At 44.9% G+C, this 143,495-nt stretch overlaps 2 protein-coding genes across 5 annotated transcripts; both read left to right on the forward strand.

Annotated features, from left to right (window-relative positions):
• The first annotated feature begins 45,622 nt into the window (after window positions 1-45,622).
• FAM20C (FAM20C golgi associated secretory pathway kinase) lies at window positions 45,623-103,237 on the forward strand. Of its 2 annotated transcripts, XM_063414085.1 has the most exons (11): window positions 45,623-46,388; window positions 46,679-47,413; window positions 49,078-49,253; window positions 57,872-57,950; window positions 90,318-90,410; window positions 92,125-92,240; window positions 99,059-99,239; window positions 99,764-99,873; window positions 101,209-101,290; window positions 101,388-101,447; window positions 102,063-103,237. In XM_063414085.1, exons 2-11 carry the CDS (start codon window positions 46,890-46,892, stop codon window positions 102,313-102,315), a joined length of 1,674 nt encoding a protein of 557 aa, XP_063270155.1. In that variant the 5' UTR covers window positions 45,623-46,388; window positions 46,679-46,889; the 3' UTR covers window positions 102,316-103,237. The 2 variants fall into 2 exon arrangements, with proteins under 2 accessions (XP_063270155.1, XP_063270154.1); XM_063414084.1 differs by having other exon boundaries at window positions 45,623-47,413.
• A 26,870-nt stretch (window positions 103,238-130,107) lies between these two features.
• FOXL3 (forkhead box L3) lies at window positions 130,108-134,574 on the forward strand. 3 transcript variants are annotated; one of them, XM_063414437.1, is made up of 4 exons: window positions 130,113-130,450; window positions 130,565-130,700; window positions 131,424-131,592; window positions 131,945-134,574. In XM_063414437.1, exons 2-4 carry the CDS (start codon window positions 130,594-130,596, stop codon window positions 132,425-132,427), a joined length of 759 nt encoding a protein of 252 aa, XP_063270507.1. In that variant the 5' UTR covers window positions 130,113-130,450; window positions 130,565-130,593; the 3' UTR covers window positions 132,428-134,574. The 3 variants fall into 3 exon arrangements, with proteins under 3 accessions (XP_063270508.1, XP_063270507.1, XP_063270506.1); XM_063414438.1 differs by having other exon boundaries at window positions 130,108-130,700; window positions 131,526-131,592; XM_063414436.1 differs by having other exon boundaries at window positions 130,114-130,700.
• Window positions 134,575-143,495: the final 8,921 nt, after the last annotated feature.

Consider the following 143,495-nt stretch of genomic DNA (forward strand, 5'->3'; position numbering starts at 1 on the left):
TAGTTTAGTTCAAGTTGCCAGGAATACCTTTTCAGGCTCACAGAGAGCCTGTGTGACAGCAGGTGAAGTTTTGAGTGATGGCAGGGGGGCATTGGGACCAAAGTTGTTAAAGAACCTCTGTGCTGGTGCTCCCGCTGGGATTCCCAGCCAGCTGTACTGGAATGAGACCCCAAAGCCCACATCTCCCTTGCTCCAGCAGCTCTTTGAAATCTGCAGAACTTAGAAACCAAATAGGAAAAAAATGAGTCTGGTGACTTATTTTATGATTAATTGTTCTGTAATCATGGTTATAGGGCTTTCATCTCAGGTGACAGCAATTAGGACTCTCATTCTTCTGCACAGATTTGTGATATCAGAGAAAATTCACTGCAATAGCACTGGAGAGACCACATGCAAAGCCTCTCTCTGTCATCAACCAAGCCTTCAAATCTATAACCAAACACGTGGCTTATTGAAATAAGGCACTGCCTCAGTTTATGCATTGTCTGAAGCCCAGGGGAGCTGCAGAGGAGCCCCAAGGAGACTGGGATGGGTCCTCTGTGCCTGCACATCCAGAGGGTCTGGGGAGCACAGGGAGTTAAACTGGATACCCCAGCCACGTGTGTCAGGCTGATAGTGCAGGAAAACAGGAAGGGAGGAGGGCGAAGCAAAGGATGGGAAAGCACAGGGGAGAAAATAAAAAATAATCCAGACTAACTGCTTAGTAAACATAATTTTTTTCTCACCCTGGGAAAACCCTGTTTTTCTGAGTATATTCTACACCATAATGGCACATGGAACAAATTAACTTGCAGTCATGACCTACATTAGGATCAGAAGAAGACTGTTCTAAAACAAAGTTGTGAGTTGATGTTGTCAAAATACTGAGCTGTTGTTTGTTACAACAAAATACTTAGCTTTTTTTTTTTTTTCTTTAGGATGATCCCCTGCAGCAAAAGGCTTCAATGTATTCAACAGCAAAGCTCTCTTAATAGCTTTCAACCATTTAAATCCTCAAATCCCTGGGAAGCATGGCTATCCCTCAGTCATTAGCCTCATTTGATCTAAGGACAAGCACAAACAAGAGCAAAAACCAGGAACTGCAGGAGTGGAAACAACATTTCCCAGAAACATCAGTAGGTGTGAAATATTTGGAGTCCCCAGCACAACCACATCAAACCAGTGAGATGTATATGTACTTGGCACACCCCTACTAGCTTTGAAATTGCTTTAGCCCTTTTGGATCATATCCAAAGTGGGGAAAGCCAGTCGAGCCTACTCTTCTGGAGAAGAGGAAAAGAAGTGTTTGCTTGTTCAAGCAGCCCGTGCTCATAATGAGCAAAGCACACAGAATTTGCTGGCAGAAGGGCCAGATTCTGCCTTTGAAGCCATATTTTTTGTGACCTAAAGAAGGCAGAGATGGGTTTCAACTGGGATGTTGAGTTCCAAGCCCACAAGCAAGCACAGAATCTTCCCCTTCCCTCTGGCTGGTTTTAGCCTCTCTGTCTCAGTCTGGCTTCTGCCTTTGCTCACATTCCCTGTGTCCCAAATTCAGGCTACACCCTGCATGTGGAAACGAGCTTCTTGTGAAAGGAAAGGCTCTGCAGAGCTCTCCCCTGACAAAAAGCTGCAGCGTGCCCTCCCTGCCACTCCACTCTTGGAGGTTTTGGGAGCACAGACTGACCCTTGCCCATGAACTCGAATATCAAGGTGCACTTGGGAGGCTGCAGTGGACAAGGCCTGACACAGGGAGGTTTGACAAGACTGACAAGGTTGGGGTGCCACAAAATGTCACCAGGCATTGCCAACCCCCGTGGGGCCTGCAGCTTTCGTGGGGAGGGCTGCCAAGGAGGCAAGAGAGCACCGTGGCTGCAGCTCGGTGGCCTCAGACAGAGCCAGAGAGCCAGAGCTGTCAAATCTCTGGAGGGTGGGGGAAAAACAGCTCATGAGAGCAAGGGAAGCAGCAGGGAGAGAACTCTGGAGGCAAATCTTGGAGCATCACTGAACCATATGCAACCCTACAAAGATAATGGCCCTAAATTACCCCTCACTAGCCTTGGCTCATTAGGGATTTGATAGAGCTCTACTGGTGGCACTGGAAGCCTGCTCAGGGAGACAAGCAGACTCTGGATCAGGCCCTAGGACTGGAAAATATATTAGGTCATGAAGTACTGTTACATATTTTATAAGGGAACAGCTATCAATGTCTGCTCCACCCGGAGAATATACGAAAACCAGCTGGAAGCACAAACAGCTGTGCATATCCCAGCCTCTCCTCAGCTGCAGCTTCTCTCAGATGCTCCTAAACTCATGTTAGAAAGATGTTTCCACATCTCTCTGTCTCTAAAAGGACTCTTAAAACACTGAGAAAACAATTATGTTTGGTGACATATGTGAGTAAAGATAATTATAGCATAAATAAGATATGCTTGACATTATTGTCAGTTATTTGAGCTAACCTCTGGGTGTGCAAAATGAGGATGATGAGAGCTATGTTTGCAGGCAGCTTTAACAAGTGCTTCTGATATCACAACTTTTCAGTCAAGATTTTGGCATTTGTTAGCCAGATTTAAAATGATTCTATGAACGCAGCCCAAATCAGAGCATCCATTGCTGGTGCAGAAGATTCTTCCCAGAACAATGGGCAACAGGGATATGTAGTGATTGGAGGTGCTGCTAATGAGAATACTACTTATTCCTGAGACAGAGATTTTTGAACTTGTTCTAAATTGCCAGATTCTTTGGCAAAATTCTTCACTCTCACTCACAAATTTGATTTTGGTCACACTTTCTGTGCTATAGACCCATTTGCAATTCTATCACAGTGTCACTGGCACTTCCAAGAAGGAAGAGAATCTGTAGATAGATGGTTCAATGGTGAATCTGGACAATTTTGCACTTAATTTTTGTTTTTGGTTGGGCCCAAATGGTTCTTCTGGCATGATTTCCTCCTCCTTTAGCCATATAAACTAGAATATGTCTTTCATTGAACTGTCTTCTTGATCACTGACTCTAAATACCCAACAACTGATGAAAAGATTGGTTTACTTTTCTGGCATTATACCCCCGGCTTCATGGGAGTAACAGATGGGTATTTAATTGTTATAAGGATTTCTATTTATTTTCCTAGAGATAAATGATAAAAAAAGAACACTGTACTTCACAGAGCGCCCTCAAAATATGTCTCCGAGCGGAAAGCTGGCCCAGAGTTTTCCATAACACACCAAATTAAATAGAAGCTCTGTTTGAAAGGCTCAGAGAGTGCCTGAGGCTGTTTTTAGTGCTGCTCACATGGAAACGTCACAGCACAAGTCTCCAGAGCAGCCCACGCACGGCCGATGCTGCTCCCCAGGAGCTCAGCCTTGGCCTGGGCTGGTGGGGAGATGGATGTGATCTGCATGGATCATTGGGAGATCCCTGGGGCTGGGCTCTCTGGAGTGGTGCTGGGCTCTCTGGAGCGGTGCTGGGCTCTCTGGAGCGGTGCTGGGCTCTCTGGAGCGGTGCTGGGCTCTCTGGAGTGGTGCTGGGCTCTCTGGAGCTGTGCTAGCCTCAGCACAGGACAGATTCCAGTGACTCACTGCCCCTGGCTGTGGCAGAACTGCAGAAATCTCCTCACAGGACAAGGCTTTTGGAGACTGGTGGTGGCTCAAGCTCGTGCACCTCGCATATCTGTCCTGGAGCTTCAGGTGAAATGCTTCTACACTCTGATTTTACCCACAAAATAAGAAGCTGAACTAAAACAATAACTCAGTAATGACAGAAAAAGGTGATAACTTGTGCCAGTTTAACATGAAAGTTGCCATGATGTAGAGGAATTCCTGGGTGACAGTTTCCCCTCCCAACACTTGTTGGGAAAGCTGCTGCCTCTGGAGAGGAAAGGCACAGAGAATAGCAGAGACGTGAAGTGTCTGAGCCACAAAGAACGAGCCTGCTGAAATGAGTTTTAATAAACATGCTAACATGGAGGAAATTCCTGAAAAGTGGATGACAGCTCATGTGGTGCCAAGAGTCAAGTGGAGCTCAAGTGTGAGCCAGCTGGCCAGCATCAATGCCAGCAGAGGCAAAGCTGATAAAAACACCGATTAATAAAGATAATTAATTAAAATAATCTAGTATAGAAATATAATTAAGGCCATTAATCATGGCTTTATGGTAAACAGGCCTCATCATATAAACCTGATGTCACTCTCTGATGAGATTACAAATTTGCTTGATAAAGACAACCACAGAGATGCAACACAAGGAGTTTGGTGAGTCACAGGACTCAGCAGAACACAGCATGCAGGTTATAAAACCATTATGAAACATCTGTAGAAGAAAGGCTCTTTGTAGCATGGCATGGTTGCAAGGCTGGGGCAATCCTGACATGCAGGATCAGCATCAGAAAATAAGGGGTTAATGGTGGAGATCAACATGCATTATTTATCAGTTTGGGGCACTGAAGACAAGGTATGTTTAATTCAAGCAAATCCAAAGTTTCACAGCTGCCAGTGAGGGATGTAGGTGGTCATTCAGGCAGCAAGGAGGGCTCCACGAAGCAGAGGGTTGGGAGAGAGTTAAGCAGCTGAATGTGAGCCCTCATTCTAGAAAAGAGAAAAAAAAAAAAAGACAAATAAGCAAATTTGACCTTTGGATATTCTAAAAGAAGAGAATTGGGGGTGGATTCTTACCTCTGCACACAGCACCAGCAAAACTGTCCTGTTTTAGCACTTGCATTTTTTAAGGCTTTGGAATAAGGAACGTGTCTAAAGTAATTTAGTAAAATGTCATATACTTTTTATGGAGTTCAATCAATCTGGTTAAGCAGCAAAACAATGGAAAGGTGATTGCAGTGTGTTTATACACATAAAAGGAGAAAAAACTGGAGGACCCTTTCATCTAAAGCAGCAAAGCATGACAAGAAGTGAGGGCTGAAATGTGAAAACAATTTTAAGGGAGCAATCAAAGCACATTTTAATTGGGAAAGTTATAAATTGCTCATAGAAAACACAGAGGAAATGGTGGGTTCTGCAGTTCTCAGTCTATACAAGTGAAAAGTAGACACTATTTGCGTTTCTGGAAAAAAAGTTAACCAAATATAAATCTTCAGGCTAAATATAGGGGTAACTGGCCTTCATTAAACAAAATGCCAGGGTAAATGATCTAAAGGTCCTTTCTGGCCCTAAGCCAAATGAATCTGAAGTAACAGAGACTGCCTTTTCTTTAAAAAAAAAAAAATCACATGATGCCTTCTGGTTTTCAGCCAGTTGAGAACATGCTCTAAATTTTTCAGAGTTTTGACTGTTTTTTCCATTCTGCCTTTAGTATTTCAAGCAGAGCAGCATAAATATTGATAAAACATTTCCCACCAAAAAGGAGATTGCTCAGTCAATAATTTCCATTGGCATTCATATATTCGTATATGTTTATGACTGGCTTTACAAAGTGCTGGATTCCTCTCAGCATTTCTTGGTGCAAAACAGAACATTTTGTCATTCAAACACGCACACAATTTTGCTTTGTGCTACTTCTCTTACTTACTAGCTATTATTCTTACAACTGTTCTCTGTATCTTTCCAGCACTACAGTCCCAAAGTGAAAAGAAAATTAATATTTTGTGAGAAATCAACAAAGTGAATGAACTTGACATATGAAGTGGATGTTTATTCCTATCTTTGCAGCAGAGTTACATCAGTGCCATCTGCTAAAGTATTTAATTTCTGTAGCACATGACAGGATCATGTCAAAGTAGAGCAGTTTCTCTCTGCAATCCTGTGTGTGGTGGGACATTGTTTGCACACCTCATTCCTGCACAATACATTGGATTAACAGACAACTGCATGGATTTGTGCAAACTTCGGATCCAAAAATAACAGAAAACACAGAAATTTAATTGACCTAATGGATGTGACCTCCAGGGCCACTTCTTCCAAGCATTTCTCGTGGTGTGCCCTACTCTTTCCCATGAAGGCTCTCCTGTGCTGCTGGACCTCGTGGTGCTGATTCACTTGGTCCGAAGGGCTCAGCATGCCTCCCACCCACACAGCAAAGAGCTCAAGAAACAACATCCTCTTGTCACACCAGCAAGATCAAAGCTGGTCATTTTTATTTATTTTTTTTAAAGTGATAGGACCATTTATGAGTTGGTTTAGCTCATTGGGGAATTCCACTTTGGGAAAACCAAAGATGAAGTGGCATGTTGTAATGAAAAGCATACACTGCTGCAACCTACAGGCCACAGCCAGAATGCATCTGCCAAAAAACACCTTTTTTTGGGTGGGAAGACATTTTTCACTCTGTTTTCCTCTCCGTGTTGTACTGACTGCAGTGGAGCTATCCCTAAATTGTACAATATCAATGAAAGGAGAATTAGAACTCTGTTTCCAAAACTGGTCTCTAACAAGTACCAACATGTCTTCCACCCATCCCCAACCCATGCCAGGTGTTTACAGCTATTCCATTTTTCATTCTAGCACCAGAGTCACAAAGTAAAACAATTAAATCCTGCTCCATTTGTTTAAGGTGTATTTGAAGCAAGCACACGGCAGAGTCTGAGTCAGAGCTGTGAACTGCACACCAGCCTCCCTCTAAGGGAAATGAAGGACTCAGGGGGACTCAGTTTGGAGTAAACTTGGGCACCTTCCCTAGATTTTCCTCATCTACCAACTCTGAGAGCATAGTTTGTCAAGCAGCTACGTTTAATTCAACTCCTTTACTACAGACATGTGAAGAAGCAGTGAAAATACTTGGAAACGTCTCCTCCACCCATGGGGAGCTCAGAGCCCCTTGGTTCTGCTGCTGAAAGTCAAAACTCCTTCCACATTCCTCAACAAAGCAAGTTGTAATTACGGGGAACATCATTCTGGAGCCCCAAGGAGCAAGAGGCAGGCTTTGCCTGGCTGGTGGTGGTCAGACTCACCACCTGCTCTTCCTTCACATCATTTTCCTGCTGTAACCATCAAGTCACAAAGTCAAAACCAAGGTGGCTGATAACACTCCACAAACAGTAAATAACCAAGTCCCCTGAGAGGTTGTACATATAGGACATGGAAGCTGAGCTTTTCCAGCCTTCCAGTGCTTGTTTGTCACTCAGGTAGCACCTCTGTGCTTTAGAGCATCTCACTTGGAACTGGAACATTTCATGTGCTGTCAATGATTTGCTTGAATTATACACATTTCCAGATAACTACACGGTCCAGAAACTAATGGTAAGCTCAGAAACCAGAAGCAGTTTGTAAATCATTCACAGATCAACCAGCGAACAGAAAGTACAATTCAAACAGCTATAATGTACTTAATAATATTGCAATAAAATTTCGGCACTTGGAAATCAATAGGTCTGACAGACTAAGTATAACTCTGTGGTCACAAACAGGAGTTTAAGTAACTTCAGAAATATTGTCTAGACTGGATGAAGATGAAAATTGGCCTTTCCCTTTACTGAGGGAGGAAAACAGGCTTTCCTGCACTGTGGTCATGTAGAGATTTCAACTCCGTGCTGCCGCGCCGCTCTCCTGATAAGAGGCTGTTTAATCTCCCTGACCCTGCAGCACCAATTCTGCTGATCCTCCCAAGGAAAGTCAGGACATACAGCATGCCTTCCCCTCACCCAGCCGTGTCTGGGGCCCTGATGAGCAGCGTGACAGGGCTTGCACAGAGCTGCAGCCAGCCCTGAGCCAGCCTGGGCGGCCGCAGAGCTGAGCCACAGCAGAGCTCCCTCCCTTCATCCCGCCGGAGCCTCTCCCCCGGTGCATTTTGCAATGGCACAGTTTTAAAACAACAGTTATGCCCCCTGAAGAAGGCACAGAGTCTCTGGGGAGTCTTGCAGCAGTATTGCCAGCTCACATGATTTTTATCTTGAGTCTTATGATTTCTGAGTGTTCTCCAGCCTGAGCTGCCAGGAGCGTGCAGTGACATGAGAAACTCCGCAAGCTCCTCTCTTGGTTTTTATTAACAGTAATTTTCTAGACTTTATGGTTATACCCTAAAGACCCAGAAATCAGAACACAAAATGAAAAAGGGACCAATTTAGCCATTTAAACTGTGATTTTTAAGATTACTCTTACTTAATTCATGAAAACCTGACTTAATATATTTTTCTGTTGAAGTTGGCAGCACTGTTTACTTTTCATCCTTGCTAAACTGCCCTTTAATATTATTCTAATTTAACTGTCTAGATTATTAAAGAATTTGGGAATACAAACTCACTATCTGGAGGCAGAACAGCAACCTGAGTAATTTTTTCAGGTAGGAAGGACTTGTTGGCACTGGGTGAGAAACAGCCATGGGGATGGAGGGAAGGAGAAGTGAAGGAGGTAGGTCCTAACTGGAAAGGGAGGGAAGGGAAGGTTTGGGAAGGGAAGGTTTGGGAAGGGAACGTTTGGGAAGGGAAGGAGAGGGGAGAGGGGAGAGGGGAGAGGGGAGAGGGGAGAGGGGAGAGGGGAGAGGGGAGAGGGGAGAGGGGAGAGGGGAGAGGGGAGAGGGGAGAGGGGAGAGGGGAGAGGGGAGAGGGGAGAGGGGAGAGGGGAGAGGGGAGAGGGGAGAGGGGAGAGGGGAGAGGGGAGAGGGGAGAGGGGAGAGGGGAGAGGGGAGAGGGGAGAGGGGAGAGGGGAGAGGGGAGAGGGAGAGGGAGAGGGAGAGGGAGAGGGAGAGGAGAGGAGAGGAGAGGAGAGGAGAGGAGAGGAGAGGAGAGGAGAGAAGAGAAGAGAAGAGAAGAGAAGAGAAGAGAAGAGAAGAGAAGAGAAGAGAAGAGAAGAGAAGTTTCCTTCCCTTAAGGAAATGCCCCTCCATGGAGCCTCCCAGAGGAAGAACAGCCTTTTTGGCTGAGATGGGCTGGCAAGGAGCAAAGAACTCTTCTGCAAAGCAGGTCCCCAAGCACATGGCTCATCTGCTTCTCCTCTGGTTTCCACAGGACTGCAACCAGAGCCATGGAAATGCTGTTCTTGGAGCAAAGAGCAGCCTGTATTTAACCAGCCTTGAACCCAGAGGGGCAAATTATACACATGCATGATGCAATTCTTTCAGCTACCCTGCTCCCAAGCTGGGCTTTTCCTTTGCCTGCCCAGGTGCTGGGGCCCTGCACGCAGTGGGTGCCCCCACAGTGTCACTGCTCTTCAACACATCCAGGCTTGCAAATGAGCAGAGGGTTCCAATTCCCTCCTCGAGCATTCAGAAAGGGTTTGCTGAGGTCTGCTGGGGCCAAGTGATGCTGCTGGCAGTGCCAAACCCTCTCTGTGGCTGACAGAGCAGTCAGGCTCCCCCTGCTCCTGGAGGAAGCACCTCTGCCCAGGGACACCGTGGCAGAGGCTCTGTGGGTGTGTGCTCCCTGGCTGAGCTGTGGTCACCACTGCTGGCCACAACACCCCTCCTGTGCTGCTTGGCCTCTTTGTAGAATTGTTACCCACTGGAAGCATCTAATTAGCTGATAATTTTAACCGTCAAAACAAACAAAACACAACACAACTGTTTTGCTCTGATGACTTTGGAGAAAACCTCACAAACATAACCCGGGCATCGCCTCTAGGCACCAGAGGCAAGGGGAAAGGTTGCCAGAGTTTGTATTTTGCTTTCAGAGACTCTGGTTGTAAAGTCAGCCTGCTATTTTTGGAGAACCTGACATAATTTTTGCATGGGAGGAGGCAGTAACAGCTTCTCTGGGCATTATCTTTGAGAGAAAAATCATTTAGCAGATATTAACTATCTCCGGGTAGTAATGGGCCAGTGAAGAAAAATGTGTTTTGCTTAAGTGTTCATTACCACTGCAAGTTTCACTTGCTTTGAAACAACCTGCATATTAAGTAGCAATAATGTAAGGCTCATTAGGGGCTTCCCATATGTCTGGTAGTGAAAGGATACATAGCTCTGGTACTGTGAAATAAAACCAAAGTTATTCCCAGCCTCTGGCAATCCCACCCTGCCACACTCCTGGGCTGACCTGCAGTGATTCCTCCTCCCCTTTATGAATAGCTACTCACACATCTCCCCCTCTGTTAAGACCTACATTACTCTGTAAGTGCAAAATAGGTGACTGGTATGTCCATTACTCAACTGGACTGCTGGTGAAATAAATGGATATTCAAGGGAGATGAGTAAATGCATCAAAATGCAGCACTAAGGAAGCATTCATCCCACCACAAATGGAGAATTATGCTCAGCTGCACTGAGCTTGGTCCCAGAGAGAGGAGGGAAGAGACCTGAAGCACTAAGCTTGATAATATACATGTTAATATCAATGGGAAAAGGGAAAAGGCTTGTGACAAATTGAACATTTAAATATGACAACACGCATTTGTATATTTGCAAATGTAAATTTGCACACAAAGATGTAGATTTCTAAGTGTATTGAATATTTTAGAAATGTGGAGATTTGACTCTCTCTGAAGGACAGAAAAAAAAAATTAGGAAAGAATCAGGATTTTGTGTATCAATAGGCAGACCCAACAAATAATGGCAGAATTTCACCCCAAACTGTAAGATGTCTTCTATTTTCAATCTATATCACAAAATAACTAATTTCTTTGAAGCATACATTTTCATGAGGTTAAAGGGATAAAGATTCTGACCTTGAAACACAATCATATTTATAAAAACAAATGACAAAATACATACAATTCACTTTATCACTGAGATTCAGTTAGATGAGATTAGCTAATCAGACAGTTTATTTTCCACCTATATGCTGCAATTGTTTGTTTGTTTGCACTTCTGGCAGACAGGCTTTACAAGGATGCACAACATGATTAAGGATTTATTTACATTTTCTTTAACTATCAGCAGCATTATATTATAAATGACACTTCTAATCACCAGCATAATTCTGTGTTTATAATGCCCATAAATCCAGAGCACTGATTTGGTTTTTCTGACAAAACTTTGCTGCTTTTATGTACAGACCTCTGGAGCCTGATCTAACCCTCATTAAAGAATCAATGGCTCTCACAGACATCTGGGCATTCAACCAGGTCCCATCAGTACTTTTTCAATCACTGGCAATAACACAAAAGCAACAGAGAACTTGCAGCTTCACCTCAAAATATAAAGTCTGTGGTTTTAAAGCCAGTCCTTGGAGAGGCAGAGGTGAATGCACTCACTTTTACAAAGAGCAGATCTCCTCCTGTGGGCGGGTTTTTAGCAGTAGCTCTGAGATCCATGTGCATTTTATCCCTCGGTTTCAGACAGGCAAACACAGTGTGAAGTTACTGGGTGCACCTGAGCTCCCTCCTCCCTGCACAGCCTGGCCCTTGTGAGACATCCCACCCAGCCACTTCCACCCCCAACACAGCAGGAAAATGCCCACAATTAGCAGTTGTTAATTGCTGTCCCAGTTAGCAATTTTACCAGTTACTTTAAACCCACCCTTCTGCACCCCCAAACCCAACTTACTGCCGAGGACTGCCATGATATCACCATATTATATAATATTAGCAGTGTCAAATGCCTTGAATATGGTCTTAACCCCACACAAATCAAAAAGAACCACACTGGAGCACGCAAGGGCCATAGGTGAGGGGAGGTTCAAGGCTTCAGGATCCCTGGGTACCCCAAATTGCTCCTGCCTTTGTGGGCTGCACCCAGACTCTCTGCTCAGCACCTTGGGTGGTGCCTGTGAGAGGGGAGGGAAAAGAATCAAAGCTCAGAACAAAGAAGGTCATTTAGCAGCTGTCTCAATCCTATATTTTAGCCACAGCTGCCAAATAAATGCTAAAATTCCAACAGCTAAAAGCTAAGAGCTGGAAAGGCTGAACAGGTCACCCTAGTCAATATGCTGTAGTATTTTCTTGAGGGCTTTTATCCAGTTGATATTTAAATGATTCAAGCAATGGGGATTCCACAATCGAACAGACTTTGCTGTTTGGAAAAAGCCCACACTTCCAGCCAGCTTACATTTCCTTCTGCTCATTTTCCACCCCATTCCCACTCACCATGCCTCCTTCTACCAACCAACACAATTTTTCCTGTGCTTGCCCTGTCCCTGCCATGCTACACTCAGGATGGAATAAAGTGAAGAGAAAGGTTGAGTCGTGTAAAATGCAGCTTGAAACACAAATTTTTCCTCAAGATCTCAGGAATATTTGCTCCTTGGCTGCCTACATAAGGCACAGCAGTCCTGGGAATATCCTGAGAGATTTAAGGCACAAACTGGTGATCTTAACAAACTAGATACCCTGCCCTGCTGGCTGTCTGCAGTGTCACTATTGATATCTGAATTACACCCCTCCCCTGAGCTTTCACTGAAGCATTCAGGGTTCTTTTGAGCATCCCTCTATGTGGAGCCCTCCCACCCCTCTGACACCCTTCCAGTCTGTCCAAGGAACCCTTTGTTCTCCCAGCCCACTGCAGAGAAACAGGGCCCTTTACAAATTGCAGACCATCCCTTCAATTATACTTCTCTAGTAATGCTGGCACATTAGTTCAACTTATCCTTGGTTAATAGTTCAGCTTATATTCAGAAAGCCATTAACATAAAATCAACACAGCAATTTTGTATGAATTCTTGTATCATTAATCCATTTAAAGTGGATACACAGTTCACACTCCAAATTCACTTAATTATTGACTTAATAACATTTAAAGAGACTATGGTCTTTGGCTCCACTGGAATGCAATGCAGTTTTATTCCTCTCTCCCTCCTTTTATAGGTTTCCTTCAGAAGTTGGTTCTGCAAGGTTTGGGTAATGCTTGGAGGAGCCTCACCTCACCTCACCTTTCTGTCAGAACTCCTCCTGCAAGAACTGAGAGTTCCAGTCTCATGAGGAAGAGCCTGCTGGCTGGTTTGCTGGGGGAAGGAGGGAAAATGACCATGATGGGCTGCACAAAATGGGCCCCATTTGCCCAAGCCCCTCTCAGATGGCAGCCCTGGGCATCCCAGCCTAGAGCATCCTGGGGAAGTTTCCTTCAACCTTCTCCATTGGCATGGACTGCATGAAGCCCTCAGGTTTCCCTGCTCCAGTGGCAGCCACGAGGAAGGAAAGAGAATTTCTCCTCTCAGTATTTGATATAACAATCTTTCTAGCTCTGACACAGACAGTGAATACATCACGATAATTTCTGAGCATACACACAAAATTAATAGTTTGATCAAAACTATCTATAAAGAAGCTGGTTTTCCTCCATAATTTGATTCAATACTTTTTTTCTCACTTCTTCCCCATTCCTCTTTTCTCTCCTTGTCATCATCCATGGAAAACGATGTTGTTTGCACTTCAGCTGCTGTTACAGGCCAAAAGCAATCAGCAAGAGGCAGGTCCTGCATTTCACTTTGAAAAATGTCAGGTTGGGACTTGTTTGAATCCACACATAATTTGTGTCACTGTTGGAGGCCTTTCCCTCAGACTTGTTTTCCTCCAGTGTCTCTGGCGGGATTTTGGAGCAGGAACAAAGGTCTGGGGAGGATCAGAAAAACATCTGAGAGCTGTGGGGAAAACGTGTTCATGGCAGACAGGGACCATTGTCCCTTCCAGCCTCCCCATGGGCACTTCCCTGGGTGCCTCTGGTGCAGAGGAAGGTCCCAGCACCACAGTGAGCCCCTGCTGGATTTCACCTTGCTGTCACACAAGGCAGGACTATCAGCCTCAAGCCACAGGTAAGGAAGCCCCTGCTGGACATGCTGTTTGCCAAAAGTCCTTGAAAACTCCTTTGAGCCATCCCTGTGGGTACAGCAACTCATTTGATTACCTTAAAGCCACTTCTGCTTGCTCTGGCCATGTGGGAAGCTGCATCCCACAGCACAGACACATCCTGGACACCCTTTGTCCTCTCTGAGTCAGCAGGACGAGCATCCCCACTGCTCATGGTACACTCACAGCACAATATTGGCAGGAAAATTCCACTATAATAGACTCAAGCAGAGCCTAATTGCATCAGGTTTTGTGCTGGAAATGGTCACTGGAGCCTGTGAGGCTACTCTGCTCCCCCCTGCCTTTCACAGAGAAGTGAATGCTTGGAAGATCCCACCAGTGGAAAGGAGCCAAATTTTACTAATGTACTCTTGCCACAGACACCAGCAAGAGCAGAATCAGATGCACAGTGCTGCAGGTCATAAGCAAACATTTTAATCTGGATAGTGCAGTAGAAAAAGAGCAGACCCTCCCAGCACAGACAATAACCACAGTGTGTGGTTTCTCCTTCTCAATTGGGCCTTAGGGTGTTTCCCACATCTTCACCATGCTTAACACTGTTTCCTCTTAATTCAGGCACATGGGAATGCCCAGGTAGCATTTGCTTGGGATTGCCTTTAAAAGACTGCACTGGTACTTGATAAAGCTAACTTTGCACTCACAGTGCCTGCTTTTTTATAGCTCTGAGAATGGATTTTGTTTCCTGTTTGAGATCCAAGACACATCTGCACCAGTAAAAGCAGTCCTTTCTTTGTTTATTATCTACTGATGCATCTATTTATTTCATAATCTAACACTGTAACCCTGCTTTTACTATAAAATGCAATAAAAACATTGAAAGTAGTCACGAAACTGTCCCTGAAACTCTCTGTGACATTTCACAAACCCTGGCAGACATCTCTGTGCTGCCCTGCCTAAATTTGCCACAGATTTTCTGAACACTGTGTTTAGCAGACACAGCCCTCGAAAACTCCTCTGGACAAGATCCAGAGCCTGGTTCTGGGTGTTGAGCAGATCTGTGCCTGCTCTCACTGCAGGCACCAACGTGTTCAGGGATCACCCTGGGCTGCCCTGGGATTGCTGAGGAGATGAAACAACTCAGCCCCTGCCTGTCCCTGCCTGCAGAGATCCCCACTCCTGGCAGCTGGAAGGGTATGACAGGACAGGAGGAATCTGCCAACCCAGCTGGATTCAGGTTGGAATATCCCTGTATCAGCCAGGTGCTGCAGAGCAGTGTGTGACCACAGAGGGGCTGGAGACACCCGGGAGAGCCACGGGTTTGGAGCCACAACAGCCTTGTTTCCACACAGCATTTCTGAGGGAAAAACACCTCAACAAGCTCATGGTGTTTGGGTACAGCACATGAACAGGGTGCAGAGGGCACCCACAGCCTGCACATGGCCAAGCCCCGTGGTGCAGAGGGGTTGGGGCAGCTCCTGGGCAGGCAATGCTGCCCTCCCTGTGCTGCTGCCCACACCCAAACTCCTGGGACGTGTCTGGACTCACAGGCCTGCTCAGCTCTCACCCCCAGGCAGCACAGGCTCAGAGCAGGAGTGGAAAAATACCTCTTTTCCTTGTGTGCCCAGCCATGCCTCCCTGCTGCTGCCCCTGTTCCACTCCGTGGGACACACCAGTTAATCCACAGCACCCTGGAGGGATGCCCTGCTCTGCAGAGTCACGTCATGCTTCCTGTTGGGCACCTTTCCACCCTCATAAATATGTGCTGGAACCATGGTCCTTGTTCCCAGAATAGATCACATCATCATCAAACCTGGGGCAGTGTGGTTAAACATTATCTCTGGCTCACCAGGTCCAGGTATTTGCTGTGGAAAATCACAACTGCAAGGGTGAGGGGATCGCAAATTTAACACACACACACCTCTTCATGGAGATACTTCAGGGAAAGAAAGGAACTGAGTCACTGCTGGGCTCCTCTGGGGCCTGTGCCAGCAATCAGCTGGAGGGATGTACCTGTGGAGGTCTCAGCTGGAGCCAACTCCCAGACACAGCTTCCCTCCTCCAAGGAGAACTGAGATGCTCAAACCCACTGGTTTCAGAAATACAGCGAATTTCCAGATGTCTACAAGCCTATTGACTTGGGGGGGATGAAGGCTCATAGCCCAGATGTGGGCCTGGAGATCACATAGAGCTCTAAATCAGAATAAACACCAAGAATTGCCTTTACCTGTGGGACCCATGCAGACACATTCACATCCCTGCCAAGAGCTCTTGCACAAGGCAGGCACTACACAGGAGATCTTACAGCAGGGTCTGCTTTGTCTTGCTTGCTGAAACAGGACAAAGAAAAGCAATACTTGGTTTAATTTCCATACTTGTATGGAAATAACATAATCCTGATTACTGTATATTCTTGTTGAAGGGTAGGATGCAGCTATGCTTACATCTTTTTTCAATACAGATGAAAGAAAAATAAGAAAACATGTTCATACCAATCATCAAGGCAGATTAGGATTTTATTCAGTGTATGTTTTAGGCAGATGGGCTTTTCTTAATGCCCTGCACTTTCCCTCTCCACAACTTTTGCTGTTAAGATGCCCAGAACACTATTGAGTATTTTTCTATCTGTGCTGAGCCCTGCCCACTCCACAGAAAAAAATCCCACCCAAAAATCCCATGTCCAGCCCTGCTTCCCAGAGCAGAGAATTCACCCTACTTTTTGTAGAATTATGTTTCTTGTTAACTCAGCTCTACCTGAAATCTTTAGGTCCTCTCATGATTTTCATCTACAGCTCTATGATTTGCTGAGTCTGATAAATTCTGCAGGGATAAAAATTGGAGAAAGACTGAATTATTTAAATATAACAAAGTCTATGATAATGAAAGGCCACATCTACCAAATCCTTGATGGTGCTTAGACCACCGGAATTTTATCAGTAAGAGCATTTTACTGCAGCCCTGGGTCACAACTGGACATCTTATTTCATGGAGAATATGTTCAGATGAATTTCTCTTCCACATTAGAACAGACCAACATTTCAAAATTCCTGGCAAAAGAAATTTTTTGAGGAAACAGTTGCTTTGCATTTATCAAAACATTTGGTTTCTGCATGAATTACTTCTTATTTTTTGACAGTTTCTATGACAGTAGGAAAAATATAATTTGAAATTCCCCAAGAGGAAATTGAAGTTTCTTGTTTTAGTAGTGGAGACACGGACCATACTCATGGTGCTGTAATTTCCTTGGGTTTTTTGGTTTGGTTCTTTGTTGTTGTTGGGTTTTGTTTGTTTGTTTGTTTGTTTTGTTGGGGGTTTTTTGTTTCTTTTTTCTTTTCTTGCTTCTTTTCCAACAACAGCAACATCAAAATGACTAAACAATGTGATTTCACTAACAGTTTTGGTTCTGGCAGAATTCAGACCCCATCAGAAAGAGACTCAATGAACATCCCTATGAACAGTCCATTTGTGCTGTCAGAGGTCCCAATCCACACCTGCAGCTGAACAAGCAGGTTTTACTCTGCCTTTTTGCTTGCAGTAGTGCCCCAACACTCTTTCTCACACCTTTTTTCCCCTCCTTCCTTTGCTCCATCAACACAAACCTTCTGCAGCAGGGCGGGGTGCAAAGTTTGAGTTGGCCAAGCTGCAGCTCACACAGAACTCCACAAGAGCTGGGGTTCCCTGATCCTGAACAAGGATTTCAAATGAGGGATATTTGCTGTCACGTGAGGCAGATGTAGCTTAAATTGACTTTCTGGAGATGCAGGGACTTCTCCACCTCTTCAGGAAAAAAGCCCCATCTAAATTGTTCCCTCAGTTGTGCAAGGGGGTCTCACAGAACCCATGAACTACCTTGGGGAGGGTGGGGTGATTATTTTTTTGCTCTTCATCAAGTACAAATTGCTGCTCATGTGGGGTTTTGCTTTAGGCTGCTGTTTATTTTGCTATTGTTTCTTTCTTCCCCCAAAGACATTGAGAATTCCTCTGCCTCATGTTTTATTTACAAGTTTTTTTGTGGGTTTTGTGCTTTATCAGCTTGAGTGGGTGGGAGAAGCTCAGTTTTATGGATTTTTAATAGAAAAGCAGAGAATAGCTCACCTCAAAATCTTACACTAATGGTTTGTAATGTGTCAGGAACTACCCTACTTTCTGAAAGACAGACTATTTCTCTGGTTTGGGTCCTGAACTGAAACAAACTTTCCTCTGAGGAGGTTCAAGCCTGAACACCACACAAAAGAGAAGAGCACTGCAGTTCTGGTCCCACAGTAATTTTGAGGCTGACAGCTTTTTTTCCACTGTTGGTTTTGCTGCCTTTACTGGATCAGGGTAAAGCTCCTCCTGTCTTACTCAGGCGTCAAAGATGGGAGGCAGATTTCTGCCCTCAGAGGATCAGGATCCAAGGAAACCACAACTGTGTAAAAAAAAACATTGCACATGAAGGGCTTAGAAAACACAAGAGTGTGCAGAACTCTTCCCTTTTCCTGGACTAAATGTACATATGATGATTATTTCCTTTCTTGGCCCAATCCTTTTTATCACAGACCGTGGCTCCACCTCAGCACCAGGTGGAATCTCTGAGTGATTCTTCCAAGAGGAAAAACCCTCCCTGGTCAACACATGGGAAAAATCAGCTCTTTGACCCCTCAGGGGCTGGGAACAGACAGCACTAAGGACAGAAGCATTCACCTCTTGGAGCTAGCAAGGGGAAGGGGTCTGCATGAAATTCTCCGTGCAGGTGAAAAGAAAAGCGCCTTGCTCTAGCTGAGAACCCACCCATATTTTCTCAGCTGCACTCAATACAGTTTTATAACTGCATTTAAATCAGCACCCTTGGAGCAGGGTGGAGCCCAGGTTTGAAAGCCAAGAGTCATTTGGAAACATCTTTCTCTGTGAGCCAAGAACCTCTCCTATTTGATAGGGCCAGAAGGATGGGAAAAGCTTTAGAGGGGCCTTGGGAAGGTGCTGGTTGTGAAGGGTCCTGTGAGTTCACACCCTGCTCAACACCCCCTGCCCCTCTGGGGGTCCTCAGCAGCAGAGGGGTCCCTGTCCCTGTCCCTGTCCCTCTTCTTGCCCCAAGCCTGGGACTGGCTTGCATTAGCAAGGATGTGCTGGTACAGCTGGACTCCACACACCCCTGAGGGAAATGCAGCTCACACCCATAAAAGAATTCATTTGTCAGGATAGCTCTGAGCAAACCAGCTCTTACAGAACAAGGATGGTGTTGCTGTGTAAGCATGTCTCCATCAAGGCTTTTCTCCAAAATGGAAACAAAAGGATATGTAGAAAAACTGCAGAAAAATCATGCTGCTGTGAAGTGCTGAGGTGAGGGTCAGCATTTGAAAAAAAAAAAAAAAGACTGGTTTTGCAAAAGCAAAGGTCCATAATCCTGCTCATTTTTCATTGAAAGAAAACATGGGTGGATACTCCTATGAAACAGGTTTAAAGAGAGGTCACAGAAAGCTGGATTCAGGTTGGAATATCCATTATATCAGCCAGGTGAGGGCAAGGTGATGGAAATTGGCTATTTAGCACTAAAGCAAAAAAGTCATGGTTTTAAGTATGGTATGTGTGATTTACTCAAGAAACTAAGATGGGTGATAAATATTAAATAAAACATAATAACATTTTATTATTTATAATGCTTACAGCAAACTTGAGGATTTGAAATTGAAAGTTGAGCCAATTTTATAATTACCAGTGATAAAATGCTTTAACCTCTGCATTAGCTGCTGCCCATACTGTACCTTCGATTCCACTAATCGATCTTAATTGATTAAATGAGAGCACTTCATCTTTGGATTTCATTGCCAGCATATTCTGTCACTTTCTATTACAGTCCATTTTGGAAGATACCTGATGATCCTACTCTTCTCTTCACTCTTTCATCCTCTCATTAATTATCTGCTGCCAGCCCAGCTTTGTTGCAGCAAGGGCGTCCAGCACACAGACACACCTAAAATGCAGCACACCCAACACAACCAAGAGCAAATAATCTTTTCTACTCAAGTCTCTGCCTCAGTCAAGCACTTCCCAACACAGAAGACCTCTTTGGTTCATGTGTTCTTTTCTGTTGAGGGTTCTTTGGGCATTTTTTAACAAGGACTCAGTGTAGAGCTGCTTAATAAAGAGTTTTGTATGTGCCCCAGCATTCTGTTTAAATCTATTAATATTAAGATGTGTTTCCTCTGAAATTTACCCCGGGTTTCAGGGTACAATTCTCCTCTAGAGAACCTGCAGTGCACCTAAATGAGAGTGAGGGTAGTGGAGAAAGCCCCACAAACTTGGATAACATGACAATTGTAACTGCACTTTTCAAGCTAAGGAATTTATTCACCTAGAAGGGAAATATTCCCTGAGCAAGCAGAGAGTGGAACACCTAAATCATATTTTGCATATCTTTAATCATGAAGGGATAGGTGCTCAAGCACTCCCAGAATGAGCAGAGTACTATAACCAAGTTACTAGAGGAACACAGGCCTGTATTTGGGTTATTTGTCCCTAGGTGCTTCAGTCAGAGCTCATCAGGCAAACTCAGAATGTAATATATAATCTGACCCATATATACTATTAGAGCACTGCACAGAGCACTGGGAAAGCGCAGAGCAAGGGGAAATGTGTGAGCACAGTCCCTGGAATCTTTATTCATGAGAGCCACTGAGGTAGATAATGTGCTGCTGTGCTTTAACCCCAGACAGAAACTCATCCCCAGGCAGCTTCTCACTCACTCTGCCCTCGTGGGACAGGGAGGGAAGAGAAAGGTAAAATTAAAAACAAAAACAAAACACAAATCCCCAGCCAGTTAACAGGTAAAGCACATTCCACACCCACAGGAAAAGTAAAACAAGGAATTAATTCTGTTTCCCATGGGCAGTCAGGTTCAGCCACCCCAGGGAAGCAGAGCTCCATCACATGCAGCAGTGACTTGGGAAGGCAGAAGCCATCATTCTGATTGTGTCCTCCCTTTCTTTATTTCTTACCCCAGCTTTATCCATGTGGTCTGGGATATCCCTTGGGTCAGTTGGGGACACCTGTCCTGGCTGTGTCCCTTCCTGGGCACCCCCCTGCTCCTGGCTGCTGTGTGGGGTGAGGAGCAGGAAAGGCCCTGGCTCAGCCTGAGCTCTGCTCTGCAATAGCTGAAACATCCCTGATTTACCAACAAACCCAAAACACAGCCTCAGACCAGCCACTGAGATGAATATTAACTCTACCCCAGCCAAACCCAGCACACAGGCAGAAATCAGTGGTGCAGATAATTAAGAGAAAATGGAAATAAATTCTTCAAGGGAAAAAAAATGGATAATTCCTCTTGCACTGTCACTGCTTTGAAAAGGCAGTGTTCCCAGAAAAGAAAAAAAACCCTGCTTGGTTTTGAGTTGTGCCAATGACTGGGAATGCTGCCACCAGAGTGCCCAGGTAAGGCTCAGGAATGATAAACCTGTGAAAGGTCTTTTTCACCTCACTAGAAGAAGGAAATTCAAGAAATACCCATCCACATAAGACACAAGCCTAGCAGCCCACTAAGGTCAGCAGTTTTTGCAAATGATTGCCACACATGTTAACGAGGCATGAAAGCTGTCTCAGAGCAAACTGAACTTGCCCAGCTCCAAAAGCTCCAGAGGGGAGAATCACAACCTGCAGATGATGCCTTGGTTACAATCCAGTCTCCAACAGAAAATGCACTGAGCCAACAACGGGGCTTTGCTTTTATTAGAGCACAGTACAAATCCATGCCTATTTTATTTTTTATAACCTCATGCCTGCTAGGCTTTTTTCCTCCTAGAAAATGTCCCTCCAAGTACCTGCTGCACTTAAGTTTTATCTCATATATAGATAGTTATCTTATCTACTGCATGAGTCAAGTAGGGGAGGAGGCTTTCTTATCTATCTTAGCCTACAGGGAAGAACTTAATGAAAAAATCCCATTGTTCTTCAGTAACAATCTGCTCCCAGCTCCCAGCCAGGCACTGATACCCGGTGGAGATACACTGATACCCATCACACTGCTACAAACATTCCTTCAGATCCAAATCACACCTCTGACTTATTCTACAAGGGCCCAGACAGCATTTCACCATATTTCCCCCCTCTTCTTCTGGAGTTCTGAGCGTGCAGGTGTTACTGGAAAGATTCCTCAACTGGAAACTTGCTCCATAAATCTTAAAGATTGTAAAGTGTGATACAGTTCACCATGTTTATACATGAAAGGTGATTTGGATTAAAACAGCAGTCTGTAATGGTTCATTCTCACTAACCCCTTGTGCAGACAGCTGTCATTCCAAAACATCATCTCCAGGACAGGCCTTGGTTTGGGGCATTAGTTCAGAAGTTAAGATCTCTGCTCTTTCAGAAGAACTTGGAGACCACTTAATCTTTCTAAAGAAATTCATTAATGAGTGCAACACCTAAAGAAGAACCAAGGAAAGTGTCTTCTGCTGAAACATCAGGAAGTATTCTGACTTTGCTGATTTATTCCTGCAAGGGAAGGCAAATAAACTAACCCAGCATATGTTAGTTTTTTATGTTTTTAAAAGTTTCACACAGGCATTAATGCTAATATAAGATTTTCTTACCCTGAGTCAGGACCACCAGACACTCAATTTATCAGGTGTATAAAGGGCCAAAGCCCTGACTGGTTTTGTTTTTCCTTACCAAAATGCAATTAAAATACAAATTCTATCTTCTCCTTGCACCAAATTTGTGAAAAGGAGCCATTTTCTTACAATAAATTCCTAAAGATTTTGTTACATGAGCAGCAGAGCATAGTGGAAGTGCATAATGAATCAGTCCAAATTCTAGCTGTGTCTAAAAGGTTTATAGAAAGCTCTCTATCCGTTTTTCACACTCCAAAATCTGAATTATAATTAATTTCAGGACTCAACCAACCTACCCCTTACTTTAAATACGTCAAGGTAAGGAGTACATTATGTGATGTTACAATTAATCAGACGTGGAGGCACACACACACACACACACACACACACACACACACACACACACACACACGTCTTCCCACTTAAATTCTTTGGCCAAAAAAATCTTACAGTAGCCTTGACAGATACAAAATGATCTTTTCCACTGATGCTCCCTGGTGATGAAGGCTGCAGCTCGGCAGCTTTGTGCCAGTACAGAGCTTTTCAGCAGGGATCATTCCACAACCCCTGCATTGGCCCTGACGTGCTGATGGCCCTGACTCTCCTCTCCCTCCCTCTCTGGGGTGCACTGCCCCATCTGGAAAGAACTCCAGGGACACAAGAGCCCAGCGTGCTAAATGATATGAAAAGAATCACCAGCATTGGCAAAGCTTTAATGAGACATTGAACGTAACTCTTTCGTAGGACAATGTTGTTATTTACTCATTTTCTTGCACAGATTAAGGGAGTTATTTACAGCTGCTGTCTTTGGCCCTGAATGTGCCTTCTAGCCTAATATTGCCCTGCTGAAAGGCAACGGGGCTTGCTTTCTCTGCCTAATCCTCTTTAAAGAATTGGGTAGCCTGGGCTGCAGTCACAATGTCCTCAAGGAACCCAACTTCATGTTTAGAGCAGAGCACTGGTATTTTTCTCCATCTCTGGCACAAGGGAGGGGCTGTGTGGGCACCCCTGTCTCTGGGCAGGGTCCTGGCTCTGTCCTGCAGTGGATGAGAGCCCTGGTGCTGGGAGAGAGGACATCCAGCTCATCAACACCACCAGAGTCAGAGCAAACCAAAATCTGAGCTCTCCCTCCCCTGCTCTGCAGCAGGACCTGCCCTTCCCTCCTCTCCTGCCCAGCTCCTGTCCCTGCCTCAGCTCCTGAGGTGCTAATGAAAAGCCTGGACAGAGCCTGTACAAGGCAATATCCCAAAAATATCATTTTGCTTCACTGTCAGCTGCAAGGGCTGAGGAACAAAAATAACAGCCCCCTAATTTAATGTGGATCTGGAATAAAAGCACTTCCCCTTCCATTTATCTACCTGTGGAGTTATTTTTGTCCACTTCACTGGGAGAACTGCTGCATTCTGTTATGCCCAAAATATTTTGTCTCTTTAACCACTGCACAGGGTTCTCACCTGCAGTAAGTGGACTGAGCAGAGGAGAAATTTATTGCAGCTACCAGCCAGAGATCAAATTCATCTCTCATCAATTATTTGGGACACTATTGTTTCCAGAAGTTTCTCCTCTTAATAAAACTGATCACAGCTGAATGTTTGGCTGCTTCTGTAGAAAATGCAAGACTTGTTATTTCATTATACATGTATTCTTCTTACCTGTATGTTCTCTGGAAGGATTTTATATATAAGTGATGAGCATTGTCTGGTTGACAAAGTGTGACTAAAGTACAAGCCAAAGAGCTGGAAGATAAATTCATCCTTGCAGTGCTCCAGCTGATTGTCTATGCAAAACTTAATAAAAAGTGCTTTTACTTTACCCTTCTATCAGAGGCAGAGCTGGCAGTTTGGTGTTCTGGGGAGAGGAAAAATAATAATGCAGAAAAAAATCTGGGCAAAGTCATCCACTAATCCAGCACTGAAAGGACATCACAAGGTTTGTGCAGCCCTGCAGGGAGGGGCTGACAGAGCACAGGATGGCCTTGTCCCCAGGAAAGCTCTTCCATACACTGGGAGAAAAATGCAGGCATCAAGTGATACAGACTTAGAGACTACATTGCTTTTTTCTCTCCTGTAGGGCACAGGATATGGTCTCTCTTAAAAAAAAAAATTCCTTTGCAAATCCCAGCCCACCCCTCCAACAGCTCCAGAGAATGGGAAAGCAGAGTCAGACACTGCAGAGTCAAGGAGCAAAGAGGAGAGACCAAGAGTGATGCAAAACCAGCCTGGGAAGGGCTGGGAACAGGGCAGGATCTCCTGCCAGCTCCGGAGGGGAGCAGAGCCCATCAGGAGCCCCAGCTCTGCAGTGCCACGACCCAGGAGGAGCAAACTGCAGGCAAACCCTCCCCAGCCCTGCAGGGAGCATCTGCAGGGGGACTCTGCCATCCCAAGGAGCAGCCAGCCCGTCCCAGCTGCTGGGAGGCAAGAGCACATCACAGATTTATCACTGGGAACACAGCAGATTCTCCTGGAGGGGCCATCCTGAACAACCTCCCAGAGACTGCAGATCACAGTGGCACATGGGGACATGAGCAGGGTGGCCCTGCCACCGTGGGCTTGGCATGGTGGGAAGGCAGGGAACAGCCTGTTTCCATGTGTTTCTCTGAGCACTGCCCTAGGAGGGGTTAGAGTGAGAAATCAGGGCTCCTTCCCTGACAGGAGATCAGCATCTCATAAAAGAGACACTGGCAGCTTTGGGGGCCCTCAGCACACAGGTCCAAAGCAAAAACACTTCTTGCCCTCCAATAAAGGGCTTTTGACTGTGGCTGGAGCACTAAAACCACGCTCTCATTCCCCAGGATGAGAAAGCAAAGAGAAGGAGCTGGGAGCCCACAGAAGCACTGGAGAACAGAGCAGGTGTCTGAGGATTTTAAGCCTTTGAGTTAAAGGAATTACCAAGGGAAACCCCTGCAGAGGAGTGACACAGCATAAGTGAAATCAGGAGAGGCCTGGTTATGTCTCAAGGACTTTCCTCACCCAGCCTTTGAAGATGTATCCCCTCATTTGTGTCATTTGTTCTAATCCAGCAGACCTGCTCCAAAACCACTGAAATGAGTGGAACCTTTCACCATGAGGACTTTGGGATTACCTCTGTTATCTTGCTCAAATCACTTCGCCTTCCTTTCCACTCACTGTATCAGTTTGGAAGGCAAGAATTAATAAATTCTGCAGCTTGACTGAGTTCCCTTTGAGATCTCCCAGTTCCCCTTTGAGGCATCCCAGTGGGAATTGCCAGGCTGTGTTACCACAGCCAGAGTCAGCCCAGCCCTGGCAGAGCACAGCAGAAAACCTCAGCCTTGGGTGCCCAATTAGAGCTGCAGGTTCTAGTGGGTGCTTACTCTAGAATATGAAGAAATTGCCTTGATTCTACTACAAAAATTGACTAAAGAGATAAATGAAAAATGAAATGGCACAATGGCAAAGGTTAACAAACTCGAGGGAATCATTAGACAAACTTTGAGATCATCAGTTTTAAAAAGGCAGAATCAAAGATAATGGAATTCAACTGTTTCAGCTCAGTTTTTCTCATTTTCCTCAGCTGAGAAAACATTGTAAACCCATGTCAAACACAAGTGATAAATGGTAATTTCTACAGCATTTCTCCTTGAGCGTTGGGTTTAAATGAGGCTTTATAAGGTAAAGGCTGGTGACTATTTAACCTGCTGTAGTGGAAAAGTATTTAAGGTATTAAACATGATTTAAAATTATTGTTATAACCCATCATTTTCTAATCCCTTAACTCCTTGGGAGGATTTAAAATAAATTATATAAGCTTTAGTAAACAAATAAATATACCATATAGGAATCAAAAACTGATGATTACCTGGGAAGGAGACAAACACACTGCAAGTGTGGTTTGAGAGAGTTTTCCAAAGTATCTTGATGAATTAAGAACCTAATTCTTATTTATGGAAACACTTAGGAGCTATGATAAAGGACAGATTTTCTTCAGCAAAAACTTTTAACTAAAAATACATGACAGAAGTACTTGCTTTATGATTTTTATGACAACAAAAATACAGTGCCAAAAGGCTCCTGGAGCTCCTGATTGCTTTCATTTCATTTCTCACCACAAAAGTGAAACAAGAGAACGGAGGGGAGATTATATTGCCAGCTTTCTTGTTATTAATGGCCGAGGAAATAGCTGCCTTAATGCATTTGATTACATCTCAATAATCACAGGCACGCAGCTCCTTTTTAAACACGCCAGGTTCTGTAACAGAAAAATATCTTTACTGCGACCACGAAGCGCTCGGCCCCGGCCACTGACAAGTTGTGACAACTGCACAGAGCCTGCTGGGAGAGTGTAAATAGAACTGGCTTTGCACCCAGGGGATATCATCTGTCACCAGGGAGCGTTCTCAGAGCTCAGGGAAGGCAAGGCTGGGCGCTGCAGCTTCCTGAACCCCAAAAAGAGCAGAGCACCAGCACGTGGAAGGAAGGGCTGCTGCCTAAGCATGGCCAGAGCCAGAGCTGCCCTCTGAATTCCTGGTGATCACAGGCTGTCCTCAGGGATGTTCCTGGGGAGGAAAAAGAGTGTTTAATACTGGTAGAGCTGTGTGGGGAAAAAATTCTGCACCTAAAGCGTGCCCAAGTGCTGAGATGGGGTTATCAGGCGTGCCAAGCTGTTAAGAAAACCTGATCTTTAGCAGAGAAATAAAAATCAATCACTGGAATGTAACTGAAACTTCCCAAGCCTGAAATAGTCTTTCTTGGATTTGAGCTGAAGAAGTGCAGAAGGCTTTCAGGAGTTGCCTGATTTCTTTTTTCCTGTTTCACACCTCCCCACAAGGTCTTGGTCTCTTCCTCGAAGCTGACCAGCCAAAGCTTGCAGAAACTGCAGTGTGGCTCATAAACTGCACCAGCCTTGGCCTTTTGTGTGGTGCCCAAAAGAACCAAAAGTCAGAACTGAGCCAGAACTGCCCAACAGAACCTCCTTTGTGGGAGAGGAGAGAGTCAGCAGTCACCCAGAAAGAGCAGGAGTGCAAATCCACCCCCCAGGGAAACACAGACCCGTCAGTGACAGCTGCCTCTGACCACAGCTTTGAGCTCTCCTTCCCTTGCTGTGAAGGGAAAGAAATTAGAAGTTTGAGAGATGTTACTGAAATTAAAAAAGCCATCTAAATAAATGCATCAGCTCATGTAGCAGGGCTCTGCACTGGGATAGGCAGCTGAGATGCAGCAAGGCAGAGATGCACAATTTTTTTCTACCCACCAGACTTTCCTGTTGCCTAAAACCCCAGGAGCACAGTCTCAGCTCCTTGCTTAGTCCCTCACAGGTGGCTGTCCACAGCAAGATCCCAGAGGGATGGAAATGAGAGAAGTGTGAAAATGGGAAAAAATAAAGCAATCAGGAGGAATCACAGGAGGAGCAGTAGTCCAGCACTGCCCTGAGACTGCTGCAAAGGGATGCTGCATATGGGAAGGGAATAATCTATTCTTCATGTGCCTGGTAGGTTAGACAAGAAATAATGAGATAAAATTACAGCTAGGGAAATTCAATTCAGACATCAGGAAATACTTTCTAATGGTAAAGGCTGTTATGTCCTGAAAGAGATAGCTTAGGGACACTGGGGAATAGATGGGTGTTGGTGGTTTAAAGAGGCAGATGAACTGAGTGAACTCCTCAAGTCTCTTCCAAGCCCATTTTCTTTAATTTAGGGTGAATCAGCTCAAATTTCTACACACAGTCTTGTGCCTGTATGACCTCTAAGTTTGCAGACATGGTGGATGTGCTTAATTCTGAATTAACAGTGCCTAGGGATTTTTTTTTAGAACAGCATATAAACCTCGTGATTATAATTATAGTATTTTATGATATACTTTTATCACAATTATACACAGACCATAACTCCATTTAATCCAAGAATGTCATTAGACATCTGGCTACGTGGCCTTCACTCTGTCAAGAATATCAGCCACTTCAAATAATGGTTTTCAACTGCTCCCAAAAAATCATTCACTGGTTACAAGGTGTCAGGTCTCCGGATTTAACTACCTCAAACACTTCAGTGCTGTTCCTTGGAATGGCTCAGTTTAGCAGTACTCTGGCTGGACAGCTTCTGATAGAGTGCATTGTAAAAATTCTGTGAGAGAAGCACTTTTTGGGGGTGATTTATTCAGTGTTGCCACTTATTTTTATCAAAATCGCACGCTAGACATCCAAGCTAATGAGGCAATAAAGGAAACCTTACAGTTCCCCTGCACGCAGAAAACCAAAGAAAGACTGTGGTGGTGGTCACTGAAAATCTGATCTTGCCACCCATTGCACACACTGGCATCAACCCAGCAAAGCACTTAAGTGCATGCTTAATTTTAAGCACACAGGTAGAGCCATTTAAACTAATGGAATCATTTAAGTGCTTGGCTGGATCGGGGCCAGCCTCCTCAGCATCTTGCAGTGTCAAGTACGAAGAGCAAGGGCTTCATCTAATTGCATCAGGCTTTAATTGACAAAAATCAAAGTAATGCAGCATTCAGCCTGAGCCCATCTCTCTCAGGCTGCTATTCTAATCACAGTGAGTAGCACAGGGTTTGTTCATGCTGTCCCAGTGCCTCGAGTGTCCTGTTGGATTTGATCCACCATGCCTCATCTCTGCCATAAGCTCTTTCCCAGCAACTCTTGTCTAAGTTTTCCACCCAGCACTCTCTCACTAAAACACCCCATTTGTTCACCTGCCCCAGTGATCACACCACATAATTATGTAGACTTTCATACCAAGTGTGTTCTATCACCTGCTATTTTCTCCTCCTGATATACACTCAAGATTAGGCTGTGCACTCTTTTAGAAAGCGATTTCACTTGCTTTTTGCAATTTTTCATGCATCTGTGGAAGTATTAAAAAAAAATTAATTGGGAGAGATGTTTTGATGCTGTAGCAACTGAAGAGAGCAGATCACACAATGGACAAGCCTAAAACCCCCATAACATGAACTGTCCCCCTCCTTACTCATATAACTTATTATTCAACTGCCAAGCAAAGGAATTTTGTGCCCACAATGACACAATGGTCTCACCTCTTTTTAACCTCTCACTTTGCAGTTCTGAAACAGAACATTTGAGGGGGAAGAAAAGCGAACCAACACAACTAATTTAGCGTGGATGTAAAATTAACTTCTCACCACAGAGTGTTCCTTTAAACATAGTTATGGAAGGGGGAAAAAAATGGCACTTCTGGGAATTTGTCAGACTATTGCATTGAGTTAATGCAATTACTGCAAAGGGGTGATTGAGAGCTGTGAGAGGAGTGTGGGCAGAGTGCAGTGCCAGTGAGCTGAGAGTGCTCTGCAGCTGGACAAACACACTCACAAGGGCAAAGCCTTTCCCTTAACTGCTTTAATCCAAGCATGAAACAAGTGCAAGGCTGAGCCACAAACCAGAAACAGGAGACACAGCAAACAAAATAGCAACCAGAAAGGATGGGAAGAAGTTTCCAGAAATGCAAGGGGGATTCATAACATTTTTGTCATTATATTTTTCCATAGCCACTGCTAAAAATTAATCATCTTTAATCTACAATCTAGGTCTGAAAGACAAATTTCCCTGGTAAATAGGGAAATAGTAAGAAATACTAAAGAAATATTAAGAGGGAGGTGGGGAGTGTCATGTAGTTGAACCTTGCAATGGCAGTGTTTCTGTGGTAGCTCTCTGAAATGTAACTGTGCCTGCAGAAATGCGACCACATCTTCCTGTGCCTTCTGCAGGAAGCAAAATTCTGCAGTTAATTACTCAGGAAACAGCTTTTCACAACACCTAGAAACAAAATGCCACTGAGCAGTGACCAAGCTCCCAGCAGCTGAAGGAGGCAAAGTCCCCCAGGGCTGTTTGTCTCATCTCTTTGTGCTCTGGTACAAACAGTGCTGAAACCATCCCACAACACAGGCATGGAGGCAGCAATAATTCAAAACATGGATAATATTTAACATATCAACACATTTTAGCTTGCAAACAGGGTTCATCATCTTGCAGTCTGAAGAAACATAAGTACAGCAGGAATTGTGTTGAGTTTCTAAGCTCTTACTTTCAACAGGAGGGAGGAGGGTGTAAGTCAAGTGCAGCAACTTGAACAATGCAAAATTTCAAAACCAACTTGAGTTGGGTCTTTCTAAAGAAAGACTTTATCTGTCTTTGACTTCTGTGATGCTCTTTTACAATCTGAGCCTTTGTGCACATTTATAAAACAGGTAAAAATTAGTGAGCCTCAATGCAGACACTGAGCTGAACATGAATTTGGATAATTTTGAACCTCCAGGCTGCAGGTACACCTTCACATCTCTCTGATAACTCAAAGTCATCAGCACACTTCTGGTTTGGGTTATTCCTGGGGGTCAACCCTGAATGAACACAGGAGGTTTCCAATTGCCCTTTAGCCCTTTACAACTACCTCACACGTAAGGCTCACTTTCTAAAATGACAAATATGAAGACATAAAAATCAATTCAAGGAAAAACTAATTTTAAAATGTCAACAAGACCATCTCTTAGCATTTACTCAAATCTCATATCCAGCCTTGCAACTCCACAGTGGCTGTCTCTACCAGGGTGGTTTCCCTAAAAAAACACCACTTTTTAGCTGTAAAAGAAATCAAACACCTTTTTCTTCTTTTTTTTGTGACTGTCCCACAGAAAAGAACTTTTCATTATTAACTCAGAATTTAGTCTTTAATCATATCTGCTCAGAACAGGGCTGAAGCTGTGATGCAATGCACAGCTTTCCTGCACAGCATATGGTATTTGAAAAGCGAGTAGAAGGGAAAAATGACAGACAGGAAAAGGTTCAGACTTCTGTAGCCTTGGTTTTGCACTGTGTGGTAATTATACTGAAGAATTCATGACTCACTTTGGTGCACTACTGTGCACTGCTAAATTAGAATTTTGGCAAGGACACCAGACAAATGATGAAATATATAATATTGGTTTCTCTAGCATAGCTCATCACTATAGTCTCATGGTGTTTCAAAGGGCTTTTTTTAGCACTCTGGGAAAACAAGGTCTTTTTTAAACAAGAAAAAACATATTGAATCAAAAATGTGCTGTACAGAAGTCAGCAGAAATAGATAAAATTCCTCTTTAAAGAAATCAGCCTTTCAGGTAGCTTGAGTAATTGCTCCCTAAGATTTATTTCTGAGACTACACAGAGCATCTGACATGGAGACTACTAAAAGCTGTTGTGCATTAAAGCCTAAGTGTGATGTGGAGATGAAGCTCTTCCACTATATAACATTCATAAGAAAATGTTTTCTTTATGCCAGCTTACAAATGTGTATTATCAAAATGATTTACATAAAGGCTCCCCAGTCATTTGACAACTGCAATGAGGCCAAGCACACTGGAAGATGCACACACTGGGACAACACTTAACTCTTAAAGGCAAATTCTTTTCTCCCAGGGACAGCAGTCAATCTGGAGTTTTGCAGCACATTGGAATTATTCCAGTTTTGCCAGGTGCAGCCAATCCCCCATGCAATGCTGCACTAGTTATTCTGATTTTTAATGAGAAAGAAGTGGCACCAGTCATAAGAAAGAGGCACCACCACTAAAAACATTTTGCTGCGTGACCCACAATTAACATCTCAAAAGCCAAATAAAAATACCCAGCTCCCCACTAGGGCAGGGATGGGAAACAACTTCTGTTGGGCTTTCCATATCTTTTCACAAATTTCCTGCAACTTGCAAGTGGTCATAAAGAGTTTCACAGCAGCCAGAGGGTTTGACCATGGAGAGAGTTAAGATGTTAGCAGAAATCCTGCCTATGAAACTTGCCATTAACTTCAAGACCTCCCTGCACAAAGCTGGCAAACCCTCAGAAATATCGGATGTTAAAGCCTCCATATGCTGAACCACCACTGCTCTGCACCAAGTATTTTGTTTAAGGGCAAGCACAGAGATTGCAAACAGCTATTTTTAACTCTTTTCAGTGTACAGTACATCTGTTGTGTTTCTGATTTCCATTAAAAATGAGAGTCATTTACTGATCTGGCCGTCATCCAGATTTCTACATGAAACACATGGGCTAAGAACAAAATAACAGTGTTTTATGTGCATGGGTGCATGTATTGTATCCATTATCTACTACAGCCATCAGAAGTACAGTTAAAAATGCTGTGGGGACTTTGAAGGAACAGACCATCGCACTTATCTTGTTTCCTCAAAGTCTCTGGACTCAAAACCATCAAGAACAAGGCTGTGAAACCTTTCTTTATGTTTACATGCTGCTGCTGGGACGAAAAAAAATATCCCACTGACTTTGCTGAGTGTAGAAGAGGATGCTGAGGCTGGGGACACAGCTCGGGGGGTAGCAGATACCTTCAGCACAGCTGCAGAGAACACCCATGGAGAAAACCTCCAACAATAATGAGCTACTGAAGGATCTGCCAACATGGACCTCAGCCAGCGAGTCAAGCAAATTAAAAGCTGCAATCACTTCCCTGACAATTCTCCAGCAAAACTTGTCCCGAGCTTTGCTTCCCTGGTGGAAAACAGAAGATGATCAGCACGCACCAGAGGTCAGTGGGTTCACACTGTCTGAGAGCAGCAAAGGGAGGAAATTAAAGCACTGAGAGGGCATCACTGAGTGCCCTGCCAGCAGCCTTTTACCAGCTCACTGCAAAGCCTGCTGAAGTCAACTGGACTCTCTTTGTAGATGACACCAGCTTTAGGTCACATCTCAGTGCAGGGCTCCACTGCCCTTCTCTATGTTGATTTTAGAGGCAGCAATGCAGCATTAGAGAAAAGAGGGATGCTTTCAAATAAGCACAGAGTTAGGGCTGGAGAGGTCACACACCACAACACTGCTCTTATGGACACTTTGAGTGGAGAAAACATAAAGATATCCACTTGAATTTGAAAATTAATTCCCAGGTCACTGTCTGGGCAACCTTTCAGCATTTGTTTTTCATGCTTGCATGCACAGAAAACCTTTTTCTAACCAGGATCCCTATGAAATCAGCAGGCCCAAAATGTGAGCAGCCAGATGTTCAGGAAAAGGTGAAACCCAAATTGTGTATTTGATTTCTGATGTGGTTACATAACCTGTCCTGGAGGAGAGGAGCAGACACCCCGAGCTTACACAAGTGACCCAGATGGAGCCTTGCTCGTGGGGCAGTTCCTGTTATTATTAGCAGAGGCACATCTGGCTGGCCAGGCCAGCCCAGGCACAGGCAGCCCCCAGCACTCACAGGTCCCAGACCATCACCGTGGTGGAGCTGCCAGGACCTGGGGGAGCTGCAGGGCTCATCCACCTTCTGTGCAGATCCCCAGGGATGCCCCTGGCTTCTCTCACCTCAAGCAGGGCAAGCTCTCACCACGTGCCCGCTCGCCCACAAGGCAAAGGGCAAAATAAAGTCACTTCAGACGTGCACATTCCCAAAGTTCTCCTCTCTAAGGACAATGTGATCTTCTCTTGCTGTGATTTATTCTTCCCTGGCCCTTATGTGCTGGCTACATATGGTACCAATTTCACAGCCATGTTCAGATGATGCAATGAGATTAAATAACATGGCCATAGTCACAAAGGGATGGCAACACTAATGCAGACTCTGGGAAATGCTCCTTGTTTTTAGCTCTAAATATGGGTGTACCATTTCTTTCATATTGTGTTACTCCTCCATGGCTGCCAGACTTGCCAGACTGACAATAGCATCTTATGTTACAAACCCTACAGTTTAATTTAACTTCAGTGTCCTTCAGAGGTTAAATTTCCATGGGAAATTACCTCTAGAGAAATATGGCTTGCATATGTTTGTGCCAAAAAGCCATTTCTGCTGCTTTTCTTCACAACTGTGATCCGTGCATATTTTATTTTTTGAATCATGACTCAGACTAAATAAAAGTTCAGCTTGGGTTTCAAGAATGCAAATGTGGATATTCAGCATCCAGGGTAACTTTTCCCACTGTTGGCATTGGGCTGCCCAAGCTGAAAGAATGGCACCTCTGGAGGATCCAGCTGGCAGCAGTCAGCCCCTGCCCTCCGAATGCTGGGGTCTGGAGAGCACAGAAAAGGGGAAAAATAGAAAAGGGATTTCCTACTAAAAGGCTTCAGAGGTGACTGCCACTGCTGTGTCTCTCCCCTCTCTAAAGCTCATTCCTTTTTTCTCTTCTCACTCTCCTTTACTGCAGTTTGCTCCTCAGCCCTTCCTGGCTGTCAGGTGCCAGCAAGTGAAGAACAAAATTCCTTCATTTGGCACCTCCTGTGGGGTCCAGCCAGGAGCACATTTGCTGTCTTCCCCCATCTCCTGCTGCCACAGCAGGGGCAGATGAGCTGCTGCACCAGAGCATGGCCTCCATAAATTTAATGGTGCAAAAGAGGCTCCAGGGCACACAAACTGCCAGCATTTCCCTCTGGGGTAGAGTTATATATTCATTTAGCATGGCAAGGTTTGGGTACAGAGGGGGGCTACAGAGGTGGCTTCAGTGAGAAGCTGGCAGAAGCTTCCCCTGTGCCCAGCCAATGCCAGCCAGCGCCAAGAGGGACCTGTCACTGAGCCCAGCAGCAGCAGGGCATCTCTGGGACATCTGTCTGAGAAGGGGAATAACCCCAAAAACTCCAACTGCAGCCAGGAGAGAAGAGGCTACACAAGAGCAGCAACCCTGCAGACACCCAGGAGGGTGAGGGAGGGGCAAGAGGTGCTCCTGCTCAGAGCAGAGACTTCCCAGAGAATTCCCTGTCCCCCTGTGCCCCTTTGGGGCAGCAGGTAGAGAAAACACAAGTGAAGTTGAGCCTGGGAAGAACGGAACCAAAAGAAGGCATTTTCAAAGATTTGATTTCATTTCTCATTATCCTCCTCTGATTTGACTGGCAAAAAATCAAACTTGTTTACCCAAGTTGAGACTAGTTTGCCTGTAACAGTAACTGCTGATTAATCTCTCCCTGCCCCTATCTCAGCCCTCAAGCCTGTTGTTATATTTTTGTTATATTTTGTCTCCCCTGTCCAGCTGATAGAGCAGTTCTGGTGGGTACCTGGTGTCCATCTAGGGTCAATTCACCACAGACTATTTGTATTTCAGTGCAAATAAAAGTGAACTCTGAACTGTTTTGCAGCAATGTCAATGTCTCCCTTCTGAGGATAAACCAAAATGCCAGATCAAGTTTGGAGGGGAAGGTTCCTTTATAAGGGAAATATTTTGGGTCTGGCTGGACCCATGAGACACAAGGACCACTTCATTTTGCCAGAGGTTTGTAATACCAAACAGGTGGAAAATTGAGTGATTAAACACTGAAACTTTTGTGCTGCCTCTGTAATGGGATCACCCTGGAGTGTGCTTGGGCATCTGCCACACCCCCAGAGCAGCCTCAGCCCTTGCCTGGGGCTGCTGTGCCCTGAGCAGCAGTGCAGGGGGGCACGTGGGGACATTTTGACCCTAATTTCTATGCTGATCTCCACATCGAGTTTCCAGCTAACAGCCCCACGACAAGGCTCTGGGAAGTGGCATCTTCCTTAGTGCATAAAGCACCCTGTGGACTGCAGGAGCTCTTCGTGCTCCCCAGGCAGCAGATGGGAGCAGTCACACATTGTCAGACTCCATCACAGACTCCTCCCCGTCCTCCACAAGCCTTCACCCCTCTGTCAGGAGCACCTCCAAGTCCCACCCAAACTCCAGCACTCCCCAGTGCTCTGCCCTTTGCCACCTGCAGCCCCCACCCACCTCTGCCAGGGGTGCAAAGCACCCAGGCAGGTCCTGGCCACCCCAGCGCTGTTCCTGACATCCCAGAGGCAGAAGGCACAGCCCACCTCTAATTATTATTAGAAGGACCTTATAATTATCTTTTCTGGGTTGAGAAACAATAAAAGAAAAGAAAATCAGAATTGTAAAGGAAGTGTTCGTATTGCACTACGAATGCCTACGCAAAGGATACTCCGAGCTGCACCTCACCATTTGCCATTCCCTGGTTTCATTATTTTTCTGTGTCCTTCATTTTCAGTCCTTCTGTATAAAACATTTTGCTCTTTTGCTTCATAATTTTGTTCTTTAATTTATTTTTCCCTATTTCCTTTTGTCTTTTCTTTGATCTTTATTCTCTTAATTTGGGGTTTTTTCTCAAAAGTTTTTTTTGTAAACTCTGAGAGTTTCCATGTGCTGTCTTTGATACATTTTTGAATTTGCTGCTACTTTGCTCTTCATGCAACTTTTATTTTTCTTTTTGGCTTATTTACCTGTGGGACAGAAGCAATCAGATGCCAGGAACCTTATTGCATCACTGCACGCTGTAACTACTAAATTTAATTTTCACTTTATTACCCCTAGAACTTGACTTGCCCGCCTCAACTCTATTTGTAGACTGGAATTCTAAAGTGGATAATGAGCAAAACTCATCTGTGGCCTTACATAAAGTTCTCCAGCATCATTCATTTGAGTGTTGCAGAACTTAGTCCAGCAGAGTGATGATCATTAGGGGCTGGGAGGGAACTCTGCTCACATTTATGGTGGGAACTCTGCTCACATTTATGGTGTTATTCACTGAGCAGGGCCTCTGCTCCTGGTTATGGAATTATGTGCAAGGGCTTCACCAGCCTCTCACTTCAATCTGTTCAGTCCTTGAATATCAAACTTCTGTTGGTTTCAGTGAGCAAATGAGGAGGCCAGACAGGTTTTGCTGGCTCACCTCAAGCTGAGGGAATCAAATCCAGCTGAAAAAGCCTCTTCCTGTCACATCAAGGAAAAAGCTTTGAGCCATGGCACTGCCCCTTCAGGGATCTCGAGTATTAACCCTTTTTCGGAGCTACACCAGTGCTGAATGGAGTAACACCTGTGCAAAATGCACAGAAAAGTCCCATCCCTGCACCTTGGCTAACCAGCCAGAAGGGTACAACCTATATTTGAGAAGACCTGGAAAAGAGAAAGGGAGCTGCACACCTTTGCACCACAAAATCTGAGCACAGCAGAGCTTTGCAGCCACTGTCACTACAAAGCCCATGAGCTCTTGGAATGATTAGCTCCAGGGCAATAGCAGATATGCCTCCTGAAGGAGGATTCAGGAATATGAGTCAGCACATCAGCATTTTGTGTATGGCAGCCGTGTCTGAAGGGTTCCAGATGAGATCTGGGCCATCCTAGCCCTGCTCTAGGTGGCTGTGCCAGGGTGCCTTGTAAAATATTTCAGAAAACAGCCACTGCATTGGCTTTTACCTCTTCTGCATGCTTTCCTATGAGAAAGGACAGAAATCAGAGCAGACAGCCATGTACAGAGTGCTAATCCAAAAGATAATGGGAAGAAACTTTGTAAGAAGAGGATTCAATTCACTTTATAACGAGAGAATGTTCATTTCTCACAGTGACATCCAGAATGAGCAATGCTGGGTTCCTGCCGGCTCAGCTCTTTGTATAAAGGTTGTGATATTTTGTCAGCAAGGAAAACAAAGGTGCTGAGATGGGCTGGTCAATAATTGACTGAGCCTTGTTACTCACTGCAATCACTATCTTGTCACCACGTCTCTGTCTCAAAGTTCCAGTTAAAACTAGTGAATCACCACACTGAAAAAGACTTCTTACCTTGAAAAAAAGGAAATTACCATCACTGACAACAACAACAAAGACTTCCTATCTGGCTTTGCCAAAGGTCACTCAGCAGTTAAGTCCATTTACACTGAGGCTTCTATCAGCTGTGAAGAACACTGAACAAAGCGAACACCAATATTCACTCCTCTAGCTTCAAAAATTTCCATGGAAACCTTTTTTTCCCCTTTCTTTTTAAGTTACCTCAATCTTCAAAGCACCCAGCAAGGACAAAGCCTGCACTGGGAACCACTTTCACTTTGCACGTCTGACATTCGTGCTTCCAGCCCACCTGAGAGTCACAACCTTGACACATTTCTTGGCAGCTGCCTGGAGTTTCATCTTCCAGCAGTGAGGGTAAGTGAGCAGCTCCTTTCACTGCATTACAGCTGCTGTGTGTGGATATTATCCCCACCCTCCTCCCAACCTGTGTCTCACCTGAGGACACAGCTCGCTTCCTGCAGGCTCTGTACAAACTCAGAACACAGAACTCTGCCCCAAAGCAGCCCTCTCTGAAGAGACACAGCACATCAATCAAATCTTATTACTCCAGCCTATACATGGAAAATCATGTTGGTCTCTCAGCTAAATGACAAGCCCAAAGGCAATCAGGTCTGATTTACAAGGGAGTCTATGGCAATTATGCCTCCAGCTCAGGTACCTAAATTGTCTCAAGTGTTTTTGAATCCATGCCTTGGAAAAGCCCAAGGCCTGACAAGAAAAAATGGATACAGAAAACAAACTTGCCCCCAGCACCCTGACACATTCCCAAGCCCATGCAGCATCCCTGCTCCATAACAGCATAGCTGCTTTACCAAGAGGGCTGCACACCTCCAACCTTCAACAGAAAATGCAAAATAGCCACATCTAATCACTAAAACTTACTATTGCAACATATCAAAAAGAACAATGCAGAAAGTGAAACAGTATTTAAAAAGAAAACCCTTTAGGGAAACAAAACCAAATCAGAACTAGAAGTGCAGAAATCACTGACAACAAAACAGTTCCAGGAAAGCCCATCCTGCTGATGGGAAGGGAGGGAGGGAGGGAGATCCCAAGGCATCACCACCTCAACTGGCAAACAACAGCAGACTCCCACATCTTCATCAAGGCCAGGCCAGCCCTGGGCCCACCTGATTCAGGCTGGAAGGGGTTAATTCTGAGCTCAGGGCTGTGTGGCAGGAGCTGCTCAGGCTGGCACTGGAGCAGCTGCAGGGTGACAGCAGCAGTGGCAGTGCCATGGCAGAAGGGACAAGGAGAGCCCCAAACCACAGGGCAAGGGGCAGTTCTTCAGAAAGGAGGCTCCCACCAAGCCACGAAATAAAGACTCTGTCTAAGGGGTTTCATGAGTCATAAGGAATTTCATGAGTCAGAAATAAGGACTCTGTCTAAGGGGTTTCATGAGTCAAGGACTCACCCCAAGTCCCAGTGTTTCAGACCTCCCTATCAGGAATATTTTCAGGATTCTGAATTTCTCATAAGGTTAAAGCCAGAAGTATGAATTATTCTCCAAAGAAGCAAGACCTAAAATGCCACCTTTTCCCTCCTCTAGTGGTTTTTATTAATAGATCTCAACATTCTCCAGGGTATCCTTCCCATCAGACAAGGAGACAGAACTGAAGCAACTTTTCAGGATCATGTTGGCAAGGAGCATGGGGAGAATCCTGGTGTCTCCCAGGGGCAGGGTAATTCACAGCCTGTTAGGATACACTGCCTGGTTGTAAGACTCTCCCGTGAGGGTTTCTATTAGTATTTTAATTTCTATTTCAGGCTGTCACACGCTTAAAATAGCTTATGGTTTGCTCTCAATTTCTCAGGTGGTTTTTTTTTTTAATGATCTGATTGAAAAATTAGCCATCCAAGAGGAGAAAAGCTCAAGTTGAGATGTCAAAACATCCATACACATCAAAATAAGGCTAAGAAACTAAAAAAGAATTCCCAGAAGAGATTCTTCAGTATACAATTAGGCTGTTCATGGTTTTTTGTGCACTCAAATGGGTCCGTGTGTGACTACACACTGCAGTAAGTAGAAGCTTTCTGTGTGCATGTGTAGCTACACCTTGTTTTAGCATCAGGATGCATTTTTTTCCTGGCATAAATCAGGTAGCTTCTTCAATTTCACTGAAACTGCAATATTATTTTATGTGTAATTTAGCAAGCCGTGTTTTCTATGCTTTACAAAGATTCATGCACTAACTCAGAAAGTCCACAAGGAACCCAGGCTGTTGGATCACAATTATTTTTAGAGGAATTAGTTACTATAAGAAGATGAAATTATGATAACTCAAGCAGTGCATGCTCTTATGTCATGCACATCAAGATAATTTGTTTTGACTTGGACTCAAGGATAATTTTTAGATAAGAACACAACCTCCTGACAACTAATTCTCTTTATAATCCTATATATCCTACCACTGAGGAAGGTGATTTCTCAGCCCCTCTGTAATGTAGCTATATGCAGGATCACTCCTCCACTGGAATGCCTACAGCAAATATGATCCCTCCCCAGGCCCAACCCCATCACTCCAGCAACAACAAGAATGTTGTTCTTGCATGGCCAGGCAGCTCTTTGTTCCAAACACTGGAAGAATTAAGCATTGTGGCCCAGATCCTCAGCTGATATAGTTAGATGGCATTTCATTGAAACCAGGGCCAGCTGATACCAGCTGAGGAGCCAACCCTTGATCTGCAGCAGCAACAGCTGAGGAGTAACAAATAGGCAGGGAAAAAACCCCTCCTGTTCCACTGCCTTAATAAAATACCCAGCTCAGTGTTTTCAACAGGTTGATCAAGAAATCCCTGGGGATTTAGATCATCCAGAATATTGCATCCCAAACTAAAGAATGGGAACACTCTAAAGGAAAAGTCTGGAGCTGGAAGCTTTGGCTTTCTGCAAGCAGCTGAGGCTGGTGATGTGTTTCCACACAGAGCCCTGATGATCTGACAGGACCAGTCCCTCCTTTCAGCACTATTTAGCTCCAGCTTGCAGCTCAGTGCCCCTTCAGGCAACCTTAGCAAAGCCACCATGGGAAGGAGCGGGTGGCCACACTGCCTCTAGGATTTGGGAGTGGAGATTTGGCCAAGATTCATTAAAAAAAAATACCAAATACCCAACAAAACCCTGGGCCAGAAAGCAGCCAAAAGAACATTAGCATGCATTATTGAAAAAAATACCAGCACACCACTTGAAGCATGTGTTGCTGATTCTTCATACACAGAAGAAGCTGACAGTGAAATCAAGCTTATGGAGTCACCTCCTGTTCAGCACCAAGTGCATTCCTCAGCAATAAAAGTGATTTTGGCAGTGTGGGAGGTTAATATGCAGTACCCATTAGAGTGCCAGTGTGATCTGTGTTTATAAGGCAAAGCACCAATAAATTAGGTCAGCACATGAATCTTCAGAGGGAGGAAGGAGAGGGAGAGCAGGAAGAGGACCCAGGGCAGGATGGCCACAGGGGCCAGGCAGGGCATGTGATGCCCTCAGGACTTCCAGCATCATAGACGGAGGCTCTCGGAAAGCAAAATCCATTTTTCCATTAGAAGTAACAATAAAAATATTACACTGATTCAAAATGTGCAATCAGGCCTGACTTACAGCTTGCCCTGCTGCATTCAGGCTTTACATCAGCAGGCTGTAAACCGTTAGAACAGAAAATAATAGCTGGGTGTGTTTATTCACCCCAAACCATGCTTCATTTATTTACCTGAATACACTAGCAGGTACACTGACCATTGCTGCTCAGTGAGGCAGGCAGACAAAAATGGGGAAAATAAACATCTATGCAGATTTCAGCAGCAGATAAGTTATTAATTCGTGCACAAAACAATGAAGAAATGCCAGGACGTATAACAATAACCCCTCGTGAATTCTTGATTGTATTATCAAATAAAAGCAAAGGTAGAACACACAAAGAAGTGCCGAGTGCCAATTTGTAATACCAAATTAAAAAGCCTGTTAGATCCAAAGCAATCCTGGCTTGTGATTGTAGCAATTCAATGTGAAATTCCCAATAACATTCAAGTACCTCAATAAAGGAAAGATTTTAATTCAGTGACCAAAAATAAAATAAAGGGTTGATGTAAGTGACTTGATTTCATTTATATTATTGAAATGAGCTGTATGCAATGACTTATTGATGTCATAATATTCCATTAAGAACTGATTATTTTCTTGTTTACATAATGCCAGCAATTACAGGGGTAATGCTGGTCCAACACACAGCACAGCAGAAATAAAAAGCTCTTTGCCACATACTGGAATTCCATATGAAAGTGTAGAGTTTAGTTAAGGAGAAATATTTAAATATTCCTTACTAAGACCAAGTTAACTTGGAAAGTTAAACAATAAACAACTGTCTTCTACTTCCAACTAACAACTGCCCAAATCAGGCATGATTACAAAGACCCCATGGCTCTGTGCAAACAAGTTTGGTACCTAAAAGACTGCTTGAACAATTACCAGCAGTTATCAAAGAATTTTGGGGTTTTTATCAAGTCTTGAAGGCAAACATCTGAAGCCAGAGGAGGAAACTTGCATGCAAACATTGCACTGAAAGGGAAGAGGCCAGGGCCTCACAGTACATGGACAGGGATGTAAGGCTGAAATCCAGCTGGCTGAACACAAATCCCCATTTCTTCTCTTGCAGCAGAAAAAGGGAACCCTTCCCTGGCAGGGGTGGATCACACAACACCCAGATCTCAGCACAAGCAGAAACTCTCCTGCACCAAGCTCACACTTGCCCAGGGCCAGCAATGAGGTTGTCCTGGGAAGCTGCACTGGCCTTGCAGCACCTTAGAGCCAGTCCCTGAGCCTGCCTGCCACCCAATTTCCAGGCTATCTTGACCTGCAGCCCAGCTCCGGCCTCTCCCAGTGGTTTCACACCTCCACAATCCCTGGTTTCCTGACCAGAAGCCACCCCAGCCCTCCCAAGCCAGCAGATCCTCCAGTTCCCATCCCCTGGCCAGAACAGCAGACTCCCTGCCAGCCCCACGGGGCACCAGCAGGGATGCAAGTGTGAGGTTGGCACTAATTTTGTGTTCCCAAAGTGATGATTAGAGAGGCGAGAGGGGCCCCTCACTCACACCCAAGGCACAGTGACTCCAGGACAAGAGCAGGGCTCTGGCACCTGCTCATGGGAAAGGTCCACGAGAAAAGTTGTAGGCTGGTATCCCCCTTGTGGGATGGGCTACAGGGGGAGCCCGCAGGGCTTTGGGAAGAGCCAGCCAAGCTCTGGCTTCACACCCTTTGTTGTATTTCTCTGGGGAATGGTTTGTCCCTCCCCAGAGAGCCCAGGAGTCTGTAACCATGCAGTTTAACCCTTCCTCCCCTTTCTGCCCCTATTGGCTGAGTCCCAACTATCTCTTCTTAGAAGGAGACTACATAAAGCCCTGTTCTTCCTCATTCTTTCTCTTTCCCCCCTGGAAACCATCTGGAATAAATGTCTTGGACTATATCTGAGGGTTAGAGCCTCTTTTTGGAATCTTTTGCCTTGTCCCTGAAATATTCCTCCAAAGCCCTCTAGGATCTGAGCTAGCATAGGAACTTTGGGGGGCTGCAGGGGAGGTATTTCAACCCTTGGCTTCACCAGTCAGCACAGTTCAGAGGCACGGAGGGGCTGTACCACACTGCTGATCATTACCAGCCCTCAGGACAGAGGACAAAGGCTCAGGAAACAAAGAATTATGCATTTCCCGCAGTCCAGAGCAAAGCTACAAGCTCACTCTCTGTCAGAGCTCACCAAATGGCCAGTGCATCTCAGATCACAGGTGACCAACCAGTGGCTAAAGGCATTTGTGGATACTGAAGCTGAGAAATAAATGCAGAGACAGCTCTCTTTCATTCACATCTCTGGGGCACTTCAGTCCACGCAAAACTTGTCCACAAAGGTCAGTTACAGAAGAGAATACATCTACCAATCTCACATCCTTAGATAAAACTCAAATGTTTAAAAGGCTCAAGGAATAAAGAGCTCCTGGAGGACAGGGAGATTCAGTTTCCAGGCAGACACAATTTAGATGAAACCACACTTAACTAAATAGCCAGTATGTACTAAAGGTCACACCGATGAAAACAAAAACTTGTTGTTTCAAGGAACTGGTTGTTCACAATATGGTCATTCTCACCTTTTGAAATTCACCTCATGTAATTAACCGCATCTAGTTGTTTGCATTATATTTCAAAGCCACTCTCCCTTTCATTATGTAACTCTTACACACGGAGTTACAACCTTTGACACAATGTTCTTTTACTGTAAAGTAAATTCAAACAACTTTAAATGAAAGAACTCACTTAAGTAATTTGCAGCTTTCTCTCAGATCTGTTCAGTTTCAACCCCATCTAACACCACAGACCTCAGTTTCAGTAAGGCAAACACTAAGGAAAAAAACCTCCATGTAGCTAAAATTTGCAACCTCCAAACTCTACTGTGCCTTGCTAAAGGAGATAACGTGTCAGATTATCTGTCCTCACTTGAAGTGATAGAAACAGCTCCCCCAGAACTCCTTAAAAACCCACAGCACCGTGTAACATAAGTGATAGGCAGGGAACCACGTACCCTGCACTCACCCCTCACTGCCTTCTGCTGCCCTCCTCCACCAGCCATGTAGCCAGCCTCTGGCCAAGCTGCTCTTGATGAAAAAAGTGGGAATAGACAGAAAGTTTTGCTTCTGACTCTGTAGAAAAATGTTTTTCTGTGACTGGGTACACCTGTACTTGAAGGATCCAGGGGTACCTCTGAACCCTGGGACTACAAGGCTGCCCTAGGAGAGCAAGTTTTGTCTCTCCACAGGGGTGCAAAGCAGCCCATAGGATCATGGCCCTATTGTTCTGGGGTTTTGGGATTTTTTTTTTTTTTTGGGTTTTTGGTTTTGTTGGGGGTTTTTTGTTTGTTTGGTTGGTTTGTTTTTATTTGTTTGGGTTGGGTTTTTTTGTTTGTTTGTTTGTTTTTTGTTTGTTTTTTTTTTGTTTGTTTGGGGGGTTTTTTTGTTTTTTGTTTTTTGTTCATCAGTCTTCTTTTTCTGCTGGAAACTGAGTGATTTCCCTTGTGTGAAACACAGTGACAGTGTGACACTGCATGGATGTGCTTCAGAGGAGTGCAGGGCACAGGGCTCTGCAGGAGTACCAGCAAGGGAACCGTGCTGGATGGAGCCTGGTGGGTGGGGGAAGACTTTTTGAGAAAAAGAAATATTTTAATGTGGCTTAATGCAGGGAAAAAATGGACCACCGCATTCAGCATTGAGGTGATTCTGTGGAAAGGTGGCGGTGGGTCGGAGTAAGCACTTTCTATTGCTCACTCCTCCTATAGCCCAGCTCAACAGCCACTGGAGCCCTGCTGCGGAGCAGAGAACCCGGGGCAGCTCTGCCCAGAGACAGAAATCAGCAGCTCTGAGCATCCCTGTCTGATCACCTGAAGGAGCAGGAACAGCTCGCTCCTTCCTCCAGAGTGCCCCCACTCTCAGCCAGGCGCCAGCAGCACCCCCGGGGTGGCCCCGGGGCCACCACTTCCATCAGCCCGCTGGCCACGCAGGCACGGGGCGAGCTGCGCGGGGAGGGCAGGAGGAGGGTGGGCAGGAGGAGGGTGGGCAGGAGGGAGGGCAGGAGGGAGGGAGGGCAGCAGGAGGGTGGGCAGCAAGGAGGAAAGGCAGCAGGAGGGAGGGCAGCCCCTGCCGGGCTGTCCCAGCCCGCGGGATCGCGGTCAGTCCGAAGCGCCGCTCCGGGGAGCGCAGCCCGAGGCTCCCGGGCTGACCTTGCGGGGCCGGGGCGAGGGCAGCGGGCAGTGCCGCTCGCCAGCCCGGGCAGTGACGGAGCAGAATCGCCATCCCAGCCCGGGCACACACCGCGCTGCCGCTTGGAAATGCTGTGCTGGTGCAGATTCCTCTCTCCTCTACCGCTTTTCTTTTTTTTCTTTTTTTCTTTTTTTTTTTCCCTTGATATTTTTTTCCCCAAACCTTTGTGGAACAGACGCCCTCTCCTTGCCCCAGTTGGAGCTGCAGTAGAATGAAAAGGGGGGGTGGGAAGGAGGGAGGAGAGGAGGGAAAAAAACGCTCTTTTGGTTGAGGTTTTCCTGTTACTATCACTGTAGCGTTTATTTAGCCAATCTCCTAACTATGACGTGAGGAAGGCAGGAATCATGGCTCGCTCATAATATTTAACACACCCACTGAAAGCTGGAGCTGCAGAGCTACTAGTCCAACCAGTCTCCAGAATTCAGTGTAGCTGAAAGAGGTTTTCACTCTGCACCTGCCAAAGATCTCTCCCCGCTTTTCCCTTCTCTCCCCCCTTCTCTCTTCCTTTCTCTCTTTAAAAGATCTGTAAGACCCAGCAGAGATCAAAGACCTCTTCGCTAAAAAAGAACCTCTACTGATTCATATTAGTTTCTTTCCTCTAATCCTCCCTTCTCCCTCCTCTTTTTATTTTTTTTTTCTGTGCCATATTTAACCTTTATGTTGCAGTTGTGCCATCAGACAGTTTTGCAGCCAAAAAAAAGCAACCCAAGCCAAAGCACAAGCCCAGCTCGGATACAGCAGCCACCCAGACTCGATCTCAGTTGAACATACTAATCTCTCCCAAGCACTGGACGCGATGGATGAAGAAACTGGAACCGCTCTAAGAAAATGATTTTCCAGCCAATGTTCTTAAAGAGTCTGAGAGAAGAGAAGGAGCAAGAGCGAGCGGGGAGCGCTTCTGCTGCATCACTGCTCAAATCCAAGGGAAGGGAGTCAGCGTTTCCAGCACGGACAAATATTATGGATGATTTTTTTTCTTCTGTCGCCTTTCCGCACAGGTTTTCTTAATATTTTTCCTTCCCCCCTCCTCCTCCCCTTATTATTTTTTTAAATTTTATTTAATCAGCGCCTGTGTCTGATGTCGGTTTCTCTCCACGAGCCAGTTTTCCCTGTTTGTTGTGATCCCTGCAATAAAAAGAGGGAGAAATCGTGAACAGATGGCTTTCTATATTACCATGCCGCTGGCATTGTTTTCCTGTTGATTTTAAAGGCTCGGTCCGGCGCTCCTTTTTTTAAATTATTTTTAAATTTTTTCCCTTTTTTTTTTTTTTTCCCTCCCCCTCCCAAGTTCTTGATGATACTGAGACATGAGGACCTATCGGGTTTAGCCTGTTCATTTCTCGGCGCCTATGGAGGTAACTTTATTGACTTGATCGCTCGCTTCCCGACCCGAGAGGAGCCCGCCGGAGCCCCGGGGGGGGCCCGGCAGCCCCGCGCCCGCCCGGGCTCTGTCCGCCGCCTCCCCTCCCTCCCCCGGTAATTCATCAGCCGCCCCGGCCATGAAAATGCTCCTGGTCCGCAAGTTCCGGGTGCTGATCCTGATGGTGTTCCTCGTCGCCTGCACCATGCACATCATGATCGACCTGCTGCCGCGCCTGGAGCGCCGCGGCGCCGAGGGCCGCCCGGGCTGCTCCTGCCCGCCGCCCGCCGCCGCGCCGCCCCGCGCCGCCGCGCCGCGCTGGCCCAGCAAGCACACGCTGCGGATCCTGCAGGACTTCAGCGCCGAGCCGGCCTCCAACCTCTCGTCGCAGTCGCGGGAGGCGGCGGAGCGGGCTGCGGGCGGCGGAGCGGGCGGCGCGGGCGGCGGGGGCGCGGCGGCGGCGGCGGCGGGGAGGGCGCGGCGCTTGATCGGCCCCGGGGCGCCGCGCCCGCCGCCCCCCGCCGGCAACGCCGCCCCGCTGGCCGCGCTCTTCCAGCACCCGCTGTACCGCGCCGCCCTGCCCCCGCTGGCCGACGGCGACCTCCTCTTCAATGTCAACAGCGACATCAGGTTCAACCCGCGGGCGGCCGAGCAGCCCGAGTGGTGAGTGGCCGGGGAGCGGGGGGAACGCGGGGACGGGGTGGGGACGTGGCGCGTCCCCCGGGTCGCTGCCCTGCGCTGGGTAACGCGGGATTCAGGGTGTCGTGGGCAGAGGAGCGTTTCGGGGTCACTGGGAAAAAGAGAAGCCGCTCACAGGCTCGCCCGGTGGTGTTCCTTTGGAAAATGAATGCCCTGAAATACAGAATAAACACGGGAGCACGGGAGCGCTGAGGCCCAGGGGTCGGTGTGCCCCATCTCTGCTGCAGCAGAGGAGGATGCTGCCAGAAGAACGGTGTGAGGAAGAGGGTGAGCTCACAGCGAGCCTTCCCCTCCAGCACCTTCCCGGTCTCCCACGCAGAGGTGAAGGGGCTGAGCAGTGAGGCCAGGCAGTAACACATCAACTTTTCTCGAAAGCAAGGTCTAGTACCACAAAGGCGTTCATCCTGGCAGGTATTTCCGCTTCCAGGATCTGATCTGAGCTACATTTTTCATCCTCAATTAATTCCCAGTGCCCTGCACCTCCACTGCTCCCCAGCCTTCAAAGCAGTCAGTTGCCTCTGTGAATCGTATGCCCTGTTGGCTCCTAAGAAATGCTGAGAAATTCAATGACTGAAAAATCAAAAGGGTTGTCTAATACAACAGCACCCTCTTCCAAACACAGTGACATTGTAATGTTTAAACAGCTGCATTGTACCGTGCAAAAGCTCTGTCAAGCTGCAGAGCAGCCAGCATGATCTAAACCCTTAGAAAGAGAGGATAAATAATTCTGATTTCCGCCCCATGAGCATGTGGATTGTCCCGGCCCCTTCCATCTAATAATCCTAACAGGCTGTGAAGGGAAATAACCTGTAAAGTTTTGGATTCTCTGAAAGAAAAAGAGAGGAAAAAAAAAGTCACAAATGCCTGAACATCTGGAGATGACTGTAAACACAGAGAACTCTGCATCAAAAATATGGGTTATTCTGTTCAGTAGGTGAAGAGTGAATTCGACGCTGATATCCACAATGCAGCTGCCTGTTGTACATATTTTCCTTAGTGGCAGCAGCCAAAGTTCACAGAACTAAAGTGAAATTCAGAAGGTAGTGATCATTTTAATTAATTCTTTGCTGTAGTAGGTTCCTACTGCTCAGGAAGGGGCAAGACCAGCCAGTTCTTCTTTAGCAACCAGTTCAGATTCTTCCTCTTTAAGAAGGAGGAGGGAGTGGGAGCATTGGGCACCACAGGTCAGGTTCTGCTGCACTCTTGGTTTCCTGCCCCACATCCTTGTTAAATAAAGGTTCAGGATGATGCAGTTGTTCAGGTCAGACCTGTAAAAGCTGTGTGCAACATAACGCAGCCTAAACAGCAGATAGAACTTGAGCTCTGTGGTTCTGCTGGAGAAGGGCCTCTGCCAGCGCCCAGTGGTGCCACTCTGAGCTTTGCTCCCGACTTTCATGGGTGTTAAATCAGGCAGGAGGGGTGGAAGTGAGAATCCATGTCCCCATTAGCCCCAGGTGGGGGCTCCTGGTTCAGGGAGAAACCTGGGACCTCTCTCCCTTCTGCAGCGCTTTGCCTTTCCAAGTTGTCACATTTTGAAGCCCTGTTTCTTAATGCATGTTACAAACTGGAACATCATTTCTTTCTCCTCAACATTGGGTTTTTGTTGTATTATTTTTTTTTGGTGGCAGGCAAAATGAAGATCATCATGAAGAATTTTTGCCAACTGGAGAAACCTCCATAGACTCCTACCCAAACTGGTTAAAATTCCACATTGGCATTAATCGGTACGAGCTGTATTCCAGACATAATCCTGCAATTGAGGCTTTACTACAAGACCTTGTCTCCCAAAAGATAACCAGTGTTGGTATGTTTGGATATATGTTACTCTTTTATCATTATTTGCTCTTTGCTCAAGATCTCTCTGCTGTTTGAGTATTAATATTTTGCATGGCTCCTCTCCAGCATCCCTGCAACTTTGCTTTCCGACTTCCCTGCTCATTTTCCCTGCTAAACATAAAGATATATTGCCAGCTCTGTATCACCTGAATAATTGCCAAGTCTGCCAGCAAGGGCAAACCCCATTGGTGTCAGAGATCCTTTAGTCACAATGAGGCTGAAAGTGCCCCTGCTCGGTTGTTTAAAATAAATATGATGAAAAAAAAAAAAAGAAAAAAAAAAAAAAAGGATGGCAGAAAGCAGCCAGCACCTTGCACCAGCTAGATCTGTGTTACCGGCTGGTCATTATTTCCAGGGCTGTGCCTGGCAGCTCCTGCCGTGCCAAGGAAGGAGAGGCTGCCCTGCAGCCCTGCTGCGGCGGCTGCGGGAGCATCCGGCACCGCGGGCTGTGCGCCTGCAGGAGCTGCAGCTTCCCCGGGCACGGCAGGGAGCTCCGGGCGAGCCAGCCTCCTGCCGGGCAGGGCTCGGCTCTGTTTACTCTGCCTGTAAATCCACAACAGCGATGTGCCCGTGTCAGCCTTTGGCTCTGGTTCAACAAGGTGACACCGCTCGTTCGGGGCTTTTCTCCAGGGCTGTTTGATGGCAAGGCGTGTCTTCTTGAATTTAGCTGCGTAGCTGCACTGGGAAAGGAATGTCACAGCCTTAGGTGGAAGCCCTGGGGTGCTAAACAAGTGCGCACCCCGTGGTTTCCAGAGGCGGGGAGTTGCAGCACAGGCAGTGGTTTCCATCCACCAGGCAGAAAATGGAGTTACTTGTGCTGACCACGAAGTTGCAAAGTCCCTTTCAGAGGGATGAAATAGCAGGAGCTCTGTGAAAGTGCTGATGGTGTGTCGGCACTGTGGGATGAGGTCAGCAGGTCTTTAACCCTGCAAGGCAAAAATTCCCATGGCTTCAGCAGGAAATGGCCTGGGCAAGAATAGCTCAAGCAGCCCTAAGGTTCACATTTCCCATTGTGTGAATCACGGCGGCTGCTGAGCAGGAATAAAGGAGATCCTTGGTCATCAGGAGTGGGCTGATTTAGCTGGTTGGGATGGAGGAGGTGTAAAATGCAGGATGCCACAGGAAACCTGCAGCTCAGTGAATCTTGCTGTGCCTTGGCTGTGCTCAGTGCACTGCTCTGCTGGAGCAGCACTTTGAATAAAGCAGTTTGTGGTACCCACGTGTTGGATTCAAGGGTCCAGTGGACTTGCAGCTCAGGAAAGATGATGAACACGGGGTTGTTCATTAAGCTGTGGTGGGTTTCGTGTCCCCAAAAGTCTGGATTGAGTGATTCATTCACGGGTCATGTTTGCCCATTAAGCCATTGTTTCCCCTTCCCCAGAGGTGACACTGCAGGTAGCAGCAGACTGCCCGTGCTCCTCTGGTCTGCACTGGAGGGTGACGAGGGCACTGTGTGGACACAGCGTGGGTGATTTTCTCCCTGGTATATCCCTTGCTTTTCCCGACCTTGCCCCTCAATACCCACCAATTTTTGGAATATTAGTGGCACATACAAGTGGGGATTGAGCCAGCACTTTGTAACACGTGTGTGCACATTGCTCCTTGGGCACATGCACTGAGCAGGGACAGATGCAGCCTGTGCCCTTCCCTGTCCCTGCAGAGAGCAGCAGTGCCAGGCAGGGGCCAGGCTGTCCCCAGAGGGGCAGAGATGATGCCCAAACCAGCCATGTCCATCTCTTGAGGTTTGCACAAGGTTTGCAGTGGCTGTAGCAGTTTGTGCACATGGCTGCTGAGTGCTGATCTTTCCTCACTTCCCCAGCACTCCGGGGCTCAGCTGCACTGTCTGTGCAGGAGGGGAGCAGTGTCTGCAGCAAACCCAGCAGTGCTCGAGCCATGGGCTCTGTCCCTTCTGCAGAGCAGGGGGATGGCTGAGGTGGATTGGAGACATAGAAGCTGATGGGAAAAAAAGGGAGGCAGGAGCAAGAAATAGTAGTTTAGTGCTCATTCATCACTTGATCTTCTGGGCTTGGTGTTCACTTGTGCTTCTGGGCACGTGGCTTCACCTCTCTCTGCTTCAGTTGGCCCAGCAGCAAAAAATTATTATCATAAAAAATGGGAATGAAATCCTGACCCTGGTGACGTCAGTGGAACTTTTTGCCACTTACATCCTCGGGGCCATGATTTCACCTAATGTGTCATACAGATGTATCATGGGGCTTCCATTAATTCTGATTTTGATAGAGCTTGCAGATCAATGGGGGGAAAGGGCCATGGGACCACAGAGGAGGATTTATGGCTGCTGTTAGCAATTCCCTTTGGGATTGTCTCTGTTAATGTTTGAACAAGGCTCTTAAGAGCATGGTAGGGCCTCTTCTGCCTCTTAACAAAAACACAGAGCCATGGTTTCCACCAATGAATCAGGATAATTTCCATAAATTAAACCATGAGGTGTGTTTGGTATTGTTGTTGGCCACCATGGGAACTGACAGGGAATGATTCCTACACATAAATCCCAGTCTAAAATCAAGTATATGGAAATAGAAGGGGATTTTTGCCAATACAGAGATGCCAGAATCTGAGTTTTGGTGTTAGCATTCACTGCCTGACCCTGTGGGGATTCAGGAGCTTTTTCATCTTGCAAAGAGAGAAAGAGAATATTGCTAATATTCTTTTTAAAATTATTTTTTGCACAATGCAATTTCTCTTATTTTATACTGTAAAGTCTTTGGGTGTTTAAAAATACATGTTTTAAAGTAATTCCTGCCAGTTTTCAGCTTTACTGCAGAGTAGCAGAGGGATTCAAAAGCATGTAAGCTGATTAATAAAGTGTAATATATTTGACCAAAGGACATTTATAGGGCTGTTACATTCTTTGCATATTCCTGCTTATCTTCTAATTAGCCGTGGTTTTTTTTTCCTTATGGTCAATTTTTGCTGGGTTGGAGGGTTTTTTTTGGTTTTTTTAAAGGCAGCTGGAAAGATGTCAGTTAAGAGTATAAAATAAATTGAGACCTTGATAATGCTTGGTGTTCGGGCTTCTTTTAGCAAGCAGGACAATTAAATATACAGGGTTACATGCATTAGATGAAATGGGATATGGCTTTATCCAGTTTCTTCACAGTGCTCAGATTTACTTTGGCTCTAATAGAATTAGATGATTTGCCTGATACCTTCAGTAATTAGATCCAAACTGCAGCAGAGCAGCATTCTTTGCCACTCTGTGATTTCTCTGCTCACCCTGCATTATTTATGGGTAAGAGGGGGGACCAGGCTGATCCCCCACATCTGCTAGAACCACTCACACCACTCCGTAATGTGCAGAGGTATTTTAAAATGAAAACGGTGACAGCAGCAATTCCCAAGAGCAGGGAGCACCAAGGTGACATTTTCTTGATGTTAAAGTTTAAATGGAACAAATCCGCGGATGGGAAGGAGCATCCCATCCCACAGTGACACCTAGAGCTGGCCTGGAAAAGGACAGGGTTACCCGGGCTTGGGCTGAGGATCTTTCTGTGCCCTGCATCTATATATACACATATTTCCTATTCATTTTGCTCAGCATAAAGGGATAGCTCTTAATTTGTTTTAATTCACTGAAAATTTCCTCTTGCCATAAATAGGGGCCTAGAGAGAATTGTTTTTCCACTGAGCACTGAAGCCTGGTTTTCAGAAGCACATGCACAGGCAATTGCACATTTCCTTTGCCTTTTGTAGCTGCTTATTGCATGCATAAATAACCACAGTTAGCTATTTTCTTGCATATTTACAAGATGTCTGTGCATAATTGTGGCAGCACTATCAGCAGTTTAACACCAGCTCTGGCATGGTGCACTGGAGGGGCACTGTGGGCTTGGTCTTGCTGTCCAGAGGAGATTCCCTGTCAGCAGAATAGACTTTGTAATTCCTCTGAGTAGCTGGGACTTATTTTTTGATTCTTTAAGTTTTCTGGATGTGAAGGTTTGGAAACATTACCTGACTGAGGTAATTTGTGAATCTGTGATGCCTTCAGTTTGTACAGGCAGTAATTAGAAAACGAGTGTTTGAGATTACTCACACTGGGAATAAAAGCTGCAATTACCTGAGGTGGACTGTGCTTCAAGGCAGGGAAAGAAAAGAGAAAAGGGAAAGACAAGATGCCAAATATTGAACATAAATTCTGGCTCTAAAGAAAATGGGGAAAATTTCATCCAAAGGAAAGGAAGAAGTGCTTTTGAGAGCTTGTGAAAAACAACGAGATGCAGCGTCTTTGATTTACTCTGTAAGGAAACAATGAATCTGCCAAGAGTCAACGGATTGATTTAATGTACAATTCCAGATGAAAGGAAGGGACTTAAAATGTACAGCAAAGCCTTAGAGTAATTTCACAGATCTCTTCCCCTGCAGAAGTCTTTTACTTTCTTGACTAAATCAAAAAGTCCTTTAAAAACCAGCTAGCAGAATTGGCTGAGCAAGGACAAACTAAGAGATGATGAGGGCTTGAATTTATTTTTGAATATGTTCTTTACAGCTTGTACAGGGCCATGTCTCCAGCCTGGGGTAGAGGATTTCTTGTTAAAGCCAATCAACATATTTATGTTAGATTTAAGCTTGATCTATAAATAGGAATCCAAAATGGATCTGAGCATCCTGTGTTTCAGATGTTAACTGCATCCCAGGCTGTGAGTGTGCCTCACTTCACAGGCATTAGCACTGCATAATTAAATACATTTTAAAATGTTTGTTGGACGCTGACCAAAAGAATCAGGGAAAGTTCAGAGATCCTATTGGGACTCTGCCTCTCTCTCCATCAGAAAACCGTATGGTTTGGACAGGCTGGTGGGATCAGGGCTGTCAGGGAGCAGAACAGAGGAGCTGGACAGCCAGAGCAGTTGGAATTCCAAATCCCTTTGGGTCAAACCCCTCTGGGCAGCATTGCCAGTAGCAGCCAGGAACCCTGGAGCATCCAGCTTGGAAAGGTGACTGAGAGCTGCTAGCTGGGACAGCTTTTGTACTGGATGGGTTCTGGGGCTCAGGAGGGGACCCTGAGGGTGTTGCTGAGGTGACAAGGTAGGGAAGCAGCAGGTGGCCATGGCAGCAGCTCAGGGATGTAAATGGAGTGGGGATTCTTGCAGGCTTGATCCAAAGTCTGTCAGGGAAAACAGAAGGAATCCCACCAATTTCACTAATCTTTGGACAAGACTCTAATCCCAAACATTCAAGCAAAAAGGTATCTCGGAATTTTTTGCAAAGCCTCCTGAAGTTAGGAAGATTTCTGATCACACCCTAGAGCCCTTACACTGAGTTAACAGGAAAGGTTAATGCTGCTTTCCATTTCCTTCTACTTTGGAGGGAAAAGAGAGGCTTTGAATTGCCTGAAGATGAAAAGTAATGATGGCATTGGGATTTGTTTTTAGCAGTGTGCCAGTACATCCAGGAGCTGTGTGAGACTTGATTTGAAGTACCTGCTGTGAGCCAGCAGGTTTGTAAATCCTTTACAGAGCTGTTTGTGACCTGTGGTGTTACAGTATATTAAAATACTTAAAAAAAAAAAAAAAAAAAAAAAAAAAAAAAAAAAAAAAAAAAAAAAAAAGTGAATTTAGAGTGTGAAGTGTGACTAGTGCCTTCTTTGGAATCAGCACAGCCTTATGTTGCAAGGCTTTTGTAAAAATCCCTGGACCTTCTGATCACAGATGTGACAGATTGCAATGGTGCAGCATCCTCCACTCCTTGGAAAATTGGATGTGCTGCCTCTGGGGGTTGCACATCCTTCAGGAGTGAGCCTGTGGGCAGCAGAGGAAGGCATGAGGACATCTCCAGATGAGCAAACAGTGTTTGTTTGGGACAAAGCCCTGGAAGATGACAGGCCACAGTGGCCAGAGGGACACGCTTAACTAAGGCTGAGCAGGAAAGGGAGGAGCACAGCTCAGAAAATGAGAGGGAAGCCAGTGAGCAGATGTGATGCTAAATTAGGACAGGGGAAGTGATCTGACCTAAAGTGGATCATCTCCAGTGAGATCTGCTCTTCTCTGGCATTGCCACCCCCAAAATTTGGGCAGCCAGGACTGCTCCAAGGCTGCTTAGTTTGCAGGTACAGCAAGGGTCTTGTCTAGCTTAGAAGAACAGTCCAAGCTTAGGTGTTCCCATCCCTTAGGGATGGCAATGTCAGGCTCTGAGCAGCCTGGATTTGAAGGGTGGCTTTGCCTCCCCCCAGCCTGGCCAGCACACCCTGGGCACTGGAAGAGCAGAGCAGGTGGGAATAGCTGCACGGGAGTCTGGATAACGGGGAAAGCCAAGGTGCAGCTCTGGCACTGGGATGTTTTCCATGATCCACGGGGGTTCCACCATGCCCTGCCATAAAGCACAATGGGACACAAAACCAGAGTGTCCCCCTCTGGTTTCCTGAGTTCCAAAGTTTGCTCCCAGCAGCAGTGGAGGAACAACTTGTGCCAGCAAAACTTGTGTTGGGGTGAGGCTGCTGTTGCAACCAATTAAGGCAATACAATAAGATGGATCTAAAAAGACAAGAGAGAGGCTTTTGTCTTACTTCAGCTCAGTTCCTTCTGACAGGGAACCAGGCTTTTATGTCTCATGGAAGAATTATTCTGAATTGTTAATCCTCATACATTTCCCTGCTTGGTGATGACATCCTCGCTGTGGAGTTTGGCTGCTAACAAAATCATTATCTGTTGAGTGGCCTCAATTAGCTGAGAAACCAGTCCTTGTAGCATCTGAAACTCTGTGCTTAGACAAGGGTGTGCTGAAAAGCCCTTTTTTTTCTTCTTTGCATGGCTGTGATGTCAAGGGGGGTTAGATTAGTGGATCTGTTAGGTCCCTTCCAACCCAGCCCATTTTGTGATTCCATGGTTGAAATGCCAGGCCTGGGGCAGGGCAAGTGGTGGGGACTGCCCTGTGCCTGGCCCTGTGCCCCTGTGGCCATGGGGCAAGGGCAGCTCCAGCTGCCCACCCTAACCAGGGCTGCTGCCAGGTGGCACAGATGGTCCCAGGGCACCACAGGCAGGGTTTGGACTGGGAGGTTTCTGCTTCTCGTTGTCCTCAGGCTCTGAGCTGGGCATGAAGAAGCCTCGTGCTCCTCCTGCCCTCAGGTGCAGATCAAATGACCTGTCCTGCACAGGGGAGGGAGTTTAATCCAGGAAAGCCCCCTGCTTCTGCTTTACCTGGTCAGTGCAAATTGTTTAATGCCCTTTAATTTCTAATTATTTATTTCTCCCTTTGGGATAAAGTGGAAAGGCAAGAGAAGGCTGGGATCAGCAAAACAGCAGGGCAGGAGGGATTTTATTCTAGGAGAAGTGTAATTACACTGACCAGATTTGCATAGCATTTTGTTGCAAAAATATAGGTTACAAGTGCTGAAAGAGAGCTGATGACCTATCAGTGATAAGGCAGAGAGATGAGTAATTAAAAAGATGTGTAGCTAATGGCATTGGTTAGAGAAAAAACATGTACAAGCTGTAGAGGTGGAACAAGGGCAACTCTCAGCCAGAATTTACAGAGCAAGATAACTTGACGTTCATGTAGTTCTCCAGTTGACACAGATTTTTTCCAGAACTGCAAAGAAAGGGATTGATTATCTGATGATTCCTAAAAAGCATCTTTAAAAGACTGACTCATCCCCACAGCCCTGCTGGCCACAGCCTGCCTTCCCAACACAGAGGTGCATTTAGGAGTCAGGTTATAGGTAACTTCATTTATTAGGACACTTTTGATTGAGGCAGCAGAAAAGCAGCTGTTTTCTGTAATATATGTTTATCTTTTTAAGTAGCCTTATCATGAAGTAAAATGCATTTTTAGGAATTCTTATATATTTAAAAAAAATTTCTAATTTTAAAAACACTATAATCTGGCTGTTCCTATGACATTGTCAAAGTTTTTCAGAATGGTCTGAACGAGGACCAGTCTTGAATTCCCATTAGCTCCCAGCTGGGAGATGAGCAAAGCCACTGTCCTGGTCACCTCCACTGTCCTCTCCTGCCCTCCTTCTGCTCTGCACAGCTCTGCTCCCATGGATGAACCACCCTGGGGTCCCTGGAAGTTAATGCCTGGGCTTGGATACATATCCAGTGTGCAGAGAGGTGAATTTACATCTCTCCACTGCTCAGAAACAGTTATTAAAATGGCAGCAGAGATCAGAGATTGCTACAGTATCTGCTCATACTTTTAATTGAGGAGCTGTCTGCTGTGCACTGGGGTGTGCAGCTGTCCTTGGAAGCACCCTCATCTCCTTTTCCAGTGTGAGTCCCTTGTTAAAAGTGATCCAAGAGCAATAAGAGATGGAGAAAACAAGACCACAATGGTCTGCTCCTATAGGTCCTGTTCATCTGGGGTGCTTATGGAGCCCATGGTGGCCAGAAAAAGGCAAAAAAGTGTCAGGAATTACAATCCATGTTTAGTCCTGGTCAGCAGCTCAAAGCCCTTCCCTGTACCCTGCTGAATAATCTGGTGTCCAGTTGGGATCACCCTGCTTGATGCTCTGATACCACCGTGCTGAACTGATACAAAGAAACACAGATAGGATTTGTGTCAAGGAAACTGAGTGTGAGCAGATCCACGTCTCTTTTTAAAGCTGCTTTGTGTTTTTTGCCCCCACAGCAATGAAATCAGGAGGCACCCAGCTGAAGCTGATCATGACATTCCAGAACTATGGACAAGCATTGTTTAAACCAATGAAGTAAGTAAAAAAAGCTTGTGATTTCAAGTAGAATTATGGTGAAATAGACGTTTTCTAAGCTGATACAAGTTTGCTGTAGGATCTCCCAAGGTTAATGTGTCTGGTTCCTGAGCCTGGAGCTTCAGGGTCTGTTGGTGCCTTGTCCTGCTAGACTGGTCTTTGAAGAGATGCTGAGGAGGCTTCAGAGACATTACAGTCTTCTCAGGAATGTTATTCACTCTGTGAAATCTCCCATCATAAATACAGGATGTTTTCAGCATTTCTATCTCATGTAAACCTCTTCTACAGGTCTGAGTTTTATCTGGTGTCAGTGCTCCTCTGGAACACAGCCAGAGAAGAGACATGATTCAGAACAGCTTTGGGAAGAGCTAAAGAGTATTTGTCTGATAAATTAGAATTTAATCAGTTGATTTATTGTTGTTTGTATTAAAGAGTTGTATTAGTCATTTGGTTTGGGTCTATGCTGAGTCTGTGAAAATGAGTTTATCCAAGAGTGGTACTGCAGGGTAATGACTCTGGAGAGGAGGGGAAGGACTAGGATTGTGCAGCCTTGATTTGTGCCTGCCTGGATCCCATTGAAATGAGAGAATTTATTCAGATACAAAACAGACTCCTGGATCCTGACCTGTGTGTTTGTGTTGTGAGAAGGAAAATGACTCTGTGCTCGGTGTAGAGGGTTTAGCAGAGACACTCAAGGCTGCATAATGTTTAATGGAGCTGTTCAGTATCTGTGTCAAGGCACCACTGGAATCATAAATTCATTTCCAGATTTTGTTCCCACTGTAGGGAAGTTCAGTTAATTTCCTCTAAGATGGTCCATGGAAGTCTAAAGTATCTGAGGATGGGTGGTTTGGAATATGTGTTGGCAGTGTGTTAGAGCCACAGCAGGGAGCACAGCTCAGGGGGGAAGCTGCTGGCTGGAGACTGAGAGATTCCCCACAATTTTGCTGTAGATTGACCTCAGACAAGTACAGATTTGACTTGATTTTATTTGACTACCAGCAGGGTCAAAAAATTGGGCTGACCTTCCTTCAACCCAAGTTTGAGCAGGAACCCTCTGTCTGTGCCTCTGTCCTGGGAATCACAAGAAAATCCTGTGAACTTCCAGAGAGCACAAGGCATTTGTGCAAAGCTCAGATGACTCTGTGTCATCTCCCAAATGGCACACAAATCTCTCCACGCTTCTGGTGGATCACTGGCTGCCTGGGAGAGGCTGGAGGAAGCACAGACAATACTGGCAACTCAGAGTGAAGGTGGTAGCAGAGAGCATCTGCTCCAGCACCTGCCCTTCCTCTCCCTGTGCTCTCCCTGAGGGTTTAGATCACCAGTGCATCCCCTTAATCTGCAGGTTGGATGCATGTAGGCACAATTCCTAATCATGTCCAGTCCCACATGCAAAATCCAGAACCGGGGGGATTCAGGCAGCCTTTGAGTACTTGGCAGAGTGGTGCTTGCACTGCTGGCTCTTCACAGAGTGTGTGATATGCTCCTTCTGCATGTCCTCAGATGCAGATAATCTCTGCCTTTATCATTGGCATGACATTGTAATTCTGGGAATGCTGATGAGGTCAAATCAAAACACTGTACAAAGCACAGCCTCAGCAACAGGATGGATGAAAATGGAGGTGCAGCCACGTTCCTGTGTGGAAGCAATTACCACCACCCTCCAGAACAATAACAGAAAATGATGATGTCTTAATCATTCCCTTGGCTTGATTTGAAGGGCAGCAACACCCTCTTTTCTCACTGCTCTTTGCACTGTATAAACCCCTGGAAGAAGCACTCAGCAGCTGCTTTTCCAGGCAGCACACCTTCCAGGAGCAGTTTGTGCTGAGTGTGGCTGAACACATCAGTGATTTGGAATAAGGGTGTTTGCAAGCATTTGTCTTCCCTCTGATAACAGGGAGCCAGATGCTCAGCTAGCATAAATCTTCCTAGCTCTTTTGGCATCTGGTCCCACTGGCCTCTTTCTCCACCTTATGGACTTTCGTTGATGAAGTTCTTGGAGAGGTTTGCAGCATCGTTTCTTTATATAGAAATAAGCAGCCTAGAATGAAATTTAAATAAAATAATAATAAAAAGGGCTTTAAATTTATGAGATTTATGCTTGTAGGATCTTCTTAAGGTCCTTTACAGCTTCCATGATGTTTCTTGTGTTTCCCCTTTTCTATAGGGTGCCCTTTTTATCCAGGCCTCACCAAGCTGGATGTTCCTTCCTAGGACAGGAGGCTGCAGATAGCTCAGAGACATTTCTGCTCATCAGGGCTGGCAGACAATTCTTTTCTAAGGAGTTCAATTTGAGAGCCATAAAATGTCATCCTGGTGGCTGCATCTGAGATGGGCTCATTAAAGGAAGCTTTGGTGGGTAGTCAGGTTGTCTCCACTTGGTGAATCCTACAAGTTTCACTTAGTCCTATCAGCTCTGTGGTTTTTCAAAGCAGCAGAAACTACACTTCTTTTTCCTCATGACTTGATAATCCTCTCCAGACAAGCAACCTCCTTCATGAACCCCAGGTAACACGACTGTTAGATAGGGCTGAGTGGAGGATTTCAAGCCTGATCCCAAGGAATCCTGACAATCCAGAGTTTCCCATCCTGAGATCTCGACTGCTGAAGGCTCCATGGTGTGGGGTACACAGAGGGCATCATGTAGACATGAGGCCAGTCACAGGCTTGGGTTTGGTTCACTGGAATTGCCTGGAAAGCTGTTTTTTACCACACATAGCTGTACTCAGCCTCTTCCAAACTGAATTAATACCTGTTTGAGTGGGATTGCAGCAGGCAGGGGAGACCATGGCAGCCCTTCCCTGACACAGCTGGGCATCTGCTCATGGCAGGGGAGCTCTCCAGACCTTTGGCAGTGACTTCTGCAGGGCAGCCACAGCGAAATGTGCTCCCTGGAAAACTGCTGAACACACTGCAGAACTCATCTGACTGGCTCTGCCCTTTCCCAGCCTCCCAATTCCACACTGAATTTACCCAGCCAGCTCCAGAAAAGCCCAGGCAGAATTTGGAAATGGGGAAACGAGAATCAGCCTTTGGCATCTTTTGTGCTCTGTGTTTGACATTAACTGACAGCTCTTCATCTGGTCATTGATTCAGGCTAGTGGAGCAAATGACAGAAGTGTAGCAGTCAGGGAAATGTGATAGCAGTAAATAAAGCCTGATCAGCTGCAATTATTTTATTTATCCATGGCTCTGCATCTTCATCTCTGAAATAATTGCCCATAAAGTATTGCAGAGGAAGCCAAATCTATTTATAAATCCTATGGCCCAGTGTAGATTCCTTTACTAATTCCACATGCATGATAGAAAAAGCACGTATTTGCTAAAACTCCAGGGAAGATTTAATGTATTTGCAATGTATCTCAGAGTTAATGTGTACTTTTATTTAGCTCATAACTGTTCAATCGTACAAAATTATTACCATATGGGACAGGAAAAAAATACCAACCTCCCCTCCTCCCATGATTAGTGTATCTAACTGTACTAGTATTGTACATACAACATAATAAAATTTATTTATGTGACTGCTGATATCTGCAGTTGCAGCTTTCTGTGTGACTTATCAGGTAGGGATGGGTAGAGCCATAAATGTCAAAAGGCTTTTGGTTCACTTGTCCAAAAGGAGCATTTGTAGCTTTGTAGTTTTATTTGGTTTCCCTTTGTTTCTGCTGGCTCGTGGAGTTAAATAGCTGGCTCAGCCACAAAACCAACATGCTATTTTTTTCCTCCCAAGGCTTTATTCTTGAAGAGGGAAATTCTGCTCCAGCAGAGCCAGCATTAGGATTCCTATTGCACACACTGGTGCCAGGATTTTGAGAGAGGTTTTTACAGTTCCTTATGGAAAAGCCAAATAGGATCAGATAGAAAATTATACCTTGTTATTGGAGTTGTGAGAAAAGTGTCCTGTGGTCTGTGTTTAGAAACTGCATCTCTCATTCCCATTTTTATAGACTGCATTGTACAAATGTGTGCAAGGGGTATTCATTATAAAATCTTTGAGGCTTATTTGTTCCATTCAGAGAAATACTACTGTATCTAGTGAACTCAGTTTTGACTGAACAGATAAAAGCCAGTTCTGTTCCAACTTTAGATTTGACTTGGTATTTTTAACATCTTCTTTTTTTTCTTCTGATTTTACAAGTCACAGTACAGGATTAGAAAGAGCCACATGACTGTTTCTTCCAGTAGATGAAGTTTACAGTTAAAGCCTTAAATAAAGTAGAGCCAATTAGTATCAGGGGGATAGCAGGGCAGAAGAGGATTTTGGGGTTGTGAAATCCAGTCCTCTTGAATCAGGGGCATTCATTAACTGGTCTAACACTGCTGACCATGTCATTTGTAACTCTGGCTCTCACTGTGCCTCCTGAAACTTGCTGCTGTGGAAATAATTCTGCCCATGGGAGCAGAGCCCTGACCCTGCAGTGCCAGCCACAAAACTGGCTGGTGATCACAGTCTGGGGCAAACTGCTTCTCTGCAGGACTGAAACAAGCACACCCACTTTTGGTGTCTGTAATGCTCCTGGAGCTGCTCAAAGACACGGGTGCTGTTAGACTGGGCTGAGATCAAGCAGCCAAAGGTCATAGGAAAGCTCACACTGGCCCCAGGGTGTGGATGTGACACCTGGGGATGGGGTTGAGTTGGGATCTGGGCTTGGAAGTGCTGTGTTAGTAGTTGGACTCAATGGTCTTAGGGGTCTTTCCCAATTTAAATGTGTATATGATTCTGTGATTTTTGTTTCAATTGGCAAAGCACAGCTTTTCACTGGCTTTTAGATGTCATACTTAGAGTGACAAAGGATTAGCAACGTTCTTCAAGTTTCTCCTTGATTTGCTTTTAGGACTGTTCAACAAATAATGCATCTTTTGATAGGGATATTAAATAGTGCAAACAATCCCTGTAATACAAACAGCTGTTAATCACTTTCATTTCCTACAGTTATATTCCCTTTCTGAAGTTGTGGCTGCTGTACCTGAGAAGTGCAGCCTCCAGGCTTGATTATCATATCAATTAGTGTGGTGCAATCCTTCTGCACTGGTGGCACTGCTTCCCAGTCAGAGGAGTTGAAATGAGCTGCAGAATGGAGGCTGCTGGAAGATTGCTTTCCTTATTACACTGCATCTCACGCTGTTTTGAGGAAATACGTTTTGCCAACCTGTTACGTGTGAGCTGGCAGGCATCCAGTATAAACACACTGTTGTAAGTCAACATAGCAATTAAATCAAATTGCAATGCTTTCTCTGAGCAGCTAGAGAAGTGAGATGTGTATCCAGTAGCTGCTCTCAGGCTAGGAGCCTTCCAGGATTAGCACTTTGGCACTCTGGAGTGTGCTGTGTGAAGCCCAGCTGGGCAGGCACTGGTCAAAGCACAGCCCAGCCACCGAGGTTTGTCCCTCAGCTGAGCAGTGCTACTGTGCCATCACTGCTTATTGCAGGGTGGGTTACTGGGACCTAGGGTTGGATCAGCTGCTTGGAAAGGTTGAAACTGGCAATCCCAGCATTCGGGTTATGTAGGAGCATTTCAAAATTGCAAGGAATGCTCTCGTTATATCACGAAGAAGAAGTGCTTTCATTGCTGCTGGAAGGAATAATCAGTAATCAGATATTCTATGGACCTCATCTATGAGATTTGGGGCTTTTTAAGGGTATTCAAATCCTTGCCAGCCAAATCCCTGCTGAAATGTTTACCTGAATGAGACTGATGGGCACATTTGATTGTACTTATATCAGGAATAAGTCTGGAGTTAACTGGATGAATTATATCCTTTGATATTTAAAGTGCATGAGATCTGAATGTGCTCCTAAATAAGGACAGTGGAGGATGCTGTGTAGTGTTTTAGATATTTAACTTTTGGTATATTATGCATGAACTGTTTTTCTCTTTTATAACTAATCCTGTTCATCAGATCAGACTTCTTCAATATTTCAGTGCAAATTGTATTTCAGGACTCAGCAGTGCCTCTGGTCCAAATCTCATTTATGCAGATTGGAAAATTTGTGGTGACTTCAAGGGGAGCTGGATCAGGATTGAGGCTGACTGATGACCCTGGACAGCAGTGATACCCAGTCTCTGTCCACCACTGTGCTCTGCATTTCCCCTTGCCACAGCTCAGCCTCTGCTGGTTGGAATATTGATCAATCCCGTCCAGCTCGGGAGCAATTTGTTCTTGAATTCTGCAAACACGTTTATGGAATGACCCCAGAGTCAATGTCTGCAGGTCCAGGTAGCTCAAAGGTTGTCCATTCAGATTAGGATCTGCAGGGATCTGTGACAGCAGATTTCACTGTGCCAGCAGCCAGAAAGGGAAGATAAAGCTCCTTCCCTCTCTGGGCAGCAGCTCTGTTGTGCTGCCCCAAGCTGAGCTGCCCTGGATTATCCCCTCCTGGAGCAGGGCAGGATCTGCTCTAAACCAGGACTGCACAGTGTGAGTCCCAGGGGTGGGAGGGACCAAACCTCCTTCCAACAAAGCAGGGCTGTTCTGCTGGATATCACTGTCTCCGTGGGGTTCAGCTCCATCCACTTCCCAGCGCTGGGAAGCTGCCATCCACCCCTGCAGGTGAATTATCCCCCCAGTCCCTCTCTCCTGACCTCCCCAGGGCATCCTCAGCTCCTGACAGAGGAGACCTTGCTCTGCAGCTCACAGAAATGCCAACCCCACAGTTTCTGTCTCTGGGTTTTTTTGCAAAGCCTTCCAGCCTTGCATTTTTCCTCAGCTCATTTGTTGGGCTGTTCTGGCAGATGATAACAGGATGCTCAATATCTATTTTTGTCCTTGTCTTACACCAACACAAATGGGCACAGGTGCTGCCTGTACCTGCCCCTTATCACTGTTTGAAGGGAGACCTGAGCCTGCAGTCACATTTTACAGTACAGAATTGTCTCTGCTTGATTAGCTGCCTTCGAGGTACCCATAGAATCTTGCTAATTAGTCTTTGGGAACAAAGACATGCTGGTGTTTATTTTTTCTTTAAAAGCCAGTTATTGCAGCAGCTAACTTTTTTTTTTTTTTTTACATTACCACAGTATATTAGGAAAGAACCATCTTCAGCATCTGATTTTAATCAAGCCACTTCTTCACTTTAATTTTCTGCATACCAAGGAGCGCAGTCCTGTGGCTTTGTCTTTTAATCAGAGAGGCACTTCAGCTCCTCAGTTCCTTATTTCACACAGTTTACCATGTATCAGTGGTGCAGAAAAGGAAGAGCTGGCATGAAATGCATAGTCTGTAATTTACTGCTGAGTAACAGGGCTTGGCACATGGGGGACTGGTGGAGCACTGAGGTAAGATATCCTAGTAAATCTAAGCAAAAAAAATGTGTCCACAGTGTTTTCAGTGGGATATGCAGAGGCTGCTACCCTGAAACGTTCCATGGGAATTTGTCTCTCTTTCTCTACAATTTATAATCCTTAAACTAGACTCCAGAGGCTGAAATTCAGGGAGGGGGAAATGATTTGTGCAATGCTTGTGGCGTAAACCACAGGCTGAGGCTGTTTTCTCTCTGGAGCAGCACACACGGCTTTGTCCTGAGGATGAGCTGCACTGTACCCATCTTGCCCCTTGGGAGGAGTTATTTTTGGATGTTTTATGGAGCTAAATTGCTCTTTCTCTGCCCCTGGTCTTTATCTCACACAGAGGTAGCCCTGGGGATCACCACTGCTTTGGAGGAGGCAGATGGGGATTGGGCCACTTGCACTGAGTTTTCTTTGAAGTTTGTCAGCTCATTTAAGCTCTCAGCATCTCTACAGGGTTTTGAGCTAGGGCTGCTGGCCATCCAAAGGGGCAGGAGATAAGCAGCAGTGCAATGGATCTGATGAAACAGCGAGTGTAGGACTGAGGACCCGTGTCCAGCTTCTCCAGAGGCCCCTGGTTCAGGCAGCACAGTTCTGTGCTCAGTGACAGTGCCAAAATGGTGTGGCATGTAGGACAGAGCCACAGCCAAAGTAACAGTGTCTTGCAGGTCCAGACAGGAAGGTTTTGGCAAAGCTTAGGAGAGAGGGCACAGCACAAATCCAAATTATGCCCCTGGCATGGTGCTGTGGGTGACTCACTGCTGTAAACCAACAAAAAAAGTGTGTTTCAAATAGCCACAATAGCTGTTAATAACACAGATTTAGGGCAAGCTGAACGTTTCTGAGTTTCTGGGTTTCTTTTTTTTCCTTTTCAGTGTCTAGTTCAATAGTCTTAGTACTTTTCTTCTTAATTTATAGTTTTTCACCCTGCTGTAGTGTTCTGCATATGGGTAAACAAAAGTGAGAAAGCCTGAAAGACTCATTTGCATGTGAAGAAGTAGCAGAAACATAGAGTAAGTAGCATCTGCAAATGTGTGGGAGCTGGAGAGTAACGGGGGGACAGCAAAACTGTTGTAAATAGAAGCAGCTTAAAGTGCAGAATTATGTGCTATGGATAATAAAACACCCCAAGCCAGCACATAAGCCAGATACTGTTCTCAGCAGCAGCATCCAGCTGATCCTGTTAGCACTCCGAGGCCCTTTTGTAAACCTTGCTAATTGGTAGTCCAAATTCTTCATGCCAGGGTGTTCACCTGGCCAGAGGACACATATGGCTGGCCATGGAGACCTGTAACAGCAGAAATATTGCACACAGATCTCAGCTACACACAGGCTGTATGTGGATTTTAAACTGCTGTGATTAGCTGGCAGCAAGCAGCGAAAGAAATGGAGGTGTTAAATCTGTAGGTTTAATGAGAAATCTGGCAATAATTGGTATAATTTTCCTTGGTTTCCAGTATGACTGACTTGTATTTAGTTTGAGTCCATCTCATGGTACACAAGAAGGGAATTTTCACCCAGCATGTGTGTGTTTCCCTGTATTCTGTGCCTGTCTGAATCACCACTCTAAGATAACACAGCCAAAATTTTCAAACAAACCTCTTTTGCATCTGATTCTCTAGGGGGTTTATTAGGCAGAAAATCTGATTCCCAAGGCATAAAACACAGAGATTTTTCAGCCTTTCATGTTTCAAGCCGGGTTTTGTGTCAGGGCCCTGGGTGAGCCCCAGCCAAGAGGAGCGAGAGCAGTGCTGCAGCTCCAGCGCCAGCTCTGCCTCCTGGGCTGACAGTGGCAGACAGCTGACAGCAAAACCCTGGCTTTCTGCAGAGGACTGAAATGTGGGGCTGGGGGTTGTTGGCAGTAGAAGGAAGGGGTGCAGCAAGAAGTGTTTGTGCCAGCCCTGGAAAAGGTGGGGACAGCAGCTGTCCCTTCAGCTTGACCCAGTGCCACCAGGAGGGCAGAGGCTGCTTTTCCCATTGCCTGCTTAATTTTCCTATTCCAGAGCCAGCTCCAATATATTTTTTTTGCAGCCTCTCAGGTACAGGAGCTGTGTAACTGGGATTTTAGCCCAAAACCTGCCCTTTTATGCTCTGCCTGACCTACTTGTCAGTGCCCGTGGGGAGCCGTGAGGATTTCTGCTCCGCTTGTGCTTCGCTTCCAAGAGTCAGGATTTGTGCCCAATGGTATCATGGTGCCTTGAAGTTATCTTGGCCTGCACAGGGTATTTTTGGTGCAGAAGCTGGTTTTTCTGTGCTTCAGGAGCACTCAGGGCACTGATGCTTTGCCTGCAGGGTGGCAGAGCTTTGGTGCTGCAGCGTGGAGGGGCAGTGCCAGCCCGCAGCCCCGGGCGCTGTGAGCACAGACAGGCCCTGCTCTGTTGGCAGCCAGGCAGAGGAGATGGATTTTGCAGCATATCCAGGCCACCTATTGAAGCCCAGGTTCTTTTGGCAGCCGTGAAATTGTCTGACAACTTGTGAGCGGGCAGCGTGCCATGTGAGCAGATGGGCTGGCAGTCCTGGCAGTGAGAGCCCGCCGTGCTCCGCTGGCAGAGGGAGCGGCAGCGCAGCTCCTCGGGGCTCCTGTCCAAATGCCTGGCCCTGCTGAGGTTACCCTGGGCCTGGCATGGGCACGGGGTGTTTCACAGCAGAGATAATACCCCCACATTCTGCCCTGGGCTCCTGCTGCTGCATCACTGAGGACAAGGCAGTTTCTGAGATGCTTTCAGCCCAGCTCCCCACTGGGGACAGCTGGCACCTGCCACCATCCTGTGTCCTCCAGAGACTCACCTTGAAGGCAGCAGCATAGCAATTATTTTTTTTAACTACCTCTGCTAGGTGCTTTCCTGTGAGAAGTGAATCCTGAGATAAAGGGATTAGAACATCCTCTTCGAGGCTTCAGAAATTGTCACAAGGACTTTCTCCAGGGAAGGCCTTAATGTTCATCACCCTGAGGGGCAGCTTTCCTCACACAGGCATGCACAGCATGATGATTGACACGTCATTAATTAACTGTTATTAATTAACCCCCTAATCTGAAGGGATGGGGAAGGAATTCCTGGCAGGGCTGGATCCTGTCATTTCTTTGAACACTGGAGTCCCCTGTTCTGCTTCATTCCCACACCCATCTGGCTTTGGGACTGAAGAAGCTCATAAAGAAGGCAGGACTAATGAACAGCCTTTTACAGGCCCCCATCAACTGCCTTCATTTCTTGGCAGCCACAGCTCAAACAAGTTTTGCAGGATAGCAGCTATTTGTATCTATTACTTGGAGTTTAGAGGAAGAGGAAAATGGAAAAAAAAATTAAAGAATTGGTTGTTGCCTTTCAGGCTCCTCTTGTTGCCTGCTGTGTAGGGTGTGATGCTGTGAAGGATAAAGGGTCTGTCCCTGATATAACACAGGTTCCACATGTCCCATCCCTCCTATTGGAGTGGTCATGCTACACAAGCCCAGAATTAAGACAGGAAACCAGCCCTGCTCTCCTTGTTTGCTCCATCCTGATTCCCTCCCTCCCCATGGCTCTACATCCCCAAACTGTGCTGAAGGGCTGAGCTGCACCCATAACAGCAGCACAAGGGGCAGATCTTCAACTGGGCTTTGCTGGTGTCCTTGAAGTCTTTATTTTGCTCTCATCACCTTGAGCCAGCCCATATCCTGTGCCAGTTCTGCCTGGTGACCGCCAGCAATCTCCCGTGTCAGGCAGCAGCATGATTATAGCTTTATTTCACTCATTTTGTCTGCATCTGCCTTTCAAGGAGCAACAATGCAGTGACTCTGTTGTCTGAATGTGGCCTAAGGACAGAAATTGCCCTGTTTGCCCACAAACAGCAGATTCTTGGGGCCATGCCAGTCTCAGTAAGACACCAGTGGTGCTGATAAGCCAATAGTCCTAATCACTGATCAGTGCTTTACTGATGTTCTGGCAAGGCTCTGTGTCCAACATTGTCAACCCTGCACTTTGCTGTTGTGTGCTGCATCCCTTGGCAGGAACAAGAGTTTCTCAGAGTGGTACCTGACTGCAGGAGGTGCCCAGAGCCCCGTTATTCTTGGCGTGGCTGGCTCCTTTTATTCGGGGCTGTAAATCAGTGCTCATCCCTCTGACACAATCCCAGGCCCAGCAGTATTAATCCTGCCATTTTGTGTCTCTGCAATTGGGAAAGGCCTCCTGTTGCTGACATCTGAATTACATTTTTAACAACAATTTCCTTTGTTATACAAAACGATGCCAAAGCAAACACTGCTGTTGGAGGCTCACTATCTGGTTTAAATAACACAGACCTTTAAATGGATGAGGACTATGGATAATTTTTATGTAGATCCTGAGTTTCTGTTGTTTACTTGCTTGTTTTTGAAGGATTTTTTAAAATTTATTTTCCCTGGCAATGTAAGCCTGCCACTCTTGCAGTAGGACAGTTTAGAAAAGCTCCCTGATCTCTCTTAGCTAATTTTACACTTATTATGTTATTGGATTCTCTCATCTTTCCCTTCTCCTAAAAAATGTATTGAATTGCCTGGTATTGCACCAATTCTTTATTGCAATGCCTTCTAGATTTAAAAGCTACATGTGTTGAAACTATTTTGGTGTTACCAAAGCTATTTAATATCTGTGAACTTAAGGAATGTATTTTCTGGCACTCAGCAGTGACTCCAAAGCCCCAAAGAACTACACTCAACAGCCCTGAATTTCAAAGCCTGACATCACTGTGAGCAAGGCATACAAATCCATCAACAGGAGCAGGATTTTAATTGCTTTTGAATGATTCTATAGAAATCTAAAATTGCCTTGTGGGATGAAAAAAAAACATCCCCACTTTTGTCTGTGAAGAAGTTTTAATTCTGGCGAATAAGATAAGTGGTTGCTGGAATAATACAAGATTTTTCCCCTCTGACTGTGTAGCTGTTCCTACAGCCCTGCCTGCTGGGATTTTATCCTTGAGCAGAGAGACATCAGAGTTCATCAGATATTACACGTGGCAATTGCCAAGCCAGGAGATGCTGTTTGGTGGCTGAAGATTTGTGCTTCTATTGCATTCACTGTTAAAAAATGAGACCACCTGTATTCTTTTGCAATGTGACCTTCTCTAGCTGGTCATAGGCTGTGTTTTCTTTGTGATCTGTTCTGATTTTAAGGGCAATCAAAAGACCAGCAGTGCTTTAAAACCCAATAATACTTTGACTCTTCTTGTACAATTTTTCTTTCTTTTTTTTTCTCTTTTTTAAATGAAAGGAATGAAAACCTTTGCAGACGTTTCTACATCTGGCTTAGATTCCAGTTAAATGCATCCTCAGGGAGTGCTGGAAAATATTACTTCTCCTGTTTAGAAGAGAAGTAAATGAGTCATATTTTCCAAAATAGTTTTCAAGGAAAGGGATACCAGAAGTTGTTTGTATTTGCCTGTTTGGTAGATTTAGCGAACACTTAAAATCTGGTTTGCATCACGAGAGGAGCAACACCAGGGTGTGAGTGGTTCCTTTGCCTTGGCAAGTGGCAGAAGCCTGCCCAGCTGGCAGAATCCAGGCTGAGCCCCCAAGGGATGGGGCAGCCGGAGGGTCCCTGTCCCTGTCCTTGTCCCTGTCCCTGTCCCTGTCCCTGTGCCTGTCCCTGTGCCTGTCCCTGTGCCTGTCCCTGTGCCTGTCCCTGTGCCACCCTTTTCTTGTGTGTGGGGCAAATGCTGTGGCCCTCCTGACCTGCAGAGGAATAAAATCTGGTCTCTCATCTCATCCCAGCATTTCTGTGCGTGAATCAGCTGAAGGAATCCCCTTCCCCTTCCTAAAAATAGGTAGGATGTCCACCCAAAGTGGAGAGCAGAGTGGAGATTGGGAGCCTGTCCCACCCTCTGCCTCTCCACGTGGCTCCTGGGCAGAGAAGGAGCTGAGACCCTCAACAAGCCTCAGCCCAGGCCAGAGGCCCATTGTCACATCCCCCATGTCCCCCCAAAACAAACCACTGGTGATCCAAACCTTCTCAAAGGTTCTCAAGGACATCAACAGACATCACTGGGGCCACAGCAGCATCTAATGGAGCAATAACATTTCCTTGACCAGGTGTGGAAAATACTGCTGAGCTTGTTTCAGGGAAAACAAAACAAGACAATCCAGTATTTTATCTTTTATTTAACATTACACTTACAAAAAGGTGTTTGGTTGCTGCATCTGACCTTCCTCCCTGGTATTTTCCTGGCATTTGAAGCATGCTGATGCTGACATGTATTAGAGCACAGAAAACCTTCCTATTGAGGGCCTTTAAATATTTTTAATTGCTTTCAGAAACAAAACCAGCCATTATTGTATTTTTGCAACACAATCATTTTGTCCTTTCTTGCCTAACCGCATACCTTAGAAATACTTTTTAAACAATTTTTAAAAAATCATTTTTCCCTTTAAATTGACCATAACAAGCCAGACAGATCTCTTCAGGATTAATTTTCCACCTAGCTGAAGAAATTAGCTCTTGCTTTCTCCCTCCCACCTTGAAGCCATGCTAGGATGGTTACCTGGATACCCTGCCTGTAAAGGATGTATGTGCCGAGGCAATTTAAATAGCCTGATTTGTCATCTAACTGCAGACATCATTAGCAAAGCATTATTTGCCTGGAACACTGTAGGCTGAACATGGCTAACTCCTCTGTGTTGAGGGAAGATTTAATTTAACCACCTGGTGACCAAATATTGTCTGTTTTTAATGCAGAGCTGCAGCAAGGCTGGTGTGAGGAATGCAGGTGGTATCTGGGTGGGAAGTTATTTTCCTGTGGTGTGTAACTATTAGGAATTTATTCTGCACCAGGAGGAGAATGGCTGCTTTTAAATTTGTTGATTCAGAATCTACTGGTTAGTTTATTTTGGGGCAAGGAAATAGTTTTTGTGTCAAGGAGAAGGAGAAGGGAAGAAAATATGAGCCTGGCTTTTCCTTTTTGCCATGTAACTTTTCTCCTTGTCACAGTCCCCATTTCAATTTATTTCTCTGGTTATCATCTCTGGTTTTGAAATAGCAATTCCAACAGGATGGAAGGATCCTTATAAGTAGGTTTTTAAAAACAAGCTGGTGAAGTTACAGAGATGTTTTGAATTATGTGACACAGTGTAAAGCAGAAAATAGTGGCCTTCTCTGATAAGACCTGCATGTCAAAAAGCAGAAATTGGCATTTCCTTGGAATCTGACTGTGGAGCGTGGTCAGGGACGTGGTCTGGCCATAACAATAAGGAACACATAAAAACAAAACTGAGTTTTAGCAAAAGGATTTTTCAGTTCTCAGATGACTTTTTAGTTTAGGATTGAACCTTTAGAATGGTAACATAACATTCTAAGGCTCTGACCAAAATCAGATCATTTATTATTAAATCCAGTATGATTTGGACAGCTCAGCTGGAGTCTGGTGATCTGTCAGGTTCCACAGGCCTCCCATCAAAGGTAATTCTGCAGCTACAGCTGAATTGCAGAAGCACCACAGTTGCAGAGCTGCCAAATATATATTCCTCAACATTCTTCTTGGCAAATCAACTCCCAAATCATGTTCAGAAATCATAGTCTTAAATGAAGCACGGCTGCAAAATATTCTGCTGATCTATGGTGCAAGTCCTTTTCCTTTAGTCATAATTGATGTTACAAAATATTTTATGGCTTCTGTCATTAGTATTCCCAGTTGGCTCAATCTACAATTTATCTCATGCTGTAAAAACGCTAAGAATTTTCTACTGATTAGCAGCAAGAGTAGGGCATGTTTCTACATTTATCAACATGGGGTATTTTTTGGTGGTTAAGGAGTCTTTTGTCTTTGGATTATAATGTGTCTAGACATTCTATTTTTGTTACAAATCTAGCAAAATGAAGATGTTTTCAGGTAGTAATTAAATTCTTTCAGTGACATAAAGTCTACTGTGCACAAGGCTTCAGGATAATGAATATATTTATTTCCAGGAAATCTACAATATTTTCGTTGCCATTTGTAGGACTCAGCACATAAATAATGCAGGCCATGCTGTGCTGATTTTCAGTTCATCCCAGGAAATTATGCCATTTTAAATGTCACAATTCTTTCAGGCACACACAGACACAGCAGGTAACAGGAATATTCATATGATGAACAGTGACAGAAGCAGCATTAGGTAATGCATAACTTTGCAAAGCGCCCCTTAGACAATGAAATTGTTTGCAGTAATTATAGTGTGGAATGAGACTGTTGTTTAACTTAACATCATAGCATCTAAACTGTGATCCATCAAAGTGCCTCTGGATTGTAACCCAGGGTTAGGACTTGGAAGTGCAAAATAAGGTGAAGGGAAATGAAGAGCTCTGGATTCTCCCTTGCCACCTCAGACACACACAGTTGATGAGCATGGTGAAAATGGGACTTCTTTTAAGCAGGTCTGGAAATGTAAGGTCCCCATAAATTCCTCACAGCCTTGCTTTTGTCTGTGAGCATACACTGCTTTTTGAAATCTGCGTTTCCAGTGTTAAAATCCCCCTCTACAAAACCAACAGTGGCTCTTGCAGTGCTCAGACAGCAAAGATCACAGGGTGTGTAAAAGCAGCATCGTGTCTCTGCTCAGAAAGGTGAGAGTGGTTTGTTTAGGAAGGAAAACTCACCATCTCCCATCCGTAGGCATTACTTATGCATAGGCAGAGCTTTAGTACGTGTTGCAAATGGAAATCAAGTACATGATGTGCCTGGAAGGAGTTTATCCGACTATTTATGGGCTGATCACATTTGGAGCTAGAACTGGCTTGGTTATTTTTAGTTGAATAACGTTTCAGTAGTAGTTGCATTTATAAAGAAGTGAGAAAATTCTCCTGCAATTCACAGACCCTTCTCGCTGGGTCTCCTTTCAAACCTCAGCGTCCCCAGAGGAGAAGCTGAATGCCACATGCCAGGGGCTGCCTGTGTGACTGCAGGTCAAGGAGCCACAGCTCAGACACAGATTTAGACTCCCTCAAAGCAGCTTTGTGGCTCTTTGTGCCTTTCCTCCTGCCCTCCCAGCTCTGTGCAGCGCTCTCGGATGGGCTTTGCCTGCTTGAAGCCACATGCTCTGCTCTGGAAGGGGACCACGACTGTTCTTTGGCAGCCCAGGAGAAGTTTTCCCATCCCTCCGAGGCTGCAGCTGTGTGGAGTGCATGTGTTTGCCTGGTGGTATTGGAGGAAATCAGATTTCAGGGCTGGAGCTGGGTGGAAGTGGCACAAAGGAGCTTTGTGCAGGAGGGAATTCAGCCGGGCACGAGGCTGGCTGGGAGAGGTTTTGGCTGGATCTCTCAGAATAGCTCAGAAAGAAGAAAAATATCCCTGTCTTTGGAAAGAAAAAAAGGCCTCAATCTTATTTCTCATCTTTATTTCCATGATAAAAATCAACAATTTCAAGCTATCGGTCTTTGATGTGCCTCTAGAAAGAAATTCCAATAATTTTAAAGATGCAGGTGTGGTACATAGGTCCACCATTAGCATGAGCCATTGTTCCTTCTTTCTTACAAAGAAAAAGAATTGAAAACCATTAAAAATCATGAAATAATAAGGCAGCAGTATATAATTTAATATGGTCATCTATTAAAAATGCACATTGTGCATAAATAATCAGACATATCAGCAGGGAATCCACAGCCATCTAACAACTAAGTTGCTTTGCAATTGCCATCTGACCTGTAGATAAGTGGAAACAATGTCTTCATTAAGCTTACAGAACTGAATATTAATCATTAGCAAAACCAGCACTGCAAGATGAAGGGGAAGCCTTGCTATGTCCCTGGGAGCTGTGTGCATGGACCTAATGGCAGGATTTAACTATTAAGGTCATATCAAAAATAGATCTGCTATTTGTCCACGGGGCTTACTGGGCTGCTACAAAGGCAGTCGGATTTAGGATGTTGTTTAAAGACTTACTTCATGTTCTGGGGAGAAAAGGTGTAGCTGGAAGTATGCCCTAAAAGATTTGACTTCTCTTGACTTGTCCTTTTATTTTCTCCTCTGGGTGAAAAGGATTAAGAACAGCTGAGTGTTTAATTTTTATAGGATTTTATGAAAACAGTGGGGGGGGGTTGTTTCTTTTCAGTGTTCCCACTGCTCTGGCCTGTGCCCCTGGCAGAGCTGGGTGGTGGGAGCAGGGGGGGATTCCCTGACATTCCTGGGACACCTCATCCCACGTTTTCAGACTGCACTGCAGGTATGAAAGTGAAATCCCCAGTCTGGAGAATGTGACAGTGTGATTGTAGCACCAGCCTATGGGATGCTGGAAATCAAAGCTAATATTTCTAAAGAGGTGACTAAAAAGATCTGTATATATATAAAAAATGGAATGTCAAATTTTATCTTCTTTGCATTTGGGTCATTTTCCTCGTTTTGCTGGAAGTGAGCAAGGAACCCACTTTATTTTGTTTCTTTTGGTTTCCTTTCTCACCTGTTTAAACCAATAAGCTGATTCAGTCTGGAGGTGCTCTGGCTGTCTGTAACTAATCCTGTAATACTTTCCTGATTCTCATATTGATGTTGAGCAGTTCTGTCAATGCAATCACTGCCTGTGAGCTGCATGGAAAACAGCACATAGGAAAAAGAAAAAAAAAAGAGAGAAAAAAACCAAGTTTAATTCTTGCCAATATTTGTGATAAAATGAAGATCTTCACTCAACTTTATTGGAATTTACTCAGGAAGTTGGTAATAGCAGCCTACTGGAGATTGCTTAAGGAGGGAACTCAAGAGACCTGTAATAAAACACAAAAAGATGTCTTGTGTATTCTTTGCTATCCAAGATCTGAGGTCCTGAAAGTGTCAGACACACAGTGTGCTCTAGACAGAGTTGAAATTCCAATATTAATTTAAGATTCTTCAACTCCTGCTCTTGCTTAATCCTGCATTATCCGCCTTGATATTGGCAAGAGCTGTGGAGGATACCATGGATGTATTCAAACTGAATGCTAAAACCAGAGGTTATGTTTTCTCTCCCCCTCACACAGGCATGGATGGAACAGGGTGTTTGCTGTCACAGGTTATGGAGTTATTTGCTTGAGTCTGCATCTGTTCCACAATCCTCTGGAGTCAACAGGGAGCTTTTCCCATGAATTCACTGCCCTTTAAATTTGAGTACAAGCAGGCCAGGCCCCAGTTTATGAACTGGCTCTGTCTTTCCTGATGTAGTTCACCTTGAACTCATGGGAAACCTTACACTGAGTAGAAGGAAATTTGGATCAAACCCAGAGGAAAAACAGTAGGTGCTGCAGGAATGGGGCAGTGAAGTCCAATGGTTAAAGCACACAATTGCTTTGCTCTGCCATTTACTTATCCTCCCAGTAGGAAAGCTGAAATACAATTGTCCTTGGCTTTGGGAAAAAGATCATTCTGTCTTTGAAACCAAACTGCTGTGGGCTGTGCACACACACAGCTATCACACTGTACATACAGTAGATAAGCTTCACATTTTGTAGACATTTAAACACAGTTGAAAATTCAAGGAGAGGTAAGCAGACATTCACTGTTAGAGAAAAGCAGCTGCATGTCATAAATCAGCTCCACAAAAAACCCCAAAATCTGGCAGCAATATCATTTCACTAAAGCTTTTACTGCACATCTTTGGCGTAATTTTTCTCCCCTCTCTTGTCCTCTACTCTTTTTTTCACGTTGTTTTTTCTAAGCTCTGCTTTTTTTATCAACCCTCTCACACTTTATTGAAATCTCCCCTTATCTTACCAAACATCCTCAGCGTAGATAGACTTTAAAGTTTAAATCAGCTGAAATGGATGTCTAAGAGAGGGGCAGGGGAGCACACCTGTCTCACACTGAGCACTGGCTCAGCACAGCCAGAGGAGAGACACAGAGAACCTCTGTCTCTGCCTGCACACACACACAGATCCCTTTCTTTATCTCCACTCCAGCTCTGAGTGGGTGCATTTTTGCATCCCACCAAGCGTGAATATTGCTCTGCACCTCGAGCGTGGGAGTTCACCAAGGGATTGCACTTGATGGGAGATGTTTGTATAAAACAGTGATTGCCCTGAGCAGCCAAGCCAGCCACAGCCTTCCTTCCCTTGCACTGCCACGGAGCTCTTCCCCTAACATCCTTTTGCTCTTTATCTTGTCAGATGGAATATTTTACAGAGATTTCAATAGGGGTTTTTTTAAATTTTTTTTTTTATTATTTAAGAGGAGCAGTTTAGGCCAATACTGAGCCCTTTTGAAATCCTGCATCCACTGTCATTTTAAGTGACTCTCCTCCAAACCTGCACCTCCATTTTTTTTCCCTAAAATGCTGTGTCTATAACTGGGATAAAAGGAGGAGAGGGATGATGCTCTGTGCCAAGCAGGGACTGTATTTGCTGCTCCCCAGCAGCAGGGCCCACATGGAGGCCAGGAGGTTAAAATCCTCCTTCTCAGTGGAGGTGGAGAAGAGGGAAGAGATGCTAATATGGCTTGATTTTCCCCTGGGAATAACCCAGTGACTCTCTGTGGGCTGCAGAGCATGAACCCACCCTTCATGCAGATGGTTGTAAGCTTAAAGGACCCTGATGTGTGACTGCCAGTGTAATTTGTGACTCATGTGGTGCCCTTAATATAAAGTGTGGATTAGCAGGGAAGGTTTCCAGCCTGGAAAAGGAGGAGTTTAGAGAGAAAGGAGAGGGAGTTTTTATAGGTTTGTAAAACAGCATGATTATTCTGTGAAATGGCTGCTAAAAAAAGCTTCCAACCCAGTACACTCTTCCTCATGCAATAAGTGAAAAACCAAGGCTGGAAGATAGATTTAACTACCTCAAATTTAGCCAGGAAGTGAAACATTTGGGTTAATATTAAGATGATCCAGGGCTGTGTTCTACTTCAGAAATCAAGGCATCCTCTGACTGAGGCTGAGGAATGCTGTTACCAAGTTTGAGAGGTTCAGGAGCACCCAGGAGTATTTGCACTTGTAAGTCATCTTGGCAGCCTGCAGGCAGCAAGTAACTCCCTGAGAAATGCTCAGAGTGGTGATATCAGCACATTCCCAAACATGGAACCCTCTGCAGATGGAAATAATCCAGGTGGGAGATGTGTGAGTGAGGGGGAGTCAGCCTCAGAGGTGCACTCATCACCTGCAGGGCTTTGCAGTGGGATGGGGCCAGTGCCAGAGCTCAGCTGGGGAATGGCCAGCAGCAAAGTGCAAAATATTCCTTGTTTAGGCAAAATTCTGGCTGGGAAGAAAACACCTGAGAGGGGTTACTCATGAACTGCAGAACCAGCTCAGGGCAAGGAATAAGCTGGGCACTCTTCAGAGAGATTGTGTTTGCTGACAGGAGCGATAATGAGGCAGGAGTTCAAATAAACTAAACGAGGAAACAGAGAGGTTGCATAGTTTGCTTTATTAGAGCACTGAAATAACCACACCATATCAAAGCAGTTGCCCTTTCTTTTGTACCCATGAAGAAGTCTGAGGCAGGCAATTACACCTCCTTTCCAGCTCAGAGAGGCACATCACCCTCTGCCACAAGTTAAGGAATGTTAACAGCAGCAGGAAGGCAAGTTCAGGGCTGTGTGTGCTTTCCTGGGAAATCACACCTCTGAGGAATTGGAAACACTCTGTCCTGGGCAGCAGTAATCTCACAGTTATCTCACAGTTATCTCACATGCCTACTGTCCTCAGTGGCATAATTACAGATGATTCTCAGGATCTGAGATTGGAGCAAGCTTGAAAAGCAAAACTTGTGGTTCCCTGGGTGAAAGTCCCCTGTGATGGGCAGAGGGATGGGGCACCAGTGCATCCTCTGACCCCTCTGTGGGGCATTCTCAGGGGAAATGCTGTGTGGGGGCTGGGGCTGAGCTGTCTGCTAGTGCTCAGCTGGGGTTTGCAGGCGGAGGTTGCACTAGATGCCCTGATCCCCTATTTCTCATTTTGTACTGAAACTTTGATATGTGTAGCTGGTAAAGCAGCTCTACAAATAAGAATTTCATGTTCTTTTTTAAAAAATATTGGTCCACACACTATGTAGACTCTGTCCCATTAATGATTTTGATGGTAGTGATTTGTCTGCAAAGTATTGGGCACTTAGCTCAGTGCAGTTCAGGATCCAGCAGCTCTTGAATGGTAAACTGGAAATATAAAGCCAGAAGTGTTGGAACTTCTGCATGGGCAGGTGGGAAGGGAGGAGGGAGCGTGCTCTTAGTTTGGTTTTGGGTCCTTGGTTCCATGGTTTTGGATCCTTGGGAAAGCACAGCCCTCCTATACAAATGCAGCTACAGAGGTCAGCCATGACACAAACCAGTGAAATCTCAAAGGATTTTTCACTTTTATAGCCAGAACCTGAGCATCCTTTTATTTATTCTTCCGAGCCATAAGTTTTATTCCTGTTACATGATCTTGAGGACTGTAAGAACTGCAACACTTCATGAGTGAGAGAGAGAGAGGCACGGGGTGCAGAAATTCAGACTCTCAGCTACAAATTGCAAGAGGGAGCCTGGGCCACATGTGCTGAATAAAGAGTGCAAACACACTCAAATCACTCTGGGGTGCTTCTAGTGGTGTTAATGCAAAGTTCAGACAAATTTTGGCTTGCAGAGGAGAATGTTGGGCGCATTGTGCTTGAAGCTGCTTATACTGCCCTGTGGGCCCTCAGCTCATTCCTCTACCTGGCACAGCTCAAAAGGCATTTCAGGAACACCAGAGCTCACCAAAGTTGTCTGAGCCTTTCTAGATCTCTTTTTATTTGCCTGTGTGGGGCAGGAGACACACTGAAAGCCAGGATTTGAGCCTCATTTCACTTATTAGGAGTCTTAATCACACCGAGGAGCTGCAGGCCTCAGGGTCAAACAGAGAGGTGACACTTGGGGCCTACCAAAGCCCAGGGCCAGACTGGCTTGTACTTTTGGCAGAATGCTGTTTTGGGAAATGACTTTTTTTCCAAAGAGGTTGTTCTCATGGGTGGAAAGAGGAAGGAGGAGGAGAAGGAGAAGGAGGAGAAGGAGAAGGAGGAGAAGGAGAAGGAGGAGAAGGAGAAGGAGAAGGAGAAGGAGAAGGAGAAGGAGAAGGAGAAGGAGAAGGAGAAGGAGAAGGAGAAGGAGAAGGAGAAGGAGAAGGAGAAGGAGAAGGAGAAGGAGAAGGAGAAGGAGAAGGAGAAGGAGAAGGAGAAGGAGAAGGAGAAGGAGAAGGAGGAGAGGAAGAAGAAGAGGAAGAAGAAGAGGAAGAGAAGATGAAGAAGAGGAAGAAGACGAGGAGAAAGAAGAAGAAGAGGAAGATGAAGAAGAAGGAGATGAAGAAGAGGAAGAAGAAGAAGAAAAAGAAGAAGAAGAAGAAGAAGAGGAAGAGGAAAGGAGAGTTCTGAGTCTGGCAGTGCTGGGATGGGTGTTCCAGGGCTGCTGCTGGGATGTGGTGCTGAGGACTGGCTCGTTCCTGTGCTGGGCACAGAACAGCTCCGAGGGAGGACTGAGCCTTTGCTGGGCTGTCAAGGACACGCTCAGCTCGCTGTGTGTGCCCAAAGTTAGGGATGTGCTTAATGAGGCTCGAGTGCTTTGCTCAGGGCAGAGCTGAATCCTTAACAGCTCCGTGTTTTTGCAGCTTTTGCTGAAAAACAGGGCAAATATTCTCCTGCTTCCTGGGAGATTTTGAGGACAAACTTACTAGTATTAGTGGTTCTCGTAATGATAGCAAGGGAACTCATGAATAAAAAGCAAGAAATTATGTATAAATACATCAGACTCACAGTAATTACTTTTTCCAATCTATAAACCTGTTGTGAACCCAGGAATTTCAGTGGGCACATACATCACGTACAGTGAGAAGAAAAACTCCAAAAAGCTGAAAGAAATTTGAGCTCTGCTATGCTTCTAATATGTTTAACGTTATTGTTCCATTAAATCCCTGCCCTTAATGACCCCAGACATATTAAATAACATTCTCAGGGCTGAAGAAATTCTTCAGACTTCTAATTTTACACATATTTTTTCCTCCTGTGCTCTCAGACCTCTGGAAGTGTTGTATATTGAAAAACCTCTGTAGAAAGTACTCTGCAGCCTTTTTCCTGAAGGGAGGCTGCAGGTAACTGGGCTCACGTGGAGCTCTGCTTGCTCTTGACATCTTTTCAAAAGTAGTTTTTGCAGCTGTATCATTTTTCCTGTTTGCAATTTGTGGCGAGCAGACAATGTACAGTGGAGCCTCAAAGGGATAAATCAAGGGGAAAGATGACAGATATCATGGGCTTGGCATGGCAAAAATGCTCACACCGCTTGCTTAAGAGCACAAAGGAATCTAGGCCATGCAGGGACAGGAAATATTCATGGTGATATAATTTCTTAATGAAGATGTCTCTAAAAAGACACGAAATATTACTGCAACACCTCATTCATGACGTCTCCTGCTTTTTTAATTGCTGTGAGGCTTTTTTCTCCCTGCTGTGACAACAGCATTGACCACATTAACATTGGCACTGGGAACTCTTTTGTTGTGCTGTCAAGTACCTTTTAATCTTTCAATTCCTGTGTGTCAAGCCAGGTTTGTATCTCAAGGATGAACCAAACCTTATTTCTGGGTCAAGACTTTTTTTTTATCTGCAGAGTAAATTAGTGACAGGATCTTCCCAGAGCTTGCCTTGCTTTTCATACCGTGACTCATTTGTTTTGGTGTGCAAGCCCTGCTTGTTCTGGATGACAGAAAAACATCCCTACCCAACAAGCAGTGCCACTTAGCCACTGTGGCATCTCTACATTCCCTCTTCCCACCAGCATCTCGAGGAGGGACACAAAGATGAGTTTGCAGGCACAGTCCCACCTTTGCACCCCTGTAATTTCAGGGGCTGTGTGCAGCCTCCTGTGCAATCAGCACTCCATGGATTGTAACCCTCCTGCTGAGCTCCCCGAGCAGGGGAGGCTTCTCTAAATCAGGGTATGAGGACTTGAGCTTCTGATTTTGGAAATACACACTTCAGTCCCCACTGCTGGCCATAAAGCAGCTGTGGGTGTCACTGCTTACAGCAGAAGCAGCCCTGGACAGAGCTCACTGCAGCAGCTGTGAAAAGCATCTTTATTTCCCTTACCCCAGCATGCTTGTTTTCCATAATAACTGAGATCAGCCCCATAATGTTGGAAAAACTCATCTTACCTCAAATGTTTTATAAACTTGTGTGCTTTCTAACACTACGCTCGCATTTTTAAATTTAAAGATTCCTTAAAGAAAGGCAAAAAATATTGCTGTAACACCTCATAAGTGTTTGCAGGGTACAGGGCAGATACAGGCAAATGTTACAAAGAATGACCCTACCTGTCTGGTCACATCATGTCCAAACCACAGCAGGCAGTGTTAGATACTGCTGTAAGTGCTGGGTTATACCTTAAATGACTCTCTGTACATCCATCTGGAGCTGGGGAGCACTGGAGTTTATTTCTCTGCTCTTGTAGGGCTTACCTGCTCTGCAAAGCATTCCATTGTTCTTCTTTACAGTCATCTTCTAAATAATAATAACAACATGACAGAGAATGAGAATGAGAATGAGAATAAGAATAAGAATAAGAATAAGAATGAGAATGAGAATGAGAATAAGAATAAGAATAAGAATAAGAATAAGAATAAGAATAAGAATAAGAATAAGAATAAGAATAAGAATAAGAATAAGAATCACAACAGCCAGTGAATCTGAGCTGTGACCAGGCTGAGAGCTCAGCAGCCAGCACTCCCCATCTCCTCAGCCACATTCCCAGGGGACAGGCAGGGACCAGTGGCTGTCACACCAAAAAGCACGGGTGGGGAACTCATCCTGACAAATGCACTTACACTAATAGATTTTTTTTTTCCATTTGCTTTTCCTGTGGTGACAGTCAGCTACTTACTGGGCAGAGCTGGAAGTAATATTCTGAATTGCTGAAGGAAATTTTCCCAGCTGATCAAACTCTTACGTGTTTTGTGCTGATCAAAAATTCTCTTCATGTCTTATGCATTTGAAAGCACAAAAGAATGAATGAAAAAAGAGCTCTTCTTCTGAGCTGGTAGACAATGAAATGATGATTGGTGAGATTATGCCTTGACTTTACTGTCAGCACAATGTCAGTAAAGGCAACAGGATAGAGAAGGTGCATTTTGAGATATTAATGCCACTAAAAGAAACAGAAAAGCCCCAAAAAAGAGGACAATGTCTGGGTGTATTATTATTTTTATAGTTTAGTGGAGAACAAAATGAATTTTTCATATTCCTGGATCATACTATTTGCCCTGATTATTCATCCCTTCATATCATATCTGCTTGTGTAGGCAGGAATGGCAACTCAATGTTTTGCTCAGGTGAAAATCTGCTTTTATCTATATACATATATATTTATATACGCAGACATCTAGTGCATGGGGTGGCAGGAACCCTCCACTGGTGCTGCTCCTAGCAAGGGACTGATTTTTCACAACCTTTTCACAAATGACCTGACCTGTGTAGGGGAATTAAGAGGTTGCTTCTTTGTCTTCTAGCAGCAGTGCTGGTTTTAATGGCAAAGCCTAAAATATTCTTTCAGGGCTCTGGGTTGGTTGGAATTTTAATGCATTAAAAATAAATTAATTGTGCTTAGTGAAGAAGGGGCTTCTGAGCTGAGGAATCTGCAGTCTCGAGGAGTTAAGGCTTCGTTCCCAGGCCTTGGCTTGGGGATGCTCCTCTCAGGAATGGGAGCCAGTTGTTCTGGTGTGTTTGTCACATCTATCCCCCCCTTGGAAAGGCACTCACATCAACTGCAGCAGGTGAATCTGGGATGGTTTTGCCCTGGTCATGGAATGAGGAGGAAGAGCAAGGCTGGAAATAAGCAGGGGAGGAAGGCCAGCGCACCAGGACGAGAGGGCTTGGATCACAAAAGGACATTTTGAAGACCACGTTAGAGCAACATCTGTCAAGAATGGTTTAGTTCTAGCTGATCTCACCCTGGGGCCAGGGAATGGGCTAGGTGACCTCCTGAGTGTCCTTTTGCTTTCTGGAAACAGAAAGAAAACCCACCTCAGTACGCTGTTCCAATGTGGATTTTCTCTCCCTCTTCCCCCCACTGTCCTTCTGTGCCAGGTAACAAGGTACTTATGTACACAAATGTGCTTTCAGAAGTGTATTGTTATTCCCTGCATAAGAAGTTTATGGTTTATGTTAAGCTAGCTGGTCCTTGAGCATGTGCTGTTGTCAAGCTCTCTCCGTCTGCTCAGGAGAAAATCACTCCGGGGCTGGCACGCAAGAGCATGATCTGGGTATTTATCCTTTTGGCAGTTTGCTAATTATTCCTATTGCTATCACATCCCTGAGCAAATTCCTGTCTCTCTGCCACAGTAAATATTCTCTCGTTTTTTCAAGCTGCAGAGCTGCTACTTAAACTGGAGAAGCCTGAATATCCTGCAGGGGCCCATATTGTCATTTGGTTGATGGCAGTGAAACAGGCCAAACATCCTTTCTGTACCACTCAAATTGCATGTCTTTGCATTCCTGTGTTGGCCACTCGTTTTCTGGCCCATATTCTACTCTTGTAAACAGCTCCTATGGTCCCTGGGAGTGCTTTTGTAGCACAATGCTTTGATAAAGCCAGAGCCATCAGCTGCCAAGACTCCATAAGGACTCAGAAATAGGCACCAGATATCTCTGCTACTGTAGATGTAGCTGCATTAGCAGTATCATTTCTCTTCCTAAGGACTTACTCAGCCATTAAAATGTATTATAAAATTAAATGGCATTTTTTCCACCTGTTCTAACTGGTGCCAAGTGCATTGAAAACCCTCCCAGATGACACAACTCTGCATGCAAAATCTCAGTACCCTCCTAAGGACTGCAGCTGCCTCACAGACACCTTTTTTTTATTTTTTTTTTCCCATGGGCTGCCTCCTTCACTTAGAATAATAAGCTTTAGATGATCTCAGGGCACTCTAGATCCCCCTGCTGCACAATCCAATTTGACAGAAGTGTTGCATGGAGAGGAGGGAGGGAGCAAATCTTGCAAGCAGACACCGGACTTTCAGTCTGAGTTTTCCATTAGTACAAAGAAGTTCATCAGCAAGGGCTTGGGAGATTTCATGGCTGTCTGTGTTGGAAGAAAGGCTCTCTGGAACTGATGGAGCATCTGTGCTTCAGTGGTTTGCTGGATCAAGGGACTGCCTGTGGAGCTTCCAAATGCAAAAAAATTCCCAAGTCCATTCCAGGCCATAAAATCATTGAAACAGCAGCAAACTGCTGAGTGGCCAGTTTTTAGTCTTGCATTAACTATCCTTTTAGTCTAGTATTAGCTATATTTTATCATTTAGGTAACACTGTGTATGAACTGTTGAGCCTCCAGCTGGGCTTCAGGACAGGTATTTAAACACCTTAAATGCTCCACAGGAAGAGAGGAAAGCTGCTTTCCAAAGGAGAAGAATAGCAACCTATAGCTGTAGGTAGACCCAGTTAATCTCCTGTTATCTGTTCTGATAGCCAAATTGTGCTTTTATCAGTGTTAGTCCCGTCCTTGCCAATGCAATTACAAAGCCTCACTGGTTTATATCTCTCAGTGAGTTTGCTGCTGCCCAATTCCCCTGGCTGGGTCAGGCAGGGGCTCTGTCTTCAAAATGGCCTGACCCAAGCAAACCTGTCCCTGCTGCAGCAAAGCTCCTGGTTGTGCTCTCTAATCATCCCTAATCCCAGTGGCTGATTCCCCTGATTATGTGTCAGAACAGGAGGGTAACCTATTTAAAAAGAGCTCTTTTCCAACCACACATCCTCTCATTAGTTCAGGGACGTGGCTCTGACACAGGAGGTGTCTCGGAGGCGTCTCTGGGCTGCAGCACGGGAGGACAGCATGTGTCTGTCAGGATAACACTTAGCTCACTTTGGGCTCTCTGCCCTATTTTCTAGCTTTTCTGGCTGCTGTACAGATAATAGGACCCCTCCAGAGCAGAGGAAGTCTGGCACTGAGCAGGATTCTTTCGAGTAATGCATGGTCCTGGTGGGTATTAATCCTGGTAGTTTAGGCAGGTGTATGCAACGAGCCATCCTGGAAACTAAATACAGATTTCCATGGTAGAGGTTTCATTTTTATAATGGTGTTTTCTGAAATAGCAGAGAGTCTGCAGAGCCTGCAGTCACCCTGTGGTGATTTGGTTCATGAACTGCAAAAAGAAAACTCCTGAAAAGTTACTAATGTTGAGGCTGGGGGACAAAGTAATTGGAAAAAAAAATTTAAAAGTTTACAGAGAAGCTTGAGACTTTACAATTATTTTTGAACACGGATCACTATGTTGATTTATCCAAATACTACTGAACACCAGGTCCCAACCATAGCTAGAATGGAGCTGACTCACCAGATTTATTCCTGACTGTTCATTTATCAGAGCAGCTTTCTCCTCTCTGTTTGTAAGCATGACTCACTTTTATAGCCACCAGAGCAGATCACAGTTGCATCTTGTCTTGTGTCAACACAATCGTGTCCCTGTCCTGTTTAAAATCATTCTTTTCTTCCTATGTTTTTTCTGAGTTGTACCATGGTGGGAAAATCTTCCTGGGCTCTGATTTCCCCTTAGTTCTTATTTCTTCCCTACACGTGTCACCGTGCTGATTTGTCTTTTCCTCATGCTGTGATTGGGCTGGTGCCACTGTGTAATTTTTAACTCTGTGCAGTATCAACAGACCTCCATCTGTCTCTCCTCCAGAGCTTCCCAGCCTGCCGTTATAAATATCTGCCAAACCCTTCTCCAAAGAGAGGATCACCAGATTCCAACTGTTTGCAAAATAAGAGCTGCTGCCAGAAATCCTCTCCCACCGTCTGCAACCTGTGCAGAGCCTGTCCCTGCTGGGTGTGGGATGGCTCTGCTGGCCCTCAGGGGCTCACACTGGAATTCTCTGTCCCCCAGAAGCTCAGCATGTTGGTCCCTCTGCTCAAGTATCTCATCATAGCTGTCATTTTATTAGACAATCACCTTCAATAGCCATCAGATGATAAAACCAAACTAACTTGTAGGTAGGGGTGGGGCTTTTTTCTCTTTTAAAAGGTAGTTCTGATTTAAAACATGCTGTGGGGTGGATCAGTTATTTTAGGAGATGTTTTACTTGACCTGGAAGGGTCTGGGAGTTCATTCCCCTTTCCCAGCCTGTCACTTAGGGGCTGAAGAGCAGTTACCATGATCTAAACCTGGAGTAACTGACTGGACTTGCTGAGAGCAGCTTGATCTTCCACCTCTCTGTATTTTTTACATCAGAATAGACCATTGGAAGAATTAGCAACAAACAGACTTGATTAGATTGTGCGCAGTTAAAAAAATTAATTTAATGTGGATAAAATAGAACTATGTATCAATGCAATTGGATAAAGTAAAAATTCTAGATTATGATTCATTTGCCATTTGACACTTAAAGCCATTCTCATATCAGCCTGTTAATGGCATTGGTTCAGAGCTCTGTTAGACTCACGTGGCTTTATAAGCTCACTTGTGAATCCTGGGCTGTGATCCACACACGTGTTAGTGTTTGCTGGTGCTATGGCAGCTTGCTCTGGCTGGGGAATTCCCAAGGAACCTCTTCAGGTTCTGCTGCAGACATCAAATTAAAAATAACTGTCTGCTTGAATAAAAATCTGTCTAGTTAATGTCAGATCCAAGGTTTCTGTTATGTCCGTGGAAGATGGGAGTAAGTCAGCACAGAGGATGTTTCAAGGTTATTTCAGGAGAGGGTTTCATGTTTGGATCTGCTATGTCTTAGTTCTAGAGAGCTGTGCAGGGGGATATAAGGGATGTAAAGCACCTTGGGGTGTTAGTAAATCCTCCTCCCACTCTACTTTCTGAATAACATGGTATTTTCAAGAGGCAGAGAAGTGGGTACCATGTGTGGGACATGGGCATGGGCCATGTGAAAAGTGGCTGCAGAGTGGTTTTTGTAGAGGGAAGCACCTTAAGCACTGAAGCAACTTGGGAGTTTGTTTCATGATGTGTCATCAGGTTCAAAAAATACTGATATTTCCATTGTCTGGATTGCACTGTGGATTTGGTGCCTGTTTTTGAAGGGTTTAGGGCAATCCATTTCATGATTTTCATAGGAGGGTGTGCTACCACTTAATACATTATGACAGCACGAAAAATATGTTCAAACAAGCCTGAGCCTGCAGAACAGCTGTACTTACTCCCAAGTGGAAAATACCCACAGCCACTGCTGGGGGGGGGCAGGGAGCACAGGGGACAGGAGAGGGAGCAGGGGCTGGGCTGGGGCAGGGCTGAGAACCAGCCCTCAGCTAGGTCTGATTTTCTGGAGCAAGCTTTTCTCAGAAAGGAATAGCCGTGGTTCCTTTCCAAGAGTCCGGGAGATAAAAAGCAGATGGCATTGATTAGCTAATTAGGAATATTTTCTGCACCTCATCAGCTATGCTTGATGAGCGTAAAGTTTGTGAAATCTTGGGGTGAGGATTGGTTGAAGAAATCAACTCTTTTAAAATCTGGAGGAGAAGGAAGGTTACACAAAAGTGTGATTTTATGTCCAGCAGAAATAGGTTGATCTTTTTCCTTTAAATTCATATTCAGGGCTCATTCTTTTATTTTTAGGATAATATGCACAATGAGGTTGCAGCTCTCCTAACTCTTGTCTTGACTGCTTAGTGCATTGTGTGATGTGCCAGAGGTTCTGCTCTCCCCTATTCCTCTTTGTGAGTGTACTCCTTGCCCTTTTGCATTTCTCATGGAGACAAAGCAGACCACTATTTTTTATTTTATGCCAGACTTGCTTTCAGCTTGTGTCCTTGTGAACCCTCTGTGGCCACAGCAGCTCCCTAGCAGGACTTGTGCCAAGTGTTGGCCACCTCTGTGACCACTGCAGTGGCCAGGGCTGCTTTGCCAGAGCATCACTGGGGTGTTTAAGGCCACTCTGACCTTGAGTTCTCTTGGACACAAGACAAATACCTTGATGTTGTTCATTGTTTAGGGCAAGATGGAGTACCTTGCCAAGATGCTCATATAAAAAGGAATGTCTGAGAAGGGATATCAGGCTTTTAAACCCTGCTGGGTGCACAGCAAAGTCTTCACACAGCCCAAACCCACAAGACTTACCTGGTTTCTCCAGCAACTTGGAGAGCCCTGGGTGGGTCTGTGGGCAGACACCAGCTCTGGTGGTCACAGTGGTGGGTGGGCACAGCTTCAGGTCCCCAACAAACCCAAAATTAGGACTTCAGTGGGGGTTTGAGCTCTGCACCAGCACCACCCCAAAGCCCTCACACACCAAGGTCCCTGTGCAGAAGCTGTGCTTTAATTGCCAGCAGGCAGCACGGGTGACACATGAGCTGTCAGCTGGGCCACCTGTGACAGCGGGAGTGAGGAAGAGCTTTGTTTTCCTCTTCTGGAGAGCTGTCCTCCCTTGCAGATGCTCTGCAGGCAGCTTTGCTGGGCTTATTTCCCTCTGAGGACTTTAAAACAGGTTGAGGTAGGGACCCAAACGTTGCAGTGGTTGGGTGCTTGAGCTGTGCTCCTTCCAAAAGGACTGGAAGTAGCCTGAAATGAGAGAAAGATTTGCTTCTCTCTTACACAGAGGTTTGTGTTTTCCATGTACTGTGGTGTGGAAGCTTAAGCCTTCCTATTTCCAGCCTTCCTATCGGAATGACATTTTTTATTGGTTCTTAAACTGAAGAAACAACAAATTTTGCACCCTCTCTCAGTCTTGCTAATGTTCTTTGAAACATGACAAGTGTCATGGCCATCAAACTGCAATGATCCCATTCCTTCTGAAATGAGAAAAACATGTCACTTTTGGCTCTGAGTAATATAAAGGGAGAGGCATATTCTAGATGGGAGCTGCATGGCTGCCAAAGATGAAAGAAAAATGTTATTACTTTTGGAAATTTCATAATTACAGTTAATGATAATTTAATGAAATGACATTGTCTTCACCGCTATCGCTAATGAAATGTTTGAGAGTGATAAAACAGATCTTGTTAAATAGAGAGAGAGTTTTGAGTGGAACAGCTTTGTGACAGCACACTGCCTGCACAAGTCTTGAATTCCTACTTTTTGTTAGAGTAGTTTAGAAAAGAAGATCAAATGAAGGCTGCATGGCAAATAATGCACAAATGAGGTATTTAAAGGTCTTCCATTAAGCAAACAATACTGAACTCCTGAACAGCGTGCTGATGAGTGAACACTGCTCCTTAGGAATGCCAACCCTTCATTAAAACTCTTCTCTTGTTTTCCTTTGCAGGCAAACCAGAGAACAAGAAACCCCACCCGACTTTTTTTACTTCTCAGACTATGAGAGACATAATGCAGAAATAGCAGCATTTCATCTGGACAGGCAAGTAGAACGGATTTGCATTGAAAAAGAAGGGGAAATATTGTGATAAGTTGCTGCACTTGGCTGTTCCTGTAACTGAATTATTTTTTAAAAGGGGAAAGTGGGACAAAGGTGGACAAATGCCATGAATAAATGAAATGGCAGATGATGAAAGAATAAGTTAATAATTAGGAAATGAGACTTACTCTGGGAATGAGAAACCTGCCAATAAGTAATTCTCAAAAAGAAAGAGAAATTGTATTGAAGAGAAGCTGAAAAATTAGTTTCCCCTCTGATCTTGAAGTACAGATGGAGAGGCCCCATCTCCCAGGGAATGTGTCACGTTAGTGTGACACGAGGCTGGCTCACCCCAATTAGCTCCAGGGCACTGAGATCCAAAGGAGGCGTGGGGAATGGTGTGAGTATTCAGAGAGGAGTAACTGAGATGGGAGTTCTGGTGTCACAGCAAAAAGCTGGGACTGTCCCATATCAGGAGCAGATTTAGGCCATAATTTAGTGGGAAGGAGAGGGCACTGGTGGTCATCTCATGCTGCTGTTGCTGAAAATGTCCCAGCTCCAGAGTTAGTGCAGGTGATGGTGGATACCCCAAGACTGCCCAGATTAGGGGTGGGAATTACTAATTAGTGATTAACAGCATGTCTGGAAACAGTGGCATTTCACTGAAGTATCTTTCACACTGTAAAAAGCCAAGAAACATCCTTTCAAAAGCCCAGAGCTTTGTGGGCACAAATTATTTGGGGATTTGTGTAGCATTGCTGCCTTCTGGGATGATGGCTGGGATATGGGAATATGTCAGTGGGTGGCACAGGGTAGGTTTGCCAGTAAGAGCCAATCCTGATCAGATCCTCCAAGGATCTTCTCTATTTTATTGTTGTTGACCTTGGTGTTGATCCCCTCTGCTTTATATTTGATATTGCTGTTTTAAGCAGATGGTGCAGGGGAAAAAAACATCAGTGGAGTTCCTATGGGGGGTGTGTTAAATATCCACACAGTAAGCAGGAAAATCAGTTGCTACTCAATGTAGAGAATCTGAACAGCAGACAGTGGATATAAAAATCCTGCCTATGGGGAAACTTTGTATGGGGTCTTTGCTCTCTTACTGTATCTAATAGCAGCGCTTCATAGGGAGGTTTTTATGATCTATTAAGCAGGGGACTTTGGGGTAGGGAGAGGCTCTTTTCCCAGCCTTTGCCCGTGGGAAGATTTTTGGTCTCAGGGAGATTGTTTAGGTTGGTATAAGGGTATTAAAACAGAGAGGAGCAGGAGGAAATAAATCAAACACATACTAAGGCTGTCAGAAAAAGAATTACATGATGTTTATGGAAGAAAGAGGCTGAAATCCCATTCCCCGAGTCACTTAAAAAACTGGCGGGCAAAATGCGTGTCATAACAATCATGAAGTAAAAAAAATTATTTTTTTTCCTGCCTCTGGTTTTTGGAATCGTATGTGTCTTCATTTTTCTCATGGAACAATACCCTCCATACTTTCCTTGTATTTTACTCCACACTGCGTAGGCAATGCAGAGCTCATCACATCCAGGACATATTTTGTAATACATTACACGAGGAATTACCCAGCTGAAAGCTGATGGGCTTTATACTCCTCAAAGACCACGGATAAATGTGCCTTCAGAGTGTGATGAAGCCTCCTGAAGCCTGTGGCTCTGTTCCATTTTAATCCCTTGCACAAACGATGTCGTGTCCCCTCCTGCAGGATCCTGGATTTCCGGCGCGTGCCCCCGGTGGCGGGCAGGCTGGTTAACATGACCAGGGAAATTCGAGATGTTACCCGGGACAAGAAGCTGTGGAGAACGTTTTTCATCTCACCAGGTAGCCCTGGAAATAACACTCCATTCCTTCTATCCTGCTGAACACGTACTTAAGGAAACGATGTGTAGATTGCTTAATTGCTCAGATATTTCTAATAAAACTGTCTTCTAGACCTTTGAATGAAAATAAATGTGGAGACATAGCTTACAAAGAAGACTTTATTGTTTTGAGTTGAGTGCCTTTTCCCCTTGACAAATTATCTGCAGAGAGAGGCTTTTATGTTCGCCAAAGCAATGTATTCAACAAATGTTTTATGTAGAATAATTTCTAAGGCAATTTTTTCTGGTGCTCTCAGTTTACCCAAAACCTTATTACCCAGCCCATTAGTAATTCAGGGTTTTTTTCCCACTGCAATGTGATCTGTCACTTCTGTTGGTCAGGTGCATTTATTTCTGGGTTTGACTGGAGGACCAAACCTAATTTCTCAGAGCCATTCAGGTTTTATTACAATAGGAGTTTGGACAAAACATCAGGAAATAGATGTGTAATAAATCCTGCTTCCAGCTCAAATTCTCTGTTGGGCTGAAAGCGACCTGAATTGTTCCCAGTTCCTCACTCTTGCTTGGAGGGCTGACCCAGAAGTTGATACCACTCTCTCTTACCCTTCAGTCTTTCACAACATTTTGTGGATCTAGTCAAGAATGGAGGTCCCCAGGGTGGGAATTTTACAAGCACAGGATAAAACCCTGTCCTGCTCACCAGAATGTACAGCTGGAATAGAAAAATGGGCAAAAGATGGGAAAAACTGGCAGCATCTCTGTTTACCTTCTGGGATGCTCAGGTGGAGAAATTAAGGCTCTGAGTTAAGGCACAGAAATAATGTTTAAGTTTGTTCTTACATATAGAATTTATAGGTTATAGGTTCAATTTAAAGCACAGTGCCGTGTTTCAGTAGCTTAGCTCATATTGTTTCATCTGTGTGCAAGTGTGCTTTGCTGGGACTTGTGTAAGAGGAATCTGGAGCAGAAACCTCTGGAGAGCTCTCCCTTGCTCTGTGTGTGATTGGCCAGAAGCTGTTTATCCCACATCCCTAAAGTCGAGATCCAAAGACTTAATTACAGTTTGTCCCAATGTAACTGTAATTATTGCTGTTAGCTAGGAACCAGAGCCCTGTCATTGCCAAGCTTTTGCTCTTAAAATCTTTATCACACTTTTCTGATCCCCAATAAAGTCATTATTACGGCTGTTATTTTTAGCTTCGTATTTATGTTCAGCTCTGCAGGACACAGTTGAGCAGACAGTTATTTATTCCAGGAGCTTCGCTTGTAAAATACGTTACATAATTGCAGAAGGTTTCATTTTTCCCAGCATTATGAGCACTCAATTTTACATGCACAGTTATGATGACAATACATGTTCACCAAGCCTGGTGGACACACGTTTCTGCATTTGCCTTAGTTGCTTTCCCTCCCTCTTTGTCTCTGTTGTTTTTTTTTTTAGCTTGATTTTTGTAGGTAAATATGTGGAAAAAACGACAAAAAAATCTTTTCACTGTGCACACGGTGCTTTGGCTCACTTTAAACACAAGCAATTTTATTCCTATTTTGACAAGTATGGATTAGTAGATTTGCTTGATTTTTAGTCTTCCTAGGTTCATGTTTCAAGACTTAGGGGTGAACTTGAATGATTTCTCAGAATTACAAAAGAGTTCTCAAGTACTGAGAAGCTTACAGCAGCCAGAGCAGGGAAATACAGAGTTAAGGCTGCCAGTTCAGATGAAGATCTTTATCTTGCCATTATGAAATTTCAGACATCCAAACATAATCCTTTATTCAAATTTATTTAGAGGTCTCAGATAAATTCAATTAAAATATTTGATTAGCTATGAATCAGGCTTTTCTGGAGAATAAAATGCTTAAGCAATTAATTTTTCTTTCCATTTTACATTTCCTGAATCAATATACTTTGGTTAAATCATGTTGGCTACTTGTCAAAGTTCTTCCCTACAAGTCCCCAGTTTAATTAGTTCAGATTCTCATTAACATATGCCCAACCTCTGTCTTGTATTTCATACTGACCTTAAAAGGCAGACATTAATTAATGCCTAATGGAAAAATAACAAAGATCCTAAATTAAGCTTTTAGAAGCAACTTCCACAAGCCCAGCAGGCAGCTCAGGCAGCAGATTGAGGGCAGGGAAGGAAGAGAAGAGGGAGGTGCTGGGGTGAGACTCATGGTCTGGGGGTGAGGATGAAGAGGGGCCAGGGAGCCTGGGGAAGGCTCAGGGGCTGACTTGCCCCTCTGGCAGATGAAGGGCAGCTGAGCCAGCTGCCTGCAAAGGTGAGAAATTGAGGTGTGACCTCTTGGTGCGCTCACAAACCAGGCTGGGCACCAGCACAAGCCTAGAGAGGACCCTCTGGAGTCCCTTCCAGGTGCCTCTGTCACTGCAGCTCCATCCCCAGCAGTGCTCAGTGACAATTACTGGTCCTGGGGACCAAATATCCCTCCCCACACACATACACAGCTCTGAAAACCAAACGAGCACTATTTTGTGAAATTGATTTTACAGGGAGATGCTCCCCTCGGGCTGGGGTTTGCACCCTCAGAGGGTGATTATTGATGAGACTCATCAACCACAGGATCATGGAATAAACTGACTTGGAAGGGGCCCATCAGGCTCATCAATTCCAGCTCCTGGCCCTGCACAGGACTCCCCAAGGATCCCACCAGGAGCATTGTCCAAGCAAGTGTTACCCCCCAGAGCAGTGTGGGGATGGGTTGGAGGAAACCTCACTGCATTTCCACTCCTGGGCCACCTCCCTTGTCCCATCAGGCAAGAAATCAGGGCCAGGGGCAGCCTCAGAGCACAGTGCTGAGCAGCACCCCTGCTCCCATGGAGAAGTGACAATGGCTGTGAGCAGGCAGGTCAGTGGATGCATTAGGCTGCACTCAGAGAGAAAGCAGATTGCAGGGAAGTGCACTTTCAGGCAGTTTGGACTTAAACATGAGGAATGGAATTAGGTCAGTAATTATTTAAATTAATTTTACATCCTTTGCAGCAGGGCAGACTGCAGTAGCCCTGCTACTCTTACAAATGAATGGTAATTTGCTAGGAAAAAAGAGACATATTAATGATGTCAGCCTTCATTTTGGAAGTAATTGAGGCAGCAGCTTAAAGAAATCAATGTTACACAGCAAGTAAGCACTATGTTTTTGTTCATATTAACCAATTCCAAGGGATTATGGATTTTTTTCCCTCTCAGCATACAATAGCAGTTCTGAATTACCTATTATTTCGAGCAGGTAAATGAAAGAACTTTTCATGCATTGCTGTAGTAAATATTCAGGATTTTTTCCAGTACTCCAATTGCACAGGCTTGCTAAATGTCCTCTATTAACAGTCATGCAAAGCTGAATAAAAGAGTTGCTCTGCCAAGCAATTTGCTTTAAGGTGTCCCCCCTTGTTCCTTTTCTTCCTGAGGAGAATTATTGTTCAGCTATCAGGAGGATGCAGAGAATGTGCAGATGAGTACACAGACGCTCTGGTTCTTAATTGTAATTAGTTGGAATTTCCATCACCAGACCATGATTTTTGCCTGTATTTCATTAGGAATCGCATCCATTCCTCCTCAGATAATGAAAATCAGACACTGCAACGAGGGGTTCTCTTGCCTTTCTGGTGCTTTGGGGAAACAGTTTTGGTTTCTAGCAAAGGAGGGTTTTGCATGTTGCAAATGCACAGCATTGGAACATTCCAGCATGTATAAACATCCCTCCCTGTCGGGTTTGCCAGCACTGCTGCTGTTCCCATTCCTGCCCACCCTGCAGGAGCACAGATTCCTGGCTGTTGCTCCTTTTGCAGGTGTATTTATGCAGAAACACCTTTATCTGGTGAGAGGAACATATGGTTTGGGCAATTTTAATGAGAGGAGAAGGGCTGTGCTCCAGTAGGGAGCTCATCTCCCCTTTCTCTTTGTTTTCAGACAGCCAAACCCTGCTCTCAGCGTGGGATTGCCATGAAGAGCTGGGCTTGTGTCTCTAGCTGGAATTTCACCCTCAGCCTGCTGTGCAGAATGTGGGTCACCTACTTAGGTTTCAAAGAGCCTTGCTACAGCACCTTGAAGCCTTAAATGAGAGCTGTGGTTTTCTATATTTGGTGCCTTTTTCCCCCTACATTTTTAAGAAACCTCAAAAATGAATGTTTCCCCAGATAATTCAGGCTGCTTCATCTTACTGCTGGTGTGTAAGGACTAGGGCAGACATAATAGGATGTCTATTCTGTACCAATCAAGGCAGTTAATTCCTTTAGCAGTAGCTTGAGATCCAGCATCCTTTCACCTCCACTGTCCCCAGAAGCTGAACAGGGGCTGTGGGGAGTGGGTACCTCAGGTCTGAGCCCATGGGGGGAATAACTGCTGGCAGAAAAAGATTTGCCATGGAATGTAACTTGTCAGTGAGAAATACACTTCGTGGTTTTGCTGCAAGTTCACTGTGTTAATGACAGGACTCATCTTGCCATTGCTCAGGGCACGGGATGCTGGAGCAGGCTGGGGCTCCCTGGAGGATCAGCAGCTGGAGGGTCCTGGCAGGGATGAGAGGGGTGAGTGGCTGGCGTGGTGCAGGCAGCCCTGCAGCCCTGCACAGCCCTGCAGCAGCAAACAGCAGCACTGGCACAGCCCCCAGCTCTCCTCAAGGTTTACCTGGATACCAGAGAGTGATTACTGTCAAGTGATTAGCCCCAGTTGCTTTCGTTGACAATACAGAGCAGGGTTTCTTTGTTCCCCAAGCTGAATACAGAAGCAAACTATTAAACAGAGTATTTATCTTCCCACTGAGCAAAATGCTGTGTTTAGTACAACTCCTTTTTCTTGAAAGGTCAGATTTACATAGCAGAGCAGCAGAGGCTGTGATGGCGTGGGGGGCTTTTGCTGGGCCTTTTGCTCTTTACAAAACTGATCCAGCAGGAGATGAACGAGCACTGGCTGCCTGCTGCCAGGTGGAAGTCAGGTCATAGAAACCCTGGGAGATAACTTATCTCAGGCAGTCAGGATAAATCTGCATGGTTCCCTCCCTCCAGATGAGGGGGTGATGCTGAGACAACTGAATTAAGGCCCAAGCCCCACTGCAGCTTCAAATCAGCAGAAACAATTTTTGAGAGAGGATATTCTGCTTGGTAAAACACTTAAATTGCAAACCCAGAAGTACAGATATGTTGAGTGATCCCTTCCTTCCTTTCGTGATTTCTGTTCTTCCTTTTCCCTGCAGTACTTTTCTTTTCCTTGAGTAACTGGCAACAGGGTTTTTGGCCACAGAGTAAATATTTCTGGACTTAACCAGGATGTATTTAACCCTGTGAATATAAATATACAGTTTGGTTCCTGAGCATGGGTGGATGGGTGGCCCTCGTGAGTCAGTCACAGCAGAGTGAGGCAGAAAGGCTGTCTTAGAAAAAAGGAATCACAACTTCATGGATAAATCAGGTGACCATCAACAGAGAAAGCTGGGACAGATTGTCAAGCAGCAACACATCATCCTCATAGTGTGGTTATTTGGAATAATTCCATGGTTTAACAGATAATGCAGCTAATTAATCAAAAGCATCACAAGACCTTTTTGCTGTTGTGTGTTCCTCTACTTCTCCTTCCTCAAAGGCAGCTCCTTGCTCTGTTCCTCCCTCCCTCCTGTCAACCCCAGAGCTGTCCCCTGTCCCCCTGGTTCACCATCTCCCCCTGGCAGTGCCCCAGCCCCACTGGGCACTCTGCTGGGTGCAGGTTTGGGCTGGGGGATGTCACAGTGAGGTGCAGGGCTGGTTGCTGCAGGGCATCCCTGCCATGCAAACCCAGCACTCCCCTTCCTGTGGCAGGCAGAAAATCACCTCCTGCCACTCCCAGCCCTTCCTGCCTCATTTACACCAAGCCTGCCCAGAGGGAGAGGAGCTCAGAAACAATATTTGAATTTAGAGGCCTTGTGGGGGCTTAAGAAGCAATGTGACTTCCCAGCTTTGTGCATTACCATGAGGAAAGGGCACAGTCTTCCTCTAGTGACATTTTATGTGCATAAAGCAATGTCACAAGAGTTGTAGCACACTGGCAAGAGCAGCAGTGTGCTCCTGTTGCTGTTCACAGCCCGGTGTTGGTGGGCTTTGGGGATGAGCTGCTCTCTCTCACCTTCAGTGAATTCCCGTGGGTACGGTGTTCTTGTAAAGAGGTGGGTGTTCCTGTTGGTGCAGAAATATGTGGTGCCAGTTCTGGGGAGGTTTCAGGGTAACAAATGGCCCAAAACCTGCTGCAGATTCTTTTTCTGTGGTTGTTGGAGTAACGTGAGGTGTGGAGGAAGGAATTTGTGTTTGAGATGTGTGCTGACAGCGTTACGCCCGTGCTATTTCCACCTTCCACACACACCCCCACAGGACTCTTGATGGTAAATAATTCTCCTTGCAAAAGCTGCCAGTTCTTCTCATACCAGCAAGGAAATGAATGAAGTGTTCTCTGTTCTTAGAAGAAATGAGCCAAGATTTTGAGAAGTGACTTAATTTTGGGTGCATGCCACTTGTTCAGCTGTGGGATTTGGGGTTCCAGCCTGGGGCAGCAAATAGCTCCCAAGGAATGTATCAGTCTGGGAAAATGAAAGGAGAAAGGACAGGATTAAAAAAAGTGGTTTGGGGAATATAAATAGAGTGGAAATAGTCAGAAAGAGCTTAGCACAGGGTGTGATCCCAGCCACTGAAATCAATGTCTTTCTAGTGGTTTCAGTGGAGGAAAACTATGTGTGGTAACAGGGCTTTGGATTTATTTCTGCTCTTACACACATCAGTGCTTTTATAAATTCTCAATACTAATTTAAGGGTAGGCTTTAAAGCTCTTTTCCTTTCTTTGCCAGCCAACAACATCTGCTTCTACGGGGAATGCTCCTACTACTGCTCAACAGAGCACGCCCTGTGTGGGAAACCAGATCAGATCGAGGGCTCTCTGGCTGCCTTCCTGCCTGACCTGTCTCTAGCAAAGAGGAAAACCTGGAGGAACCCCTGGAGGCGCTCCTACCACAAGCGCAAGAAAGCAGAGTGAGTAGTGGTGAGCAAAGCTCACAGGGTGCCAGGGAAATGAGCCAGTCCTGCCTCAGGAGAGCAGCTGGGCTCTCCCAGCCCCTGGGAAAGGGACAGGGCACTTCATGGGTGCCCTGGAGCTCCAGTTTGTGGTGCTGAACTCAAAAGGACTTTCAGTGGCACAATTCCCTCGTGGGACAGACACCTCCAGGGGCACTGACAGGATGCAAGGGGACCTGTGTCAGTCCTGTCAGAGGGAGAAAGATTCACTGCTCTCAGCAGCCCTAAACAAGTCCCAGATGTTTGCACCGTATGACTGATGGTGCAGCTAGTCTCCTAAATCCTGAAGCTACTGGCCAGAGAGTTTTCAGTCTTGTAGTTTTCTTCCTTTTTCATCTTCCTTGCTTGCCTTCATTGCTGCCTCTACCTGACCCTGCCCTCAATCAAACGTGATACAAGTAGATCTTTGCAAAATAACATTTTCTGTCATTTTCAGTAAGCCCTGTATGTAACATAAAATATCAAAATATTGCCTTTTCCAGATGGGAAGTTGATCCAGATTATTGTGAAGAGGTTAAACAAACACCCCCATATGACAGTGGGACCAGGATTCTGGACATAATGGATATGACAGTTTTTGATTTCCTAATGGGTATGTTTCATCTCTTTCAAAAATTAAATGCAACATTTAATTAGAATAAGAAGCATTTCTTTCTGCACTGCTCTGCATAGCTCAGCAGTTTGCTAAAGCGTGGCTGAAGCTGCATTTACTGTATGTGCTGCTCTAGATGATTATGAGAAAATGCAGATTTACATGGTTATGTATCCCCATCAGTGCAGATTAAAGGAACAAAGATGTTCAGAAATGCAGAGTGGTGATGAATGCAGGTCAGGCCAGTCTCCTTCACAGCACTGAAGGGCTTCACAGTTTGCTTTAGTGAGTGCTTTACCCCTGTAATATATGGCTCCTGGATGCACATGCAAGGGCTGCTCACTGCTGGTGCTTTGTTTTCATCCTGCAGAAGTGTTTTCTGCTGCTTCTCTATAAAATGTCAGGGTGGGGGGGAAGAGACATTGCTTTGTCACAAAGACAGCTGTGGATTGCACAGGACTTTTTCTGTTTGTGTAGCCTGATCTCAATAAAATAATTATTTACAGCCAGGTAATAGGGACCCACTCCAAGCCTGATTCTCATTCTCGTATGAAACCCTTCCTGCTGCAGTGAATACACCTCTAAGTTGCCAGCCTATATCCTTGATCCTTGGGCACATGCCAGCATGGACACATCCTGTGCCATTGCCCCCACTGAGAGTCCTGCAATAGGCTGCAGCAGGAGAGGCCAGGTGACAGCTCAGGGCCATATGTGGCATCTATAAGTAGCTCAGGACCCCTGCCATGGAGACAAAATTCATAGTTTGGCAGCAGTGCTGTGCACATTGACCTTAAAAAGCAGCTTGCACAGGGAGAGCTGTGCAGCTGTGCAGATCAGCTCCATCCTGATCCATACCCTACAGCCATGATGCTGTCCTGGCTTCCCAGGGGCAAAGCTCTTACCAGAGGAAAACCAGGATGTTTGGTTGGGGTTCAGAAAGCTGAGTGCAGTATTAACAAAGTGATCAGGATTAACACCCCTGCTCAAAGCAGGCGTTTTCTCCTCCCTGAGCATGTGTCACATGTGCCATGTGTGCTCCACACATCCTTCTGACCCCAGGCTGCTGGAGGGTGGGAAGGTTGGCTTTGTCTCCTGATGAGCCTTTAGAGCTTGAGTACAAGAGCCACAGAGAACTTGAGAAGCAGCCAGAGGCTTAACAACCCTTCCAGGATCACAGACTTTGGGGCATCCACAGTAGGAGCAAATGAGCTCTGCAGGTTCTCTGCTTTCTCTGCTCTACCCATTGTTTTTGGGAGCACTGGGCTCTTGTATTGCCCTGACCTGCAGGCTCAAGCCAGAGTGAGAATGGTCTTTTTTCTTCTCTTTGTTCTGTAGGTAACATGGATCGACATCACTACGAAACCTTTGAGAAGTTTGGAAACGAAACTTTTATTATCCACTTAGATAATGGAAGAGGGTAAACACCTTTAATAATCTTTGTGGGGTTAAAGGGAAAAGAAGAAATCAGTCTTTAAAATAGCCTTTGTCACATTCTTGTTCTTATCTTTAAATAGGTTTGGAAAATATTCCCATGATGAACTTTCCATATTGGTGCCTTTAAACCAGTGCTGCAGGTATGTTTTCCCTCTGGAGGTGTTTCCTGGTTTGTACCACTGTTTCCACTGACAGGGCTGAAAATGTTCAAGTGAATTTTTCGTTGCACACTCGTTAGGAGTGTGACAGTGCCTGGTTCTTGTCATTTCAGGTCACAGAATAAGGCTCTTACACCGTTATTGTAGTTCTGGGTATAAGCCTTTAGCACTGTCGAGATCAACAGTGATGGAAAAAACTGATTTGCTGTCGCTGTAGGACATGAACAAAACACGAGAGACTCCAAATATTTCAGAAGGCAAAAGGCACAAAAAGGCTTTAATTGTCTAATTTTATAAGGTGTTCCGATATAGACTTAACAGGATTGGTGACCAGGACTGACACCTCCCCAATCCCATTGGTCAGACTAGAGAAACAGCCAAAATGTTTTTCTCTGAGAATCAGAAAGGCAAAACACCACCTGGAGAAAGATTGTTTTGGGGAAGGATAGCTGTTTTGCCAAGATTGTTTTGAGAAGAAGCCTTCTGGAGAAATTTTCCCTTGGAAAGAGAGTTAGCAGCTGCCAGCAGGGTAAAACCTTCCAGACCCCAAAATATCAGGCCCACAATTTACACTTTTTTTTTTTTTTTTCCTCTTAGAATCAGGAAGTCTACCTATCTGCGATTACAGCTGCTAGCCAAGGAGGAGTACAAACTGAGTCTCCTGATGAAGGAATCTTTGCTAAAAGATAAAATAGCCCCCATCCTCTACCAGCCCCACTTGGAGGCCATGGACAGGCGGCTGAGGATTGTCCTCAAGGCTGTCAGTGACTGCATAGAGAAGGATGGCTATGACAACGTGGTGGAAAATGACTTTAACACCGATGTGAACACTGTCACCACCGAGAGGTAGTGAAATGGCAAGACTACGTTTTTACCAGCTGACTCCAGAAGATTCAAAGGAGAAAAAGAAACAACAACAACAACAACAAAAGTCTTGCAAAAGACTGTGTATGCCACTTTGTGAATTCAGTGAATTCAGAAATGAAATATAATTGTTCCCAAAGTAGGTAAAGCGTAGACTCTGCAAAGGATTAGTTCATTAAGAAAAATAAGTCTAATGTGATGCTTTTCATTACTTCCTGAAGAGAGATTATGAAAAGATTCAGAAAATAATCAATCACTGACAGACAACAGTCTGATAGCAAAACACCTCCTGTCCTTTTTGTATAGAAAGGAGGCCTTTACTTAATATTTTGTATTTATATATGGTATATCGATGAAACCCCAGACCTACCTTCCAAATTTAACTAAGAGGGACAGCATAGTTTTGTGACTCACACTTTATTTGTGGTGACAGTCCACGTAGTATTTTGTGTTAACCCTTTAAGTGCTCTAATCCACTGTATCTTATTTAAATTGAATGCTTATTTTCCCCCCAGCTACTCAGCATTTAAAGGGTTAAGGCATTATGAACTTTTAAAGGCAAAAAATAATAATAATAATTATAATAATAATAATGATAATAAATACAGGGGTTACCAGAAGGGAATTTCACTAATTGTGCTTTGACAGGAATACTTGAATGTTGGTTTTACAAAGTGATGTAAAATGACAAGTTGTACTATTTGTCCATAAGGAGGTGGCAGCTCTTATCTTTCTAGACTATCATAGCTGAGCTGCTACTTTTCAATTTTGCTTTTGATAGTTTTGTGTAAATATATACATATATGGGTAAAAAGCTGCTTTCAGCAGCTCTAGGCTTACTTTTGCAGCATTTTTGTGGAATTGTTTGCAACGTGGTAAAAGTGCAATAAAGATATGCAAAATGTGTAGCCATCTGGTCGAAATGGATTCATTCATCTTGCTCAGAGCAAGGCTCTGTGCACCAGCCAAGTGTCCCAGAAGTTGTTTTATTTGTCATCCCCTTTTGTAGCAGCAGCAAACGGAGCTGGAGCAGGGAGTTGGTGATTAATACACACTGCAATGCCAGTGAGAGCCAGGGTGTAGAAAAGGGTTAATCTTTCCTATAAAAGCTTTGTTTTGACTGCCATTTCAGCATCCTTTCCTCTTGCAATTGCAGCTGGAGAAACTGTGGAGCAACACCTCTCAAAGATTACGCCTTGACACTCTGCCCAAAGGATTTAGAAACACCAGTGCCTCTGACTTGGGCTGCAAAAGCCCTTGCACAACTGAGGAAATCTCAGCCTGAATTAGCTGGAAACATGGCATTCTTATCCAAATAACCTTGAATCATGCTCAGCTGCATTCATTTAAGATCTGTGGAGACTTTCAGCCCAAAAGCAAGCTATAAATTGAGCACGTGGCTGTATTTGACTTGTGAAAACATGGTGTGGTACAGCAGGAATCCCCCATCACTCCTCTGGGTGAGGAGAGAATTTATTATGACAATGTTCATCAACACTATAATTCAAAGCTGCCACTTACTTCATTTGATGTCTTTTTTCCCAGGGATTCATAACCATATACTTTAAAAGCCAGGTAGACTAAAATGTAGGCATTTCAGCATATTAAAATTATGAATGGGAGAAAAAGCTGCTTTATGGGCTCATTCACTTCTTAGGTTGATATATTACCACTAAAAAACACGTCTTTTATATTTTATTGCCCATTTTGAATTCCCATGGCTCTCACATAAATGGCATACAAAGACAACAGAATATCTCAAATTGTATAACTGTGCATGAACTTGGAAAATTTCTGTTTTATCCCATGGCTTTTCTTCACTTTTGGAGACCCACCCATGGTGACGAGGATTCCTCTGCAACACAGCACTGGAACTGAGGATCAGATCAGTGAAGGTTTTGGCTCTTTTGAGGCTGGGGGTAGGTCAGGAGCTCCTGGCAGGGTGGTTGAAGCTGAAGGTCTCTGCAGCCTGGTGTTGTCAGGGATATGAACTTATTGTCCTGGATCTGGTTCTGGACTTCTACAAGCAAAATTAGTAGTGTTTTTATAGGTTAAGTGTTGCTTGGTATGGAATAAGCAGTGTTTGTATAGGGTTTAAAGAACTAAAGGTCGTTAATCCTTGCCACATTGTAAAGAGTTCTGAGGGCCTCCACTTTCCTTCTCCTGGACTTTGATGCTTCCCCTTGTAAGCTCTGTGCTACAGCTTTCTAGACTTATAAAAATTCCTCTCATTTCTAGTCTTAAATTAGGCATACAGAAGAGCTGAAGGAGAAGCTTTTCTTTGGCATGAGGCATTCACCTTGAGCACCTTGGAAGGATGGAGATGCTGGCTCACATTCTGGAGAGGTTTCCTTTCTCTGGTGCCTCTGAGGGGAAGCTGGGGAGCCCCCCGAGGGCAGGGGAAGGCTGAACTCACTGAAGGGTGCTCAGGAGATGGATGGCAAGAGCTGAGCCCAGAGCCCACCTGAGGGCAGGGTAGCTGAGGACACGGCTGATCTGGAGGATGATTAATTAAAAAGGCTGTGGAGTTACTTCTCAGTACCTACCAGGAAGCTCTGGAGTGTTTGCACTCCTGCTGCCAGGCAGCTGGAGCTTTAACTCATGTTCATTTTCAACGTTTTGGGGAAAGGAAAAGAGTTATTGCCTTGCTTTGCTGTTCTTTTATATGTGGGCAGGGGTGAATGGGCATGAGAGACAGGAAACTGGAGCCAGGGAGTGAACTTGTGACTCTGCCTTTCGGTTCTTGGGGTAACATAGCCCTGAGGATGGCTCTGCACAGCCCAGGGAGGGGCAAGCCCCACTTTTGGGGTGCATCTGCATTGCCCTGAGACACAGCTGGTCTGAATTCCCTGGGGAAACCTCGTGGGTTTACCTTTAGGCAAAGGATGTTGCCATGTGAGCCCTGTCATTGTGTGCTTGGTCAGTAATCCAGGAACTGAGGAGGATGGGTATGACGTGGACTAACGTCTCTTTAGGAGCCCTACATATTTACCAGATGAAAATACTGGCTCTAGGAAGATAAATAAATGTCAGAATTCAATTGGTTTGTCTCTGAATCTCAGAAGTGGGTGTAGCAGCAGGGCCCAGACAGTTAACACACTGAGAAGTCTGTGGTAGCCTGTCAGGGGCATAATGCGTTCAGCACAACAAATACAGTGCACACAATAAATAACAGATAAAAAGAGATAATATATTTCTAAAAGCACCTAATTACAGCGGTATCTGGCAGTTCAGAATAGCTTACCGTATTCTCCTGAGTAATTCAGGGGAGAGCCTCATTTGTTTTTGTGGTTTTTCTGTTACTTAAGCATCAGAGGGAAATTGCAGGCAAAAAGCTCTCATTGTTTGAAGCAGGTATCACTGTTGTGATCAGCAGAGCCCGTGATGTGTACACAAGCTGGAGGCCTGGAGCAGACTGCAGTGTAAGCAGCAGCAAGATGAGCTGTGTGGGAGGAGGGGAGCTGGGATTTCAGCCTGACTGCTGCCCTTGGGCACTGAACTGAAAATGAACTTGTCTGAAGTGGGCGGTACAGGGAGGAGCATCCAGAGGGTGTTCTGGTTCCATCTAGTGGGCCTCTACGTGTGTGGGTCCAAGGGGGACACCCTGCTCTGCACTGCAGCAGTGGCATTGTCCCCTTTGTCCCCTTTGTCCCCTTTGTCCCTTTGGGCCCACCTAATGACTGCCAGCAAGGGACCCCAGCCTGAAAGTGCTGAGTGTCCAGCTTGGAGCTGGACACACACTAGAGCATTGATAATTTGCATCCTGAGGGAGCAAACTTTTCTTCTAGCACTGAGTGTATAACCACAAAGTTCATTTTTCAGAAATTATTCCAGCTGTCAGTTGTTCCTGTGGACTTTCTTGCCCGTGGTTGTTTATCTGGGGCTTAATGGGCAGAAAAAATCGTGCACAAGGAAAATACTTTTGAAACTAAATTGGGTGTTTGGAGGAAATTTTGAGTGTTGTGACATGAGTTTTCACGTGGAATTTCAAGTTATTAGCACTTGGAAGCTGCCGGATTTCTTGAGAATAGTATTTTTATGCTAGAAATCTTCATAGGTAGCCTCCAGCCATAAGTCAGTCTGACCAGATCAAACTCAATTATCTGCTCCCTTCTACATTTGCATCAGTAAAGTACCACTTCAATGCTTTTGGGGGCTGGCTAGAAAAAAATTAAAAGCAATTCAATTTGGTGGGTCAAAAGACTTGAGAATTGAGGTCAGACAAGTTCTGGCCATGGCTGGAAATAAAGCATCAGCAAAAGGGAGGCTGTGGATTTGGCAGTACCATTTCCTCTTCCTCCAATGCAAGGGCAGAGCAAAGATTTGTGTCTAGAGAAGAGCTGCTGGAATACCTCCTGCTCCACCTTTTTAGACATATTAAATACTTTTTAGGCTTTTCCATTTATGCAATTCTGATGTAACTGTGATGACCAGATAAGGGGTTTTGAGCAGGATGGGGGGGATGCTCACATTTGTATCCATTCTTCTCTGTGAGGATTTAGGTGCTGGGGGATCAGCTCCTCTCTTTCAAATGACCTTACTGCACAATCATCCCCATCCCCTGTCACAAGTAACTCATGTTATGCGTTGACTCTTGCTCAGGTGTGGGCCCAAACCCAGCAGCTTGCAGATGGAATTGGCAGCTGGAGCCAAAGCAGAACATCTCAGAACTGGAGATGTCAGATCAGAGCACTCTCCACTTCTGTGAATGTGGGAATCTGGGTCACGTTGTGCCTTGGCCACAGTAATGAATTGCATTAGGATCTCATCATAAATTCCCCTGACACTGCTGGAAAGGTGCTGGCTGACAGACACATGCACAAAACCGCCTACAGCACGTGCTGCTTGACCTTGACATAACTTTAAAACACATCCAGGGGGACTTAACACAAACAGTTTAAAATCCCAGCCCCCCAGCTGCTGGGGCTGTGCTGGCACCAGCCTTGTGTCACTCAGAGTGGTGCTGGAGCCTGCTGGAACACGGTGACCCCTACACCCACCTGGGCGCCTGCAGAAGGTGCCATAAATCAAGGCAGGACAACAATCTGCCTGCACCTTCTGAATCCTCATGCACACATCAGTGAGGAATGAGAGCTAAAGCTGTGAGCAAAGTGTAAGGAATGCAGCTGAGGAAGCTGGGGGAAAGAAACCACCCAAAAATGACAGAGGCAAGCTGATGGTCAAATCCAGTCTTGTAGACACCAATGCCTAAGCCAGGAGCAGCTCTGATCACAGGCTGAGCTTTGGAGATGGAGGACAAATCTGATTTGTAAACCAAACAAAACTATCCAAAACTGCAAAGTGCTTTCCTCGTAGCTTTTCCTGGTAGTCCTTCACCATAACAATTTATGTACCAGGAATCTTTGCCACAGGCAGCATTTATAAGTAGCAATGATGAAAGGCATTTCTGGTTTGTCCATTGAGTGAAGTTTGCATTGTTTTCTGGATGAAATCAGAACCCTTTCTGCTGATTTTTAAGCAACTCCTTCCTAATCAGTGAAGTCAGTGAGAGTTTTACAGAATTTAGGTGCATTATCTTCTTTCACTACCCCATTTACAGATGAATGGTCTCTCTGATGTTCCCATGGCTTTCTTAGTTATAAGCTTTAATAATTTATTGTTATTGTTTATCTTTTCTCTCTGTTTCTAGATGTTTGCTTCACTGATTTGCACTGGATTTCCATTTTTAATGGTTGTGGTTTTTTGCCTGAATAAACACCAACATTCATTATTTATAACTTGAGGCATCTATAGGCAACTCTTTGCATTGTAATTAGGGCTTTCCTTAAATGCTAGAAGTGAACTTTAGTCTCTAGTTTTGCAGCAAGTTTCCTTACATTGGTTGTGCCTTCAGAGCCCTCACTTTGTGACATGTCTGGTAGAAATAAAAGTTAGTGTGATAATCCCTGGAAGTGTTCCAGGCCAGGTTGGATGGGACTGGAGGAACCAGGTCTACGGAATGTGATCTGGGAACGTTGAAATGAGATTATCTTGGACATCCCTTCCAACCCAAACGATTCCAGGATTCTGTAGTTGCTTTGAAACCACTTGTTCCTTCTTAAATTTATCGGGAGGGATTGTAAAAGTTGTTGGCACAAGCAACCCCCTTGTCTGGTGCAAGAAATAACCCAATCCCATTGATTCAGCACCTCCAGATCCTCCTGACTCCAGCTGTTATCTTGGCACTTGCACTGCCCTGGTGTTTAGAACTTCCAGCACTGCCCAGGCACCAGAGAGTTTGTGTGGGGTGTTCCCCCTGGCTCTTGCTGTCCTGGGGGCTCCAACAGCTGCTCAGAGCAGGGCAAGCCAGAGGAGCCTTCAGGTTTGATGCAGGGAGTGGAAGGAAGCTTTTCTTCCAGGGGAAGTTCAGATAAGGTTAGAAAACCTGTGTCATGGCTCATGTTTCAGTGATAGCCAAGCACTGGGACAGGCTGCCCAGGGCAGTGGCTGAGTCACCCTCCCTGGAGGGATTTAATGATGGGGCTCTGAGGGACAGGATTTGGTGGTGGACTTGGCAGTGCTGGATTAATGGCTGGGCTGGATGATCTTAGAGGTCTTTTCCAACCTAAACATCCCTATGATTCTGTAGCTCTAGTGGAAAAATTACTTTGGTAATGTTCAGGAGTTGTGTGGTCCCCACAGTGCATTTTTTCACCTCTTAAAGAGGCAATGGCAGAGCTGTCCCCTGGAGCCTGAAATTAGGAGTATTTTCCTGTTACAGGACCCAGTCTAGTGAAGTTAATGGAAACAATTTTCTTTTGATCCAACGTACAGCAGCTGCAGAGATACAGAGCTGCTCACCTGAGCTTCTGAGAAACTCCCTGGAAACAGAGATTTTAAAAATTACTAGTGGGGTTTTTTTTTGACCTAGTGGTGGTATATATGATTCCTGCTTGAGGAGTAATGACTTAGCTGTTTACAAGGGTTTCAGTTTTGCAACAGGAGAAAAACAGATACTCCCTACCAAGGGGGGAGGGTAAGAAATCAAAAGAAAAATATACAAACAACACCATCCTGTGCAGTCTCCAAACCAGCTGGCAGGCTGCTGCATATTTATGACAACATCTCCCACATCCTCACCTTTATTAGAGCATCCTACCTCAAGCCTGTGATGGTTTATTAGCATTTTGAGAGGTTCAGACACGTTTTTTGCCAGGTCTCCACACTTTGCACCCCAGACTGAATGATTCCAACATGGAGTGCTGACAATTTGCAGGGATGTTGCCTGCCTGACAGCATCCCACAGCAGCCTGAGAGTGCTTTGCAGACCCCTCTGTGCTAGAAATGGTGGTGAACTGACTGGTCAGACACAGACAACAAGCTTCTTATTCATTCATCAGCCTCCAAGCCCCTTTGCAGGAATTCAACCAAACCAGCACAGCATGGAGCTGTCGGTTGTCTGTGCACCTCCAGAGAAAAGCTGTAGGACACTGCTCTCCCACTGCCACAAAGGCTATGACAGCTGCCCAGGGTAATTCAGAACCCAAACAAGTTTCAGAAGTTATATAAAATAAGGAAACATGCCTAAATGGGAGCACTATTTAAATGAAGCCAGCAATGCACCGGTACCAGTGAGTTTTAAGGAGCAGCTCCTACTTCCACAGCTTCAGCATCAGCTTGGCACACGCTGCTCCCCTGTTCCAGGCACACGTGGGTGTCCAGCCTTGGCTGGGAGTGAAGGCAATGGAGGGACTGCAGCAATTATCCTGGGTATGAATCACACCTCACCAACGTCACTCAGAGGAAAATATCGTCTCTGTCAACCTGTTAGCAAGAGTGGTGGGACAAACACGTCAAAACCCAAGAGCTGGTGGTGTTTTTTCTGCAAAACTCTTAATCACAGCATTTGGAGGTGTTGGTGCACATCCTGCAGATGTGGAGCAGGCCTGTGGGAATTACTTGGGTCACTTACCATGGACATAAGTCCTGCTGCAGGAATATCCTGTAGGTGCTCTCCTCATGGGTTCCTAGCATCCGAATTACTCTGGGAAATAATATACTTTTAGAACTATCCGCTGGGTCATTAAAAGGGGAAATAAAAGCTCATTATTTGGTTCACTTGAGCAAGACAAGTTGCTTTCCTTTGGGGGAAGGATCATGCCCCAGCTCAGGGTACATCCTGGAGAGGAGGCTGGTGTGGGTTGTCCATGTCCACCACTGTGCTTTGGACTGGGCTCTGTCTGTGGAACCATGACATGGCAAAACAGATTTGGAAGTGCAGTGATGGCCCTTCCCTTGCTGCAGCATGGATCTGGGGGGACTGGATAAACTCCTCCCCTGCACTTCTCAAGGCATCTGTCCAAAAGCATTTTTCTCTCTCTTTCTCTTTTTCTTTCAGGGAAGGTACTATGGGGGAGCTGCATTTACTTCTTTCTCTGCAACATGTTCTAATTTATAGGATGAGATTTGTGATAATTGAGTTCAGAGCTGAATGCTGAGCCTTCTCCATATCCCCTGGGGTTTTCCTGGGAACAAGATGGATTGCCCAGTATGCTTCACACACACAAAAAAATGAATGAATAAATAAATACGTGAATAACAGCATGCCTCATTTTGCCTATATCTTAGCAAGAGGGAAAGCTAATTCTTTAAGTATCAGGAACGTGCACATTATGCAAAAATGACAGAGCAGATGCACATATTCAAAATAAGTATATTAAAAATCCCATTTTAGCTCCTAGAGGACAAGTGCGAGTGCAAAATTGGGTGCAATTATATTTCTCTTCCCACCTATGGTGTGTTCTCATTTGAATATGTATTTGTTTGAGCTGGTTGCATCTAGAAGCATGGAGTTTCCTGTGATTGAAAAAGCAAATTATTATCACTACCAGTTTGTGATACTTTACATCAGAGCCTGGCTCCAAGGTTGTCTGAAGTCACTACAAAGGCTCTTTTTGAGTCCAGCTGGTTTTGCATGCAGGCAAGGGCTGGTCTCTTGTGCAGCCAGTGCTGGGCATGTGTTAATAGCCACACAAAAGAGCAGAGGACACAATCCAGGAGGAGCTGTTCATCATAACTATCATTTAATCAAAATAAAATGATGAACTGATAATTGGATGCCCTTGTGATGCCTGCCCAGAGCCAGAGCCCTGGGTAGAGTCCCTTTCATACACACAAATAAATCAGACAAGGAGTCTGCTGTGGGCAAAGAGATTAATCTTTGGCATGAGCATGAACAACAGTGGAAATAAGTGTTGCTCACGAGGCCATTGCTCTGTGTCTGACTGCAGAAATACTCTTGGTGCTTGTCAGGGAAAGGAGCTGCTCTTTCCTACCTCTACAGTAACACTGAAATTGTTGAAGTTCTGCACGCCCAGATTTATGAAAAGGCTCTGATGGGGAAAACCTGCCTGGGTCTAAGGCAGCTGCTTTAATAATGTACACCCTTCCACTCCAGCAACATAAAGCAGAGGTGGAAATGTAAGACTGAGCCCAAACAAGGACAGGGACACTGGGAAAAGACCTGAAGAATGGACCCACCTAGGCAAGGAAGGTGGACAAAGCCTTCCATGGAGATTTGGCTGCAGGAGTTATCCTTCAGTACTTCATTCAACTGACAGTAAAAGGAGGATTTATCTCCCTAAATGTCAAATCCTACACTATCTGGAAAATCCTAACCTTTTTTTCAAACTTAATGTAGCTATGAGAAACAGGTCTTCAAAGACCAGAAGTCAGATGAACGGTAAGGAAAAGGGGGGAAAATTAACACAGGGGAAAAATTAACAAGAACAAGAAGGTGATGCTAAAACTGCTCATTAACAGAACTGTTTCCTGACATGTGGCCTTCCAATATTTTAGCTGAAAATGCTGTTCACTCCTGCCCAGCCTGCTCAGCTGTGGTGCCCTGGCAGTGATGTTGGGGTGTTTGGGCTCCCTCCTGTGCCGCCCTCTGATCTCACACCCAGCCCTGCGCCGGGCACTGGGCAATGTGTGGGGTTTGTATTTGTATTTGTATTTGAACTGACCCCATCACCCCCATCCCAGAGGAGCAGACAGAGCCTCAGAGGCAGCCCTGCCCTGCCAGGATCAAACCTGGCTTCCCACAGCCCCATCCTTCTGCCTGGCCTTGGAGAGCTCTGCCCCCTGCACGGATCAGCTCTGCTCTTGCAGAACAACTCTGCTGCCAGAGGAAGGGAGCTGCTGCCTGCCTAGTCCAGGGGCTGTGTAATTCATATCACCTGAAAATCTGCCTTTCAAGCTTTGCTGAGCCAGGATTAATTGCAGTTTGGGGTTGCAGGTTCCCTCTTGGCTCCGTTTGTTCAGTCACATATTATTTGTAATCTGAAGCCTGCGATTTTTTTGTCCCATTTCTTTTGCTGTACCAACAATAATTCTCTTACCTTTTCTCTCTCTCCCTCAAGCAAACAAGTTAATAACTACATTTGCTGTTAATTAGCCCTAAAATAAGTGCAGCTCCATAATTTGAGAGTTGGGATGTCTTTAATTTAATAAGAAGTGCAAAGTTAAAATAAAAAAGCAGACCAAACAAAATGTAGCATTTTGAATAATACAATATTCAGCATCCATGTCTCTAATTTTATATCTGAAATGAGTTTTGAAACCAGGGTGATGGGCACCAGTGAGACAGTACAGCAAGAATGCTGGTTAGTTATGTGAAGAGAAGAATCTCTGTCAGATTATTCTGGGGTTATCGTAAATATATCCAGCAATAACAGGAGACAAAATTAGCTGCAATTGTTAACAGAGAAACCTGTGTGGAATAGGAAGGAAAGAAAAAAAACCCCTGTGCTTCTGGAACTATTTTTATTTCATAAAGAAGACTTTTACAAGACCTTTCATCCTCACCATCATACAAGAAGAAGGTTGTCTGCTTTCCAAGGTTTAATGAGCAACACTTTTGAATGCTGCTGTGGACTTAGAGACCTTCTAATGAATATGGTGCCAGTGGAAAGCAGCCGTCGTCCAAACTGAAAGAAAATATGGCTTAAATAACAGAAAATCTAATGTTCATGGGAAATGAAAGAGCCCAGCCCTGTCACAGGACCAAGAGGCTGACACAGACTGCAACTTCAAGGTATTTAATTGGGGCTAGTTCTGCCCAAAAAGGTGCCTGATGGTTTGGGCCAGCCCTGTGCCTGGCTCCTGATGGGACTGCTGGGCCAAATCCTGCTCTGTCCTGGTTTGCACCCGGGCACAAATCCAGAGGGGAGAGATCAAGGTGGCAGAAATCTGAAACAGTCTGCTCTCCTTCACAAAGGGTGAAAGGGGGAGACAAGAGGGCAGCTGAAATAATTTTTTTCTAAAAGAAAATAAACCAAGATAGGGTTTTGGTTTTAGCTTTTTTTTGCAATCTGTTCTTTATTTCCTTAATTAGTTGAGACCAACAGCAGCAACACAAATAGAGAGTGTGGCATTTAGCTGAACAAAAAGCAAGATGGACTAAACTTTTAATTAGACCTCCTGTATGAAGACAAAAGGTATTTTCCAAAATAGCTAAATATTGTACATTTATCCATAATAAGGGCAGGATATTACCCCAGAGGATCATGAAGGTAAGAAGACATAGACAAGGAAAGAGGTTTTTTATAGCTGGGTTTTTTTAAGAGATTGTTAAAATTGTCACTAGGAATTTACTGAAAAAGACAAGTTTGTGGGCAGAAGAACCACAGAATGAGGGGAAAAATGCCACAGGAAGGAAGAAGAGTAATTCTAGGAGTAAACAGCTACTTTTAGAAAATACCATCTGTCCTGAATATGAAATTGCCATATACTATGACTCAAAAGATTTTTCCATTGAATTCCCAGCTTGGCCTTTGTTCAAAGCTGAAAATCTTAACTTGACTTAGATAAGGTCACATCCCATCATTAGTGCATCCCTTCATCTGGAGCCAAGGGTGACTGGGGAGGAAAATCTCCATTTCCAGAGTTCATCTCCACTGCTCCTGTGCTCTCATGGTGTCCCTGGGGTTTTTCACCTCCATTTGTCCACCCCTGGGAGCTGGCAGGACCTGCATCCCTTGGGAAGGTGGGGGTTGGCCTGGCCCCACCTGCTAATGCAGGGGGACAACACAGCAGCACGTAAACACCAGGAGTCATCTCACAGCACATGCTAAAAATAAGATATTGCCTACAGTCACAGCTGGCAGAACATGGACAAGAGGCAGAGAAGGAGTGACCTTTGCCTTTGTGTGGAACAGATCCTGGGATGTCCAAAATGCACAGAGAAATGGACTATTTTAGGTAATGGTAAGAAAAATACCTTAATAAGCAGCTTTACAAGCCGTTTGTATTCAATCTTCTAATTATCCACAAACACTGGAGGTGGGAAGTTGTCTTCTGAAATATGTTATTCTCCATCAAAGATTGTTTTCTTCAGGGTTTTCTGTGATATCAGTAGGAAATCAGAAAATGAGAGGGAAAACAATTAATAGATATAAACATCAATCAAGTTGGAAGACAGGCCTAATGGGTTTGATCCTTTGAGGGAAGGAGGCAGGCTTTCATCCCCACGTCCCAGGCATCTCTTAAAGGATGAAGAACAGAGCAGTGAAGAAAAAAAAACCCAGACCCATTTGAGAGTTACATGGGAACAAGCTTAGACAGAGATTGTCCCCAAATAGCCTCGTTAGGGACAGAGACTTTTGCCCTACATTTCCTTTGGGAAGGCTCCCCTTTGAATAACAAAACTGAGTGAGGGACAAAACCAAGCAGGAACAGAGAGTTGGGTCAATCAGTGGCAGTGTCTCACACCCTCCCAGAGCAGGAAGGGGATTGTCACTGTCCCACCCTCCCCATCTGGAGGGGCCCAAAGTGCTGATGCCTCTTGTCCCCCACCCCAGCCAGCACCAAAGGGAAGGGCAGGAGTGGCCTAGGAGGGGTGTGCCACATCAAAAGTCTCTTGTAGTTAATCCTGGCTTAACTCGGTTTTTATTAACGCCCTTTATCTGAACATGAGAGGGGACAATGGATCCCTAAGCAGAGAATGAGAACGAGGGTGAAAATGCTGATTTGGGCTGGAAAATCAAGCAGCAGGTGCTGTTCCAGTGTTTGAGGTAGAAGTGACCTTGACTGGAGATTGCTGAGGGTGGTGTAGCACACCTGGGACATGGAGCTTGGCTGATTCCTTCAACTCTGGTTTCACTGTGCTGGAACTTCAGTGTTTTCCATGAGTTTCCCACCTAATTTATCCAGACAGACTTGTGATTACAATTTTTCCTTCATTTCTTTGTGTTGACTCAGCAAGTCCTGCTCTGGAGCTCTGCTGCTGAGCAGCACTTTTCCCCACCAGTGCCTTTCTGCCTTTAACAGGATTATTAGTGCAAAAAAATGATCCTCCTTACATTAATGTAATGGGCATTGCAACAGAGCCTTGCTGAGTTTTCCAACACCAGCTGCAAACACTTTTTATGCTGGTGGCCACCAGTTTGGACATTCAAAGTCCATGGAAGTCCTCCACAGGTCCTGGCAGCTGCCTTGGGTGTTGGGACAGCTGGTGCAGCTTCCAGGCCAGACCAGGCTGCTGAACTGGTTTCAGCAATGTGGGGCTTGGGCACGTCAGGGAGATGTGAGCTGAAAGTTGTGTCCTCTCCACCACGGATCTTCGGGCATAAAGGTGCAGGTAAAAATAGTCACCAGCCACAAATTTGGAGATCTTGTCAGAGAAGTTGCTCCAGCAGCCCCAAACATGGCATTACCATGAACAGGAAGGCAACAACATTTCCCAATCAAAACTGAATTACATGAAAATTACAATAATTTCATGGCTATTGGGGCAACTCTGTTCTCAACATTGCTTCCCTCTCCTTTTCAGTTAGTTCACTTAATTGCACATTCACTGCAAAGTAAAGAAAGGTTTTAAAGTACATTTACCTTGTAAAAATATCAAATCTTCTTTAGAAACGAGCACTGGTGAATTATGAATGAAGGCATGCAGTGCTGAAAGTCCCCACTTATACATTTTTAAATGTAGCCTTTCACTTCTGATAATACTTTTTAAAACCCACTGGACTGGAGCTTACACTCTATTGCAAAAAACAGCCACATTCTTTGCCACCACATTCCCTGACCTGAAGGAATCTCAGCTGCTCCAGCCCTGCTGTCCCCCTTGCTACCTGGAGAAGAGGCCAGCAGGTCTGAGCAAAGGTCTCTTCAAAGGGCAGGAGAGGGAGAATTCATTGCAAATAGCAATTGCAAACTGAGAAGACAAAGAAAAGATTTCAAAATAAAAAATTAGAAACCCACAAAAATTAACTTAGATAAAGCTGGGCAGGATGGTTGCTGTTGTGGACGTGCACAACTTTACCAAGCTTGAGATAAGAAGCAAATAAATTCAAGTTACATGAACAAGGGGCAGAAGAAAACCTCCAGCTTTTCCTTTCTTCTCGTGTACTGGATCTATCAATCTTTCTTCAGAGTGATTTTAATCACTCCAGAGTTAACAGCCAGGAGGGGACCTCAGACCAGATCTAAACCTGATCTAAACCTTCCTCTGTCAACATTTCACCCAGTATCCCCAGTCTGACCCCATAATTACATGACCAAAGCAGTCACCTGAAAGGCAACCACAGTTGGTTTGAAACCACAAGGAAATGACAAAGTGATTTGCTCCCCCTGGCCATTCTCCTCATGCCCTCCATTCAACACACGTGTCACTCTCTTGCTGTGTCCCTTCTCACCATGTCACACATGTCCTGCACTCTGCTGAGCTCCTGTCAGCCCTCCCAAACCCCTCCAGGCATGAACAGTCCCATCACAGGTATTTATTTATCAAAGGCAAACCTTCCCCTGTCCACCTCCTCTCCAGTCAGATCCCACCCAGGAAAACACCAACTTTGTAAATTTAGGCTTATCTAGAAAATTTGTTTTCTAATTGATTTGTTTTAATTAGAGTCCTGTCCATGCATTTTATCTTTTTCATATCTTTATCTTCTTCTTCATTCTTCACCTCTTGGATGATAAAAAGCAGGAATGGCTGGTCTGACTCTAATACTGATGTACCAGTAGCATCCTTTAGTCCTGGACTTTGCTGTGTCCAAGCTACCCAAAAATGATTTCTCATCGGCCAGAGAGTTCCTTGGTCACTTCCTCTGAGATGCTTAGTGGTGAGAATAATTAAATCTGATTTTTCCTCTAGCAGATGATGCCTAGTGTTTTCCCAGCTGGATGGACCAGGAGGTACCAGCCAAGCCTGTGTGAGAAGAGAGTGGCTTCCCAAATACAGAAGGTATTTTCTGGATACTTCTCCTTTCTCATGGCTGCCTCAGCTTCAGTGTCTCCACATAATATTAGGCCAGTGATGTTGCTAGGATATGTTTTTGCTTGAAAACAAGTATCCTTTTTGTTTTCCTTAACCCTTCCTGCTCTAGATTTTTGGCTGTATAGCTCCACCTCATTTATTTTTCTGTACCAAATGGCACCCAGTTTGAGCTGGCTGCTGCCCATCCCTGCACACACATTTTCCCATGTGGTGTAGGTTCTTTTTTTACTCCAGCTAGTGAATGTATTTCATCAGTGGATAGAAAGCAGGTTTTCACCCCAAATTGTTGTCTTCTCTCTTGGGTGGATTTTTTGCATTTTAAGAATTGGCATATTCCTATTCCCATTTTCTTTCCTTTTTCTTTTGGTTTTCCAATCAGTTCCACTTGACAGTGATCAGCTTAGTGAAATATCTCCTTTGCAGCACAACAAATATCTACTGGGTTTATTCACTAAAAATTTGCAACCTGTACAAGATACAAATACCCAAAACAATTAAACCAGGCTTCCTACTCGGGTCTGTGATTATTTCCCAGTCTGACCCCCAAAACACATTACACTTCCTTACACAGACTCCTGGTTTAAAGGAAAACATATAACAACAACAACAAAAAAAAATCATATTGAGCAGTAGAGGTAAAACTTAAAGAGTAAAATGTCTCAAGGCACAATACAGGACAATGCACCAGGTTTTACAAATATGCATAAAGCAGGTGGATCAGGCTCCCTTCCCTGCACTTAAGGGAATTACCAGCAGTGCAGTGTTCTAGTTCTCAGCCACTGGCAGTATGCCTCCTGTAAATGCAATTAAAAAATCTCTGCCCAGAAAAAAAAAGAAAAAAAGAAAGAAAAAAGAAGAAGGAAAAAAAAATTACTATCTTTTCTCAAATTTTTTATCAGACTGCACCATCTAGAGGGCGGCGGCAGCAGCAGCATCAGCCAGCTGTGGAGAGTACCAGTGATGGAGACATTGCTCTGTCCCACTGCACAGAAAATACTCCCCTGTCCCTGCTGCAGTCAGGGCAGCTCTGCAGGAACATGTTGCTGAACAGATTTTCCTGCCCTTGTGTGAATTGCTGCCAAGGTGAGCAAAGGACATGACCCTGAGCCGTGGCCCACCACCTGCAGCCAGCAGCTGTGTGTGCTCTTATTAAATTCACACCAAGCTTGGTAGTGACCTCTGATTTGGCAAGGGAAGCATTTCCTGGTTTGCAGTGTGATACATCAAACCATTAACCAGTTCATTAGCAGGTTATTAACACACAGGACCATGGCTCGGTGCCAGGTCCTGCATTTGGGTCACAATAACCTCCTGCAGTGCTGCAGGGCTGGGGCAGAGGGGGTGGGAAGCTGCAGAGTGGGGAAGGACCTGGGGGTGCTGGTCCAGGTGAGTGAACACCCAGGGGTGTCCAGGTGGCCAAGAAGGTCAGGAGCAGGGCAGGGATTGTCCCTCTGTGCTGGACACTGGGGAGGGCACACCCCAAATCCTGGGTTGAGTTTGGGGCCACTCATGAAGAGAAAGACTCTGAAGTGTTGGAGCATGTCCAGGAGGCAGTGAAGCTTGGCAAATCCACCAATATCTGCCTCCAAAATGCAGGTCAGCATGATGTCTCAACCAGCCAGTCAGTGATGTGTCCAAATTCAGCTTTCCCATCAGGTAATAAAGAAATCATCAATAATATTAATTCAATAAGTCTCAAGTGCTACAAGAACTGTTTGAAATAAGCCTAGAGATTGAGGCAAGAAACTTCCCAGTGCACAGCTAGATCATGTCTTCATGCAATTCTCATTTCTCATGCAAGCAGGCCAACAGTGAACGGTTGGAAGAAGGAAAAAAATGCAAAGATAAATGACTAGAATAGAGCTAATTACCTTCATTTTGCAGTTCAATAATTTTTAGCAATGTTCTCATCCTTGCAAGACCTTGATCCTTCCCCTCTCCTCAGGGAGTACAGCACAGAAGCTGAGTTAAATCTTTCAATGGGTTTTACACAAAAAAGCTGTTGCTTCTTGGCTGTCCAGGGGGGAAAATTATGAATAAGCACCATGAGGCTTTTTAGGCAGCTGTGCCTGGAAAAGGGCTCTCTAACAGCTTCAGTTCTGCTCCTGTGTAATGAAACTGAGCAAGCAGAATCTGGGGTCTTTCCCTCCGAGGGATTAAGAGGGGTTTGATCCTGAGCAGTGAGCAGCAGCTGACCTGAAGGAATCTCCAGAGAGGGACCCTGTGCTCTTCCTCAGTGTGACAAGCACAGAGTAGGGGAAAGCTGGAAGGGAGCCCTGCCTGCACAGGGCAGAGAGGGGCAGTGGGCTCTGCACCCCCTCACCAGCCCCACACCCTGCCAGATCCCAGTGCTCCACTGGGAGCATCCTGACACCACGGCTGGGACGCAGCTGAGCCCTCTCTGGGGATATCTTTGTGGGGACAGCCTGTTCCAGTGTCCCAGTGCTGCCAGTTCCTGAATGCGAGTTGAGGTTACAACCTGAAACCAAATTGCTTCTGATGACCTCATGCAATGCAGGTTTTTAGGGTGATTTCATTACTGGATCAGCTTCCTCAGAATGGACAAGCTGGTTATTTCCTCTGAATGCTGAGCATTTACAGCAGTTCAGCCCCTTTGAGTCATGTTAAATAACCCCCAAATGGACAATCAGGTGTCACTAACTGCAGTGCTGTTCCCATTCCAGCCTGGCCCCGTTTCCCCTCCCATCACCTCTCACAGCACAGCTTGTGCCATGGGAGCCCAGGACCTGGGGGAGCTGATGCCATGGCAGGGGAACAGGGTGAGGAATCCATTCAGCTGAGTGCTCTTCCCCAAAAGTTTGTCCTTTCCTTAGACACCTCCAGGAAATTCAGAGGTTTCCCAGTCTAGTCTCATCTGGTAGCAAAATACACTGACAAGCTGCAGGATAGATTTGTTTGTAAGACTCAATTGCTGGAGAGGTTTGTAAGACTCATGGCTCAAACAGCTTTACACTGTCCAAAGGAAAACTGGGGGCATCCCCTCACACTGGGGAACAGTTGCTCTTCTTTGCTTCCAATAAAAGATTAAGTTCTAAACTGCCCAAATCAGATATGAATGCACTGGGGTTGGAGCCAGACAAAAAGCTTCAGACCCAGACTTCAGCAACCAAAAATAACCTTGGGAAACAATCTTCTAAACTCCAGGATTTAATTAAGAACATGTCCATCCCCACTTGTATTCCAGGGGAATGAATCTAAACACATCCCTGGCTCTCTGCTCGATGCTGTTCAGCCCTGTACCAAACAAACATAAAAAGCTGCAATGCTTTTTTTTTTTTAGAAGATGCTTTACCCACAAAAGATGGAGATATATAGGCCATTAACCACAAAAAACTGAGATGAATTCTGCATGCTCCAAATTTAGAGGGGTTTGGGATCCAAGATTTCTGCTGAGTTCTATTTAAAAATGCAAATAAGGGTTCATGATTCAGACAGCCTTTCTACAATCTTCTCATCGTGGGGCTTGATGTTCACTGGTGGGATAAAATGAACAAAAAGATGTGTTCCCTCCCAAGCTCAGTTAGTGCAGAATATCTCAAAGTACATTGTGTGACCCAATAAAGTCCCATGCTCCAGTTTTCTCAGCTACCAGGGCACAGTGATGCACTGCCAGCAGATCTCACTGCAGCACATGCCAGAACAGGATTCTCTGCTTATTTGAGGTGAAAATTTATCTTCTTTCTGCCCTGCTTCCTAGAAACCCTTTTCCCACCCCGGTGTCCTTTGTCAGCACCAGTACATCTGAGCAGTTTTCCAGACTGTTTCTGTTTCTAGGCTGCTGCCACAGCATAAAAGGCCTTTAGCAGCCCAGAACCCCATCTCAGGTAGCAAAAGGGTGGCTTTGAGTCTCTCCCAAACTTGCTGAGTCAATCACAGAGGAGCCACCAAGCCCAGGTAAGTCAGCCAAGAGCTCTGCTGTCGGATTCTCTTGGAAAAGGCAGCTTGCAGAGTGGGGCCACTTGTCCTGCAGACCACTGCTCATCATTTTAGCAGGGACTGTGTTTCCTGGGTGGAATAAAACAAGAGATACGAAGTAAAATAACCAGGACTGTCCTGTACCATTGTTTCCTTTCAGTGGGTGCAGGGTGTTGGGCAGTGGCAGTACATGATTTGAAGAGTCATTTCATCATTTCATTCTCCATCAGTATCTGAGCATTTAAAATATCTTTTTGTGATTTTGACTATCTTTTTGTTTTCCAAATTGACTGGTATTTAAGAAGAAGAAGAAGAAGAACAACAACAAAACAAAACAAAAAAACAAAACAAACAAACAAACAAACCAAAAAAACACACACACACAAAAAAAAAAAGGTCAAGACTCCCCAGCAGCTTTAAAGAAATAATTGTTGAAATCATCCCAGTGTCTCACCTCCACCCACTGACCACCCTGCTGAGGAGCAGCCTACAAATGGCAACCCCGAAGTTCCTCCTTCAGACTATCATTAACAACAGGATCTGCAATTAAATATAGAATATATTTAATATAGAATATAGAATAAATAAAATAAAATAAAATAAAATAAAATAAAATAAAATAAAATAAAATAAAATAAAATAAAATAAAATAAAATAAAATAAATAAATATAAATATAAATATAGAATATATACATCCCTTGTTTATATAGATCCATCCCTTGTTTCCTGGGTTGTGTCACTGCCTTTGTCACCATCCACACAACTCCTCCTGCCCTGCTCCCATCACCCCAGCAGCTGCCGTGGTGCCAACCCCTCCAGCTCCTCTGGGGCTGTTTCCCAAGTGCAATTTTGGGCTGTTTGGGTCCCTTGGAGCCGTGGCTGCAGCTGTGCTGTGGGCAGCAGAAGGGGCTCAGAATTGTTCTGTTGCTGGTGGAGCCTCATGCTGCAAAATACCCTGTAAAATATCAATTTCACCACAGAGCTGGGTTGCAGCTGTAGAAGAGACCTTGGGCTTTCCTCCACTTTTGGAGCAGGTGAGCACAGAAGATGTTGGATTTAGGAATATATTTCACATGGTAAAAGTGCTGACTTGGCTAGCCTGTGATTTCACACATCCTATTTTTTTTAATTTTGGATCCTACACAGCCAAATACAGAGTCCCTGAATCCTTGAAGTTTCATAAATTGCTGTTTGCCTGGAAATTCACACCAGCAGTAAAACACCATAAATCATCTTCTATTATTTCCCTAAAAGCATTCTATCCAGAGCTCCAGAATTAGGACTATAATTTCTAAATTTGGATGTCCTGAGAATTATTCATAGGAATCAAGGAACAGCTTGGGAAAAAAAGGAAGATAGTAAAGAAAAATGAACTACTCTCACAAATATTGATTAGCAGAGAGATGTGTTTGTGAATAACCAGTCCTTCACATGCACACAGCCAAATGAGCTGCTGCAGAAACAGGTTAGTCAGAAAATATGCAGGATTTGACTATCAAATAATAAAATCTACTCTTAATCAAGACATGTGGTTTACTGAGAACTTGCCTATCTATTCCTAGAAATGCCATGCATCAGATTAACTGGAAGAAGCTGACCTTCCTTTAGAACACTTGGCTTCCTGAAGGTCCCTTTTTGTCAAATTCAGCTGCCTAAAAGTCACTGAAAATAAGAAACTTTTAGTGTTACAAGTTGGCTTCAGCCACTCTGAAATCCCAAAGACATTTCCAACAGAGTATCTGATGAAGAAAAAACATCTAGGGTCAAAACTTAATAAGAATAAGCAGAAACAAAGCTGGTTTATATTTAAATGGAGAATCTTTTTATTACACCTCACCAGCTCAGACATAAGCCATGACTTCACAAAAAGCTCCCAGCCTTACTAAGGACAGCAGCACTGAGGACCAGCACTACTCCACAAATATTTTCACCTGAATCTACTAATGGTGAGGATGCACTTGAGGAGACAGAGATCAAAGCTTATTTCTCTTTAGGCTCTGCTGTGTGCATCAAAAAGCCTCTCCTAAGATGAAAAGGATGGAAAAAGCAAGAGGGGAGTTTACAGCTCTTTAAGGAGCCCTCAGCAGTAACCTCAGAATACAATGTTAACTCTGGTTCTCTGCTGCCAGTGGCTTTCATGTGATGGAAAGCCAAATACTTGAAGGATGATAAACGATGAACTGTGAATGATAATTCCAATTCAGAGGAAGAGAAGGCAGTTTATGTCTGGTTCTGAGGAAAATGTAATCCCATGTCCCTGACACATTAACCATCAAGTGTTTATCCTGGAAGGAAGCTGAAGCTGAATAGTTTAACTGGTATTATCAAAACATGAACTATTTTTTTTTTTTTTTCAGAATGAAGAAAACCCTTGATAATTGAATTTACTTACAGGGAGAAATACATCAAATCAGAATTATGCATGAGGAGGGGTGAGTTATGCAAGAAAAGAAATCATACTGGTAACGGTGAAATATTATTATCACTTGGTAATTAAGACTTGGGAATCAGATTACAAAGTGTGATCCTATTATAAAAATGGGTATTGTGGAAAACTGGACTATCCTGGGAGGTTTGTGCAGCCACAGGTTGCACCGCATTGGGAAATTTGAAGGGGTTATACCTGCAGAGAAATCAGAACATTGAGAACCTGGGGGAGGTAATCCTGCAGCTCAGTTCTGGGGGAAGGGGGTGCTCCTGCCTGCCATGCCCTTCCTCTAAAGAAATAACAGCACTTGCTCAGGGGCCAATTTCCAGTTTGCTTTTGCCCTGCCAGCTTGATCTGGATTGTTTTGGGATTGTTCATGCAGCTCCCAGAAAACCCCTGCGTGGGAGAGGGCTGTGAGTAAGTGAACTGGAATGAATTACTACTTTCAAAGGAAAATAAAACCAGCAAAACACAAGAGCCCTGCCTCTCCCTATCCCTCCTGTTCCCTGAGGTGCAGGGTTTGTCTCAGTGGAGGTGTCAGCAGGGCACAGAAAGAGGCAGGGAGTCCCCAGCCCCTGCTGCAGCCGGGGGTCCTGGGTGTCCCAGACTGGGCCAGGGCATCCCTCAGGACATCCTTGGCTCCCACTGCCCACTCAGCCTGGGTTCAAACACTCCCTGCAGGGTCACAGCTCCTCCCAGGGCCCCTCTCTGCTGCTGGAGACACAGGCACTGCTGTGCATGAGCCCCAGCTGCTCAGAGCCCCCTCCCCTCCACCCAGGAGCTGTCAGAGCATCACCGTGGGGCAGGTACCCCTGCACCTGCAGCACCGTGTGTCCAGCCAGCCTGGCAAAGCTTGTGCTCCTTGCATCTGTTTGTCTTTTATTTCTTTGTCCTGTATTTGTCCATTTTGTCCACATCAGATAATGAAAATTCCCAGATCCTCTGAAATGTGTGCAAGGCAGATGGGAGGAACAGTTTTGAATTCGTTCAAATTTGCTTTGTTTTGGATCTGTCAAGCCCTTGTGTGACCCCCAGAAAAATCCCTTAAACCCATGAATGTGTGGTAGGGAGCTGACAAAGCACCACAGACCCAGGTCTGGCCCTCCAGCCCCGGAGGAGCCACCTAAATATTGCAATTTGTGTGTGGAAATCATTGAGCTTGATGGTCCTAGGAAAGACACACTGCCTGTGGGATCTGACAGGAATCTCTGAGGTACCACAACAGCAGACTTTTGCTCACTTGGGAATCTCTTCCTTTGCTCCTCCATGCTTGGCTGACTCTTGCCCTTTCTCCTCTGGGATAATTATGATGGCTGAAAATAAATGTGTGGGACAACTCACGCCAGTTTCCACAATTTAACAGCACATGGACATTTGTGTGGAAGTGTGAGCCAGGATGTTTCTAATTCTCCTAATTCTCTTGACAAAATGGTTTTATAAATAATCAGGCCTTAATTGTGTGATCCCAGTTAATGCAGAGGGAGTTAATTAACATCTGGAACAAGTTTCCTGGCCAGAGTTATTAGCTGTGTCTGGTGCAGAATTCAAACAATGTATGAAGGGAGGCCTATGGCCGAGTGATTCTGGACAGCTGGGATGAGAAATGGCCAAAGAAGGACGAGGTGAGGCAGCTGTGCCAGGCTCGTGCCCATTGCTGTGAACAAGGGTACAGAGCTGGGGTATGAATGTTGTGCCAGCCCAAGAGGTGCTCAATGGGGCAAAGAATGACATAATCTCTCAGCTTTCCCTCTTTTCAAACCCTCCAGCTCTTCCTTCTTGACTCCAAAAGCCCCATGGATCAGGATTTAGGAGGCTTTCATAGCTGAGGCAGGAAAAATCCCAAACATAAGGGACAGACTACATAGTAAGAGGAAATTCTTGGCTGTGAGGGTGGGGAGGCCCAGGGAACTGTGGCTGCCCCATGGAAGTGTCCAAGGCCAGGCTGGACAGGGCTTGGAGCAACCTGGGATAGGGGAAGGGGTCCCTGCCATGGCAGGGGGTGGGATGAATGAGCTTTAAGGTCCTTTCCATCCCAAACCACTCTGTGATTCCCTGGCAGGTCTCTGTGCAAGCCTGCACATCCCTCCTGTGTTTCCATCTGCAGTCTCAGAGAGAGGGATTCAATTTTGTGCTGCTAAGAAGGAGAAGAATACCAAATCACAAGCACACAAACTCTGAACCTCTGCCTCATGCATCCACATCAAAGAGAGAAGTGGGGATGTGTCCTTTTAACCACCAGCATCCCTCCAGCAGAAAGGTGCTGGGCAAACCAAAAACAGAATACAAAATTTTAGTCGTCCTTTTGGGTCAACCCAAAGAATTTTGTCCAACCAAAAGTATATATATATTTTTTAATTTTTATTTTTTAAATTTTCCAATTAATTATAAAGCTTTTAAAATATCTTTCCATAACATTTGGGTCTAAGTAGAAAATGTGTTAAAAATATTCCAGAATTTCACTTAATAAGTGTCTAAAAGCTAGAGACTTGTCCACATTCTCACTCCACTATCTCTGAAGCCAGAAATTCGTGAGAGCAAATGACTCACAACACAAAAGTAGGTAGGAGAACTGACTTTTCACTCTGGAAATCCTCTTTTTCCTATTTTTTTCACTGCCAAAACACAACTGACAATCTCCAGAACTGGATTTTCATATATGCCTTGTGAATCTCCTTATCCAGCTAGGGCAGGGATAATGTGTCAGAGTATCTGTAGTTGCTCCCCTATTTACCACCTCTGATGTGATGAATTGTCACTGAAGGTTTCTTACCCACATTCCTGTTTTGGTAGAGACACGTGCTGTGTTTAATGCATGAGTTTTACATTGCTGCAGCTAGAAGGCATGCAGATGAGGAATGCTCCTCCAAATAACCCCCTAGCTAGGAAATATAAACAATTCTCACTGAGCTCCAGCAGAAAACCACAAATTGCGGTGGAAATTTTATTTCCATTATGTCCTGCATGTGAACACAAAGGAGATGCAGAAGGGAAAGGAATTCAGCTGATGGATGTGGGTGAAGCAGAGAGAAATTTAGGGTGAAATTCAGGTGGCCAGTATGGAAAGCCTCATCCTTTTCCTAGGAAAAAGGGTCACCAAGTTGAATGCCATGAGATCTCTCACAGGGAGAGGCAAACACCCATAAGAGTTTGGGCAAGTCTCCTTCTCCTCACCTCATATCAAAATAACTGGGAGAAAAAGTGCATAAGAACCTGCATTCCCTGATTTTCTTCTTTGCCAGAGAGATCTTGTACTAAAAAGTGCTAAAAATAAAACAATTTACTGGTGGTGTAGGTTGTTTTTGAGTGATTCAAAGCCTGCTGATGGACATCACTGGTCTCCACTGATTTACACTGAAAGAGAGTAGATTTAGGTTGAATAGAAGAAAGAAGCTCTTCCCTGTGAGGGGATGAGGCCCTGGCACAGGGTGCCCACAAAAGCTGTGGCTGCTCCATGGAAGTGCCCAAGGCCAGGCTGGACAGGGCTTGGAGCAACCTGGGATAGGGGAAGGTGCCCCTGCCCATGGCAGGTGGGGTAGAATGAGATGAGCTTAAGATGTCCCCTCCATTCCAAATAATTCTATGATTATATGATAAATTTTAGAGGTTTGGAATAGAGTCCTAAACTGCAACCAAGTCTGAGAAACAGCAGAAGGAGTTGTGCTGCTGGGAGACACCAGTCTATACCAGTAAGAAAATGGAATGCCAGCATTCAGTGCTAAACACTGAGGGGCCCCCTGTTATTCCATTATCCCATAATGAGCAGTAATTCAGCCCTGTTTGGATTTATGGCTTGTCTGAATTTCATGTACAACTTTCATAATCTCTGTCATAATTACAAAAATTGCAAATAACTTTTTAATATCAATGTTTAAAAACTTAGTCAAATCTTTCACTTTTATTGCCTGTTTACTATCTCAAATCAAATGGTTTACAACTTTGTGTTCTGAAAATATACAACATAAGAAAACACTAGCCTGGCAAAATTATGCTTTTATGGTAATGACAGAGGTGAGTTATAATTGCCTTAGTTAAACTGTAATGTCTGCACAGATGCTAGGAAAAAAACTATTGTGCAACATGTTCTGCCACCATAAGCATGGCACCTGCTCACTCCACCATGGTACATACAAGAGCATGTTAACATCTCTTTATGGATATTATTTTCAAGGATTATAATTGGACCATAAACGCTCACTTGGGGATAAAATATCAGCATGCAGGCTTTAAAAATTACCTTGAGAAATATTCCACCAGTTTTGCATGTATGGATTTCAGAAGCAGGTTTATGAGAGGTCGTATATAATTTGTTTCTGATGTTGTAGGACTCAGAAATGGTTTCTGTTCTTCTTAGGGTCTGTATGAATTTGCAGCAGGTGAATGTAGAGATATTTACAGGGCCAGAAACCAAATCCCCCAGCTCTCAGGAGGTGACAATGTCTATCCCCAGATGATGTGTGACACAAATGGCAGTGGCAGGCGTTTCCTGTGTCCTGCCAAGCTGTCCCTGCACCACCCACCACAGTCCCACTCACTGCTGAGATGATGCCCAAGGACACCAACCCATGATCTGACTCCCTTTGCTCAGTTTAGCCTCAAACTTAGACAAACTGCTGAGATGGAAGTTTAACCCAAGGGTATTTCCCTCTGAAAGGGGTGAGGAATACCATGGCCATGAGCTTTAATGCACATTGCAGATGAGCTAGAGATGGACAAGGGGGTTACACTCACCCCTGCAAGAAAATACAGGAATAGAGGTAATGAACATTATTACATACATAACACTACAGTCATTTGCTCTTATTCGCAGTACAGAAAACTTCACCTATTAAATAATGTCAGTAAATATGTGAGGATTTTGTCAAAGTGTGTCGTCTGACTTTTCATAGGCCAATTTTCATAAATAGAATACAAAGAACTGAAAAAGGGTGCTTACAGATTGGGTAAAAGCAGTCAACCAACACAGTTCCACTTTTTGAAACTGTTATAAATCAGAAGCAAGACCTTTTTTTAGTCTTTAGTCTGAGTAACTGGAATTTTAGTGAGGTTAAACACCTCCACTGCTAAAAATCAAAGTGGGCATCTTCTTGTGTCTCAAAGATGATGAGTTTTAGTGAGGGAGAATCTTCCCAAATCTGTGACACTTTCTTCTTTACTTTAAACCTTCTAGGCCAGCTGGACAGAGTATGAATGAAGCTCAGACATTATATATTTCATTTTCCTCCACTGAATCTCCTGTATCTTACTCAGTATTAAAGCCCTGCTAATGCCTAAGGCAACAGTAGCTGACCCTTTGAATTAACACGTCCTCTGCAGTGGATGCCTCATACATATGCCTATTGATGTATTTTAGAGTGGAGATAATTTTTATTTTGGCTATCTGCTCTGGTTTAATATTCCCAAGAAAATATCTTGTCTATATGTTTTTTCTCATGCCCTGTATTTCCCCCTCTGCCTTGCTATAGTGTCCTGCTACATTCCACAGGAAAAGCCTTCTTATGTCCATCTTTGTCAGAACTCTAGGAGCCACTAAAGCATCATTTTAACGGGCTCGTTATCACTCAGATGAATTTTTCCCCTAATTGCATCCTTTAACTCCAAAAGCGGTTTGGGGACATACTTTGTATGAAGGATGCTACAGAAAACAAAAGTTACATTGTTAGTGGTTCTGCTTTTATACTTCCACCCAGGGAAACTCTCTGCACACCAATCTGCTTTCTCTTTCCAAAGCCCATTTCCTCCCGGGGCTATTTCCTGGGACAGAGCTGTCTTCAAATAATTAAATTATCCTGTGGCACACACCTTTTAAGTCCCCCCTGAAATGGTGCGTGATGCCTTCGGTTTACATCACTTGTTGGAAAACACTCCAAAGCATTGAAAAACTATTAAATTGTTGCAGTATTGGATGCCAACACACAGGGCTATTAGTCTAATTCATCCTTCAGATCAAAGCCCACACAGGCAGCTCTCCTGCCTACAGCTATTTTCCTTTTACTTTCCTGCTTGACAGTAGTCCCTCACATCCCTCTGTTCTACTTTCTTTGAACATACAGATTTTCCTTTAGTCATGGAAATATAATTTATGTCCATTATACTGTATTATAGATTGCAGATCAGGACAAGCGTGGAAACGTCTGTTTATTGCACGTCGGTTTTCTAAAAATAAATAAATAAGGAAGCCGCCCTGCTCCGCTGGGGAGACAAAAACGCAGAGGGGGAGCCGCGCTGCGTTCTCAAAGTTTAATTCCCGAGTGGAGCCCTTGGAGCAGGGTTTACTGAGGGGGTGCTGCTGGATTTTGTGGCGCTGTGGATGCGGCGGGGGCAGCGCTGGCCCCTGTCCAGCCCGGACCACCCAGCGAGCGGGGCCGCTCCCGCACCGGGGTCACCCCAAACGCAGCCCCGGCAGCCTGCCAGTGCCGCCCCGCCGGGGAGAACAGCCGGGACAGCCACCACAGAACCCCCCAAAAATGATACCCGAGCAGACTGGGCTGTCTGGGACGCGAGAATTGCAAAAACAATCCCCACCCCATCACGGAGAGTGTGTGTGTGCACGGAGAGTGTGAGGAGGGGGGAGAGAGGGAATGAGACAGACAGAGGGGAGGGAAGAAGGGAGGAGGGAGTCCAAGCTCTGAGAAACATCACTCCATCTCTCTCAGTCCACAGGAGCTGAGCAGGGAGCAGGACGATGTTTGACAACACGCAGTACCCTTACAACTGCTTCAATTACGACGGGGATGATTATCCGACCTGTAGCTCTGACGAAGAGAAAAAATTCACCCGACCGGCGTACAGGTAAGAGGAAGTTTTTCCAAGTGTCTCTGGTGAGGTTTCTGAGCTCTGGGCTGGTGGGATCACAGCTCTCAGGGGAGCAGGGCCCGGGTGTGTGCCGTGGGTCTGGCCCTGCTGCAGGCACTGCAGTGGGCAGATTTCCCCCCTGTCTGTGTGTGAAGTGTTCGTGATTTGTTTCCTCCCATGAGGGTCACAGAGACTCTGGCATGTCCTTAAGCCTCCAGATCTCAGACAGTCTCCAACCTCCAGGGCCCCTGGGAGAAGGGAATTAAATGTTTCAGTGTGCCAAGGGGTGAACTGGATGCAGAAAACCCCGGTAAGGTGGGAAGAGGCGCAGTGTGGATGTTCACAGGGACACCCAAGGTCCTTTCCAAGAGCAGGGCTGGTCTCCAGTGACAGTGGCTCTGAGCCTGGTCTGTCTCACTGCAGCCTTCCTGCTCAGGGAAACTTTTCAGACGGAGTTGGAGAGGTGTGTGCTCCTCTGCTCTGCTCTGCAGGCTGCCCTGGGGACTCAAACCCTGGCTGTGACCACTCTGTGTCACCCAGGGCTCCTGCAGGACACGCAGTGACCACACTCAGGACTTCCCCTGGGACACCTCGGGTCAGGGCACAGATCCAGCAGGGGGATTTTGGAAGCAGGATAGGGGCACACACGTACCCATGTGGTCCTAAAAACTGAGTCTGTGGGCAGGGCGATGGTGTAACAGCAAGTTTTCCTTTTTCCAGCTACATTGCCTTAATTGCAATGGCCATCCAGCAAAGCCCTTCAAATAAAGTCACCCTCTCTGGCATTTATGACTTTATAATGAAGAAATTTCCTTACTACAGATCAAATCAAAGAGCCTGGCAGAACTCCATCCGACATAACTTATCGCTTAACAGTTGTTTTGTGAAGGTAAGATCAGTTGCTGTGTATTTACATACACACCGTGCATGGCTAAAAAAATATAGGCAGCAGTAATCTCATCACTAGGAAAGAAGGGAAACAAACAGCTGAGCTGCAAATCACTTAAAATCTCTCTGAGTTGTCAATTACAGAGATAAGGAACATATCCTTGTCTGATGTATGCTAATAGATAACAAATTGAAGAGGATGGGGCTTACATCTTACTCATATAATGACAGAGAATAGGCTTAAAAGTCTTGTCATATGTGTTTACACCATTCTTAAATGTAAATGGATGCAGATGCTAAACAGCAGCATCTGTAACACATACAAACACTGAACTGCCTTTAAATAAATACAGGTTCCCAGAACAGAAGGGAATGAGAAGGGGAAAGGAAACTATTGGAGCTTTGCAACAGGATGCGAATCCATGCTGGATCTCTTTGAAAATGGGAATTACAGGAGAAGACGGAGGAGAAGGAACGTGAAAAGGGAACACAAGGAGCAGAGACCAGGCAGTGTGAAAAGTCCTTTGTCCCCCAATATCTCTTCTGTGGACTCTGCTTTGAACAACATTTCCTCTTCTGAAAGTAAACATGAAAGAATTGAACCTGGCCCAAAACTTCTGGAGCCTTGTGGGTTTGCTGCAAGCAGCATGACCAACAGGCAGAGCCTGGGCAATCCCTCCTTGGCAAAACCGGATTCTGAAATCAAATTTAGCATCGATTACATCCTTTCAGCCCCCGACCCTTTGCCTGTCCTGAGATCTCAATATAACATGCAAGAAAATAAATATCACCTACTGGAGGCCCCGCATATTAATCTCCAGTTCTGGACAATGTGATGCTATTTATTCGTGGTAACAAAGTCTGAGTCACGGTGTGTTCAGCAGCCTCATGTCACTGAAAATCAGCAGCCTGTCCCCTCGTTTGCCTCCCAAGCAGTGCTCAGAAAGGGTTACAGCCTCACCAGCTGATGCTGTCTGCACCCAAAGAACTTTGTCAAGATTAAAGCATAAATAACTGTTACCAGTATCGGTTTTCACCACGCTGAAATTTATGAAATCCTAGCTTTATTTTCTAAACTGTCTTGGATGTCATTTAGCACCACAAAGAATTTCCTTTCTCAAGCAGAATCCAACAGAGAAGAGACTTGCTTATCATCCACTGCTTTATTAAAGACAAAGTGAATTTGATCCCACTTTCAGTGGTGGAAATTAGGATTAACTCCACTGGGGTATATAGGTCAGAACTTAAGCTGATCTAAAACAGTGTAATTCTGTCGACTTACTCTGGCTGGGAATGTAGGGGGTGGGGGGGTGGAAATTTGTTTCTTAAAAGGAATTACAGAAAATCACCCTGTCTTCCATTATTTTTTCTTTTAACATCATGTTTCAAACTATTTTGCAGCTTTAATTCATTGTTCATTAGGAAAGGTAGATATTGATAAGTATGTCAAGTATATTTTTGTTTATATTGGGGGCAGAACTGTTTAAATTGTTGAAGTGAAGATGTATTCAAAATAATTCCAAGAGACCTAATTGCAAGGATGCTGAACTCTGGTAGACTTTGATAGGTAATGTGACAGTCAAAGAGTCTCTTAATGCCTTGGCTAAAAAAAAACCCCAACACTTCTTCCCTTGTACTATCAGAAATCCTCCTGAGGTGCTGCAGAAAAGTCCTTGACCATATTTCATTTAGCAGCTGTGAAGGGAAACCTGGCACTGCAAAATCTCTGTCGAGTGTCGAGCAAAGCTAAAATTCCACCTACCTGCTCTGAGACAAGCTGTATATTCCCATTAAACAGATTTTTATTGATCCTTCTTGCAAGCAATTACCAAAGTGGTGCTTGATATGATTTCAGCTAAACTGGTGAGATTTATAATTTCCAGATATCAATGTTAGCTCATGAGCTCCATTTCTGAGAAAGCCACTTCATTACCATTTACATGCAGTGGGAGATTTTGGAACAGAACCTGGTGGACAATGATGAACTGTGATGAGCTTTTAAGAAGTTGCTTTTATACAACATGTTCACAATTAATTGCTTCTCAGAATATAAACAGTGTTAGCAAAGGCTCCACAAAATCCTGGCTTTGACTTGGCTACTACAGTGTTCACCTACTGCAGATGAAAGGAAAAAAGACAAGAATCCTGATGGTTTTAAGCAATTAAATACAGAGATAAAATTATCTTTGCAACAAGAACTAAAGGTAAATGAAGGTATATGAGATAAGATTCAGCATAGAGGTATGCTCAGGCATGACTTGAATTTTTATGCAGAAGCTTTGACATTTCACTAAGTTATTTTACATTGTGTCTAATATATACTGTACATTTATACTATATATTCTTATATATTGTTATTGAGAAAGGGAGCAATATCACTGCACTTATATGTTGTAAAAATGCATGATGTATGTTGTCATGATGCTGAAACTCCTGCCATATACTTAAAATTTACCATCAGTAGTATTTCACACTGATTGGTAATAAATGCCCGTTTTTTGGAAAACTATAAAACTTGTTATCTTCAGGCATTTCTACAGCATGCAAAAGTCTTTGCTTCTTCTTCAGAAAGGAGAAAATGGAAAATCACGTCCATTACATCACTGCATGTCTTCCAAACTTTGAAGGGGTGATTTCTTGAGACCAAATTCTGCCTTCAAATGGGAGCTTTCAGTTTTCTGTGAATTAACAGTTATTCTGGGTGAAAATCTGAAAGCAAAATTTGACTCTTTAGACCTGATTGATCTGCTGTTTACACTGATATTAGAAAAAGAAAAGAAACCTCTGGGGGGACTGGAGAGATGGATTCTCATTTGAAGAGGGACGAGGATTTGCTCCTTTAGTGTTTATGCTCAGTAGTAAATAGGTGTGGGAAGAGCATGTCCTCATTTAGTGCCTCAGTGTTTGCATGCACTCATTGTGGGTGGGAACTTGTGCCCCTCTGGGGTCCTGCCTACAGATAAATATTTGTGTTTTATACTCAGATTCTTTCTCCTGGTTGTTTTAAACATGGCAATGCTGCTGTTGGGCTGATAGCAGTGTACACACCTGCAGTATACTTGAAATACACATTTTCTGCTGTGAAACAGGCAAATATGATTGTTACTATGTGTTCTTGGTGGATGCTGTTAACAGGAGATAATTCAGTGACAGCAAAGGTTCCTCCTGAGCAACACCTGGGTGAGGTGAGCACTGTGGGCTGCTGAGAGCAGTGGAGAAGCAGTTTATGGCTGCTAATCAATGTAGAATTAATGCATTAGGAAAGGCAGAAATACACCCAAGTGGATTTACAGCAGAGATCCGAGGCCATTTTCTGTAAGATGAATGAATATTCACAAATAGCCATGTCCTCTGCTCACAGTAAAGTGCCTGCTCAGAGAGACTGTCATGCTTTAGTTTCCCTAACACATAATCAAAGAAATTTGTGTACAAATAGGTGTTAACATTTGTTTTGCAAAGGATATCAATCATATTTCGAAAAATGAAGGGACATATTTCAATTTGCCCAGTATATTATATTCTGACGACTCCAGAAAGGTTTCCAGCAGTTAAAGTGAATGGCATTTAATATAGAACAACATAACAGGGGTGAGGGCTAGACGTGACCTTATTCAAATGTCGTAGCCATTACAAAGCCATTCCCAATGTAATTATAATTAAATACTTTATGCCTTTCTTGCAAATCCTCTGATCGATCATTGATATTAACATTAATATTGTATTACCCCCGAGCAAATATCTCCCACACAAGTGTTATGGATCACCAGGTTTCCATTAACAAAAGTTGTGAGCTCTTGCCGTGTGCTGGCCGTGGATAAATTTACGTAAATTACTTTTTCTCAGGGAAGGGGGGGAAAATGTCCAATTTTCTTTCTTCTCTGAATCCAGAGCTATTTCTTCAGCTCCACCACAGCCAGTCAGCATAAAGAAAATAAAGAAAATCTCAGAGGAACATCCCTCCTTGCCCCGTGCTGAAGCAGGTGAGCATTCTCCCATTTGGCACTGGGGTTCAAAGCTGAGCTGAAGGCAGGGATGAGCAAGGCTCTGCACCCTCCAACACCATCCATGGGGTGGGCAGGCTGGGAAAAGGCTCAGTTCCTCCTCTCAGGGCAGATTCCTGGCTGCAGAGAGAGACCCAGAAGGAGCCCTGGATGTCCTCAGCCCAGCAGAGGTGCCTCAGTGGGGGCTGATGCTGTCCCCAGGCTGGGCTGGGACAGGAGGAGGTGTGGGACAGCAGCTCCTGCCTGCTGGGTGGGGCACTGAGGGGGATGAGCCTTTAGACCTCTCCCTTCAGGATCATAAATACCTTTGCAAAGGAAAGATGAAAGGTTTCTTTCTGGGGAGAGGCAAGGCTTGGCCTCACTGAGGGACCCTGGAGGGGGTTGTTTGTTTATCCTTCTAAAGGAAGGCTTCCCACGACAAAACAAAGATTTTGGTGGAGCCACACCAGGTTATTATGCAGCAATTTCACTTCTACTTCTGATTTAATTTCTTAGGCTTTTGCCATTGGTGTCACAGAAGTGGTTTTTTTGCACACAGACATGATGATCAGCCTCAGAATGAAGTTCAAAGTACTTGGGCAAGGATGCAAGGATGCATCTTTCCTCCCCCAGTGAAGAGAGGCCAGATAACACCCAGGGCCAGCAGCTGACCTCTCTTACAGGGACCTCTCCCTCAGCAGAACCTCCTGCACATTATGGGAGCATTAATGCAGACTAGGATAGCTGAAAACAAACCTTTTCTTTGTCAGCGAAGCCAAGTTCCCCTATTTTTCTGCCAATCAGAAAGATCATATTCGTCTCTCCTAGCTGAGACCCATTAACTCCTCAAATAAAGAGAAGCAGTGCTCAAGGAGCATTTGAAGGTCAGCCCACACTGGAGAGCTGCCTCTCCCCATGCCTTTGCTTTGTTGTGCTCCATCCTATGGCCTGAATTGCCACAGCACTCCTCAGCCACTCTGCAGGATGGTTTCTTCCTTTAAAACTAAGTCAAAATTTCTGCACTGTTTCCTGGTCACAGAGGGTTTCTCTTTTGACCACCATTTGCCTGTTCAGGTCCAAATCTTATGAGTTTTTCCCATTCTCTAGCAACAGAGAGGGCACAGTGAGAGGAGAAGGGGTTTGGAGGGACAATCCTCTGGGGAAAAGCTTTGCTCCACATCTTCCAGTAGTACAGAGCTGATATCTCAAGGGCTCCTGGGGTTGTGTGTCAAGTCTCTGCTGTAAATTGAGGGCAGCAATACCCCGTGTCCAGCTGAACTCAAGCTCAGGGAAAAGAGGGAACCTCCACCACACACCCCTGAGCTCACAGGGACCTGAACCTTCAGCTCTGGCAGTGTAACACAAATCCCTGTCTGTGATCAGCCCTTCAAATCCCAAAGTCAAGACATGGAAATCCTGTGCTGCTCATTCCAGCTGGCCTCTCCCCTCTCTGGCTCTTCTGGGCCATGTTCTGCTCCCTGCTGTGAGGGTGTAAATCCTTGCAAATCCATTAACTTTGGTATAATTACCTCTGGAATTGAAATAGCTTGTGTGAAACCGACCTTTGCATATTATACCCAACATCTCTCCTGTGCCAGCACCTCCTCTCCTAGACAGAACTCTCAGAGCAGCAAAGGGTCCTAACTTCTTTATTTTGCATCAGCATCAGCTTCTAATTGCTTCCTCCAAAACGTGGGTCCCATCTGCAGTGCTCTGCACAAAGAACCTAGTCTCTGTCTCTGTTTTACTGGGAATGTCTTTCTTTTTGCACTTAGGGTCATTAAATTAAAGAACAGGGTAGGTCCAAGCCCTATGGAACTTGCACTGGAATCTTTTTTACCCGGAGAGCAAACATAAAATAACAAAGTAAGCTGTGCTCCCTCCCACCCTTGCTACAGTGGTTGGAGGCAAATCCAACTGTGAGAATTTTGCCTGAGAAAGAACTGCCGGATTTCTCCCACTGTGAAATCCAGCTGTTAATTCAAACAGAAGGGATGGACCTGACCAGATAGGCCAACTGGCTTGTTTCCATCCTAAAGTCCATTGTGTTCCACAAGTTCCTAAATTTATGGTCATGAAGGTCTTCCAAGCCCTGTAATGAAGTATGGCATGCAATGTTTTTGTTAGGGAATGTGGGCTGCAAAGGGAAAAAAGAAGGTTTGAATTTATCTTTCAAATGAAGATCCTGGAATCTCTCAGGATAAACAAGCTAAATTAGGAATCAAAATACACCATGTTTCTCACCATAACTATGGAACTGAAAATAGCACTTGCAGAGCACTGACAGAAGAAGAAAGCTAGAAGTTGCAGCAAGCCCAAACCAAACTTCTTTTTGTTGTGTTTCTCTGTGTGTCCACTGCCCTTTGTAGCAGCCAATGAACCCTGCTATGCCAGCAACAGGAGCCCCCTTCATCTTTTGGGAGTGGTTCTTCTGACAGAGTATTTCAGAAGAAAATCTTCACACTGCAAAATTGAGCTGCTGGTCTCCATCATCCTCATTTACACTGGGCACACACCACCTTGACTTGCTCTGAGCAGGTTGAAAATAAGGTACAGAAATGCTCTTGGACTTGTCAGCCTGCGTGGTGCAGCTCAGTGCAGCTCTCTCAGTGCTCCAGCTCCACAGACCAAATGTTCTGCACAAAAGCTGCTCCCTCTTGGGTCCTTATTGGAGACACAATAAAGAATTAATGGGGTTGAAAGTTTATTCAGTTTCCATGCTGGTATCAGTGGTTCTAAATAAAAAACAACCGAAACCAAATGAGGCTTCCTGAAATTTGCACAGTAAAGAACTCTGCTCTGACCCACACTCATTAAACCCTTTTGTCAGCCCTGCACTGGCCCCAACAGCCCCACTCTGGATCAAACTGCCCCCCAAAGCTGCACTTTCCACAGCTGCTGATGGTGAAACATGGTCATGTTCTTCTGCAGGGAAAAACATTAGGGCAGAACCAACTTCCCTCTTGGGCCCAAAGGCTCTGCTGACCATTAGCCATCTGTCTCAAGCAAGGTCTGCTCTGGCTGAAAATGCTGTTGGAGGATTCATGCCACAGATATTTAACCCTGTGACAAAACTGCTCCCCCTCTTCCCCTGCTTGCTCGAGGCATCACTGTCTGCTGGTCCTGACTGCATCCAGCCCCCTCTGCTGCCATCCCCTCCTTCCAGCACAGCTCTGAGTGCAGAAAAGAAGCAGCACTCCCCATAAAAGTGAATGTGGAAAATAACAGGTGCAATGAGCTGTGTTTCATGATTAATCTGTCTCAAGCTTTTCCGAGGCTGAGAGCTGTATGAGCAATTACCAAACCCTGGGAGGCACTTCAGCACTAATCAGCCCATAACGTTTTTCTGCACTGGAGCATCTGGGACTGGCTACATGGCTCGAATCCTGACTCTCATGAAATGAATGAGAGTTTTGCCATTGGGTTCAAGGGATCAAAACTCCATCTTCTATTGCCAGGGCCAGGGATTAATCAGATTAAAGGCCATGTGGACTGCAGAGAAAATTAAATACCTCCTAGCAGTTACTTGGTGTCTTCTCAAGACAAAATAGCAGCTTCCTTCCACAGGTCTCTCTGGCTCTGTCTTTCAGCCAGACAAAATACTTCCTGAATTCAATGGAAATGTGTCCAAACAGGGAATAAATTCCCCTAAGCCCAAGGGCTGAACACAGCAGAACCAGATGTTGGCATCTGGGGTGAGATTCCTGGTGCAAAGATGTCTGTATTTTGAGAGCACCTCTGTTCTGGGGCTGATGTACACACTCAAATAAACAAGTCACACTAACTAAAATCCAGACTGGGGATCTCAAATTTTCTTTCAACAGAAAACTGTCCCAAGATCTGCTACAGTTTGGCAAAGGCATGACACTGAATTACTTTCCATTTTGTTTTGCTGATGTTGAAATTACAGGAAAATAAATATTTTCAAGATGAGACATTGTGTATCCCTAATAAATACCAAGGGCATTTAATATAAACTATGGACACATGATTTGCTTTGTTTTTCTAAGTAACTATTTCCTTTTAGCCAAATGAAAAGCCAGTTGTGCTGTGATGTTGCAGATTATAAATTAGCAGCTCTCATATGGTTTTGTGCAATTGTTTCTTGAAGAGCTTTAGGCTACTTCAGACAAAAATTTCAAATAAAATGTGAATTCATTGAACTGTAACTTGTGGTATTAGCTTTATAATAAACAAAGGTAGGTCACATAATCATGTCATGAAAAACAACATTTTAAAATTCAAGCAGCAGCATTTTAATCCGTTTTAGGTTCTGATCCTGAAGCTTGGCTCTTTCTGCTTCCCAGTGCATGAAACCAAGACAAGCCTGTCCTGGGAGGACAGCACACAGCCAGACAGGTCAGCTGGGGGTGGGGGGAGATGGAGACAGATTTTACTGTCACCCAGAGAAGAAAGGGCCCAAAGGCAGCAGCAGCAGCCTGTTCCCACAGCAGACCAGGGGTCTGACCAGTCCTGCTCCCTCTGCTCCCTCTGCCCTGCTGGGGGAGTAGCTGGCAGCAGCTGGAGGCAGGGGGAGGCAGGGGGAGGCAGGGGGGAGGCAGGGGGGAGGGAAGGAGCCCAGCAGGCTGAGGGGGACCTGCCTGACTCCCAGCCACACCAAGCACTGATGTCAAAGCATCTGTCCCCTGCCAGAGCACACCCACCCTGGCTTGGCAGAGGTGAAGCTGTTCTCCACAAATTGCCCCACCTGCCTTTAAGGGAACCTCATTTTTGGGGTGGGGAACGCATATTTTTCACAGGCATCTTGTGTGGTTTTATAGAGACCCTTGGGAGCACCTCTGCCACATGGGGTGAGTATCTCAGGGACCATTGCTCAGCCTTGTCTCACCTGAATTATCTCCCAGCAGGGGAGGGGTGGCACCAGCCACATGGATTGCTCCTGTGCAACCTCAGCTCCCAGCACCTTGCTCTCTCTGCTGTCCCTTCCCATCAGGTGACACCAAAATGGGGCTGCTGGGGCTGCTGTGAAGGAGAAGAGCACCAGGGTACCACCAGCAGGGCCACCAGCACTCCCTGGCAGAGGAGGCTCTGTAACAAAGCCCTCTCACCTGGAACACTCCTTGTCTGACAAATGTTTATTTGAGAGGAGCCTCAGTTTTCATTTAGTGGATATTTCCCAAAATAAAAATGGATAATCATGTCATCTCTCTGCTACATAAAGCTGTGGCCTGTAACTTAACAACAGACAGGGAGAAAACATAAGATATCTGAATATATGTGAATTCTTTACTTCTAAGCCTGCCTGAATTTGAACCATTTACACCATGACAACAGCATAAACTGAATTTGGAGAGGGAAAACAATACTGGAGTTGGAAAACCCAACTGAACTTTTTTTCCCTGTCAGGAATATTCCTACCAGCACAAGCCAGTTTTCTGTGTCCTGGCTCTAAGGCCACGTGGGCATGTGCACAGCACATATGAAATTGATATCTCTGTCTTAATTCAGGGTTGCAATTACTGGAGCTGAAGTCTAAATTTTTCCAACCACCAAACTCCTGAGCTAAATGACTGTACAGCTACTGAAATTGATTATCAGGCTTCCTGTTTCCTCGCTTGTGACCCAGTAATATTGACACAAGGTACAAGGAAATTGCAATCAGAACCACTAGTAGCAATAGCTGGAGGCAATTGCAAAAGAAGTATTGCTGGTGGTGGCACATGGGCTCCTATATTAGATTTAGCCATACTCTGATTATAATGCACTTACTTGAGATAGCAGGAAATTCTATTTTTCGTTCTTTAAATTACAGCCAAGAAAACATTTCTGTTTCCTTCTGTACTTCATCCTTTTCTCTGGGGTAGCCCAAATAGAAAAGCTGCCCTCAGAGATCCAGCCTGTTGTGTCTCTAACACGGGCAATGCCCTGGGGAAAATCATTTTATGTCTCTGTGTCTCCTCCAGGCAGCAGACAGAGCTCACCTTTGCAAAGAATTGTGTTAGAAATGTGCTGTATCAGCACCCTGATGGACTTTCCACATTCTGTCCCCTTTCTGTCACCTTTCCTGTCTCTGCTTTGATGTCCCCCAGCACCTTGTCCCCCCTGCCACTGCCCAGTTGCCCCAGGTCAGGTTTGCACAGGGCTGAGTGGTAGCTAAGTGTGTTAGTCAGAGCAGTGTTAGTTCTGATGCTGTGTGATGTTTAAGGAACACATAAAAGTATAAAGAGAACTGGGATCAAGTGGCAAGGCTTGGAAATGTTACTTTTCAGAAATAATCTTCTTTTTCCTGGTTTTTAAGCTCATATAAAGCAAACCCATGTCCCCAGCTAAATGAAGGAAACTTTCCATCACATATTAACTCACACTTGCACCTGTTCAGGCAAACAATGTGCTGGAAGTAGAAGCAGCAAGTAGAAGCATTTTATAGCTGTTTCTCTCAAGAAAATGCCCACAAAACCCCCTTCTACTGGCAGAAAAATGGGCAGACAACATATGTAATTTCAACAGGAGTCCCTGGCACTGGAAATAATGATATTACAGAGAGTTACTGAACCATTCTCTTCACAGGATCTCTATGATGCCAGGATTTATGTTCAAATCCAAGGAATCCGTGCAGAAACTTGAAATAATTTTGCCACAGTGAACACCCTCCCTGGATGCAAACTCCCTGGAGACCCCAGCTTGGCTCTTGAGACATTCCCCACGCTATTCCAAGCAGGAGTAGAATGCAATATCACAAACACACAGGCTGTGCAAGCAGGGAGCTCTGAATTTGCCTCCAGAGGAGTTTCCCAGGCCCACCTGGGCTCACTGCACTCGCTGCAGACGTAGCCTTGGTGCCATCCTGGAGTAATGATCCGTGGCTGGGGAAAAGGGGATTGTCATGGATCGTGGCTCCCCAGCAGGCCAACCTTTCCAGAGGAAAAGTTCACCAGAAGGGGGAAAGTTGTTTGGGTTGCTGGGTTGTTTTTTTTTTTGGTTTTTTCCCTACTTTGTGACCTGTGAGAAAAAAACCTTTTATTAATGAGCTCTGCCCTGCTCTGTCCTTCAGAACTCGCTGGGGCTTTGTGTGTGGGATAAACCCACAGCAGGATTTAGCTGTGAGTGTGGATAAAACAGATAAATCTGTAATTACAGAGATTTTCCACCTGCAGCCACTGCTGAAGGTGCAAGGCAGCATCTGCTGGGGCACTGAGAGCTGTAACAAGGGTGCAGTGTGGCACTTTCTGTCTCTTTGGGCTGCCAGATGTTTGCAATTCAAACAAAAGCTTAGCTCTAACGAACCCTGACTTTTAAGGCTTGGAAACCTTCTGTGAACCTTAAGAAAAATGGATATTTAAGAGCTTGAGCCAAAATGCTGTGAAAGTGACTTTCATTACTGAAGTTTTTCTTGCTCCAAATGGGACAGAGTAGAAATTTCACTGCTGCTCTGAGGTGTCTAAGAAAAAACAAGTCCAGAAGTGTTGTACAAATGTAACCAAACCTGTCAATTTTCTCAGAGCTCTTAGTCCTGGTCTCTCTCTGCTCACGATGAAGTGGAAAATGAGTATTTGGGAATTTGTCCTGTCTCCTCCATGGCTTGTGTGAAGCCAGGCTGTGTCACCCTTAACCAGGTGCTCATCTCCTTTTGCTTGCAATGCAGAGGTGAATGGCAATTTCTCGTTGATTAAATGTCTGTAAAATGATGCTTGACATGGAAAGTCCCCAGTAAACTGATTTGTCATCACTAAAATTTGTTCAAGTTGCACAATGTTTTCCTTCCTAAGATAATTAGTCCTCAATCAGAGTAAATTGGAGGGGTAACTGGGTTATTTTAAGCCAGTGTTATTCTTTATTCAAAAAAACTCTTTTGTGTTTGAATTATTTCCACAAAGTGATGCAGATAATTGCTTAATTCTTTGTCATTCTACTACATAATCCCTCAGCATCTGAGCAGTATTAATGGGAGCAGAACTTGGCAAAG

The sequence above is a fragment of the Prinia subflava genome, chromosome 17 (assembly GCF_021018805.1).
Source record: "Prinia subflava isolate CZ2003 ecotype Zambia chromosome 17, Cam_Psub_1.2, whole genome shotgun sequence".
Taxonomy (NCBI): Eukaryota; Metazoa; Chordata; class Aves; order Passeriformes; family Cisticolidae; genus Prinia; species Prinia subflava.

What these genes read in the sequence shown, in the direction of transcription:
- FAM20C (XM_063414084.1), top strand. Translation starts at nt 46,890, where the DNA reads ATGAAAATGCTCCTGGTCCGCAAGTTCCGGGTGCTGATCCTGATGGTG. An exon ending in GCAGCATTTCATCTGGACAG is followed by an intron (nt 90,411 to 92,124) that starts GCAAGTAGAACG and finishes CCCCTCCTGCAG; the next exon opens with GATCCTGGATTTCCGGCGCG. An exon ending in AACGTTTTTCATCTCACCAG is followed by an intron (nt 92,241 to 99,058) that starts GTAGCCCTGGAA and finishes TTTCTTTGCCAG; the next exon opens with CCAACAACATCTGCTTCTAC.
- FOXL3 (XM_063414437.1), top strand. Translation starts at nt 130,594, where the DNA reads ATGTTTGACAACACGCAGTACCCTTACAACTGCTTCAATTACGACGGG. An exon ending in TTCACCCGACCGGCGTACAG is followed by an intron (nt 130,701 to 131,423) that starts GTAAGAGGAAGT and finishes TCCTTTTTCCAG; the next exon opens with CTACATTGCCTTAATTGCAA. An exon ending in TTAACAGTTGTTTTGTGAAG is followed by an intron (nt 131,593 to 131,944) that starts GTAAGATCAGTT and finishes AAATAAATACAG; the next exon opens with GTTCCCAGAACAGAAGGGAA.